At 50.7% G+C, this 141,077-nt stretch overlaps 5 protein-coding genes across 7 annotated transcripts in view; 1 reads left to right on the top strand and 4 right to left on the bottom strand.

Annotated features, from left to right (window-relative positions):
* LOC144250424 (sulfotransferase 2A1-like) overlaps window positions 1–9,081 on the bottom strand; it is a 10,521-nt gene extending 1,440 nt beyond the window's left edge. Inside the window, exons 1-5 of the mRNA XM_077793251.1 lie at window positions 8,914–9,081; window positions 7,658–7,866; window positions 6,030–6,156; window positions 2,663–2,757; window positions 738–915 (exon numbers count right to left, since the gene is read on the bottom strand). Of these exons, the coding sequence (XP_077649377.1) occupies window positions 738–915; window positions 2,663–2,757; window positions 6,030–6,156; window positions 7,658–7,866; window positions 8,914–9,049 (745 nt within the window). The 5' untranslated portion in view covers window positions 9,050–9,081. The remainder of the gene's footprint in view (window positions 1–737; window positions 916–2,662; window positions 2,758–6,029; window positions 6,157–7,657; window positions 7,867–8,913) is intronic.
* A 30,844-nt stretch (window positions 9,082–39,925) lies between these two features.
* Cabp5 (calcium binding protein 5) lies at window positions 39,926–47,430 on the bottom strand. 2 transcript variants are annotated; one of them, XM_077793214.1, is made up of 7 exons: window positions 47,368–47,430; window positions 46,037–46,067; window positions 45,427–45,570; window positions 43,302–43,408; window positions 42,639–42,650; window positions 41,714–41,861; window positions 39,926–39,951 (listed from the first exon to the last, which is right to left on the bottom strand). In XM_077793214.1, exons 1-7 carry the CDS (start codon window positions 47,428–47,430, stop codon window positions 39,926–39,928), a joined length of 531 nt encoding a protein of 176 aa, XP_077649340.1. The 2 variants fall into 2 exon arrangements, with proteins under 2 accessions (XP_077649340.1, XP_077649341.1); XM_077793215.1 differs by having other exon boundaries at window positions 46,037–46,064.
* Window positions 47,431–50,312: 2,882 nt separating this feature from the next.
* Window positions 50,313–78,138, bottom strand: Pla2g4c (phospholipase A2 group IVC). The gene is made up of 19 exons (XM_026381856.2): window positions 78,074–78,138; window positions 76,078–76,225; window positions 75,739–75,875; window positions 71,779–71,971; window positions 68,906–69,026; window positions 67,734–67,874; window positions 65,914–65,967; window positions 64,615–64,668; window positions 64,410–64,508; window positions 63,160–63,294; window positions 61,948–62,103; window positions 61,355–61,450; window positions 60,031–60,185; window positions 56,616–56,787; window positions 55,760–55,910; window positions 53,678–53,898; window positions 52,387–52,453; window positions 52,043–52,174; window positions 50,313–50,733 (listed from the first exon to the last, which is right to left on the bottom strand). Exons 1-19 carry the CDS (start codon window positions 78,136–78,138, stop codon window positions 50,313–50,315), a joined length of 2,718 nt encoding a protein of 905 aa, XP_026237641.1.
* Window positions 78,139–84,222: 6,084 nt separating this feature from the next.
* Window positions 84,223–117,788, bottom strand: Lig1 (DNA ligase 1). Its single transcript, XM_026381860.1, has 28 exons — window positions 117,693–117,788; window positions 112,938–112,999; window positions 111,667–111,756; window positions 108,922–109,057; window positions 108,336–108,462; window positions 105,951–106,046; window positions 102,353–102,460; window positions 101,515–101,649; window positions 101,197–101,272; window positions 99,459–99,539; window positions 99,190–99,246; window positions 98,339–98,511; window positions 97,493–97,659; window positions 97,212–97,288; window positions 96,705–96,796; window positions 96,404–96,503; window positions 95,492–95,577; window positions 94,731–94,846; window positions 93,567–93,662; window positions 91,784–91,894; window positions 91,241–91,312; window positions 89,355–89,499; window positions 89,175–89,257; window positions 87,964–88,116; window positions 86,209–86,262; window positions 85,438–85,581; window positions 84,477–84,569; window positions 84,223–84,339 (listed from the first exon to the last, which is right to left on the bottom strand). The coding sequence occupies exons 2-28, from the start codon at window positions 112,952–112,954 to the stop codon at window positions 84,256–84,258; spliced, it is 2,769 nt and encodes a 922-aa protein (XP_026237645.1). The 5' UTR covers window positions 112,955–112,999; window positions 117,693–117,788; the 3' UTR covers window positions 84,223–84,255.
* A 259-nt stretch (window positions 117,789–118,047) lies between these two features.
* Zswim9 (zinc finger SWIM-type containing 9) lies at window positions 118,048–138,001 on the top strand. Of its 2 annotated transcripts, none has more exons than XM_026381862.2 (4): window positions 118,048–118,175; window positions 119,181–119,464; window positions 126,644–126,956; window positions 135,638–138,001. In XM_026381862.2, the coding sequence occupies exons 2-4, from the start codon at window positions 119,190–119,192 to the stop codon at window positions 137,624–137,626; spliced, it is 2,577 nt and encodes an 858-aa protein (XP_026237647.2). In that variant the 5' UTR covers window positions 118,048–118,175; window positions 119,181–119,189; the 3' UTR covers window positions 137,627–138,001. The 2 variants fall into 2 exon arrangements, with proteins under 2 accessions (XP_026237647.2, XP_026237646.2); XM_026381861.2 differs by having other exon boundaries at window positions 118,139–118,179.
* Window positions 138,002–141,077: the final 3,076 nt, after the last annotated feature.

Genomic DNA, 141,077 nt, shown 5'->3' with positions numbered 1-141,077 from the left:
ATGTAAGATAGGCATGTAAACAATACACTCAGATGAATATAAAGTAGCAGGCTATGTCATAGGTCATGGCTGTCCTAATACCACACAGGACTCATACTTATCTTCATTAGTAGAACAGTCTTTACTGATTTCTTCTGCTAGGCCTGGGCTCTTCCCCGAGTCCCATCCCCATCTCTGTTTTATGGCTCTGGGTTCCGGCTCACTAGGTGGCAGGAATCCTGACCTCCTGAATATCCCTTGAAGCATTTATTATATTGATTCCATGGGTCACCATTTCAGATCCATGTGAACTGGAGGAACTTTGCAAAACAGGTCCTGCCACTACTTGGAACAGACATTTTCAATAGGCCTGAATGCCAGGTGGGGACATGATTCGTCTTTCCTCACAGGAAGGAGGCCTTACAATGTCTCGTGGCAAATGCCCTCCTCTCTACTCTCTTCAATCGTGTCTTTCTTTGTGTCTCTCTCTCTTTAGGGCAGTGCTCTGTGGTAAGTCACCAGTGGAGAGTCCCAGACACCACCATCTCCAGAACCCCCTCCTCCCCAAGACTGAGTCAGCCTTCTCCAGGTACCTGCAGCCCACCCCAGTCCCATGAACACAGCTTTCCTGAAGGAAACGAGAGGCTCTGGGCCATGAAGGATTCAAGTTGAAATGTCCCAACACCTGCATTCTTAGTGCCAGGGATAAACACAAGATGCCCACGTGGTCTAAACCATTCTGAAACCAGGGCATTTACCTTTTCTTGTAATTAGGAAAGGCCTAGTAAATAAAGCTTCAGGCAACATTTCAAAGTTGGACATCTTGTTTTGTTTCATGACTTGGAAGGAGCTGTTCTTGAGGACAGAGTCCAGTTCTTCTGGAGTCAACTTCTTTCCCAGGAACTGACAGATCCTCTCTATGGTGCTTCTTGGGTCCTACATGTGAACATGAAGAGGGAAGCTATGAGCGGGCAGGAGAGCAGGACCTGGAGGATGGGAAGGGGTGTTAGGAGGGCTGTGGGGAGGAAGAGGAGGGGAATGACATCAGGATGGGAGAAGCCTGCTGGGGACACCAGAGGAGGGAGACAGAGACAGGGCCAGCAGAGGGCGTGAGGCATGTGGTGACATGAAGATCACAGGGGCTTCCCAGGAGGCTGAGTCAGGACACCCCAAAGGCAGGGGCTGAGGTTTCTAAGGAGAATCTTGAGATTTCAAGATAAGGCAAGGAGACAAAGTCCCCAAAGGCTAATCCTCACCCCAAGTGACCCTACGTCCCTTGACTGACACTTAATAACACACGGGGCTTTACAATATCTCCTTAACTTGACCCCATGGTTATCGATGGGTTTTCCTGGGAGATCGCAGCAAGGGAACAGGTCATTATGAGAAGAGAGGATTTCCTTGGGGACCTAGACCTCCTGTCAGCACCATAGTCCTTTATTAGAGTGATGTTTTCAGGAGCCCCAGTCACTGAGTGACAAGAAGACCCCACGGTGGCAATGATGTAAGAACATGTTGTTGGTTGGAGAGGAGTATCACAGGGAGTGTGCAGCTTGCTGCTGAGGTGGCTGAAGGTGGCACCAAGGCTCCTCCCTGAGGACCGACCTCATGCTGAGGACACAGCAGAACAGGAAGCAGCTGCAGGAAGGTGACCAGGGTCCCTTCTCCAGGGGAAACAGATGCCTGGGCCTGTGCCACCTTCTCTGTCCCCAAGACACACCCACAGGAGAAGTGTTTTCTAAGGTCTGCTCACTCCTTTACATTTTGTTCATTTTTGACCACTTCTGAAAATGCTTCTAAATATTTTAAAGCTTTCTGTTCCCTCTTGAACTGTGAGCCTCCCTCAGAGCCCTGTGCATCTCTGTGCTGTTCATGGGCAGTTTTCTCTGCACCAGCAGAAAATAGCGTTAGGCTAAGTACCTGCTCAACGTGTGACGATCCAATCAGTGTAAGTGGCACATCTGCAAACTCAGATGACAGTATTTATTTAGTTGAGAACATTCAAAATCCTCTCCATTTTCTATTTTAAAATATATACTTAGTTACTCTTCTCCACAGTCCCATCCTGTGCCTCAGATCACGGGAAGTCATTGCTGTTCCCAGCTGTACCCTGCACCCACCCACCAGGGCTGAGCTCATCCACAGGCCCTGCCTGTTACTCCAGCCCCTGACCCCTCACAATAGTCACCCAAAGTGTCACCTCTCATTCATGTCACTTTGTCAGTCAAGGGGGAAGCCAGAAAGGTGGACCTAACTCTGGGATTAGTGCTTTATGCCCACCCCTTCTGAGGGCTAGGTTTCTGGGTACAGAGGGGGTCCTGCAGGCAGAGACCCTGGCAGCCCTAGTGGGTGGCATAAGTCGTGGCACTTGGTCGAGGAGTCTGATGGTGCCTGCCTGTTTCCCAGATACTCGGGAGGCTGAGGCAGGAGGATCAAGAGTTTGTGGGAGGGCTGCTCAGATATTTCAGGATGCAGTAGTTTGGAACATATGAAGAAAGGGCTTGGGCTTGGGGAGGGTCTCACAGAAGCAGGGAAGAGGATGGCAAAGGCTCATCTCCTCTCAGTGACCTCCACAGCCTATGCTTTGACAGGGAACGTGGAAGGGAGACACTGAGGACCAGGGACTTCGGGGAGAGTGAGGATGTTGGGGTGCTGTAGGCGCCAACTATGAGAGGGGGCTCACCTTCTGCAGCTCTTCATAACTCAGCAGCAGGACGTTCTCCCTGTGTCTCATGGACATCCAGCCACGAATGTGCTCAAACCATGATCCATAGGGCACTGTGGGGCAGGCACATGGGTGCAGGTTACACACTGCCAAAACAGGGCTGTGCCATCCATATCACTCTACACACACTGACAGCTTGATTCACATATTATTGACCAATGCTGCTCAAACTAGGTAATGGAATAGAGAGGGGGATCTTTCCTGAATTCATTCTATGGAACTTGTCGCATACTGATACCCAACTGGGAAACACAGATCAAGTAAGAAAATAACAGACCCATATTCCTGCTGAACACAGATACAGAACAGCTTACTAAAATTTCAGCAAATCCTATTCAGCATTAAGATTATACTCAGGACATGCTGTGTTCACACTTTAAGACTGTACATCACGAGATGCTGATTTCAATCCAGGGATGTAAGGTTGGTCAACACAGGCAAATCCATAAAGGTTCACCACATCAATAGAATTTGCCTTGACAGAGGAACTTGGCTGAGCATCATGAGGGCTGTATGTGACAAACCCCAAGCCAACATCATGTTAATCAGGGAAAAACGGGAATCATCTCTCCTAACATCAGGAACAAGGCAAGGATGTCCACTTTCACCACTGCCTTTCAATAGAGCGCTAGAGACTCCAGCCAGAGGTGTTGGCAGAGAAGGGAATCAAAACCTCACCAGTGGGAAAGAAAGAAGCCGAGAGGTCACTGTTTGCAGGTGATAGGAGGCTCTGCTGTGAACACCCAAGACCTTTCCCCCAAAACTCCTAAAACTGATCAATTGAGGAAAATAGCAACATACAAAATCAACATGAAAAAAACAAGCACTTTTCTTCAACACGAGAATGAATCTGCTGAGGAAGAATTCAAGAATGCAATTCCATTAACAAAAGTTTCAACAAATCCCCAGGTCGAGGAATGTGATGGTGCAAACCTGTATCCCAGATACTCAGGAGGCTGAAGCAGGAGGATTGAGAGTTCAAAGCCAGCCTCAGCAACTTAGGGAGGCCCTCTTTCTAGATAAAGTATGAAAAGGGGCTGGGGATGTGGCTCAGTTGTAGAGCACTTGACTAGAACCTGCAGAGCCCTGGGTCTAATCCCCAGTGCCATAGAATAATAATAAGAATAATAATAAGAATAATAATAATAATGCTGAAGCTATCATGTTTTAAAGTCTATCCAGTCTCAAGTTATACAGAAAAGGTATAGTAAAAAAATGTGTGCTAATATCAAAATATTCACGGAGATCAGTAGATTAGAATAAAGACTCAGAGACAGACCCACACAGATAGAGTCAAATGACCCTTAAGAAAGACACCAAAAGCAAATGTTGGAGAAAACAAAGCCTATTTAATAAATTCTGCTTGGAAAACTGAACATCTACAGGTAGAAGAATGAAGCCAAATCCTGCAGAAAAATCAACTCCAAGTGGATCAAAAATCAGGAATTAGACCATAAACACTGTAACCACTAGTGGAAATCATGGTGACTATCCTCCGTTCTGTAGGAGCAAGCATTACTTCTATAAGACTCCTAGTGTTCAGTAAAGAAACCAGGAGTTGATAAATGGAGAGACTCAAGTTGAAAAGCTTCCACACAGTGAGGAGGCGAGACAGAGAGAGAGGGCTCACAGGAGGAAGCAAAACCTTTTCCAGCTGATTTTCTGACAGAAGATTAACATCCAGAGCATAAAAAGAACTCAAAAATAATGTTATTATTATTACTATTTATTTCTTCTAATTAGTTATACATACAGTAGAATGCATTTTGATTCATTGTACACAAACGGAGCCCAACATTTCATTTCCCTGGTTGTGCATCATGTAGAGTCCCACCACATCTGCACTCCACATGGAATTAGGGTAATGATATCCATCTCATTCCACCGTCTTTCCTGCCCCCATGTCTCTTCCTACACTTTGCCCAATCAAAGTACCTCTATTCTTCCCTTGACCACTGCCCTTGTCCCTTTTGGTTCAGGGTCCACTTATCACAGAGAACATTTGGCCTCTGTTTTTTAGGATTGGCTTTCTTTGCATAGCATGATATTCTAAACCTCCATCCATTTACCTGCAAATGCTATGATTTTATTCTCTCTTAATGCTGAGTAAGAGTCCATTGTGTATAAGTGCCACTGCTTCTTTGTCCATTCATCTATTGAAGGGCATCTAGGTTGCTTCCAAGTTTAGCTATTGTGAATTGAGCTGGTATACATACTGGTGTGGCTGTGTCACTAGATTCTGCTGATTTTAACTCCTCTGGGTAAAGACCAAGGAGTGGAATAGCTGGGTCGAATGTGGTTCCACTCCAAGTCTTCTAAGGAATCTCCATACTGCTTTCCAGAGTGGTTGCACCAAGTTGCAGTGCCACCAGCAATGTATGAGTGTGCCATTTCCCCTTACCACATCCTACCACACTTCTTGTTGCTTGTATTTTTGAAAATTGACATTCTGACTGGAGTGAGATGGAATCTTAGAGTAGTTTTAATTTGCATTTCTCTGTTACTGGAGATGTTGAACTTTTTTATGTATTTGTTCATTGTTTGTATATCTTCCACTGAGAAGTTCCTGTTCAGTTTCTTAGCCTATTTATTGATTTGGATAAGGAACAAAACCTTAACACCAAAAACCAAATATCAAATCAAGAAATGGGCCAATGACAATCATTTCTCAAAAGAAGAAATAAAATGGCCAACAATTTTATGAAAATAATTTCAACATTTTTAACAACCAGAGAAAATCAAATAGAAACCACACAAAGATCATGTCTCATTCCAGTTGCAATGGAAATCTTCAAGAACACAAATAGTAATAAACACTGGGAGGGACTGAGTGAAAAGGAGCACTTACACACTCTTGGGATTGGAGACTAGTACAACACCATGGAAATCACTCTGAAGTTTCCTCAAAAGACTAGGAATGGAGCCAGCATGTGCCCTAATCATAGAGCTCCTTGGATCCATCAAAACAAAGTCAGCACACTATAGCAACACATGCCCCCCAGGTGGATAGCAGTTCAACTCCCCGCAGCTGAGCTCTGGGACAGCCTTGGTGTCCACTGATGAATGGATACAGAGAATGTGGTTCATACACATAATGGATATCACTCAGTCATAAAGAAGAACTAAATTATGTCATTTACAGGAAAATAGATGGAACTGGAGACCAGCATGCTGATGGAAATAAGCCAGACTCCCAGAGTCAAGGGTTGTCTGCTTTCTCTCATATGTGGAAAGTGTGCAGAAAATGAATAAAATAGGTATACCACAAAATAGGAAAAAGGCCAGCAGAGTACAGGACACAGACCTATATGGGAAAAACACTCACCGTTTCCTTGGATGAACCATTGAAAATACTGTTCCAGTGACTCTGGTTGCTTACATAGTTTCATCATAGTCCGATGATAATAACCTGACACAAGAACATCTTTGGCATTTCTCATGATATATATCACCTTAAATTTAGGGAAAATGAGAAAAATAAAAATCAGTCTCAGTCAGTCATTTCCCACCTTGATCTTGATCTTTCCCTGGGCAGTTCTTCCTTAATCTTTATTAAACCTGTGGGTTCCTTTAATAAATTAGCTACAGCGTTCATTCACCAAATGCACATCTTAGTTCCTATTACATGGTCATATCCAGGAGTAGAGGAGGAAGACCTTGTCTCTTCTTTCTGGGATACTTGTCTACTCTTCCTGGGAAGCTGCTGGAAAGTGTTAAATGGTAAGTGGTGAGGGGTGTATGTGCTTTCCCACAATGATCACTAACAGCACACTGGATTAATAAATTATGGAACATTCAGATTCATAGCACATACAGCATTCTCACACTCTAGACCATCGATGAGTCTCACATGTATGACATCCAGACAGCATGCATGCATTATAGAAAATTCAGGAATAAGCAAAAGTAATCTGTGGCTGTAAGTCTAGAGAGTATTGCCCTCAGGTGGTGGGCACTGGTGGTAGACAGGGACTAGGGAGAATTTTTGGATTATAGAAATGTTGTACACCTGCTCTGCATGATAGTTGACCAACTGTGTATGTTTGTTCACATGAGGAGGCTCTTCTTTAAGATTACTGAACACACACACACACACACACACACACACACACCACTTGGTACTTAATCATTCGAAACTAACTTTCTATTTGCACCAACTTTCTTGGAGTTGTTATTGGAGGACTTATGTCTTCACAGGCCTCAGTTTACTCAGGCAGAGGCCAATGGAATCCAACAGGAGACATGCAAATGGGACTCACTATTAGGCACTTCGAGACATTTCCAAGACACTTGGTCATTATTCTAGGATCTTGACATCAATTAAAGTTAATACATGAAAGAATTTAGAAGTCAAGTTTAAGAAAGGATCTTCCTAAATGTAGTCTTTGGCATGTTAGATCTTGGATATCCACTGTCTGTGCTGATCACCCATCAGCCATGTGGAGGCTGGAGAGGCTGCTGATCACAGAGCACAGTGACGTGCAGAGGGCTGGCGTCATTACCTAGCTAGCCAAGACTCCTAGCAGTCCCCTGGATGTGAGCATTCATCAAGGTATGCAGGTCTGCTCCCCACATATGGGAAACAGTGACTTGGGTGCTTCCTCTTACCTGGCAGGAGGCTGTGATTGAGGGAGTATTGGCGGACATCTGTAAGAGCTGTATGCTGGGACACGAGTGTAGATGTAGTTATAATTCTGGTTACACATGGAATGTGGTTTTCTAAGATTCTAACTTTAGCCAGTCATATTACCCCTGAATTCAGCTGAGGCTAATCTGCTCAATGGTCCACATCCTTGCACTCAAGGGTGGTCTGGTTGTGGCCACATGAACCTAAATAATATCTGGGAATCACAGTCTCACCAATCTACCCAGTGAGCACTCACCCCAGCAGATCTGCAGGGTTAACCTAGGCACATGGAAGGGGAAAGCATGGGCTGAACATTAGGCACTGACCTTGGCCTTGGAAGTGAATAGAGACTTGGGGAAGAGATGGAAGGGGAGGTGAGAGGACATGAGCCTTGGGCCCTCTCTCTCATTTAAAAGATTGTAACCCATATCTGTCTCTATCCAGGGTGAGCGATCCCAGGTGGGCACAGATCGAATCCACTTGGTATCACCATGGGAGTGAATCAGGCAGAGAATTTCAATCAACCAGTTGGTTCCTAGATAAAAAAGGAAAAGTGATGGTCACTCACTTCAACCTGGCTTGTGAACAAAACTTATGATAAAATACATAACATGCACTTTACCATCTGCCCATTTTAAGCATGCCATGGGGTGGTGCTGAGCAGAGTTCAGCATGTTCCTGCTGTTGCTCAGCCGATGTCCAGAAGCTTTTTGTCTTGAAAAACTGAAACTCTCTGCTCGTTAATAACATTTCCCTACTAATTCCATCTTTCAGGCCCTGGAACCCACCATGGGGCTCTGTTTCTGTGAACTTGACTACACTTTGCCCCATGGATTCCTGTACTATTTGTCCTTTTGTGCCCATCAGACTGCACTTAGCATGGGTCCCAGTATTGACTACATTGTAGAAGGAGTCAGCCTGTCGTCCTGGTTAAGGCTGAATCTTACTCCATTGTATCAACTCCCCACGTTTTGTTTACATGTTAAACTACAAGTGGATTTTTGGATGCTTCCAACCCTTTGCTCTTGGCTGAGATCTCTCTAATTTGTCCCAACTTCCCTTGATTTTCCAGCCTCGTGTCCCTTCAAAGGTCATTGGTCCCAATCCTCGCCCAGTTTGCAGTGCTCCAGCCCCAGCCCCTCTCCTGTAGGTGCATGACACCTGTCCTTTCAGTCCCTTGAATTTTCCAGGCTCTTTCTGATTCCAAGTCCACGCTGACCCTCCTGCTCTACAGTACCCCTCCACCACATGACCTCCATTCCAACTTTTCATTCCTGTTGAGCTGGTATTTCAACAGTAGGTCTTCACAGGCCAACCTCTTCCACCCCCTTCTCCTGTGCCACCACACAAATGCCCAAATCTGCTTAGGATTCACTCCTATATCTCCCTCTCATACCGCAGATGACCCTGCTGAGCACTTAGTCACTCTGTCCTAGTCTGGATACAAGTGGCCTGGGCCACTGCCCCTTCTTCCCCAAAGCAGGGCTCACTGGCATGGAGAGGTCAGGGCCTCCATCTGCTGAGTAATCGAGGAATGCAGCCATCACCTGTCCCATTGATGGTCCCTGTCCTGTTTCCTTACCTGATTTGGGGTAGGTCACCAATACTGTGTCTTCATCCTTTATCACAAACTGAGCACATGCTTCTTTCAAAACTTCAGAACTAAAACCAACCACAGAGAAAGGTATCCCTTCAAACCACAAGTAGCCGTCTGTCATGGTGATGAGCTCTCTGTGCGAGGTGCAGGGGTTCCTGCTGTAGCCACCACTGGATGTTGGGGGAGGTATTGGGAGGCTGGACTTTGCAGTAAAGTCAAAAGAATCATTAACTTTTCTGGTTGTCAAATTAACTGGGTGATAAAACGAAATTGTGACTGGTGATCAAAGTTTCTTTGCATTGAGCAATTTAGCAATCATTCAGGGAACGGAAGGATCAGGATGTGAGCATGAGTTCATGGGCAGGACCCCATAGCAAGTGCTGCAAAATAACCCCACTGAGGAATGTCTGGGGCCTGAAGAAAGCCATTTTTGTTGTTGTTTATATGTGTTTTGAAGAGTTTTCAATATAGAAATCTTACATGAAATCAATAGATACAGTGTAAAAATAATAGCCTGGAAGGACTTTGTGGATCTGTGGGTGGAAGACTCCTTGACTCTAAAGGACAAGAACCTGCTTCAGAAGTCTGGAGGCAGAGTTCCACTGCAGGTCTCACTGACTCTCTGACCGGCAGCTCTGACTCACGCACAGACCCTGTGCCCTGGGGAAGAGTGGAAAGCGCCAGTTTCTTCTCCTGCCCTGACTAGGCGTGGAAGAGATGACTCAGGGATCACCAGATTTTGTCACAATTTAAGTGGTCTCAGTTCTCTGTCCCTCCTCTGCTGTCATCTTGGCTCCTTTTCCTGTGGCTCAAACAACCTGTTTCAGGCAAAGCATCCTCAGTCTTCTCAGCTTTGCGGAATCTCTTTGCAGGTGCTGAATTGTTCTTCAGAGTGACCCTTGGGGATTTGCCATGAGGGTGTGGTTTTCCCTGAACCACCTCATTCCATCCACCAAAGGGGTAAACTGCATGGATGGAAAGGATGTTTAAAACTGTAGTTCATTAAGAGTAAAGAAGTTGGGGTGTGAGGGTGGGAATATTCAAGAGGAGAGAGGAGAGAAAATGGAAGCAAGGTAGCTCATGAAGGGGCTCAAGAGGGAGGAAGTGAGGGAGTGTCAGCAAGAGAACAAGCTGTTTTATATCAGAGGGCGAGAGGAGACCAGCAGAGAAAACAACACCAGGAACCACCCCCCATCATGAAACAGAAAGAGACCCTTAAAAAAAACTCAGGAAACCACTACCTCTTAAAAAGAATGCAATGAAATGTATAAGGAAAATCAATGATGAAAGGAAAAACCCCAGAAACGTGTGCATGTGTACCCTGAGTCAGTCAGCACCTGTAGCCAGAGCAACGTCCAAAAATATTAATCATAAAAAGAAAGAGAAAGAGAAATGAAAATTCTTAAATTAAAAGGCTTGAATTTTTCCACAGAGGGAGCTAAATTGAGTATTTGTACCCTTCCAGGTCATGCTCTGTCCCTTGCTTCTTGGGTTTTGTGCCTCTTAGGTCCAGCTAGGGCTGGATGATACTGAACCCAACTCCTTTTGTAATTTCCACCTCTCTGTGAGCTGGAGCTGATGGGAGTGTCGCTGGTTGAAAGGGCTCTCCACTTTCCTGCTCACCAGCTCAGGGCGATGGAACTGGAAAAACCTTCTATTGGGTTTCATCCCAGTGTCTTAGATTGCTGGCTTTTCCTGGCTGGTAGTGGTGCATAGATCTGTTTGGGAAGTTCTACCTGCTGGAGACAAGCAAAAACAGAACTTTGGACCTATGTTTTGTGTATCTATTCCAGATTAATCCAATCCTGCAGCCCAGGCTGAAGAGGTGCCAATCTCAGCTAGGCATTTGGGGTTCTAGCTTCTCCTGGGGGCTTTCTGGTCAGGACATGGTGACAGACCTCTCGGGGTGCATGCTGCATGGCAGGTTCCCTGACCCCTGCTCCCCTACCAAATATGAATTTCCCAGTCTCCGTTCCTGAATGTAATCACACCATGGGATCAACTTCCCTGAGGACAATATGATTTTCAGCTGGTTGTTCCCTCCAGAGATCTCAAAAGAACATGGGGTGCCCTCTCCTGTCACCCAGGCCACCACACCACCTGATCTGTTTCCCTGACCCTTCTTCCTGGTGGCTTGCACAGGGGCCTCCAAGGGACAGCAGGTAGCATTCTCCTCTTTGCCCTGTCGTGAACCTGCTGGGTCCTCTGTTCCCTGTGTCTTGTGGGACTGGGATCTGACTGGGGCCCTTTAGGCCATGCACTTAGCACTGCCTGAGGCCAGAGCAGTACTTGCTGGGCCTCTCGGGTTCCCACGGGGTCTCCTGCTCAGTTCCTCCACTGGGGCACACGTGGATCCCCAGCTCACTGAGCATCTACACATCAGCTGGGTGCAGACCTCCCCCCGCAGGAGCTGTAGACCCAACGTGTCCAGTGTTTCCATTTCCCTCTGTGTTGTCCCTTCCCTCCGTGGTGACAGGACACCTCTGCCACTGCCGGCCTCAGGGGCATTTCTTTATATCCTCCCTTCACGTTGCCGCAATCTCTCGGCGTCTCTGAATCTCTGACAGTTATTGACCTTCGATTTTTCTCCAGAGACTTCGTTATGAAGCCCTAATCCTGTTGTTCTAATTCCAAACAGCGGAGCAAGGGCAGGGGCCTCCTCTCCCACTCCGGCCTCTTGCTGTCCTGGCACAAGGCTTTGAAGGGTCCCCACAGGAAGTGCTGGGCCTTGTAGAAATGCAGGTGTTCAGAGTGGACCCTTGATGGGAGGTGGGCCCACCGCCTGATAATGGTTCTCGCTGTCGGGAGTTTTCCAGGTGGGGTCCCGGGTCCGTGGAGGGGAGTTTCTCCCTGAGGTCCATTAGGTCCACACGGTTGTCACAGTCCCACGAGGGCTTGTTTGTCCTTCTCACTTTTGCTCTTTCCTGGGCCTGAGTGGAGTGTCCCTGGTGCTACTTGACATGCGATGATATCATCCTTGGGGGCTGATGAGACGTGTTCTTGTGGCAATCCTGGCTTTAAATGGTCCTGAGATTTAAGCTGAAATACAGTGAATATTGACAGATGCAGCCACATCAGCAAGATGCCCCTGGTAACAAGTTAGTCAAGGTTCTCCGGAAGGACAGAAATAATGGGACAGACACACGCAGTGATGGTTTGGAGGTGAGGTGTCCCCCAAAAGCTCACGTGCAAGAAGGTCCAGAGAAGAAATGATTGGGCTACAAGAGCCTTAGCCCAATCTGTGACGTAACCCCTGATAGGGATCAACTGAGAGGTAACTGAAGCCTTCGGTGCGGCTGGAGGAGGAGGGAATGGGGGCTTGGCTTTGGGGACATCTGTATCTGGAAAGTGGAGTCTCTCTCTGCTTCCTGATCCGCACGTGAGCTGGTTCCTCTGCCGCTGCTCTGCCATGATATTCTGCCTCAGCTCGAGCCCTGGGGAGGGAACCGGCCTTCTGTGGACTAAGACCTCGGAAAACGTGAGCCCTCAAATAAACTTTTCCTCCCCTACAATTGTTCTAGTCAGAGCAGTGAAAAATCTGATACACACACACACACACACACACACACACACACACAGATATACATATATGAGACAGGGGTCCCTAGAGGACTTGGTTCACCTAACTATGGAGAATTCCCACAACAGGCCTTCAGCAAGCTGCCAGCTGGGCTCAGTCCAAATCCAAAGGACTCAGATCCACTGAATCTCACAGCGTAACCCTCAGTCCAAGGCCAGCGTCCTGAGACCTGGGAGGAGATGGTGCAAGTTCTTGAGTCCAAAGATGGAGAGCATGAAGTTCTGACGTCCCAGCGCAGTTCAAGGAGGGTGCCCAGCTCCACGAGACGGAGAAAGCAAGGGGTCACCTTCCTCTGTGGGTTGTTCTCTGTGGCCTCAGCTGACTGGCTGGTCCCCACCCACATCAAGGGCAGGTCTTCCTCACTCAGCCAACTGCTCAAATGCCAAGGTTTCCAGAAACACCACACAGATATTCCCAGAAATATGCTTGCAACTACCTGTGTCCCTTAGCCGAGTCAACTTGACACCTAACATCAGCCACCACAGCCTCGCTAAGTTGCTGAGGCTGGCTACGAACCTGGGATCCTCCTGTCTCAGCCTCCCGAGCCTCTGGGCTTACAGGCATGTGCCATCAGTCGTGGCTATACACTTGTTTTTTATATAATTTTGATGATGTTCATCGCAATAAATCATCAGGATCAGAAGTTAATGTGAAGGAAGTGCCTTACCAGACTGCTAGGTGATGTTCCAGTAAAAATTGGTCACATTGCTTGAACACCTCCAAAAACATGATACTAGGTTTTATAGAAGAGAAGAATACCACTATAATTAATTTTAATCAGAGAAGGCAAAAAATACAAAACAAATTGGCATAACTTTATTGATGAAAATGGCCAATGAGTGGCCAGGATTTCAAATACAGTTCCTTAGAAATCCACGTCATTCCCAGCATGTCACCATTGCTAAAGGTTACCAAGTTGTTGGGACCAAGAAAGTAGACAGAATAAAATTAAAGTTTCATATCCATTACTTCTGCCTCAGGTTTTTACTGGGTTTTTAGTTTGTAGGTTAAGGAACTCACAAGCCCCTCCCTCCAGTGTTAGGAGAAGCCTGTGGAATGAAAAAGGAAATAAAACCACTGACTTACAACTGAAGGTGAAGAATTCCTTGCTTTTCCATTTGATCTGCTGAACTTGAACTAGCTTCATCTGGAAAGATCCTAACACATAGAAAATACGTTGAATCCTGGTATTTTTAAGCAGCATATTTCTGAAGCATGCTATTTGGGATTGATTTCCACATTTCTCCCCAGCATAAACTTTAAAATTTGCTGCCATGATATAATCTAATTTTGCCAGTGAAAATATTTCTAATGGTATTGACCTACATGAAGTTTAGCAGGTTTTTTTTCCCTTGAAAAGAGAAAGAAAATAAAGGCAACTGAGAAAAAAATCTTGAATAAAACCAAGTGTCTTCCTACTAAGTGCATCAGAGTTCCTGCCTAGTTTATGATTAGTAGAGAATTTTACACGACCTGGCATGGGTTTGAGTATCTCTCTCGACTATCACAACAGGAAATAGAAGGAAAACTGGATTTGGTGTGTCCATCTGCACACAGTGGAGTGCTGCTGTGGTGGTTTGGACGTGAAGTGTCCTCTGAAAGCTCCTGTGTTCATGCAGGAATGTCCCCAGGTGGGGTGCCTGGATTAGGAAACTGTGACCCCATCCCTCCCTCCTGGTTGAATGGACTGACTGGGGGTCACTGTAGAGAGGAGGGGCCCGGATGGAGGAGGGCGTCCCTGGGGCCACGCCCTGGAAGGGTTCATCGTCCCTACAGCTGGACACAATTTTTCTCTCTGCTTCCTGGATGCAATGAGCAGAATGGGGTTCCTCCACCCTCCTCCCCTTGGGCCCAGAGCAATGGAGTCAGCCAGCCGTAGATGGAGCCTCTGAAATCATGAGGCCAAAATGGAACTTCCTCCTCTAAGTTGTTCCTGACAGTATTTTGGTCCCAGCAATGAACACAATTAGTCGTGAAAAACAGCAAGATGCTCACACTCACTGCCACGTGGGCGAATCCCAAAACCATTAGAGGGGGTGCAAAATCCAGGCACAAAAGCTGCACATTGTAAGATTCCTTTCAGAGGAAACATCCCAAGTCTGCAAAGCCGGTCTGTGGTCACTGGTCTGTGGTCACCGAGGACTGGAGGGACGGGAGGTGGGGAGAGTCGGCCCACTGTGTACAGGGTCTCCCCTGGGTGGTGAAAAGGTCCTGGTGGGAGTCGGAGGTGATGGTCGACAACATCATGATTATATCACCTGGCGCTGAAGTTCTCAATTCAAAATGGTCACATGCCAAGTCAAGTCCACCAGCGGTTTGGAAATGCCTATTCTATTTCAATTGAAAAAGCTTTTTTTAATTCTGTGAAGGGAGCGTGGAGTTCTGTGGGGATCTAGTTACCTGGCCAAGACTGCGCTTTAGCAGCTCTTCAGCATCTTCATTTGAATGCAAGGTGCTCCCCACAGGCAGCCGGGCTGGGTCCCCACCCACAGCAGCCTGTTTGTCACCGCTGACCTTTGGCTGGACTTCCCCCTCCCAAAGACAACAAGTCATCTACGTGGAAAAGCAATCAGATCTTTATTGATCAGAAATGGTCAGGACTGGAAAGGAAGCAGCTGATGAATATGTAACTTCTGTCTCTGTGAAAACACCAAGAATTATCTAGAAGCTGTGCAGAAACAAAGAAGTGAGAGTCAGGACACAGCCCAACTCGCCCAAGTCCCGTCAGTTCCCCTCCATGGTGAGTCCTCCCTTCCCCTCCCTAACGGGAGGTCTGCTGTACCCCAAGACCTAACTCGTGCGTTACCAGAGCAGGAGAACCACAGGTGCCTCGGAGCTGGGCAGCGTAAGAAGGTGTGTTTTCCTCTCGTGGTCATAGAGTACATCATTGTGGATCACGTTAAAGACCACATCAGTTCTGCATTCCGTTATTTAAGCACAACATGTCACATTGATCATTTTCAGGGTTTTTTTTTTTTTTTTTTTTTTTTTTTTTTTTTTTTTTTTTTTTTTTAGTGTTGGGGATTGAACTCAGAGGCACTCAACCACTGAGCCACATCCCAGCCCCATTTTGTATTTTTATTTAGAGACAGAATCTCACTGCATTGTTAGTGCCTCGCTAAATTGCTGAGGCTGACTTTGAACTCGAGATCCTCCTGACTCTGCCTTCCCAGCCGCTGGGATCACAGGCGTGCGCCACCACAACAGGTTCCTAACACTGATGGAGGATAATTTGCAATAATTTGAAACTTCACACACATACCCAGCCTATACCAGGTGTCCTAGAGACGGTACTCAGCTATTCCTGTGAAAACCACACAACTCACACCCTCCCTCAAAGATCAGCATAGGGTGGCACGCACTTGTTCATGGTGACAGCAAAACATTTAGTGCTATTGTGACACTTTGAGGGGGAATGCCTTCTCTAAATTGTGACATTTGGTGGAAGCAGGGTGAGAGGTGAGGTGGATTTTTGCATTTACAAAGAAAATCCCCATAATATCTATCTAAACGAAGATCAGGTCACAGGACCAGGGATCAGGTCCTGTTTAAAAAGATCTTCAAAACGCTGGCGTCTGGGTCAAGGCGTGGACCAGCCCTGCAAGCACACAACCTGAAGTGTGGGCTGCGTGTCCCTCTGTGGGGACAGTCGGAAGGAAGAGGAGCAGGAGAAGGAAGACCCCCCCTCACTCCCTCTGGTCCCTGTGGCTCAGGTCTAAACGAGCACGTGCTCCTGGGCTCACTGTGCAGATGGAACAGATACTGAAAATCAAGGCCAGGCCGCTCGCGGTCCCCCATTCTAGTGCACTGAGGTCTCTAGGAAGGAGAAACTTGGCAACGACTCAGCGCCTGCGCGGCCATGATGGACAGCCCCTCACCTGGGTCTGCTCACAGCTTTCCCCAGATCCGGGGTGCGGTGGTGCTCCGAGGTTCTGGTGTCCCCAAAATCGTCTGTCCTACATGACGTGTGACAAGGACACTTCTCATGTCCCTGAGCAGCCCCTCGGCCTCTTTCTAGGACTCCTTTCATTTTACCTTTCACCCTTCAGGTGCAGCTGAGGGTCGCTGGGCGGGTTCTCCTCACCCAACGCGACCTCCTCACGCACCTTTTGTGCCGAGGTCGGAGCTTCTCCCTCTGCAGAGTGGAAACGACGGGTGGAAGCCTCTGAGTGGGGCCGCCGCAGTTACCGAGGACAGTCAGGTCTGGATGTTAGATGTCCCCCAGGGGCTCACTCAGGCCGTGTTCTCCAGCCTGGGCGGGTGCTGTGGGAGCTGGTGGGACCTCAGGAGAGGGCCTGGTGGAGGGTGGAGGGTCGGCTGGGCACATGCCCTTGGCAGGGTGGTTTAGGGCCTGGCCTGGTGTCACTCTGCTTCCGGGCTGCCTGAGGTGCCAGCTTTGCCCCACCCGGGCTCCCTGCCACAGGCCCTTAAGCAAAGGAGCCCATGGACCGTGGGCCAAGCAGGGGGCCATAGCAAAGTTTTCCTCCTTCGAGGTGACTTCCCTCAGGTATTTTGTCATAGCAACAGAAACCTGAGCTCACAGGCCCCGTGTTGGACTGTCCACCTGCAGCAGGATGAGCCACGGCTCTGCTTTCTCCTCAACCGGTCAGTCTCGGGACAGGTTCCCTTCACACCCGTCCATCCCGTCTTGCTTTCACCCTAGTGGACGTGATCTTGTGTCTTATACCATGATGGACTCCACTCTCGGCCTCTCTTCATGGCAAGGTTGGAAAAGGGAGGTGGGGGGGAATCAAAGCGAAGGAAAGAGGAAAACGTGGTCTTTTGTGGATCTGTATCACTTTGTAGAACCTGGCAAGGTCTTCACGCCCCTCCCTGAGTAAACCCAATGACCACGGCCATCTTTATAACCACCTAAGGAATCAGCTACAGTGTCTTGGTACAAAATGCCCATTTATGCATGAGAACCCAGGTCTGGAGAGGTGACAGGTCACTAAGCTCCATGCGCTGTCTCTCAGCCACTGTCAGGTCTGACCTCTCAGAGCAGAAATGTGGGGGAGGGAAAAGTCGTTTCCCATAAAAGATAGAGCATCCCGGCAACGGGGAGTGAAAAGAATCTCTGCAAATCCTCTCTTGAGAAGGTCTGTGACATTATGGACGATGTCACGCACGGACAGCCAACATGTTCCTGTTTCCTTGGCTGTTTGGGAGCCACTCGGTGATGCAGGGTCAGCCTGCAGCTGGACAGTACTGGGTCCCCTTTCACTCTATCACCTGAACTGCCCTTGGTCTTGGAATTTATCAATATTGTGATTATGCAGCTCACTATTTTGCATGGTTGTTCCAAACATTTTGGACCCAGGCAATCAGAAAGGGAAGAAGGAAGGAGGAAAGAAAAGAGAGAAAGAGGAAAGATGCCCATCATGAGGGACAGACAGGGCTGCGAGAACCTTCCATCCTGGCGTTGAAGGTTCACTTAAGGCAGTTCTCAGGTATTTTAGCTCTGGACAGAAATGACACAGTACAAACATCACCCTGAGGGGTCGGCTGACAGCCGGGAGAGTGGGCTTTGGACAGGTCTGAGTGGACCCAGGGAAGCTGGTTTGGAGACTGTCATTGTCCCCTTGATGTTGGTGATGTCAGTGCCACCGGGCTCAGGCAGGTGCGTTTGATGTGGGTTTTGGAGACAGTGTTGCTAAGACATGTCAATGACGTGGACGTGGTCGTCACAGAAGAGAGAAGAAGAAAAACCGACCCGGGTTGAAGGTTTCCCCTCCTGAGTGGAAAACGGAGCAAGATAAAGGGAAAGATGGGGTCCCCCGGAAACGGAGGGGGGAGGGGGAGAAGAGGGGCTGGGAGGGGGGACAGGAAAGCCAAGACCTGAAGAATCAAAGTGACCCGTCATGCTGTGTACCTATGTAAGGAGGCAGAGTGTCATCGGTATGTCTATCTCTAAAGCATCAATGTGAGAACCAGGGGGCACAGAAGGAAGACTGGGGACAGAGGGGCTCACGGCAGGGAGCAGAGGGGGGAAGGGGGAAGCAGCCCTGGGGACTGAGTCACAGCAACTGGCATCCCACGCTGGTGCGAAGATGCCAGGACGTGCAGACCAAGGACAAGGCCCGGGTCAGAGCACTGAAACCCGCTGGGCTCGGGCTCACATCACAACACAGTGTTTACCAGTCACGGAAACGGAGACTCTGAGCCATGAACTGTGTTGCTCAGAGCCACACGACCTGCCTAGGACCTGGGGTCTGTGTTTCTGGACACCTTCAGGATGACTGGCTCAAACAGGAGCAGTGACGGTGGAAACAGTCATGACTGGTGTCTATTAAGCACATTCCAGGTGCCAGGCAGTGTTCAGAGACACTTCTGTGTGCATCTGTGTCCTGCACCCGCCAAATCACACAGAGACACACTTACCTGACGTAACTCACCCTTCTCCTGCAGCTCTCTAGGTCAGCAGTCTCCCTGGCTAAGATCAAGGTACCCGCAGGACTGCGTTGCTTCTGCAGACCCTGGGGGAGAACCAGTGCCGGGTCTTCTCCAGCTCCTAAAGGTCTCCATGGCCCCTTCCATGCATTAGCTCCAACCTCTGCCTCCATCGTTTCCTGATGCTCTGGATCTTCTCCTCCCTCTCACGAGGACCCTGTGCTGCCATCAGGTCCACCCAGTTAACCCAGGATCACTCCCCATCTCCAGGTCCTGAGTCCCTTCTTGCAAAGTCCTTTCTACCTGGGAACCAGGCACGTGCACAGGTCCCAGGGATTAGGGTGGATGTCCACGGTGGGGGCTGGGCTCCACTCTACCTCCTGAAGCACCTTTGGCTCCCTCCTGTTAACATCCCCAGGTACCAGCCCTGGTCACCATCATTAGCTCCTTTCTACAGATGAGGGACTGAGACCTGGAACATGGAGTAACTTTGTTCAGGTCAAAAGGAACAAGAGGCAAAGCCTTAAAATGGAGCTGTCCCGCTCCAGGGCCGGTGGTTCTGAACAGTACAGTGTTCTTCCTGTCTGGATCTCAGGACCTAAGCAGAAAGTTGTTCGTTGAATTTGAATCTTGAGAGAAAAGGCAGAAACAGCTTTTGAGGTTAGTGAATGAACTAAGGTGTGGATATGAGGGCTTGGGATGAGGCAGGAGCATAAGCATGAAGCTGTAGGTGGTAAAGGGTTTAAAGAAGGGGTGACATTTGTCTCTCTGCCACCTCCATAGGTGGTAGTCAACCCCAAGTCTGCAGGCTCCCCTTTGCCACGGACAAAGTGCTGTCCAGGACCTGCTGCCTGTATCATTCGATCTTGACGAGGAGTTTACTCTGTGTCACTTGGTACCTGGGAAAGCTGCACCCGTGTCTGAGTGGTTTTCTCCAAACCCATCAGGACACACTGCGATGGCCGTGGCAGGGTGCCAGTACTACGTACCCATGGCTTGGGACAGAGAGTCCTCCAGGTGTTTGAATGTGTCAGTGGTCAAAGAACAACTTGGTCCTCACCTGAATGTCCCAGACACGGTGTCTGGCTCCCTGGGTGGCCTTCCAGCTTAATGATCACCTTGAGCCACCCCAAGACATTTTCTGTTGCTGTCCCTGACTTGGTCCAGGTCATCTCCTGAACATTCCGGCCTGTCCATCAGTACAGCTTCCTGGTTTCTCTCAAGCTCCTTTGTGGCATGAAGCATCAGCCTTGCACGTGTGTAGGGGGAAAGCGTCCAGGTGGAGAGGACAGCAAGAGCAAAAGTCCCGTGGGGTAGGCGAGCTGGACTCATGCAGCGGGCTGCAAAGGGCCAGTGAGTGGGGGCTGGTCAAGGAGGGCAGCAGACGAACGTGGAGCCTCGAGGCGAAGGCCGCAGGTGGATCTTCTAAAGGTGCATGGATTGCGCTCTAAAGGCGGAGGATTTGGAATTAATACGCGCCGCCTCTCCCCAGGACTCCCTCCAGTAGCTTCCCCTTGCATTTAGAGTGCGGGAAGCTCCACAGCGCCAGCCCGGCCCCGCCCAGCTCCCCTCGGGCTCCTCAGCCCCCTGCTCCCACTGTCCCCCAGACACGTCGCATCCGCCTCAGGCCCTTTGCACATGGGTTTCTTCTGCCTGCAGAGCCCCCAACCCCACTGCCCTCATGCCCACTTCCTCCTCTTCCTCCTGCTTGGTTGGCATGTGGGTTCTCACAGGAGCCCCCTGACCCGACCAGCAGTCAGCCTGCCCTAGTTCCTCCCTGTCTCAGCCTCTGCTCTCCCTTTGGTGGCCACGATCACAGCAGAGTTAAGGCTGGTTCCTGCGCACTCACCTCCTGTCTGTCTCCTGGTGGCCTCAGCCCGGGGAGCAGGGGCCACACTCCCACACTCTGCTGTGCCTTCCTCACCCCGAGCCCCTTCCTTCTGAATGAATCCACAGGAGCCTGCGTCAGGAGGGACCCGCTGCAGGTGGAACTGGAGGACGTCCTGCCACACGAAGTAAGCAGACTCCAAAAATCACGGGTTGAATGTGTTCTGTCCTCTGCAGAAGATAACAAGAAACATAAAAAGAACCCAAAAGGAGGGTTTCACAAAAATGGAAGGGAGGTCGGTTTAGTAGAAGGAGGGAGAAGGCGGGAGGAAGGAAGGGAAGGAACTGGGATGAACTGACCAAGTTACACCAGGTGTGTTCATAAACCACCAAAATCAATTCCAATGTTACATGTGACTCTCCTGTGTCAACTAAGATAAATTAATAAACAGAAGGAATCCAACAGAGCAGAAGAATGGGATCCAGCAGAGGGAGGGGGAAAGAAAGGAGTAGTAGAGGGGATTGAAATGGAGAACTCTGTTGTGCGCATTTATCAATATGTCAGGATGAACCTCGCCATTACTTAGAATTGTGATGCATTAAAAATACATTTGTAAAACCCTGATTGGGTTGTTTGCTTTTTTGATGTTAAGTTTTTTGAGTTTGTTATATATCCTCATAAATGGGCCAAGGAGCTGAACAGACACTTCTCAGAAAATATACAGTTGATCAACAAATATGTGAAATGTGTAGTTGACACCGATGCTCTGACTCCAGAACCCGTAAGTTGTTTTCATAAAAGCAACTTAAGGATTTACAATTGAAAACCATTTTCATATCAGGGTCTAGCTGGACCCTCCTGGCCACCCTGAGAGGCAGGACTGATCACCCCCACTCTCCGTGGATGAAGGAATAAAGGCCCAGCCCGAGGAAGACTCTGGCACTGTTACCAACAGGCGGACACGAGCTCAGAGTGTCACTTACCACGTGTGGTCTCTGGGTAAGTTACTGAACCTCCCCAGCCTCAGTTTTCCTCTGAGGTCAAGTGGAGACGGCCACGGCTGCTCCTTGGGTTGTCAGGAGTTAAACATGTGGTGTGCAGTGGGCACTCAACAGCGGGGATCCAGGATTGGAAGCAGTAGCTCAGCCCCAAGGTAGCTCCAGACCACCATTCCAAACTCTGGGTTCTTGTTGCATGCTCCGGGGTCATCGGGGCAAATGTCAGGAAGGAAAATAGAGCTGGTGGCAATTATAGTTGATGGGGATTGAAAATGCTATTATCAAGGGACTTCGCTATCCAGAGGTGTTGATCCAATTGGAGAATGGAAGGCTTTTGAGATTCCAGTGATGGATATGGTCTTGGAGCCATCTATGGGGGTTTAGAATCCAGGCCATCCCTCATGGGGTAACCAATCCACTTCTCTCTGACCATTGATTTTCTCATCTGTAAAATGGATATTTGAAATAAATTCTATCTCTGGATTTATGAGAACCAAGTGGCCTAAAGTGTCTTGAACATCTACCCTGGAATCTCACAACTGTTCAACAGATGGTGTTAGACCGGGACACAAGAAAAGACCACTGACTCCAATTAAAATCAAATTAAAGCAAGCTTATTATTTTGACCGGCCAGGCTGCCTCTCCCCACAAAAACCATGGGAACAAGACAGCAGCCGCAGCTTTCTAGCAGCCCAGCTTTATAGCCCAGAAGGTTACACAAAGGAGGGTTACAGATAACAAAACTCTGAGGAGCATAACACAAATGGTAGTTCACATTTTTTTGTTGGCCCTGATATCTGAATTTATGAAGATCATTGGAGCCTCAGAGAGGGCCACTATCTGGCCAGGGAAGGCCAAGATTGGTAAGTCATCACTAAAGTCTCAGAGAGGGCTGCTGTCTGGTCAGAGAGCCAGGCATGGGTGAGTTCAAGGCACGGGCAGGCATTCCAGGCAGGTTCAGAATTTGCAGTAATTTATAGTAAAGCTAAAATTATCTTTTTATGGCTTTGTGGCGAGATGGCTCCCAATTTTAAGAAAAGATCAGGTTGGGTTTATCATTCCCCCCCTTTTCTTATGTGTCCCTTTCAAATCTTTGATAGGGTGGGGGAAGAGCACTAAGGGAATTTTAATCTCTCAGGTAACAGTCTCCAACGTTTTTTTGAACTCACCCAAAACCAGTCTCCGTGATTTGATCTGACTTAATTAATTACTTATATTGACAGTCTATTTATTTTTTGGCTTCATTGTTGTAAGAAGAGTGGCATGGATCATTTTGGCTTCTTCTGAGCTGAGAGGGGTTGACGTGAGGGGGCACAGCGTGAGGGACCTGAGTTTCCTTTTAGAAGTCAATTCGGTTTGGAGTCTGGTTGGGGAAGAACAGGTTGTAAAGTCATCTGGGGATGGGTGCTTCTATGAGAGAAACAAAAACCATGAGTACTGAATAAGTGTTGCAACAGCTGGAACATGTCACTGTATAGAAGTTCCCTCACCAGGAGGTGTGAGGGCTGAGAAGTTTATATATATATACACACACACACACACCGGGAGAAGCTGTCTCCATAATAAGGCCAGAGTGGACAAGGCCTTTATATAGAAAAGTAAATCTTTAACAATTTTAAAGTTATCAGGAATGTAAACACAACATTAAACTTTTAGTGTTACAGATGTCCTTTTCCATAAGATACAGTTTAATAATATCATCTGATCCTGTAAAATCCTTTTATTAGTATGACCTCTGTGTCTATTAGAGAAACCTTTAATTCTGTGACTCAGGGCTGGATAATCATACTAGCAAACACCAAGCCTACCTGTGTAGGTTAGGAATATCTGTAGGCCTAAACTAAAAACTACTCTGGCAGTTCCTCTTGATAGTCTCTTTTTATAGTTATCAGGCATTTTTGTCTGAGAATCCTTATTTGTAGCCTCCAGTCTTACTTATCTTACTTATCTCAGGCTAACATAAGGTGTATGTATACCTTAAATTATTATTATTATTATTATTATTATTTAAAATGCCCAGGAATGGCTGTGTTTTGGTTTTAACTGTCTTTGCTAAGTGTTTAAGATGAAGCAGTCAAACTGACTTTTGTTTTTATCTATTGTTAACAGTCAGCTGAGTTTTTATGGGAGTGATTCCGGGGGAAACTTGAGAGCAGCTGTTCTGCTGGTGCCATTTGCACTAGGATGGGTCTAGGTCTTGCTTGACCATGTGGCTTCCCTCGGAAGCATCAGGGATGTCTCTCTTCTCTGATGACCCTCCTCTTCATAGCAAATGCACTGATTGGCTTTCTGTTCTCCAGTGGTCTCATTAATCTCCCTGATCGGGAGGTTATGTGGCCCAGAGTTGCAAAGCTCTTTAGAGAAGTCCCCTGTTCCCTGGATTCAGACTGGCTCAGAGGGCCACAGCCAAATATTGGGTTTTTTTGCCCTTTTAATTTAACATTAATTTTGAAACTTAATCTTAAACATCCAGCAAATAAATTTCAACAGCCTTATATTAAGAGCACTGGGCTTTAATGTCTGTAACTTTATAATTATTCATCTTTTTATTAATTGGGATCTGTATTATCCTATCTGTCTTGTAGGTGATGGCTTATTATCTCAAATTAACCCAGGTTGTGTCCTTAAAGCAACACTTCTGTAAAACACTGACAGGGAATCTTTAGATCACTTATAAGGAAATTATAAAATAAAATTAACAAGAGTAAAATCATTTAGTTTGTGTAATAGCTACCCTGAATTTTTGGCTGAGTTATACATTATATCCCCTGTTTGAGATCCTAGTAATCTTGACAGAAAAAAAAAAACTTTTGAACATAACTTTAAATAAACTAATATCTGGCCTACTGCTTCTGTAGTCATTCTCACATGTAGTAAGATGGGACACAGAGCCTTATCTCAGGTAAAACAGGGTTCTTTATAAATCTTAAGTTTTCTAGTTTCAAAGCTGATCTTTGCTTTTTAAATATCATTTTTACAAAGTTTAGATAAATTGTTTGAGGTCACATGTACATTAGCTAACACCATATGATATCACATTGAAAACATGAATTAAAGAAAGGCTGAAAGTTTTTAACCTTTGTGGAAAGGTAGCAAAATACTTTGTGCTTTACAATATTAACCTTTACATATATTAGGCTCTCATTAACTTAAAAATACATTTAAATTGTTTTCCAATTGAAAAAGTAACATAAAACTTTACATATTTTTATTGATAACAGGTAAATAAATCCCCAATATATTTTTTACCATACAACTTTAGGACACCAGCTTGATATAATGCTCTTTTAAAGCTTCTACCTTACAGACTTGTGCACCTGGAAGATATGAACACATTAATAGCACCACAATTACATTGATGTTTTTATATTAACCAAGTTTATTTCTTAAAGAAATAACATATTACAATATTGCAAAATAAAGTTGTTGTTTAACCATAGTTGTATAATTCTTAATTTTTTAAGATTACTTGCTCAAAAAAACTTACACATATAACCAACTTACACAGACCTTCTTTATCACTTATTTAAACTCTCTTATTTACTTAATCACATAGACTCTCTTATCCAGAAACACATATTTTTAATTACATCCATACCTAGAACCTTCTAATTTTCCTTTCCATCTGTTAACCTTTTTTTGTTTACATTTTGAAACAAATCTTGTAAATTTCTGAACTTAGGCAGATTATTTCATTTTAAAAAAAAGAAATACTTGATTTTACTTACAGTACTCTTAATTGGAACAGTTGAAACTTTTGGGCCTTTGTATATACAAATTTTCTTTAAACCCTTGTATATAGAATTATATCTGTTTACCATTTCATGAAAACACAATGTCTAAGTATCAGGGATGACAAAACAACTTTAAACCTTTTTTGTCTTAATTTACCAACTTGCGTACAAAAACATCAATAATGTTACCCAATACAATTCAAGGAGTTAAGAGTACTTAATGGTATATTTAACATTTAGCATTTTAACCTTGTAAATCAATCAGATATCCATCAAATATACTTAAAAATGAGTAACCCCATGTCAAACTTACTTTACTTATTTTATCAAAACATCAGACAAGTGTATTGAACAGTGTTAGCCATTTTTTCCTTGTTGAAGAAAAGTCCTAGAACCAAAGCATATCAGACATTTCATAGACATCAACATTTTATTAGTTTTTTTTTTTTTAACACCTAGAAAAACTTGTAAGCTTAATTTTTTTTTATTGGTCGTTCATAACATTACATAGTTCTTAATACATCATATTACACGGTTTGATTCAAGTGGATTATGAACTCCCGCTTTTACCCCGTATACAGATTGCTGTATCACATCAGTTTCCCGGCGGCCGGCGAGGAAGCAGCGACTCCAACGTCTCCACTTTAACGGGATAAGAAAGACCCACCTGGACAGCTGCAGCCTACATACGGAGGAACTCCTAGCATAATTCCCTTTAGAGGAGAGCAGCTGTGATCTGGTAGGTTTATTGGAAGTGACAGTTGGTCCCTAATCTTGTAAGCTTAATTTTAAAGACATCTTTATTTTTATCTGTTTACCCAATTTAAATTGAACCATTTAAATCATGTGAATCAAAGATATTTGGATCCATTTTTAAAATTTCATGAGGCTCCCCATATATCTGCCAATTGACATATCATGTGCATGACATATGGACATACGCACATACAGACATACAACACAACACAAGTATGCACACATAACACAATAGTAAAGGCCTTGTAGCTTTTCACAGGTGAAATCTCCATTGTAATGTTTAAAAACTCCACCGCTGATCAAAAATAGAAGTGATCAGAAAAACATTAACCTAGGTCTGTAGGATCAAAATCATGAGCTCAAAAAAAATACAGAATCTAAGAGAAAAAAACAAGAGTCCTAGAAAAAAATGACTGATCAGTAATTAGTAAATACCATACAATTTACTTTTTTTTAGGCCTCAGATCAGTCTCCTACTGAGCTTGCAGGTTTTTTTCATTTGCATTTCAGCATAAGTCCTGGCTGAGGTCTGGAAGGAGCAGGGAAAAACTACTATTCTGAGCAGACACTTCAGGCCTAAGGCATTTTAACCATAAGTCATAATTTTCAGGTTCAAATGTTGAAAATTATGATACAAGTTTAAGATACAATTCACAAAATTTTATATCTTTACAGCTTGTTTTGTCAACAGATACCATACTATGATTTACTATCCTTGTCCAAGTTAATGCACTGGTACACACAGTGAAATCATCCCAGGCTACCCAATTCAAAAATTGGTGAAAAAAACTGAATGATTGGGAGTTACTTTCCAACTTGGAAGTAGAGTTCTTTAGTTTTCCATCCTAAGTATTTAAGTTCTCTGGCATGAATTATCTGAAATCATGAACTAAACAATTACATAAACCCAACTTTTAACTGCAAGATTGTGCAATGCTTCAAAAACCCATTCAGATACCAGATTGTTACAATAAAACATCATCTTTTAGACACACATTTAGCCAAGATCATTTGCAAGAAACAATCTATAATATCAACACATTATTGCACATGTCTTAAAGGGCCAGAAACAAAGACACAGGACAGACAGAGAGGAGCTCCAGACTATGGCTGACAGACAGGAACCTTTAAAACAGAGCAGATAAGAGAAAAATCTCCTACACCAGTGGCACCATAGATGTCCCCACAAGGGGACCAGATGTTTTCACCGAGGGGCAACCTGAAATGTAAAAATCAAGGGTCTCAGTGGTGACTTTATTGCATTTAGTGTCCCCCTTTTTCTTTCTCTCTTTTTTAAGTAGACAGAGGTGGCATAATACTTACAGTGCAGGGAAGGAAGACAGGAATTCTCTGAAGCAACAGGGCTTCGGCAGCTTCTGGGAGTCCCTCAGTCCCGCCTACAGGATTAGCTCCTCTGGTTCAGTTCCATCCCAGGCACGCTCCATATCTCCTAACATTTCAGTAGTCATCTCTCAAAAAGTTCCCTGGGGCTCCTTTAGAGTTCTCTCTGAGGTGTCAAAATTTGTAACTGAAAGTTCCGTTCCTGACCTTGAAGCCAATTAATGCCAATTTAATAATGAGGACAGGGTTTTGAGAAAAAGAAAAATGGAGGTATATTGCTTTGCTAACAAAGGAGAATCACAGGGGACTCTGCCCCAAAGGTTGTGACCCTCTTGGTCTGGAGGGACAAGGGGTTTTAAAGGAGTTTCACTTGTTAACCTGGGAGATACTCAGTTCTTAGATCCCCAGCAGGCATTGCCCTCTGCAGTGGGTGTGCTCCAGCAGCCAGCTAGGGGTTTCTCTCCTCCTGCTTAACAAAGGGGGGTAAAGTTCATTGCAGTTCCTTAAAACACAGTACAAAGGGGTGTCAGGCTGACTTGCTTTATTACCCATTTTCACGTCCAATATCCCTAAGTTTTTACCACAGAAGTCACACAACAAGAGGCACAAAAACAAACAAACAAATACCATATAGAACAAAGAAAAAAGCATAAGAAAACAGAAACCCCGTGCCAAAACAGAAAAACAGAGGAGCAATGCAACGTCTTGCCAAAGCTCCGGGGTAGGAGCGCGTGCGTGCCCGTCGGCACCTCTCTACCCTTCCAGAGGAATTCCCTAGAGAACAGAACGGAGGACAGAACGATTTCTCGTTACTGTCCGGACAGGAGTATATGTGAGCCTCGCCAGGCCACCTCTCTGTCATCAGAAGAGGTCTCCCTTAACCGGATACCAGATGTTATAAAGGCGCCACTTACCTATGGAGGCCTCCTCCACCAGGTGCTTGCTAATAGTTTTAGTGCAGCAGTTCACTGCAGTGCTCCAGGGACTGGGGCTCACTCCGAGGCCTTGGGACGTCTCAAGGTGCGCACCCCCTAGAGTGGCTCTCCAGCCCGGAGCCCTGGAGTGGAGGCCAGCTTTGGAATTTCTAGCAGTCTGCTCTTGCAGTCTGGCCGGGCAGGGTCATCTCGCTGGGGAACTCCAAAATGTTAGACCAGGACACAAGAAAAGACCACTGACTCCAATTAAAATCAAATTGAAGCAAGCTTATTATTTCCACCGGCCAGGCTGCCTCTCCCACCCAAAACCGCGGGAACAAGACAGCAGCTGCAGCTTTCCCGCAGCCCAGCTTTATAGCCCAGAAAGTTACACAAAGGGGGGTTACAGATCACAGAACTCTGAGGAACATGACACAAATGGTAGTTTACATTTTTGCTGGCCCCAACATCAGGATTTATGAAGGTTATTAGAGCCTCAGAGAGGGCCGTTATCTGGCCAGGGAAGGCCAAGATTTGTGAGGCATCACTAAAGTTTCAGAGAAGGCTGCTGTCTGGTCAGAGAGCCAGGCAGGGGTGAGTTCAAGGCACGGGCAGGCATTCCAAGCAGGTTCAGAATTTGCAGTAATTTATAGTAAAGCTAAAATTATCTTTTCATGGCTTTGTGGCGAGATGGCTCCCAATTTTAAGAAAAGATCAGGTTGGGTCTATCAATGGTAATTTCTTCTTTCTATCATATACTCCTCTCATAATGACAGTATTCTTTTTTCCTCCAAAAATAAATTATATGTTACTATTTGGGGATGGAAAGAAAAATGGCATACATGACATCAAAACTCAAAGTTAGTTGTAAAAGAACGGAGACCTGTGGGAGCAAATAATTTCTGTCTTCTTTCAGTTCAGAGACAAGAGGTCAGCCATGATGAATCAATGGTCCAGTTACCCATTTGGATGCTCAACCTTCCTTCTCTATTCCTGAGACAAGTGGATGTGAATACACTGGGAAATGCTGGAGAGGATTTAGAACTGGGAAATATTGGATGGGCCAAAGTCGGGATTCCTGGGACTACATAGGGAGGGAATGGCTTAATGGAAATCTCAGACGGACCCTGGGTTGAGACCCAAGATCTTCTACTTTTCCTCTGTGACCGTGGCCAAGCAGTGCCACCTTTTTGAAGTCAGTTTTCACCCTGTGAAATATAAATAACAGCATTTATCTCTCAGAGTTGTACTGAAGACTAAATAAAATTACCAACACAAGAGTCTCTCACAATGCTCAGCATATGGCAGGGAGATCGTGAATATGTTGATTTATAAAAGAGGCTGTGTTATTGCAATGAATTCAGCCCTCAGACCCCAACCTGGACACCCTAATTATACTCAGTGCATCTTTAGGGCTCTAAATTAGTCACCAAAATACTATAGAGTAGGCATGAATACGGAGCAAAGAGAGACCTGGTTCTGACTGTCTGCTCAGTTGAAGGTTCTCCACGGTGAGACTCTCCTCTGCCTGCACGTCCTTCTCCCCTGGACAAGGCTCAGGAGCCTGTTCATGCTCTTTGATTATTTAAGGGTCACATTTTTATTCCAGAGGTGCCTAACCTGGGGGTCACTGGATGAGTCTTTTTGAATGTGTGTATTTATCAGGATAGTGAAGATAGTTATTGTAACACACAAATTCAAAATTATCACCTTGACACCAAGCATTTTTTTTCTGGCTCCCTGTTATAGTTTGGACCTTAGGTTCCATTCCATAAAGGCTTGGTCTCCAGCCTGGGGTGCTACTGGGAGGCAGTGGAGCCTCTGAGAGGTGGAGCCCAGTGGGCGGTCCTCAGGTCAGGGGTGGGGCATGGTGGGTGGCCCATAGGGTTATCCCAGGACCTCAGCCCTTCCCTCTCTCTTGCTTCCTGGCCCTAAGGTAAGTGGCTCTGCTCTGCCTTGTGCTCCTGCCAGGATGGGCGGCCTCACAACAGGCCCAATGGTAGTGGAACCTCTGAAACTATGAGCCAAACTTTTTCTCTTAGTAAGTTGATTATCTCAGCTATTTGTTATAGCAACGAAAAACCTTCTAAGATTCTTGCGAAGTCCAACGAGGGTGCCCCTGGTCAGCAGGCCATGTTCCACACAGTTACTCAGGGGTCCAAGTTCCTCCCAATGGGGGGCTTTTGGGTCCTCTGAGGCTCCTTTGTTCTTAACTAGGCAGTAACGGTCAAGGGAGTCAAGGTTCTTGGAGGAGAGGTATTTTTGTTGTTGTCTTTGGTTTCTGGCCAGGCTAGGAAGTGACGTCCATTATTTCCTCTCTCTTCTGCTGGCCAGAAAGCATGTGCTGTTCAGGTCCAAGCAACTCTGGGAAATACGTTCTAGTAGGGCACTTGACAAGAAAAAGAAATTTATTTGGGTGAACTCAGAGCCTTCCCAAGCATAAGAGCATGTGAGTATTTTCCTAGAGAGATGTTCTCTGTTCTCAAAAGAATAAAATCCCCAAGAGGTTAAGTTCTGGGGGGAAGTTCTGCATCCCCAAGTTGCTTCTGCACATATTGACAGACAAGTTTATTCAGTCCACATTTATTAAGTGACCCCTAGGTCCCAGGCACCCTGTCAGAGACCAGGAATCCAACTGTAATCACACGGGGCATCTGCTCAGAGAGCTGCAGGGAGTGGGAAGGCAGGACACAGAGAGCTGCCTGGAGAGTAAGTGCAAGGACTGAGCTTGGCTCTGAGGGCTGCAGCCTGGGGAGGAGGCTTGGCTCAGAGGGCACCAGGTCCTCAGGCTGGGGACAGGGAGTGAGGCCAGCAGGAGAGGAAGGGCCTGGGGTGGGGGAGGGCCCTCTGGGTGGGCAGGAGCTGAAGCCCTGGAGGAGACAGTGCCTGGGGTGAGGACACAGAGATGTTAATCAGGGAGTGAGAACAGGCTGGTCCAGAGGCTGGATTATGGAGGATTGAAACCCAGCTAAGAAGGCCAGGCCATCTGTGGGGTTTCTCTGCAGAGGGCTAATAGTACTCATTATGGTGAGTCTTACTCACAGCTCCCAGGGAGAACCTTAATTCCCCACCCAGGGGCCTCAGCCCTGCCCCTCGCCACAGTGTCCATGTACCCAGGGGAGCACAGGATTGTGGAAAAGCCCCGTGATGACAAGGATGATCCTGACCATGACGATGACAGGGTCCTCGGGGGTGACAGCTACCACTTATTAATCGACAGGCACGCACCAGGTGCTCTCTAAGCGCTGTCCAGATTTGAACTGGCTCACACTTCACTAAGCTGAGACCCAGCGTTTTTTTGGAGGCAGGAAACGCAGTGTTGCTCAGGACCTAAGTCACCCGCCCATCCCCCATCCACCTGCGGGGGCTGCAGGGTGGAAGTCCACCCCTGACCCTCTGCCAGCCCCAGGCTCATCCCCAGCAAGGCCAGCATCAGCTTCTGCAGGGGAAGAATCTGACCCAGAACAGGGGATGGGCCCTGGATTGGGGGCCTGGAGGCAGAGACTGTCCTGTCCCCCTGTGTGGCCGAGGGCTAACTGCCTAACAACCACGCACCACGTTGGTGGCTTAACAGACAGAGATTCGTGTCAGCCCTCTAACCCTCCACGTGAACCATCAGCGGGAAACTTCATTTTGCTTGGAGCAGAGAGCAGGCCCTTCTGCTCTGTGTGTCCCCACACCCCCCAGGACCTCAGAGCTCCCTGTCACCTTGAGCAACACCTCTGTCCTCTGCCTGGTAGACTCCAGAGATGGGGCCTCCAGCCTTGTCCACACCAGTGCCACCAAAGGCATCTTCAGGCATTTCTGACACCCCGGGGGGGGGGTCGTGATGCCTCCTTCTCTCCTGAGAACCAGGCTTCATATCCAGGGGCAGAAGATAGCACAGAGGAGGCCTGGGCCGTAGCTCAGTGGGTAGGGTGCTGGCCTGGCACACACAAGGCCCTGGGTTCAGTCCCCAGCACCACACACACACACACACACACACACAGATACACACACATACATATACACACAGGTGCACACACACACAGATACACACACAGATAGACACACACATAGACACACAGAAACACAGAAACACACAGATACACACACAGATACACATATACACACACAGATACACACACAGACACACACATACATATACTCAGAGGTACACACACACCGAGACACACACACACAGACACATATACAGAAACACAGATACACACACACAGATACACAGACACAACACAGATACACAGACACACACAGATACACACACACATACACACACAGATATATACACACAGAGATACTTACACACAGACACACACACAGATACACACATACAGATACACACACACATAGACACACACACAGAAACACAGATACACACACACAGATACACATATATACACATATACACACACAGATACACACACAGATACACAGACAGATACACACGCAGACACACACACATACATATACTCACAGGTACACACACACCGAGACACACACAGATACACACACACATAGACACATACACAGAAACACAGACACAAACACACACACAGACACACACACACACACATAGACACACACACAGATACACACACAGAGATACACACAGATACATACACACACAGATACATAACACAGACACACACACACACAGAGGGTTGTGTTGCTTGGGACTTGTTTTGAGCCAAGAGTGGCAACACCATTTCCACGGGCACAGATCTCTTACTGGGGATCCTACTCATGAAGTGCCCTGGGTGTCTTGGAGGGAGAGAGAAAGGAGGAGAATAAAGGGGATGAGGGAAGAAGGAAGCTGAGGTCCTGGCCGGGCGGAACAGAAGCTGGGACCTTGCTCCTCTCCAGGAAAGGACTTCGCTTCATCTTATGGGGGTGGGTCTCCTTGGAATGAGGACTTGGGGCCAGAAGAGCATTTCTTTTTTTCTTTTTTCTTTTTTTTTTTTTTTTTGGTACCAGGGTTTGAACCCAGGGTGCTTACCACTGAGCCCCATCCCCAGCCCTTTTCATTGTTTATTTTGACACAGAGTCTCACTAAATTGCTTAGGGACTCACTAAGTTACTGAGGTTGGCCTCAAACTTTCAATCCACCTGCCTCAGTCTCCCAAGCCTCTGGGAGGTAGGGCTGAGCTCCCAGCTGTGGAACAGCGTTTCTTAACACGTGTTTCTGGATCACTGATCTCAGGGGTGACTGAGTGGTGGGAAATAGGACAACTTCATTCCTCATGTCCTTCATTGCTCATTTGTATACTAGCTGATCCCTGAGTCTGTCATTAAAGAAACCTGTTTATCTTCACTTCATGGGTCATTTATCAAGTTATCTCTTCTTGACCGGTCGCCTTTCTGTGACGGTTTTCAGGGTATGGGGGCAGTTCCTTCAGCAAGCCCTGCCCCTTCCCTCCGTCTGCAGAAATAACGTGGTCTCGATGCCTGGAGGGTGAGAACAGGAGCTCTGGTGCCCGACCACGGGGGACCTGGACAAGGACGGGAGGTGGGGCCTCTGTGTGGACAGCGGTCACCTGGGGAAGGGTCAGGGTGGCCGGGGTGGGTCCTGCATTCACCGCCTCAGCAGACCCCTGGGAAAGCCCAGTGCACACCAGGCTCTGAGCTGGGCCTGGGGAAAGGTGATTGGTGAGTGAGAAGGATGGGGTCCTGCCCTCCTGGTGGTGAACACATGGCCCAGCAGTGACTGCAGCAGGCTCTGAGATCTGGGAGTGTTAAAGGCCTCTCTCCCATCAAACATGGCGGGGGCCGGGGGAAGAGGGCTGGCTGCGCAGCTGCTCAGTTCCACACAAACCCATGAACAGCTAAAGGGCAGTCAAGCTCTCGAGAGCACCTCACACACCAAGTGGAAATTATTCACATCTATCGCATAGAAGTCATTCACGACCTGGGAATCTTCTACCAGTCACACCCAGTTGTCGCCGGGCCTGGGCCTCCAATCAGCAGCACAGAGTCACTTACAGTTGTATTCCCAGGGCAGCGTCCACTACCCCCATCCTATCTGTGAGCGAGCTGGACTAAGGCCTATTTGTGCAGCCCCCAGGTGGAGAGAAGTGTTTAACATTTTTGTAAGGTTGGGAAGAAAAATCAAAAGGCAAATATTTGTCACAGGTGGGATGATCTGGAATTCCATTTCCAGGGTCCATGTGCAAAGTTTTCCTGGAACACAGCCCACCTACTCCCTGATGGGCTGAGGCTGCTTTCCAGTTCGTGACAGAGACGGCATGCTGCAGGAATTCCAGAACTTCTAGAAAAAGCTTGCCCACTATGAGCTAGAATATCAGATGACCCCCAGGGGCTTGTTGGACAATGTCCCGGGCTGCCATTCAAAGACCATGTGGCAATATTTTGGCCTTATTTCAAGTTTTGAATTACTTTTTTTTAATTTTTTTTTAATAATGAAAGAGCCAACCAGAACTTGATGAGGTGATCAGGGAAAAAAACAAGAATAAGAAACCTGATGACGCGTCTACACCACTCTGTTTTGGTCATGGTCCTCCGGTTCCTCTGGGGTAGCACGTTGTTTATCAACAAGGCTCTCTCCCTTTATACCTCCATGTCTTTATAAGTTATCCAAGTCTCCTAGCCCTGTCCAGGGCCTTGCATGGTGAGTGGACGGTGGCCCTCTGGTGGTGAGTCACCTAGAAGTGAGAGTGGTTCGCAGGGCTGAATCTCCTTATTCACTGTGATCATGTTGTATAGTCACCGCGAACACTGAATTAGCAAATACCGGATCACAGCTCCCAGCGGACACCAGAGGGTCAGACTCCTGAAAGCCTCTGGTTACAACACTTTTTAAACCAGTTAGTGCATCACCTTGGTTTCTGTGTATGGCTGATGGAATACACCTTATTTAGTATATGTATTGTTCACGTTGAACTCACAACAAACAGCACTGTAATTCATGCCTGAAAGATGCTTATTTCTTCCTAAGTCTTAAAATCAATGCAATCCCAGCAGCTCAGGAGGCTGAGGCTGGAGGATCTTGAGTTCAAAACCAGCCTCAGCAACTCTGCAGGGCCCTAAACAATTCAGTGAGACCCTGTCTCAAAATATTAAAAAGTGTTGGGAATATGGCTCAGTGGTTAACCACCCTGGATTCCATCCCTGGTATCCCCACCCCCCAAAAAAAATCAGTGCAAAGTCATTTTTTATTCATGATCTACTTCTGAAATGCATACTTATCCCTTGAACTTGGTCCTTTGATGCCATTTTTTTGGTAATATTTATGTTTTAGTTTTAGTGGACACAATATCTTTATTTTTATGTAGTGCTGAGAGTCAAACCCAGTGCCTTGGGCATGCCAGGGGAGTACTCTACCACTGAGCCACAACTCCATATAGCTCAGTTGGTAGAGTGCTTGTCTTGCATGCACAAGGCCCTGGGTTAAATCCCCAGCATCACCACAAAAATAAATTAATTAATTAATTAATTAATTTAAAAAAAGGAAAGCTTTGATTTCATTTTTAAGCAGACGAAGAGCATCTTCAGAAGCAGACTCCACACTGAGGCTGGAACCTGCTTCATTTTTTCCCCACTGCATCTTTCAAACCTAGATAATCACCCTTAGCAACAGCCTCTTCATTATCCTGCTAAATCACATGCTCTTCATGAAGAACAGAGGAAAAATGTGGCCTAGCCCACCCAGGAGGGGACCTGCATCTCCCTGGGGACTCTCTTTCCTGATTTCTCAATGAGAGAATTTGATGGAAGGAAAAGCTGATGGCGAGGTTGGTGAATCTCACTGGTGGGGAATCAGATCCTCTGTCCAGGGACCCTTAAAAGTACCTGTGGCCTTCTCCCCCTTTCTGAGAAGTCACAGATTTAGGCACAGCATTTGCAGGCACTTATTGAATTATTAATAAATAAACTAGTAAACCAAGGGAAGGAATTTTTTTCTTATTGGTATATATATATATATATATATATATATATATATATATATATATGACAGCGAAATGCATTACAATTCATATCACACAGATAGAGCACATTTTTTCATATCTCTGCTTGAATATAAAGTATATTCACAGCAATTTGTGTCTTCATAAATGTGCTTTGGATAATGATGTTCACCACATTCCACCATCATTTCTAACCCCTACCCCCTTCTTTCCCCTCCCACCCCTCTGCCTGTTCCTCTATTCCTCCCATGCTCCCCCTCCCTACCAGACTATGACTCAGTTCAAAGGGAAGGAATTTCATTGCAGATGCCTCTGCTATTCCTTCCCCATGCCCATGGCAGACATCAATAATTGATTGCAGAGCTGGGGCTGTGGATCACTGGTAGAGCGCTTGCCTAGCATGTGTGAGGCCCTGGGTTGGCTCCTTAGCACCACATATAAATAAATAAAATAAACGTATTATGTCCAACTACAACTAAAAAATAAATTAAAAAAAATAGATTGCAGAATCTGGATAAATCCCTCTACGCCCAGATGCAAATGAATATTTTTGTTCTTCTCTTCCTCCTCCCTCTCCTTCTTTCTTCCCCACCTTCTAAATAGAGTACCCTGAGCAACTGCTGCCACTACCCCCCACTGTACCCGGGCTTCAGGGATACATTTTTGCTGTTCAGTCCCTTTTCTGCGGATTTGATTTCAGATAACAGTGGTTTGCACAGACAGACAAGAAGCCTGCAGATTGAAGGGTAGATCTGTTTCTCTTTCTCAAGAGCAAGCAGAGGGCAAGTCTTCACTGACCGCACAAGGAATACCTTAGTAAGCGCTCTTCTCCTGTTCCTGGTTCCACATGGCCCTCCCTTAAGTCCGTCCCTCCCTCCTTCCTGCCTCTGTTCCTGGACACACCAAGCTCACCCGGCCTCTGGACCTTTGCATGTGCTGGACTGCTCTGCCCTGGTTTTCCGCAGCCTCCTCCCTGCTGCGTCCTGTCCTGGTTTCAACCTCTCTGTGATGGGGAAGGAGGTGGGTGGGCCATGTCCCTCTTAAGAGAGGACCTCTGCCCAGCCCTGGGGAGTGCAGTCTTGATGTCAGTCCAGATCAGCTGTCCTCAGCTTCTAAGTGACCCCCGCATCCAGGGACAGGCCTTTCCCTGGGCAGTCCGTAGCGTGGCTGAGGCCAGGGGTGAAGACGTGGCAGAGCTGTGTCCAGAGCTCCCGTGGCTCCCGAGCTGAGGACCTGCACGGAAGCTCAGCTCTCCTCTGTCCACCCGAGCGCCTGCCCTTCCCTTCCCAGTGCTGATCCCCAGGAGACCCCTAAGGGAGCTTCAGCTGACCCTCCCCCAGTCAGGGAGAGAGCCCCGGAAACCATCTAGAAACACCTCGTCTCCAAGACGTGCCCTTCTGGCCTCGCTGAGCCACTCTCTCCCCTCCCCAAACGCTCCTTATATCCGACCCCCATCTTCCTGGAAGGGTGCGTCCAGGCACGAGCTTCTCTTAAGTGACTTAATTTTTTCTTTTCCCCACAAACTGGAATGTCACTCCCCAAGAAAGCAAAGCTCTTGTCCTCGGGTCTTCCCAGGACCTAAGAATAATGCAGGCTAAGTGCGCGAAGCTGAGCTTCCAGTGACTAGCCACTAGCCACGGGGGGCTACTTAGATTAAGATTAAGTAATAAGGTCAATTATTTATTAATGAAATTGCATTTACTTAATAAAATAAATCTGAAATGAAACTCAGTTCTTCAGCCTCATGCCCCACACTTAATCCTCAGTGTCCACAGGTGGCTAGTGGCCACCATGACGGACGGGGCAGGTCTGGAGCATGGCCATCATGGCAGAAGCCCCTGTTGCACTGCACACCTCTAGGTATAAGCCCCTGGGGTCAAAGCCCTGTCATTGTTCCGATCCCATCACCAGGGACAATGGGGGGCACAGAGGGACTCAGCAAACCTTTCTAGAACAGGGAGAGGTGAGTGGATGTATCAATGGAAGACGGAGGAGCTGAGGAAGGAGGTGAGCAGGGTCCTGTCACTCCAGATCCTTACAGCGGTCTCCAGGGGCACCCTTGCATGACTTAACCCTGACACTCTGACCCCTTCCTGCCCACCCCTGCGGTCACCCTCGTCTCCTTGCTGCTCCTCAACACTCCAGTGTGTTCCCACCTCGGGCCTTTGCCTGTGCCACACACTGTGTCTTCAACACTCTTCCCTCAGACATGTCCCTTATGCTCAGCGAATGCCCCAAGGTCCCCAAAGAAAATGGTGGCCCTCCCCTCTGCATGGCTGTTTCCTCCCATCATGAGGCGAGCTCCTGGGGGTGGAGATGTGTCTGGTTTATCGACGGCTCTAGCCACCTGCCTGGACGGGCAGCCTGCACACAGCAAGCACTGACCACACTGCTGTCCAAGTGAAGGACGGGGGAAGGAAAGGAGGAGGGTGGGCAGGGGAAAGACAGTGAGAGGGGAAGGCTTCACAGTCACGTGGCCCAGGAGGGTGGGCAGGGCACAGGTAAGGGGCAGGGAGCAGCACCGGCTCTGCTTTCTCCTTAATGGGCCAGTGGAGGCCTGTAAACAGCCCATTCCATGCATCTGCTCAACAGACCACAAAGAGAGAAAATCCTGGAGGTGACATTTTATTTTGAGGACCTCTGTGCTGCTGAGGCGTGCTGTCCCCGGGGGAGGTGAAGGAACCACATTCTCAGTGTCACAGACAGACGGATGCTGGGTTTGCAGGACGGAGCACAACTCCCACCCACCAGGGAGATTCTCCGGAAGTGGCCTGGGCCAACTGGCGTGGAGGCAGGGGCCTTCCAGGGATGGCTTTGCAGTCACCTGCTGAGCTGGGGATTTGGGGGATCCTCTCTCTCTCTCGATATTTGGTGGGGGATTAATTCCCCAGGGATCAGCTTGCCTAAACCCGATAATCCCGATTTGTGATTTAATTCAGTTCCCCTGAGTATCTTACACCAGGAGAGGGACGTGGTCGATCAGAGGGGGAAACACAGGCTGGGCTTCCAGGAAATCAGGAATTCACCCCCAATGGCTCCTCACGGGTGGCGCCCACGCCCAGCCTCATCTAGGAGCAGTTTCTAGCCCCGTGATGGGGTTGGCGCGTCTCCCTCTCACAGAACCAGGGTGTCTGAGATTGAAGTCCGAAGGGCGGGAGGGAGGGGGGGGAGGGTGGGCGGGGTGGGACTTTGTGACAATCTATCAGGAGAGAAGACTATTAGCTGGGGAAGAGATTTTGGCAGGTCACAGGGGTTTAGGACTATGTGTAAGAAAAAGATGTCATTAACCTCTGGAATTTCTGGAATGGCAACTGGATCTTAGTCCCACTCCCATTTCCACACCTCCTGAATCTCATTCCTTAAGCACCCCACTCCATCCCCATCTGGCAAAGCTGCTGCTTTCAGTCTAACTTCAATCCATGCAGCTGCAAAGCCATTGACTACCCTCCTTCCCCCCACTCCATCCTTCAAGGGGTCATGGGGATTGGGTCCTCAGCAAGCAAGGGATCCATGTTGACCAGGTGGGGAGCATCTTCAGCGAGATATCATCCTCACAAACTCTGCAAGGAAATGGGGAGGTGAGGTGCCTCATTGTAAAAAACCACGGTAGTGTTTTGAGTACTTCCTATGTTGACCTTAGAGAAATTACCTAACCCTCTACCCTCCGTGTTTTCATCTGTAAGATGGGAGTCGTAGGCTCACTCTTTCCCCTGTGCTTTTAAGATGGTTAAACGACACAGGGCTTGTGGGACACAGTGTTCCATGAATGGCCGATGTTAGGGTCTGATGTCACCCTCTCCACCGTCTCAGGGGGATTCCTCTTCACAGGTCAGGAGTCTGGGCCGTGAAGGTAGCCCCTGAGCCTGAGTCAGCTGGACAGTGACTGGTGAACCCTGGACAGGACACCCTTTGCACGTGACCTCGCTGTGACTCTACACCAGAACTTGCTGGCCCCGCCCTGCTTTGAGGTCCCCCGTCCTCTGGCCTGGGGTTGGCCTGCAGTTGGCCAGCAGATCTGCTTCCCACCCTCGCCCTCCACCTGTGCCAGTTTTTACTGATGTCCGCTGCACGCCGAGGCTCTTTGGAGCCAGCAGGTGTTCAATGTCATCTACCACGTTTCCATTTGGAGACTCACAGAGCGGAGTTGGGGAGGGGAAAAGCACCCAACACCCACCACACATACACACACACACACACACACACGGCTCCTGGAGGGAGGCAAACACAGCCCGGAAGGAAACCATGAGCGCTTCCACAGAGAGGGACAGAGACTACAGTGTGGCCCGTGGGCGGAGCATCAGCTGCGCAGGAGCAGAAGCCGGGCACACAGCACAGGTGTTGCACCTGCTCCAGAGCACAGAGCGTGGGTGGGGAGGATGCTGCTGGAGGGTGGGGCGAGCGACACGTGACTCTCCCACAGACTCTGAGCTCTGAGGACCAGGGATTGTTTCTGTTCCAACTCAGAGCCCAGGTGCCCTCCACAGAAAGGGTCCCCTCCCAGCCAGATGAGGCTCAGATCCTTCTCACCTACCAGATGACAAGACACAAGGTTGTGCTCCCTGCCACCAGCTGAGGCGCTAACCATAAGAGATCTAGTGCACGGTCCCAGGAGGAGATGGAGAGACTTCCCTTGAGCTACGGAGGTGTCATGGGTCAGTGCTACCACAGAGGGCTACACCCTATGTGACGGGAGGGGGCATGAGGGGGGACACTGAGCCCAGCAAGACAGGTGGAGGCACCTTTCAGGGACCTAATTCTGAGTTAGCCACGGGACAGAGGAGGTGGTGCTCTGGGCAGAAAGAATGGCGTGAGCAATGATGGACAAGCAGAATAATTGTTTTTTTAAAAAAACTGTGGCATTTTGTGCATGATTTCTTTTGGTTTTCTCCAAAACTTTGAGGGAAAGCGATTTTTCGTCTTCATTTTGCACATGTGAAAATGCACAGAGACCAGATAAGGCCAGATGTAAACATGACTCTGAATTTGAATTTCATGGTCTGAGCCGGGAGTATCTGCTACCAGCTAGCCCCTCCTCCTCCCCATGCCACAAGGTGCTCAGGGAGCCAGGGAGGAACAGGAGAGGTGGCAGCAAATCCTGAGCATGGTGGGAAGGGCCTCTGGACAAGAGGTTTCGCAGAGCCTCAGGAGTGACAGACATTGGGCACTTCAGAGTGACGTGGTCAGAGAGGGATGGAATGAATAGTTCCAAAGCCAAGCAAAACTTCCAAGCCCACACCGGAGAGGAGTGTAAGTATGGCCAACTTGGAAGGCCACACGGGGAGCGGGAAACGGATCCCTGCCGAGCCCACCCCTGTACGTCACCTTCAAAGTCAACCGTGCCGTCTCCATTGACATCGGCCTCGTGGACAACCTCAGAGATCTCCCGGGGGGTGAGCCTCTCTCCCAGAAGCCTCTGCATGGCCTGCTGCAGCTCCGCCAGTGTGATCTCCCCATCTCCATTGGTGTCGAACTGATGAACAGAAGCAGAGGGGGCTGGATGAGCAGCACCGACCTTGAGAGCAACGGTGACAGGGTGACAGTGTCCATGGATCACTAGAGCCAGGCCAAGGGCTTCAGGCACATCTTACTGGAGAATATCAGCACCTCAAGGTCAAGGGTTCCTCCCAGGTTTGCACACCCCTCTCCCTCTGTTTAGACAGCATTATTGGGATATAATTGATGTGCAGATAGCTAAGCAGGCTTAACCCGTGCCCTCTGATGAGTTGGACAGAGGCATGCCCTCATGAAACCACACCAATCAGCACAGCATGTGTCACCTTGCCTCCAAGGCATTCCCTGTCCCCTTAGATTTCAGTTTGTTGGATGTGGAACATGAGATCTGCTCTATTAAGTTTTTGATGCCCAATACAGACCGTTAGTCTGTAGGTGAGTGGAACTCAGTCATCTCCATAACTGAAACTCTGAGACCCATGAAAGGACAGCCCGCCTGCCCCTCTGCCCAGGTCCTGGCAGCCAGCTGGCTGCAGTCTGTGCCTATGAGTTTTTCTGGAGGCCTTCTGTTCCTGGACTCCTGTGCACCTCTCCTGTGTGCTGCACACTACGGTGGAATGTGGTTCTGCCTTAAGAAGGAAATCCTGAAATGCAGTCTCGTGGATGAACCCAGAGGACGTCATGCTGGTGAAATAGTCCAGGCACACAAGGACAAGCATGTTCACAGGCCAGGCCCTTGACACATGTTTCCCAATCAATCAGTGACCTCCAGAACTTCTCCCTGCTCCTTCACCACCTCCCAGAAAGCCTACTATGCCCTCTCCTCAGTGCACACAGAGGGGCCAGGGATGCTCCTCAGCTCTGCTGACCTGGCTCCAGCCACGGCCCCTCTGGCCTGCACTCCCCAGGCAGCCTGCAGGGGTCCCTGGCTGCCATCCTGCTTCTGCCAGGCTCTCCCCTCTGCACGTCAGGCTCCGTGTTCACAGTCACATAGGGGACAAGTCAGATCCTGTCACTCCCCCTGGTGGCTTCCTGTCCAGTCCACGACAGGTGATGGGCCCTGCCCTCCACAACTCTGAGTCTCCACCACATCCATCTATGCTCTTTCCAGCTCTTGCTGTCACCCTTTGTCACCCTTCCTCAGACACAGCGTCCTGCCTCCTGGTGTGTGCAGTGTCCTCTCCTGGGATGGGACTTTCCTGGAGCAGTTCTGTCCAGGGGGAAGTGCATCGGGAGCCTCTCAGGGATTCTGAGTTTCCTAGTAGCTACATTAAAGAAAAGGTGAGGGGCTGGGGGGCAGCTCACGGTGGAGGCCTAGCAAGAGGGAGGCCCTGGCCCTCTCCATCCCACTAGGGCTGGGCCAAAACAAGGAGGCAGGGGGTGGCCCTCTGGTGGGCCCTGTCCATGGTGCTGACGTGAACAGTTCCTAGACCACCCCCAGCCCCATGGACCCCTTCACTGACCTCCTTGAAGGCATCTCCTGGACACCAATCATCCCAGCCGTTTCTGCAAGCAACTTGGGGGTCATCAGCTCCACGAAGTCGTCAAAGTCCACACGGCCCCCCACTGAGGCAGAAAGGGCGGGGTTAGTGGGACTCCATGCCCTGACCTTCCAATCCCTGGCTTCTCCCTTCCAGTCAGTTGCAGAAAGAGAGCGGCTCCCAGGTCCCCGCCGTCCACGGGTTTCTGTTCTGCACTTTTATTAGTGCATGGCAGCCACACACACTCGTGGGTTAGTTTCGACATGCTCATGCCTGGACTGTAGTTTGCTCCTTTTCGGTCCCCAGTGCTTCCTCTCTACCTGCCCTCCTCCCTCCTCCGGGTCCCTTCCTCTCCTGGATCCTTCTGCTTATTGACTTTTAGGTGGGTGCTCTACGGGTGCACATAAAGGTGGAGTTCAGAGTGGGATGTGCACATACGCATCATCTGGTCATTTCATTCCTCGGTTCTTCCCTGTTCCTGTCCCTCCTCCCTCCCTCCACCCCCTACCCCACTGATGTCCCCTCTGTTTCATGGGATCCCCTCCCCACACATTCCCCTGTGAGAGAACACGTTCTCCCCTGGACTTCCGAGGCTGGCTTCTGTCACTGAGCGCGGTGTTCCCCAGTTCATCCATTTACCAGCAGATGCACGAGTCTCATTCTTCTTTGTGGCTGGGTGAACCCCCCTTATCTTTCACTCACTCAGCTCAAGCCCTGTGTCCCTCGAACCTGAACCTGGTGGACAAGGCACGTATGGGGACAGGACTGACTGACTGCACAACCTTGAGCATGGTCAGGACCCCTGTTCCCTCCTCTGTGGATCTGTAAAGAGGGAGTGAGTGACATGTGCACCTGAGGCTCTTCCAGATACGAATACAGTCGTGCCTTGGCATCCACTGGGGGGTGGTTCCAGGAACCCCCATGGATGCCAAAATCTGCAGACGGTCAAGTCCCATCTCCAAAACGTCATGGTATTTGCATGTAACCTACGCAAACCTCTCATATGCTGTACCTCATCTCTAAGCTCCGAGCTGCTCACTGAGAGCCCCCAATCCTCAGGGTTGGTGGAGAGTCCTCAGAACCCCAGGAGAAGGACCCACAGCTTTGGCTCCTGTCTCACTCCCAGGTTTCTGAGATGTGGGCGGGGCATGTCTCAGAGGCCCCGACACAGTGGAAATGCTCTCTGAGTGTTATACTGTGTTGTTCAGGGCACAATGACAAGAAAAAAATAGCCTGAACATGTTTAGTACATACACAGTTATTTCCCAAATGTTTTCCATCTGCACTTGCTTGAATCTGCAGATACACAGAGGGCTGAGCACACCATTATCACCTTGAATTCCACCTTAACTCAGTTACATGCCCAGAAGCAAACCAGTAGCAATTTTATTCAGTTTCAGTCTCAAAGTCACCTCTGGTCTCCATTTAAAAATTGATCCTTTTCAACTCGGGAAGCTGAGGCAGGAGGATGGGTGAGCTCAAAGCCAGCCTCAGCAAAAGCGAGGCACTAAGCAACTCAGTGAGACCCTGTCTCTCAATAAAATATAGTTTAGGGCTGGGATGTGCTCAGTGGTTGAGGATCCCCGAGTTCAATCCCCAAGAGCAGCCCCCCAAATCATTCTTTTTCCAACTCTATTCACCACCATTAGGTCCAAATCCAAGCTCATTGCTGACATCCAGCACGGCTCCAACCTCACACTCCCCGGATAGACCTTTAGTGGTGACAGTGATAAACCACACTTAATCAGAAGTTGTGGGGACTACAACTTGGCCTGACTGAGTACCCTCATCCCCTCCTTCCCATGGCACCATGAGGTAAGGAGTGTCCTGCCTTCTCTCAGAGACCAGGGACCTGAGACCCAAGATAACTTCACTTTTCAGAATGACTTTCATTGACAAATCATAGAACTGGGACTTGCACCCAGACCTGTCTCTCCAAGGCCCCTCCAACTACTTCAAAAGCCACCTCCCTGGAGCAGTCTGGATGCTCTTTTCTACACCCCAATCCTCGTAGCCCCCTGTATCCCCACAGACTCCCCCTCCACCTGCTCCCCAGTCTCTCCCTCAGCAGAGCCCAACCCTGCCTTCCTCCCCGGGTCTCACAGTTCATGCGGACTTGCTGGCCCAGTTCGGTCAATTCCATCTCCGTGGGCATGTAACCCATTGTCCTCATGAGATTCCCCAAATCCTTATGGGAGATAAACCCATCTCTGTCCTTGTCAAACTCAAGGAATGCTTCCCGGAGCTCTGAAAGTGAAGAGAGAAGAACTTTGGAGGAACTTGAAACAGCCGGAGGGAAGAGTGGCATTCCTTGAAACTGTGGCTGAGGCCGTGACAGAGACTCAAGGGGAATACACCATAAAACCCAGCACCGCGGAACAGCAGTGAGTGGGAAAGGCGCCCGCAGGGGGGACGGCTCCGAGCTGCTCACTGAGCCCCCAATCCTCAGGGTCGGTGGAGAGCCCTCAGAACCCCAGGAGGAGGACCCACAGCTTTGGCCTCATTTTAAGGCTCCCATCTCCTCTCATCCCGGGTTTCTGAGACGTGGGCCGGGCATGTCGCTAAGGACTCCCCGCACTTAGCTGTCCTGGGGAGGCCTCAGTGTGCAGTAGAGGGGACAGGAAAGGCTGTGAGGTGTGCAGGGGAGGAGGTGACACAGACAGAGCTGAGAGCAGGTCCCTGGGGGCGTGAGGGCATTGGGGGCAGCTGTTACCTTCGATCTCGTCCTGCCCCAGGGGTCTCTCCTGAGGGAATGCAGGGAGGGAAGGTGGAGAGACGTCAGGGTCCTGCGCTCCTCAAGCAGGCCCCGTCCTCCACGCCCCTGTTCCCTTCTCCTCTCCTCCTCCCTCCCCAACTCCCATTCCTCAGCTTCTGCTCTGCCTCCTTCCCATCCCCTCACTCCTCTGTCCTGTACTTGAACCTGGATCTGCTCTTTCCCAGACACACATTCCATGGCACGTGGAGTCCGAGCCTCCCCAGATGGACAGGGTGGGATTTGCTGTCCCAGCCCAGGTGTCAGAGGCTGGCTCTGCTGGGGCTCCTTGCATTGAAACCTCAGGACGACTCTGGGAGGGAGACCAGGTATCATTCCCATCTTACCCATGAAGACGCTCAAGAACAGGGAGGTCGAGGAAGCTGTTGAAGGTCACACAGCTCTGAAACAGCAGGTCCCCGACCAGGGGAGGGGAAGTGACCCTTGAGGTCGTGTGGCACTAGACTCCAGCACCAGGGCTCGAGTCCAGGGCTCCCGACTCCAGGTCAGAAGTCTTTCCAGGGCATCCCACTGCTGTCCCCACCTGCCTCCCCTGCCTCCCAAGAGGGAGAGTCCCTTGGGGTGGGACCAGAGCTCAGTGGTGTTCAGGAGGGCCACTGAGTGCCAGCAGGACCAGGGCCTGCACCTCTGCGAGCGTCTGCCCTTCACTGCCCGACCGGCTGCTGGACGTGGCCTGGACACCTGCAGAGAGCCTAGAGGCTCCACCAGCCTGGCCTCCACCCTCTAGCTCCCTGGCCGTCCCCCAGTGTCTCTCTTGCTGTCCTCTGTGCAGTCTCATCTCTGTCCGCCCTGTCCTTCCTTCCCTTCCTGACAGTCGCAAGCACAGGAATGGACCCGCCTGCCCTGCCACCTCCTCCCTGGGAGCTTATGGCAAAGGACTCCTGTCTCAGCGCCTCGGTTTCTTCACCTGTAACACGGGAGTGAGAGTCTCGGGGACCTCGGAGTTGTTCTGGGAGTTAAATGACATCAGGAATGTGCAGACCTTTGCACAGAGCTGGCCACACAGCAGGCACTTGGTAAGTGTCCAAAATTGCCATTGTCACCATCACCAGCCTCTTGTGTCCAGAGCAGAGAAAGGGACACCATCCCAGCCCCCGTTTATTCTCCTCACAACGCCCCCCTCCTGAGTTTACTGTCCCCCTTCATCCCGTGGCCCCCGGGAACCCAGAGCCCCCTCCTGTGTTCTGAGCTTCCTGGTTCCTGCCGCCCACCTGCCCCTTCTCCCCCTGCCCCACACCTCCCTGCCCGCCCTGCCAGTCGCCCGGCCTCACCCGCTGCTTCTCAGCGATGCCCTTCCTCAGGAAGATGCAGGCGGGGCCCGCGGGGAACTGCATGGGGCAGGCGTGCTCTCAGGTTTGTCCCTCTGGGTGGCCCTGCTGCCTGTCCCTGGCAGCCCAGCCTCCTGCTCAGTCCTGTGCCAGCTCCGCTGCCTCTCTGGGCCTCTCCTGCGAGCCTGAGTCTCAGAGCTGTGAAGGCTGGGGACCTCGCCCAGGCTGGGAGGGATCAGGGCTGCGCCTGCCTCCCCATCTGGCTGCAGGGAGTCGGGGGCAGGGCCACCTCAGGCTGTGACACAGCCCAGGATGGCACTGGAGAGCATTTGAAAGTAGGGATTAGGGCAGGCGCCTGTCCATTCACTGTGTCCACCTGCATCGCCTGTGCCCACTCTCTCTGCCTGGCCTTTGGGCCGTGGCACATGCAGAGGACAGGGTCTGGCCCCAGAGCTCTCCTGACCCAGTCAGACCCGTGTGCAGGGACGGCCTGGTGACAGGGGAGCAGTGGTGGGGAGGGCAGTCTGGGCTCTCCCCTGTTCCTCTGGTCCCTCCTGCTCTTCCTGAGTAATTCAGTGGCAGCAGGGAGGGGGCCAGGATGTGAGAAGTCATGGTGGGCTCAGGGCCAGGGGGGGTGAGGGGTCCACACAGGGAGGGTAGGGGACTTCTGCTGTGGGGGCAGAGTCCCCTGGGGAGTGGAATGAGGGGCGAGTGCCCATAGAAGGTGGACATGGCCAGAGGCTGCGAGGGTTCAGATGTGACCTGAGTGTTTCTCCCTCAAGTGTTGGGAGCTCAGACCTCAGTGTGGCAGTGTTAGAAGGTGTTGGGGGGGTGCAGAGACTTTAGGAGGAGGGGCCTAGTAATGACCTTGGAGGCTTGGCCAGTACTCATAGGCACGTGCGCGTGCACACACACACACACGAGGCTGTGTCCATTGGTAAATTTTCTACTTTGATGTGAGGTCTATTTTATAGTATAACTCTTTAGGTAAATAATAAAGGTGAAGAGTTGGAGGCTGGGTCTCCAAGGCAGCAAGGTTGAGATGAGGGATGAGGGAAGGGATGGGATCCTAAGGGCTTTAACCGCATCAGTGAATTAATCCTCAGATGGAGTAATAAGCTAATGGCATTATGGGAAGTGGGGGGAATTTTAGAAGATGGGGCCTGGTCAGACGAAGGAACTCAGTGGGGATGTGCCCAGCAGGACTGGTCTTGTCCCCAGCCCCTCCGCCATCATGGGCTGCCTCCCCTCAGGCCCAAAGCAGTGCAGTCTGCCACCGTGGACTGAGAGCTCTGAAACCAGAAGACAAAATGAACCTGTCCTCCTTTAGGTCGTCACCCTCAGGTATCCGGGTCAGTGGAGGAAAGACAGTAGTGACCTGTAGGCAATTCTGCAGCGCTCCCCACTCAGAGGACATGGGAGCTGGGACACCAACCTTCATGAGGGCCTCAGACCTTGACTTCTCAGTACTGTTCCCCATAAAAGGGACCACGTCTCCCAGGAGACGGGCTGATGCCGTGTCTGGGGCAGGAATGAACAAGGGGAGCTGAGACCCTTGTAGCATAAAGCGGGTTTGATCAGGAATCACGGACACACGCTAAAAAAACACGGAGGGCAGCTGGAGGAAGCTCCTTGGCCACACCAGGCAACTGCAGAATCAAAATCAATGAGGATGGCAGCAAATGATGCAGGAAAAGCCAGGAAAGCAGAGTCCACAGGAGGTCAGGGAAGGGTGAAGTGGACGGCCCGATTGCCCAGCTCGACGCGCCCACACACAAATCTCAACTCATTCCAAAGGGAAGAGTCCCTTTTCTGGAAGAGTGGAAAAATCTGGCAGATGCCATCTTAATCAAATGACCCAAGGAATGTCATCAATAATGTGACAAAATCATGCCCATCGTGAGGACACAGCCTCACTTTCATGATCTTCCTGAATCTTGTCATGGGAAGGCATCAGGCAAGCCAAGATGGAGGGGTGACTGACAAAATAACTGCCTGTGACCTTCAGAGAGGTCAAGGTCAGGAGAGTCAAGGGAAGACTGAGGAACCCCCAGCGGGGAGCAGACTGAGGAGACATGAGCAAACCCAGCACAGACGCCTCCGCTGGATCCTTTGCTACAGGGGTCTCCATGGGGACAGTAGGTGGCTTCCTGTCCATCTGTGACTCATAGGAGTGTCACCCTGCTCCCTGCCTTCATGGGCACCTGGTCTCCTACCCATGTGCAGGTCTCCCTTGTGTCCAGATCTCCCTTTTATACAGACACCAATCCTGGAGGACGTGGGTCCCTATGACCTGACCTCCATTTGCTCACATCTGTAAAGACCTAATTTCCACAAAAGGTCACAGTCCGAGTACTGGAGGTTGTGACATCAGGACCTTCTGGTGGGACACAGTTCAACTCCTGAGCCCTTCTTTAGGAAAGGCAGGTGTGACAAACAATGGTAATGTCCCTCAAAACTGGGTCCACGCCCGATGCTGCCTGGGGTCTTGAGTCCCTGTCACCCTCTCCAGGATTCAGGTGCCAGGTGTGATAAGGGGCACAGGCATGAAGGGCCCACCTGGGCCTGGGCTTAGTCACTGAGGGAGAGATGAGGAGGGGGAGAGGACAGGAGGGGAGAGAGGAGGGAGGAGGCCAGAGGAGCAGAGGGGACAGCTGGGGACAGAGTCCACCTGAAGAAGAGGGGGGGAAGGGAGTCACTGGTGGGTAAGTGGGACAGGGCCCAGGGCGGGGATGAAGGGAGCCCAGATGGACAGGGAGGCTGTGCTGTGACAGCAGACCAGGAGCCACATGGTCACACAGTGTCACTCAGCAAGCTTTATTAGACACCTGTGTCCTCAGAGCTGATTTGGCCCCAAGGATCTAGCCCATGACAGGGGCCCCTTCCTCCTTCCCTGGGGTCACCCGCCCAAGGGGGCTGCAGCAGCGAGGTGAAATGACAAGGGAGAGTTAGGTGGCTTTGGTCTCCATCACCACATCCATTTTGGCCACATGAACATTGGACACGGTGGCTCTGATGCTCAGGGAGCCATGCTTCAGCTCCAGGGCCCCCTGAGGGGTCTGCAGGATGCACTTCGCCACCTTGGGATCTGGGGCCTCCTCCTCCATGATGCCATCAAAGACCTGCTCCAGGTCGTCCTGGGCCAGCGGCCCCCTGAGCACGGCCAGGGCAAACTGGATGCGATGGAGGGCGTAGCTGAAGGGGACGGAGAACAGCAGGGCCAGGTGCTCGTCTGGGCCCTGGTAGGCCAGCAGGCCCGCTGTGCCCTGGAAGCTGGAGCTCGTCTTTGTGAAGGAACAGTGGACGGTGGACTTCGGGGGAAGCACAGGTGGTGGTCTCACGTGGGCCTGGCCACTCCGACAGCAGAGCCTGGGAGAGAGGAGTTGGGGGCCCCGTGTGTCTGCAGGCAGTGTTGTGCACTGCACGAGGGGGACTCAGGACTTGGGAGAGACACTCGTCCACTAGGTACCTGGATTTCCCCAGGTCCACCACCTACCGTGGAGCTCCTGTCGGCTACATTGATTTGTCCAACATTATGAACGCTAGGCACACGTGTGCAGAACTAGGCCTACAGCTAACTCTTCCCCTGCGTCAAACGCCAGGGCACCCGCCAGAGGGCACAGGATGGAGCTCTGTCCATCTCTCCAATCCCATGTCACTCAGGGCTTCTCCCACACCCTCCCTGACCCAGCCTTCATCCTGTGCCTTAAACAGACTAAGTCACTCCTGCCAGGGCCATGGCTACCTGCTCAGCATCCAGGCCCAGGCCACAGGCTCTCCCTCTGGGGCCTTCCCAGAGCACCACCCTCTTTCCCAGGACCCTCGTGTCACTCCCAGCACACACTGAGCCCTGTGTCTTCACAGCTTGGACCTCTCTCCACACGCCCCCTGCAGATCCTTGGCTCCCAGGTGTGGGTCAAGTGTCCACCCCTGAAATGCTTGCTGCCATACAGGTATGCAGTAGGCACCCAATAAATGTTTATGGAATGAGTGAATGGACACCGTGATGAGCAGGGCTGTGGGGCCTGACCCCCAGGGCTAAAGACCCAGTTAACAAGGACAGAGGATCCACAAGCAAGAACAAGCCCTGAGCAGGACATGAGAGAACTCTGGGGTGGTGGGAAGGCCGGGGACAGCAGAGCGGGTGACAGGGAGACCTCTCAGGTTGGGGAGAGACCAGCTCCTGGCAGGACAGAGACTCGACCTGAGATAAAAGATGGACAGCCAGGAGGGATGGGAGCTATGGCCTGTAAACAACCTGCCCGAAGGAGGGGAGGGCCACGGGCGGCTGAGTCCAGCCACCGTCCTCTGCTCTTCGTGGAGTCTGTGATTGATTGGTCTGTACCCACACACTGGAGCCATTGGGTGGGTCCTGTCGTGAACTGAATTGTGCCCCCCCCCCCCCGCAACCCCCAGACTCGCATGCTGAAGTCCAACCCCGGTGCCTCTCAACGGGACCTTATCTGCACAGAAGCTTTAAGACGTGACTCATCTAAAGTGAGGTCTGTAGGGTGGGGGTGCCCTGTGTCCTCAGAGGAAGAGATCAGCAGGCACACAGAGGGGGACCACCCTGTGAGGACACAGAAGACAGCCACCTGCAAGCCAGCAGAGTCTTCAGGGGACACCAGCCTTGCAGACACCTGAATGACCTTCAGGGAGGAGACAGGAAGGAACTTACATGGGATCCTTGAACGTCACACCTGTCCTGTTGGTGATCTTGATGCTCACAGTACGGGAGCCCCGCACGTCCACCACTGTGTCCTCTAGAGAACACTCCTCTTCATCCCCAGCTGGGAGCTTTTGGTCCTCGCTGAGATCCAAGCAAGAAGCTGTGACTTTCCCCCACAGGGACCTCTAGAGCCTGGGCAGCTACTAGTGAGACACAGCAGGGAGGACCCCGATGCCCCCTGAGGTTCCCACCCAGAGCCGCTGCCTTCAAATACATTTCCCCCAGTGACAGATTCAGGAGCTGCTGAGTCTCCCAAGCTCTGCGCAACCCCACCTCCAGCCCACACAACGTACCTGAACTTGAACTTGACTTCTTGGTAGAGCCCTCCTGGGCTGGAGATGGTGAGCTCCTCCACCTCTCCTGAGCAGAGATCCGCAGGGTCCCTGGGGCTGCAGCAGGTCTCTGTGCTAAGGGCCGACCCAGGTGCCAAGGGCAGAGAACTGACAAGACAGGGCACAGTCCTGAACCGTGGCAGCTCTGGCCCTGCACCTGCACAGCCTGCCCTGTCCTGTGCACCCACTGTACCCCTAGGGTCCAGGGAGCAGAGCAGGGCCCTGTCCCTTGTGCTGCCTCCTGAGCACTGCAGCTTGAGCCTCAGAGAGGCTTCACCCAAATGGTGTCACCTGCCTCCATTTCTATCCCCAACTGAGCAAAGGAACCCAGAGGTGGTAACACTCAGTGCTGGGAGAGGGGACCCAAGGGACTCAAGACATTCATCAGGGGCCACGTCAGGGTCGTCCCATGTCTGGCTGGACTGTCAGACCATCAGGGAGATCTCAGGGAACTGGCTGCCCTCAGTGCCTCTAGCCACTTGCAGCCTCCTCAGTCCAGGGCTCTGACTCAGTTTCCCCAGACTCCTCCTTCCAGGAGGCCCTGTGTCCACAGAGCCAGCACAGAGTCCACCAGCAGGACATGGACACCTCACCAGCTCCCATCACGAGGGCTCATCTGCCTCCACCCCACACTCATAGCCACCAGGGCACACGCAGTAGCACTGCCACGTCTTAAAGACCAGAAAGTGGGTTCCCAAGTTCTGCAAGGACCAGAGTCATCAGCAACGCAGCTGAAGTCATTCCATCCAGGAAAAGAGTCCCCACTAACCCCCCTGAGGGCGCCCACTTGCTTACTTATGCCCAATTCTCCTGCAGTTTTCTGCATGCCCCTGTCCAGTGTCTAAGCCTCTGATCAGGCAGAGCCAGGCTCTCATAGAGTCAGCACCCACAGCTGTAGGGACACTGTCCCGAAGGAACCTTCTGCACAGCACAACTCCTGAAGTAGCTGTGATTTGATATGTCCTAAATGCCATCCAAAGAGCATACCTGACCCTTCTTAGAGCTGCAGAAGCACATTAGGTCACTCAAGCCCCTGATAAGTCCTACAACAAAGAGCACTGTTTAAATGTCATCTGGACGGGGTGACTTTTGCTCTGTGGCGACATGGGAAGTTCTAGAAACAGTTTGCTTGTCATGTCTGGGAGGTGCTCCTGACTTCTGAAGGGCAGAGGCCAGGGACTGAAAATCATCTTCCATTGCCCTGCGGCCCCACAGTAGGGCATCATCCAGCCCACACGTCAGCTGTGCTGACGGGGTGGGGGTGGGGGGGCCTGGGCCACCTGAGAACCAGTGTGTGGGGAGCCCTGCACCTTGTGGATGGGGCTGGGTGTCTGGTGATTCCCAGTGGGACCACCAGAGCCTTTCCAGCCAGCTGGAGTAGGGACTCCGTCTTGCAGGAGAGATGGAGAGGTGGAGGCCTGGGAGGGCTGGGCCACTGCCTTCCAGTAGGCGCCCACCACAGAGAGGCCACAGCTGCAGAAGACAGGAGGTGCCAGTGAGGGGCAGGGACACTACTGGATATGCTGTGCCATCTGCATTCCCAGGTCCCCAGAGAGGTTTGCATTGCCCTGGGGCCTGGGGCTCCTGATTCTGTGAGATGCACCCACACTTTCCAGTCAGCTCCCTTGTCTCTTCAATTGTCCAAGATCAGCTTTTTTGAACCAGGTAAAGATCTCAGCCTTTCTAATGCTCTGAACATCTCTGAAGACTCAAAGGAGTCACCATCATGGAATTTTGAGGAAAACGCTTGAGAATTAACTGAGAATGATTAAGGACGCCGGCCGTTAAATGATACATCTGTGTGTCCCTCAGGCTTTACCTACTGACCCTGGAGAGGGGCAGAGCCACTTCCCTACCTTCTCCAGACGGAAGAAGTGAGGCCAGAGAGGAACCTGAGGACCTGGAGCTTCCCACCTTGCCTCCCTACGGAGGGACGGAAAGACAGTCTCCTGGGCTCTGTGTGACCTCTGCTCATCCAGGCTCGGGCCACACAGGTACCAGGTGGTCCTCTGAAGACTCCTTGCTCACAACTGGGGCTTCCTGGTACCTTGAGAAGAAAATTCCAACTCCTCCCTGGGTTTCCTCCTCTGGGCCCTGCCTACTTCCCTGTGGCTGCATAGAGACTCCCACAGATGTCCACGTCTTAATCTCTGGAGTGTGAATATGTCACCTTCATGGCAAAGGACCTTTTCAGGTGTGGTCAAGTTAAGACTCCTCAGGTGGGGAGTGGTCCTGGTCCTGGATTATCAGGGTGAGCCTAATGCCACCACACAGGTCCTTCTTAAAAAGAAGGCAAGCAGTCAAAGTGAGGGACCAGAGGAGAAGCTGGAAGCAAAAGGTCAAGGCAGAGGCCACAAGCCAAGGAATGCAGACACTGAATGTCCCTGAAACTGAAAAGGCAATGAGGGAACCTCTCCCAGACCCCTCAGAAGGAATCAGCCTGGCCAACCCTTTGGATTTAGCCCACAAGACTCACTTCAGATTTCTGACTTCCAGAACTGTGAGATGACAAAGATGAGGTTTTAAAGTTACTAAGCTGGTGGTCACTTGTTACAGCAGCAAGAGGACACTGATACTGATGCCTCATCTCCTCCACCTCTGTCTCTCAGACTCTTCTCCTGCCTCCCTCCACCTCAACTCTACATAAGCAGCACCCTTGCTCCAGGGATCTCCACCTCCCCCTCCCCAAGGAGAAAGTGTGGAAGTTGATCCTTCACTTCATTCAGAAACTTTCTCTGATATGACCCTTCAAGTAGCTCGACCTGGTTCTCTCAGTGAACCCCAAGTTGTCTGTCAAATTGTGTCCCCCCAAGTTCCAGTGCTGAGGTCCAACCCCAGCACATCACACTGTGCCCTTCTTTGAGATTCATGTTTAGAGCGGCAGAGTGGAGTGACCTTGCGAGTGAGCTCTAACCCACACAACTAGTTTCCTTTGATAAAGGGAAATTGTCCCAGAAGACCCAGAGAAGGAAGAGCATGTCAAAGGACAAAGGGGGAAGACAGCCATCCCTTCCCAGCTCAGGAGGGAGACTTGGACAACCTCCCCATGCCCCCAGGAGGAGCCAGCCCCGCCCACCGCTGGGCTGGGATTTCTGGCCTCTGGACAGACAGACAGTAAATTCCTGTTTAAGCTCCCCAGGAAGCCAGCCACTCTTCATCCCTCCCCCTAGCCCATTCTCTCCCTGACGGTGCTCAGGGTCTCTCTCCATCACAGAGGCAAGTCCCGAGGGGCCTCTCTTAACCTCTGCAGTCCTCACGCTAGACACAGAGAAAGTCTCCAGCACATGCTCACCGAGCGAAAGCCAAGGGCAGGGCGGGGTGGCCTGACCCCTACCTGGCCACATTCTTCACCTCTCTGAGGATCTTCGTCTTGTTCATGTCAACGTTCTTCTTGGACACCTCCAGGAGCTGTGTCACCATGTCCCTGCTGTAGCTGTCGGCCCGCTGGAACGTGCTGTACCTGTCTGTCCATGACTGGATGTCATCTGAAGGAAAGCACCCAGGTAGGGACAATGAACTCTGGAATTGTGTCCCCTGACTCCAGGTCTTGGCTAATGTCCATGGTGGCCAAATCCAGCCGGCTCCCTATTTGACTTTACAAACAAAGCCAGGTTGGCACTTAATGTTATGAAACTTCTCTATATTTTAGTATCTGGGTCCCCTGCCTGCAGAAGCTCCACATGAGGACAAATTTGTATTCTTTTCTGTTCATCCACGTCACCCGGAAGAGCAGCTGACACCGCCTGGGTGACGAGCCAATATTTGTTAAGTGAAGAAGGCAGGATGCCCCTTACCTGCGAGTGAGCCTCTCACTGGAGGGCAGAGTGGAGAGACCCAGAGGCCACTAGAGCCCGGCGTGGGAAGTGGAACCCCAGCCCTGCAGGACTCCCACACTGCGTGCCCCTCTGCTCACCTGAGCCTGGATGATGTGTGGGGTGCCCAGGAGGCAGAGGGTGCACAGGCAGCAGGTCAGAAAGGCTCCCAAGTGAGGAGGCAGCATGCAAACCACCCAAGGCTGAGACAGCAAGGGGGTGCCCTCCAGGAGGCCCCAGGGTGGGCAGGGCGCAGTCCTCCTGCTCACACTCATTGTCCCTCAGTCACTGAAGGGCAGGCCTGGTGCTCTCTGATGGGCCCGGCCCTGCCCAGCGCTGCCAGCCTCATGCCTCCCTACCCCGTCCCCCAGTGCTCACCTCCGCAGTTGTCGGTGTTGAACAGGGGGAAGTGCATCACCACGGGCCCAGCCGCCCCTCTCAGGATGTGGCAGCTCCTGGGCACTCTAGACCACTCCTGGAGCGCAGCCTCCTCCACTGGGGGGAAGGGGATGCCATGGTGCTGGCAGTACTTGGCAGTGTCCCTGATGGTCTGACAAAGGGCGATAGGCTCCTGTCTCAGGATGCTCAGAAACCCCCTGGGACCCAGAGACCCAACAGAACCCCAGCCAGGAGCGCAGACTCACGGCCAAGCAGGCGCTGGCTTGGAGGGGGCAATGCCTTCTCACAAGGAGAAAGTGCACCCTCTTGGCAGCCCACCAGGGGATGGTGTTCCTGCTGTTCACAAGTTTGGGAGTGACCCTAGGGGCTGGTCACACTGACTCAGGGGGTGAGAAAAAGAGAGACCAAATGATGGTTTGGACCTCAGCTCTGCCACAAATGACATGGTCCACGCCCATCTCATCAACCCCACAAGAGACACCACGCTATCACCTCATAGTGGGCATGGACAGTGACTTAGACACCCTAGGCAATGCAGTGCTGCTGCTAGTGATGGCAGGTCAGCTACAGGGTGCTTTGACACTGTCTAGTTGCTGCGTTGGAAGTAAGTGTGGTGGCCGGCTTTCTGTTACTATCACCAAATACACAAAATAACCATTTTATGAAGACAAAAGTCTTACTCTGCACCATGGATTTAGAGGTTCCAGCCCCTGATCCACTGGCCTGTGGCTCTGAGCCTGTGGCAAGGCAGTGCTTCATGGTAGGAAGCAGGAGGGAGCAGAACCACTTGCATCTTGAGCCACAGAGCAACAAGAGAGAGGGGAAGGGCCAGCATCCCACATCCCCTGTGAGGACACACTACCAATGACCACTGAGCCAACACCTAAGGGTTCTACCACCTCCAGTGTGCCACTCTGGAGACGAGCTTCACAGGGCTCTTGGGGACAGTCAAGGTCCAAACTGTAACAGTAAGGAGAAAGAAGCAAGCCAATCTATCTTTAATATAAATTTTAGTAGATCCAATATGCCAAAAGCATGGATAATCAATATAAAATGGTGGACAAGGTCTTTTATATTTGTTGTCTTCATCCCCTCATTAAAATCTGGGGGGAGCCTCACATGCATCACATCTCTCTTCAGAGGGCGCACATCTGAAGTGCTCATTGTCACAGGCTGCTGGTGGCACCAAGGTGACAAGCAGCTTTGTGCCATGTTCTCTGAAGTTCCACCTTAACAGGCTGCTGTTTTGGTATCAGCACTCCTGCTCCTTTCTGCACCCCCTGGGAGCAGCAACCTTTCTGCTGAAGATCAGCTAAGCACCCGGCACTGTGAGGAGCCTTTGCAGACTTCACTAAAATGGGTCGTGCCATCCCCATTTTGCAGATGAGAAAGCCAAGGCCTGGAGGGTGAGCCCACTGCTCAGGGTTACACAATGAAGATTTGAGAGACTGACTCCCAGGACCCTGGTCTTTCCACCTTTGCCACAATGTCTGGAGATCTTTATTTCAGAAGAAATCCTGGAACCTAGAAGCCTGACTAGCCCAGGGTGCAAAGGCAGAAGACAGGGATAGAGTGGCTGGCCCTGGCAACTGTGAGGGCAGAGGTGTCTGTCCACACTGTAGAGATGCCCACTGGTGTCTTTATGGGTGTGCACCGTCATATCATACCACACTGAGTGGCCACCATCGCGTGCAGCATGCTATATTGGAGTGTACTACAGCAGAGGTATGACTGCATATTACACAAGTGTATATATTTGGTGGGGTACTGGGGATTGAACTCGAGGACACTCAACCACTGAGCCACATCCCCAGCCCTATTTTGTATTTTATTTAGAGACAGGGTCTCACTGAGTTGCTTAGTACCTCAATTTTGCTGAGGCTGGCTTTGAAATCAAGATCCCCCTGCCTCAGCTTCCCAAGCCTCTGGGATTACAGGTGTGCACTGCTGTGTGCAGCTTGTGTTTGTATTTTTAAAGAAAATATTTGCAAGCCCCATATTAAGTGGCAGGTACCACAATAAGAACCTCACCAGTACTGACAAGTGTTGACCAGGTGCAGTTCCTCACCATATAGTGACGCTTGGTTGACAACAGATCACACATCTGATAGTGGCCTCCTGAGAAGATGATGGAGCTGGAAAGTCCCCATCACCTCTGCTGTCACAGCTGCCATGATGCTGTAGCACAAGGCAGCACTTGAGTTGGTGGTGATGCTGGGGTAAACAGACCTACTGTGTTTTCGATTGTATCAAGAACAGCACAGCTAGGCATGGTGGCGCATGCCTGTAACCCCAGCTACACAGAAGGCCGAGGCAGGAGGATTGCAAATTTGAAGGCAGCCTCAGCAGTTTAGTAAGGCCCTGAGCATTTTAATGAGACCCTATCTCCAAATAAAAAGGGCTGGGGATGTGACTCAGTGATAAAGTGCCCCTGGGTTAAGTTCTCAATTCCCCAAAAATAAAAAGGCACTACTATGAAGGTGAATGTCTCCTTGCTGGTTTCTGTACTTACTCTGCCTTGTACCATTATTTGGGACCTATAAAAAGGTTACTTCAGGTGTCCACCGGGGTGTGCAGCAGCAGACTCCAAAATCTCATGTCCCTGCATCTCTTGCTCACGTGGAGAAGCTTCGTGGTGGGTCTGAACAAGACTACCCATGTCTCAACTGCACAAGGACCCTCTGCGACACTGGCAGGAAGCTGAAACTGTCCCTCTGCATTTCCCAAAACATGCCCCCTGGGAAGCTGAGGGTTCTCTCGGTGTGTAATTTTAAAGACAGTGTTTCGAAACCCCCGCTGTGTGCCAGGCACTGTGCTGAACGCTCCAGGTATTAATTTAATCTGTGTAACAGCCCTGAGAGGAGGAATCCATTTTGCGCTTGAGGGAACTGAGGCACACGGAGGTGCAACAGCCGCTGCAAGCGGCCGAGCGGGCAGGCAGCCGGGATAACCGAGCAGCGCACCAGAGAAAGGAGAAAGGAGACAGGAGCTGGTTGCCGAGGCCAGTCCGTGAAAACCACGCTTGGGTTTTCTCCCACTCAGCAAGGGCTGCTGAGAGCCAGACCCCGGGAAGCCAAGATGAACGGGAAGAAATACGTGTGCACGGGGGAAGCAGGCTCAGCGTGGGAAGCTCAAAGGTCCCCAGTCAAACTAGCACAAGTCCGGGAGGACCTGGAAGGTGCTAGAACCGCCTGCCCAAAGAAGGGTCCAGCAAGGTCTGGGCTGGATCTAGAAACTCAGAGGCATCACCAGACCCTGAATGCGTCAGGACCCAAGGCCCAGTGGATTTGCCTGCAGCACCCCACCCCGCCCACTTCCCAGCTGCATCCGGGTTCCTAGCTGCGGAGCTCAGAGCTTGGCCTCCACCCGGGACCACCCAGGGCTCCTCGCTTACCTGGAAAGGATCCCCCGCGCTGAAGTCGAAAGAGAGGATGAGATCAACTTGCCGAACTGGGGGCAGAACGAGCGGGTAGGGGGTGTTGATGGCGAATCCTGCATCGACCAGGTGCAAGAGCTCCCGAGTGTGCATCGCCGGGTCTCTGACGCCACCTGCGGTGCCCAGGAGGAGAACAGTGAGTCCTCACCTGCCAGCCTCTCTCCTAATGTGGCCTTCCTATGGAGACTGTGCAGCTTGGTGCACCCATGCAGCTGCAGCCCTGTCCTCACGAGCACCTGGAGAGGGGGCCAATGCCCAGCCAAGGTTCACCACTGCCAAGGTTTCAGGGTCCCCAAAGGCTCCTGTGCTAGAAGCCTAGTCCCCAGTGTGACTGTGCTAGGGTGGAGGGACTGATAAGAGGTTATTAGGACCTGGAGGCACCATCCTCTTGGGGATTCATGTTGCTCTCACAGAGTGAATTATTAGTCCCAAGAGAGAGCAAGTTGCAATAAATTGAAGCCACTTCACATACTTGACCTCTCCTTCACATAGCCATTTCCCTTTTTTATTCTATGGCATGTTGTGGTACAGCCAAGCAGGCTGTCAACAGAGGCTGAGCAGATGGGGTCACCTGAACTTGGGCTTTCCACCTCTCAAACTTTGAGTTGTTAAAACCTCTTTTCCTTCTAAAGTACCCAGCCTCAAGTATTTTGTTAAAGCACCAAAAAAAAAAAAATGAATCAAGACAACTTCAAAGCTACACACAGCAATGACCAAGGAGGGCACAATTTGGACCTTCCTTTCCTGAAGAAGGTACCTTCTTGATTTGCACAAAGGCAACAAGTGTCCAGAACACAAAGATTCCCACTGTTGTCTTATCACAAGAGTGGGGACCTTTCCCAGGAGCAGGGGCAGCAATGCCCTGGGAAAGGATGTTCATCAGTTATAAGAGCAGAAGCTTCTGAAGTCTTACAGAGCCATCTCTGGGCCAGAGTTCTTTCTACCCACATGGTAGGGCTCAGCCTGGGAAAGCACAGTCCATGCCAGCCAGATCCTATGCCTGACCAACAAAGAATAAAGGTGTTGCTGTTTGTGTCTTTTCAGAGCCAGAGAAAACCATCAGCTCTCAGGGACAAGGACTTCACAGTGTCTCCATGCAACCACCAGGCCACAGGTCCCTCACCATGGACCACCACCCTGGGGAGGTTCCTCGCTTCAGACCAGCCAGCCCTGCCAGCCTCTCCCTGGCCCCCGGGGAAGGATGAGCTGAGATTTCCTGGTCCCTGTCCCTCCCCATCCCATCCCCATAGACATCAAGGAGACAGAACAGGGGCTTTCTCACCGTGTTTATGCAGGAAGTTGTAGGTGGTCCCCCATTCCCACTTGGAGCAGCATATAGAAGTTTTAAACAGAAAAACAAAATAGTCCCAATATGCAACTAGAGGGAGAAACGGAGAGAGCCAGGGTGAGGGTTATGAGATGGATTTTGTCCCCACTCCCCAAAGTCTACGCTGAAGCCCTGTATATGGAGACAGGGTCTTAAGGAGGAAGACTGGGCCAAATGAGGTGGTAAGGGGATCGCTCATCCAGGAGGACATGTGTCCTCATTGACGGGAAGGGACACAGGGACATGTGAAAAGCAGGGCCACACGACACAGTGAGCATGCCTAGGAGAGGGACCTGGGAGAAGCCACCCTGCCGGCGTCTTGATCTAGGACTCCAGCCTCCAGGACTGTGAGAAAACGGGCGTCTGCTGCTGGAGCCACCCAGACCGTGGGCCTTTGCAAAGGCCACCCGAGCTGACTTGTATCCAGAGACCAGTGGTCCTGGGTGTCCCTCAGGCCTCTGTGGCTGGGCTGCAGATGGTGCTACTGGGCAGCTGCCCCTGCAGAGGGCGGGTGACACAGCAGGGAGCACTGGCGGCATGGCACTCACCCTCACCCATCAGTGATGTTTGCACTCGCCACCTGGGGTCCTGCTCCTGCCTCTGGAAGCAATAGGCCAGGTATTCCAGGAACTGCTCCTGCTCTTCCAGGGAGATCTCGGTCCAGCTCTGGATTATCTCAGACATCCAGCTGTGGTGGCACTCATCTGCCCCAGGAGACCCGGGAGGTGTCACACAGGAGAGCCACAGTGCTGTCCACTCAGCCCTTCGAGGACGCCTGACAGCGCCTGCGGTTCCTGGTGGCCTCGCCCTAGGCGGCCCCCTGCCCCACACCCCCTTCTGGCCCAGCGCCCCTCACCACTCCCCCTGCCCCCCAGTGGGCTCCTTCTTCCCATCTCCTTCCCTGTCCCCCTCCTCTGTTCCTCTTTGCAAGCTGGTATCTCTAGTATTGGGGTTTGGTCCCAAGCCTTCACCTCTTCCATCCTCCCCCCACCCACAAGGTAGGTGGAGCCCCCCCTTCAGATGGGAACGCTGCACACACCGGCCGAGTGCCCCAGGAGCCAGGCCGCCTCAGCAGGGCACATGCGTCCCCTCCCCAACCTTCACCACACTCCGTGAGGGGGACCTAGCGCCATCCCTGCCACAGAGGAGGCACGGAGGGGTGAAGTCACTTGTCACGCGCTTCCCCATCTATGGATTCCCTACTCTATGGATCTCTTGTGACAACCGTCAATCCGTGGGCCCAGCCCCATCCCCAACATGATCAACTCACGCCATGTCCTAAAACAAAGGCTAATTAGTTATCAGCACTTAAAAATGGGAAGATTTCCTACGGAGCCCAGTTTTTCTGGCTCTTAACCTGCAGGATGGCTGTTATGCGCATTGGGGTCCGGGTGCTTGGGTCCCAACACCAGCACAAACTGTGTGAGCCTGGACATGTCACTCAACCTCTCTGTGCCGTTGTTTTCTCATCTGGGAAGTGGGGATAGCCTGAGCACCCACTTCACAACCTGGCATGAAGACCAGACGCAGCGACATGACAGACATGCAGAATCCAGCCTGGCACAGTGACAGGGAGCATTCCCACTGTCGAGGGTGCCTCTTCTACAAGGGCCACTGGCAGGGGCAGAGCACCCCATTAGGTCCCTCCTCGCCTGCGGCTCCCCATCGCCTCAGCCCCCTGCTGACCCTCCCCGGTGAGAGGAGACCATGAGGGTGGAGGAGGAGAGAGACCCAGCCCTCCCGCATCCCTGTGCACAGACCTTTCCTCTGCGCCTCCAGTTCCTGCTGCAGCCCCCGGAGTTTCTCCTGGATGCTGGGGGATTTAGGATCTTCGACATAAGCCATCATCAAATCCAGGAGCGCCACTTCCACGCCTGCCCCAGGGATTGCCCTCCCTGTTTAGAGCAAAAAAATACCCTCAGAAGCACGTTGACGCTCGGGGGTGGGGGGGCCCAATGGCGGGGCGGCTCAGTTCCGCCTCCTCCCAGGTATTTGCTTCAAGTCACACCTGCAGTCAGTCCACCCACGGGTTCTCCCAGGTGCCCAGAGCCCTGGCCCACACACCCCTCCTGGGCCCACCCTCTGGTGCGAGTGTGTGGGAGAATGAAGCCCAGTCCCTTGCTCCAGGGGGGACAGAGCCTGAGGGTCAGGCTGGGCTCCAGAGCCCCTCAAGACCAGGTGGGACCTCACCCCTGCCCCATCCCCAGCCTGGAGCCACGGTGAGGTCTGAGTGGCTTTGTTGAGGTGGTTTCTGCATCTGGCCAGGAGCAGCCAGAGAGGGCCCAAGAGGGACACCCAGGAGGGACACCCAGGAAGGACACCCAGGAGGGACATCCAGGAGGGACACCCAGGAGGGACATCCAGGAGGGACACCCAGCCATACTGCTTTTCTGTATGAACAAAATAGAAGCTCTTGGCACCTTAGCCCAGAGAGGTGGGGGCTTCTGCTTTGGTGCAGCATGGCCCCCTGCCCTGCCCACAGTGCGGCCTCTCCCCCCACGGGCCACGTCCTTGTGCTCCTTTGCGCTCTCCCTGGGAGTCAAGCCTCTCTCTTTTGTGACTCTTAGCACATAGGACATATTTTCCCTCTCAGTTTGCCAATCACCTCGGACTGATCCCACTTGCTGCCTTCGACACACCCAGAGCCCACTGGACAGTGCCCATGGTGCTGGCCTCCAGGGTGTTGGCCTGGACTGATTCTGCCCCTCCTGGCTTGTGGCCTTAGCACGTCACTTAGACCACATGCCTCTTGATTTCGGTGGTCACCCGTCTTGTGTGGCTCTCACAGAATGCCACAGGCTGGGTCATCTACAAAGAGCAGGAACTCATCTCTCGCCTTCTGGAGGCCCAGAAGCCGGCACCCCGTGAGCTGCTCCATCCCATGGTGGGAGGCAGACAGTAGGAGGGAGAGGGGAAGAGCAGGCCCACTGGCGAGGCCACCTGGGAGAGTGACATTAAGCAGCCTGTGAAGGCATAGTCCTTGTGACCTAAGGACTTCTTAGGGCCCCACCTCCCAACACCATTGCACTGAGGATCCCATTCCCGGCCGTGAACTCTAGAGACAGACACACAGCTATCCCCAACTGCACAGCTGGCAGGGAGCTGGTGCCTGGGGGACAGCGAGCACCGAAGGATCAGCACTGGTCAAGCCTGAGGTCAGCGGCTGGGTCCCATGCCCAGCGTCCCCAGGGACTCACAACAAGGGGGGTACTTACCTTCTATGGGATGGTACATCAGCAAGAAACTTTCTCTCAGGCTGGACAGCTTGTCTGCGAGAGAGCAGAGGCAAGAGAGGGTCACCAGCTGCGCTGCACAGTGCTCCCAAGACGCGTGCAGATTGCCTCCCGGGAAGGCCTTCCTGCCAGCGCCTGCCACCAGCGAGGCCCTGCTGCGGCTCTTCAGAGCTGCCTTCCACTCCGCCCTCAGTGAGCTCAGACGCTGCCTTGACATCCCCAGTTTACACCACGGAAACTGGCAAACACCAAACCGGAGGACTCTCCTGTTGCCAGGGAGCAAGCTTAGCACTCCCTCCAGATGCGCGGAACTCAGAGCCACCCCCCAGCCATGGCCAATGCTGGGCAGTTGGAGGGGACAGCAGCTCCGTTCAACTTTAACTAACATGTGGTGAACACAGACGTCAAGGAACATCCAAGCAGGACACCTAGAACAGTGCTTGGCACACAGGAGACACCAAAAGTAGGTGTTTGGGAAAGGGCCAGTGGCTCAGATGTGAGTTCTTAACAACAGGAAGGATACTTCCATAGACACCCAACGGGACCACCATGTCCAGCTACGTGTCCGGCTCTGGTCTGGGCATCTTAGACACATCAGGCATTTAAACCTCACGCCTTCTGTAGGAGACTGGGAATTGCTGTGGTCTCCACTTCAAGGAGGGAGACATTGGGTCACAGCTTAAGCAGCTTTCCTGGGTCACCAGAGCACACAAGACACAGCAAGGACGTGGATCCAGGCACAGACTTGGATCTGAACCACCACAGACCCTGCATGCATGCTCACTGGCCAATGACTCAAGGAAAGTCACTGGCCTGTGACTCCGTGGATAGCAGCAAAATGCAGTGACTATAGCATCCACTTCTCAGGAACATCATAAGGACTGTGTGACAGAGCAGGTGTTCCCAGTGCTTTTATCCACCTGGCCCTGTCCCCACTGCTTGAGCAGGGTAAACTCACTGAATCTTCATGACTGCTCCTATTACCACCCCATGTTATGGATGCAGAAACTGAGGCACAGAGAGATTGAGTAACTTTCTAGAGGTCACACAGCACGTGTAAACTGGGAAAACAATTCTTCCAAGGCAGCCTGCACTCTCAGCCACTCTCATCACCCTGGCTGCCCCTGATAAAGGCTAAGGAGATGGCAATAATTTCAAGAAAGACAGTTGCAAGGACAATGACACACAGGTCTTTCATCTTCCATGTGTAGGAAAAGTATGGTGAAAATCCTTGTATAAAATACCTTGAAGCTTTGACCCTTTTGTTCTCCAAATACTCACCCCAAATAAATTTCCTGATTTCTTCAAGGCTGGCTAGAGCACTTCCCCATAAACCTACAGAGACAACAGAAGTCAAGTCACAGTGGATCAGAGACCGGGAACTAGAGCACAAACCTTGCATCTGCTAGAAGGAAGCACAGGATCAACACCTGACCCACCAGTGCAGACACCAACCTCCTCAACCAGACACCTAACGCTCAAGACCTACAACTGAGAATCAAATACCAGGACAGCATCAAATTAAAAATCTGCTGCAAAGCAAAGAAAATGATTGAGAGTGCGAATAGAGCTCACAGAATGGGAGAGATCTTTGCCACCTGCATCAGATAGAGCAGAGACAGCATTAATCTCCAGGAAAAATAAAGAACTCAAAAAATGGGATGTGGCTGTGGCTCAGAGGTAGAGCGCTCATCTAACACGTGCCAGGCTCTGGGTTCGATTCTCAGCACCACAGAAAAATAAAATAAAGATATTGTGTCCAACTACAACTAAAAAATAAAATATTTTTTAAAAACAAGAACTCAAATATGGCATTATGTAAAAACGTGGATGTGTAACCGATGTGATTCTGCAATCTGTATTTGGGGTAAAAATGGGAGTTCATAACCCACTTGAATCTAATGTATGAAATATGATATGTCAAGAGCTTTGTAATGTTTTGAACAACCAATTAAAAAAAAGAGCTAAAAAAAATAAATAAAATGACCTTAAAAAAAAAACAAGAACTCAAAAAACTCTACACAAAAAGAAAAACCCAAATAACTCAATCCACAAATGGATAAAAGAATTACACAGACTTTTCTCAAAAGAAGAAATACAAATGATCAACAAATATATGGTTCAACATCCCTGGCAATCAGGAAATGCAAACAAAACTACATTGAGATTTTTAACTTGCTCTAGTAGGAGTGGCACTCATCGAGAAGACAGATAATAAATTGGATAGGGTGGTGCACACCTGTAATCCCTGTGGCTCCGGACGCTGAGGCAGGAAGATCGCAAGTTCAAAGCCAGCCTCAGTAACTTGGAGAAACCTTGTCTCAAATAAAAAATAAAAAGGGCTGGGATGTGGCTCAGTGGTAAAGCACCTGGGTTTAATCCCCAGGACCAACCAATAAAATACAAATAAGAATAGATGCTGTCAGGATGTGGGGGAAACGGTCCACACATTAATTGCTAATGAGACTGCAAATTAGTACAACTGCACTGGAAGGAGTGTACAGATTTCTCAAAAGACTAGGAATGGAACCACCCCCTGATCAGCCCTCCCACTCCTCAGTATCCATCCAAAAGGGCTAAAACCAGAGTACTCTAGTGATATCGGCACATCAAGTTCATAGCAGCATGATCCACAATAATCCAGTCATGGAACCAGCCCAGCCGTCCACTCACAGACAAGTGGATAAAGAAAATGTCACACACACACACACACACACACACACACACACACGAGAGTTTTACTCAGCCATAGAGAAGAATGAAATAATAGCATTTGCTGGTAAATAAATGCAAGTGGAGAAGATCATGCTAAATGACATAAGCCAGTCTCAGAACGTCAAGGGCCAAGGGTTTCTTGCACACACAGCAGCCTGCTTATGTGAGCCCTGCCATGAAACCACCTCTCCTGGGTCATCTGCTGTCTCATCAAGGAGGCCTCTGAGAGGCACAGATGACCCAGACGGAAGAATGCACATTCCTGAAGCCCCTTTCTTTTTCTTCCAGAAACACAGGCGCTGGGCAGAGCTCAACCCTCAGGAGGGACACTCCCATCTCCCCTCCACTTTATAATCTGCTCATCCCCATTGGACCCTGGTATTGACCTCTCAGGAAGGTCAGGTCTCGCTCGGGCTCTTGTCTGACCATTCTGCCCTCCTTGAATTGGCTTCCAAAGTGGGTGGCGGCCACATAGGCCCTGAGCGCAGGGTAGCCAGCGTGGTGAGGGGTGAACTCGAACCAGGTCTCTGGGGAGGAAGCACAGGGTGAGCGGTCAGCACAGAGCCAAACACAGTAGGTGCTCAGGGGAAAAAAATCTCTGAAACACAGACTGTCAACCAGGACATAGTCTCCAGACTGCGTGGCCTCAAAGACTCGGTGGGGATCCCACCCCCAGAGCTTTGAGTCCTTATTCTGCTGGCGGCAGCTTCCTATGCCCACGACATCCTGCTGCCAGTCCTTCCCAAGCCCCCACTCCCATCATCCAGCTGCAAGTCCCAGCTGTGGGAGCTGGAGCGCAGGAACGTCTAGACGCTGGGACACAGAGGGCTCTCTGCGCATGCCAGGGAGTCACTGGGATGCTCCAAGGAGGGAAACCACACCATCAGATTTTTGTTCTGGAAACTTCCACCAGGCAGCCATGGAAGGAGGTGATGTGAGACCCTGTCCAGGATGTGGTGAGGAGGGCCGTGGACTCTGGGGAGGAGAGGCAGTTTTGATGTCTTGGGAAGGACTGGGCTGGAGGGCCTTCTGGAAGGATGGGCTACATCCCTCGGTGGGGAAACAACACAGGCTCCACGTTGGGAGGAGAGAGACCAAGCAGCAGCCCTGGGGACTACTGAGCCTGGAGAGGCCAGGAGATGTCCCGCACGGGAACCCCACCCGGGTGGGAGAAATCAGGCGTGTTTGCTGCGTGGACAGAGGCGTGTTCTGCTCAGGGAGCTGGGTCAGGAGGGCTCCATCTCAGGGTCTAAATTGGAACTTCTGGAAAGCCATAGCACCTGGTCCCAGGAGGAAGACGCGGTGTGAAAGGGAAGAGCCACCCCCTGCTCGGGCCCTCCAGTGCCCCTGTTAGGACTGTCTGATCCACAGCCAGCCAGCGTGTGCCCTCAAGTGGCTTCTAGGGCCTCCCTCTCCCTGAGCGCCCCGTCCTGGCTGCCCTCCTAGGAGCCCTTGCTCCTCCGGGGCTCCCCAGAGGGAAGGTCCGAGGCGCTTCCTGGCATTTCACCCTGTGCCTTCTGACCCCCAACCCTCCCCCTCCCTCCGATGTTTGGCTTACTCTGGTTTTTTTCCTTCTGCCAGGCAGAGTGGAGGTCATTGTCAATGGCTGCAAATATCGGGTAGGGCATCGTCCCCTCGTCCACAAGCGTCTTCATGCCGGACAAGTGAGAGCCCTGCAGCTTGGAGGGAAAGTACCGAGGTTGACTGGAGGGCAGAGGGTGCCTGGCTGGCTACACGGCTCCTCCCATTATGGGGACCTCCCTGCACAGTCACTCTGGGCTGGAATGTCCGTTCTCCCCTTTCATCTTTGGAAACCCATTTCAACAAACGACTCTCAGTGCACAACAGGTGTTCGTTCGGTGGATGGCTGTAAACACAAGCGTCATCTTTTCTGCACCTCTTTCCTGGGTGCCCCTGGGAGGATCAACTGCAGCCTGACCTGTGTGCCTTGTCCCTGCCCCTGAACCTTGTACAGGTGGCTTGGTGTGGTCACAAGGTCCAATGCTGGGGATGGACTGCCCTGCTTGGTCTCCACACCCACCGTCTGACCGCAAAGCCTGGGTGTTTAACCATCTTACAAGGTGAAGATCAGCGGGGCAAATGCAAGGCTTCCTGTGTCTGTCCTTGTGGGGTTCCAGCAACACGCGTGGCCAGGAATTAAAAGCACACATTTAGTTGGGAAACCCCTTGGGAACAGCAGGAGTGCAACCAGGTGGGAGCAAGGATTTGCCCCATGTGGGATCCCTGAAGGGGCCTTCACACAGTTCCCACATTGCATACACCTGCGAGGGCAACAGCCATGGACAGGGGTGACAGGGCCTGTGTCCACAACTTCTCAAACGCTCACACTGGGGGAGGAGCAGTCTGCCTCATAACAAATTACTTTGGAGGGGAGTATCTGGGAATTGAACCCAGGGCTGCTTCACCACCGAGCACATCTGCAGTCCTTTTTATATTGTTAATTTGAGACACGGTTGTTGAGTTGCTGAGGCTGGCCTTGAACTTGCCATCCTTCTGCCTCAGCCTCCAGAATCACTGTGATTACAGGCTTCTGCCACCACATCAGGCTTGTAACAGAGTTCAGAGGGTACAGTGCCGTTCTGTTAATGGCAGATCCTACGCTGTACAGTGGATCTCCAGGGCTGACTCACCTCACATAACTGAAACTTTATATCCTTTGAGCAACAGGCTCCCATTTCTGCCTCCCCTCTGCCCCAGATCCTGCAGCCACTGTTCCAGCCTTGGTTTATGAGAAATAGAAAATCTCCATGGTCCACTTTCAAAATACAGTATTTAACTTTAAATGTAAAATGACTTTGGATGTAGGAGAGGCAGCTGGAGGGGAGAGCAGAGTGGAAAGTTACAAGCAGGTTAACACCAGAGGGTCAAAACGCACAGCACCTTGACAGACAGGTGGTGAGAAGGAAGGGGCCACCTGGCCCCCAGAGCTAAAGGTATATGTGCCAAAAGGGGGACTTTCCCACCACAAGGGACAAAAGGAGGTGGGGACAACTAAAGATATATTTGTTTAAATAACCCAATGGTCATTTCAACGGATGCTAATGCCTAGTGGTCAAGTGCCCTCTCTCCTAATAGCTATTGGAGCCAAAGTTTGCTGTCAGCCCCACCCTAGGGACAGCAAGCCGGTGCCCTTGCCTCAGGGACAAAGCCCAGCAGACAGCCTGCTCTGTGCGCCTGCTTTGGTCTTAATTGCTGTGCGTCCTTCTGCACATGGAAAAAAAATCCCGCCCTGCTGACAGAGCTGATGAGCCCCCACATGTTCCTTATTGACTTCCGGGGACGCAGGACCCCTGATATTTCCAACATGCCGATGACAGTTTGACTGTCCCCGAGGCCTCCCGGAAGTGGAGCCATGCGGCCTGGATACTCCTGCACCTGGCTCAGTTCAGCAGGTGCAGTCCCAGGGACCGGCCCATGACGAGCCCCGACCTGCACCTCTGACACCAGCGCCTCAGAGCACAGAGGTCTTAGGAGGAGCCGGATAGTTTGTACCTTAAATTGTGACAATGGCGTCACAGTACATCCAATTGTCCAAACTCCTCTAGATGTACATGTTAAACATGCACGCAGGTCCAATATTGTGTATATCAGTTACATCTCAGTGAAGTTTAAAAGCAGCAGATTAAACTATGAGAGAGAGAGAGAGAAATATCCCGACTCCACTCTCACTCTATTACAGGTCCCCTCTGTCATTGCTCAGGCACACCTGTCCCCCAGGTGACACTCTGGCAAGAATCCTATTCCCACAAGTCTTTTCAGCCACCATCCCATAGTGCAGGCTTTCTCCATCCCTTGCTCCAATGTCTAAGAAGAGGACAGTGTTAGCCCAACCCAACAGGTAAAAACAGGAGTCCATTGGAGGACCACCTCATTTTGGGCTCCCACCCCATGGTCACCCTAACACTCCTGCTCTGAGAACTGCACCCCACATGGAGGTCGCCGTGGCACCATGGACATTTGGAACCTAGGTAGCATCTGCCCTGACTCCAGATGACCGGGTGGTGTCTTCAGGCAACAGGGGGCTCAGTCCCGGGGTTGGAGGCTCTGGAGGTGAACACCCGGCTGCTGTGGGGCTGGGAAAACATGTTCTACTAAGTTCATGGAGAAGCTGAAAAACCAATCTGCCCACACTCAGCCAGGGACAGAGGAGAGAAAGTCAACTTGGGTCCCTGCTGCCCTCAGACACCCTGGGATCTTTCCTAGAGAGCAGGTTACTTTATTCTTGGCATAAATGAATCAGAGTCTGATTCTGCTACTTGCAACAGGAGCAATATCTTTCAGCCTTGAGACAAGAGCTAGGCACCCAGATCTGGAGGCTGAAAGCCTTAAAAGGTGTAAAGGGACATGTTGACCAAGATCTTCCCTAGTCCTACCCCTGAAGCCCCAGGTCCTCCTCTGGGGGTGACTTACTTCTCGGGTTTGTTTGGAGACGACCAAGTAGGCCCAAAAGTCAGTCAGAGAGTAATTCTTCAACGTCTTCGCTGACCGGACGGCTTCCTGCAGGCTACCATGCCAGTCCCACTCCCTCTGGTCAAATCGACGTTTCAGTTCGGCCTCGATGTCTTCCAAGTTCCCGTCCTTGGCATAGAATGAAGACATTGCCCTGGGGATAGAGGAAGCAGGCTAGGCTGTGTGGAGGGCCTGACTGTGGACCAAGAGGGCTGGGAGGGCCTTCATCAGCCCCCAGGCCTCCCTTCCTGGGAGATGTAAGTAAGACTGCAGAACATAAAGCTCAAGGGAGGCTTCAAACAGCCTCTGGGATAATAGTTCCATTTTATAGACAGGAAAATGAGAGCAAGACAGAAGCGATTGATGAGAGCCAAATAGCGTTTTTCAGACTAACATTTATCAAGAGTTGATAGGCCACTGTCACAGGTGTTATCTGTAGATCTCTATAACAAACCAACAAAAAGTAATAAGATTATCTTCAATTCACAGAGGAAGACACGGAGGCACAGAGAGATTAAGCAACTTCTGCAAGATCACATAGGTAATGTGAAGTAGAACTGGATTGTTTCCATATAGTCAACCACCTTCCCATTATCTTCTGTAGCGTGCCTGAGAGCATCATGCTGAAAACGAGCCCAGATAGGTAGACTTTTCCAAGGAGGAACACCTGGCCATTCCTAGTAAGGAGACTTGACATCCATTTGTTCAGTCAATAGTTTTGCTGTTCGTATACTACTTCCTGAGTGCTGCCCAACCTGGCCCTGTCCAACGTGCTCAGCACAGCCACACGCAGCTCTTGAGCCCTTGAAATATGACAACTGTGACTTAAGAATTGGATTCTCAATTGTACTTAATTTTAATTAGCTTTTTAAAAAATTTTTAATATACATATTAGTTATAGATGGACATGATGCCTTTTTTAATCTATTTTTATGTGATGCTGAGGATTGAACCCAGTACATCACATGTGCCAGGCAAGCGCTCTGTCACTGAGCCACAACTCCAGCCCCAAGTTGAATTAATTTTTCCAATTTAAATTCCACTTGGTTCCTGGGAAGCGGAACCACATTTGGAAAGAGGTGGGTCTGGAACACTGCTTCTCAGCTGCACATTCACGGTCACTTCCAACAGGGCTCGAGCTTCTGCACTGGAAAGTGCTGAGTGTAAACTGTGCACGACTCTCAAAGAGAGTCTGAGAGAGGAAAGAAAAATCTGCTTACTAGTGTTTGTACTGACCTCATGCCAGACCACTAAGGTCTCAGAAGTGTTGGGTTAAAAAGAAAACACACTGTTACAGTTTGTTACAGCTCTTTTAAACAACGCAACTAGAAAATTTTATTGTTATTAATTAATTTATTGTCCTGGGAATTGAATCTAGGGACCCTTTACCACTGAGCCACATACCAAGTCCTTTTCATCTTTATTTTGAGAGAGGGCCTCATAAAGTTGCTGAGGCTGGCCTCGAACTTGCAAACCTCTTGCCTCAGCCTCCAGAGTCGCTGTGTCACAGATGTGTGCTACCATGCCCAGCTTAATACTATTTTTTGAAACAGGGTCTCCCTGGGTTGCCCAATCTGGTCTCCAACTCCTGGACTCTAAGTGATCCTTCTACTTCAGCCTCACTAGTACTGGGACTATAGGCTTGGCACCACTGCACCCGGCTTGAAAATTTAAATAAAAGGTGCAGCTTAGGCTGTGTTTCTATGGGATGCATTGCTTACCATTGTCACCTTGTTTACAACAGCCCTCAAGCCTGTTAACCTCTCTGACATTTGCGGAAACCAAGGCCCAAGGAGGTGACATGGGCGCATAACAGCTCACAAAGGACAGCTCCAGGAATTTAAGGCTTCCTCCCACCCACAGGCTGCAGCACCTGCACCCTGAAGGAGATGTTGCCTCTCCTGGGGCAGCAGCGCTACCTAGGGGTAGCCACAGGGCAGTTCGGCTAAGCCCTGTACCCTGTGGCTGGGAACCTGGGGCTCTTAGGTGTGAGAGGCAGGACCAGCCTCGCCCCTGAGCTCTGTGTCCCTGTTCTTCACGCTGGTTCTTGCCATCCGCCATTAACCTCCTCTCTCACTCAGCCCCCAGCCAGTCCAGCCTCTCCTCCCGCATGGAAAACGTGCCCAGGTGGACGAAGGTCTGCCCTGGGCAAAGGAGCAGGCTCTGAGTCCCCTTCATCCCTGCCATCTGGGGCCTCCAGAGTGAGCAAGTCCCCCAGACCTAACGCAGTGCTCTGTCATAAAGGCAGGGGAGTCTCGATCAGCTGTATTCGTCTCATCCACCTGAAGCGTAAAACCAGTCATGGACGTGAAGGTTCATCACAGGCACTTACCACACTGCTTGTCCCAGGCCTTCTGTGGTCCAGGGAAGCAGTTCAGTGTTTGTGGCCTATTGCTGGCACAGAGCCCCTAACGCCCTTGGGAGTTCCTGATGACAAGAACAAAGTTGTCCCTTCTGTTCTAATGAAATGACTCTTGGCCCAGGGCTTCTAACAGCTTCAGGATGGGGCTGGTCACCAGGAAGACCAAAGCTTGGAACTTTCAGCCCAGATCCACACCTCCAGGGCTAGGGGCAAGAGGGGCTGGATATTGGGTTCAATCCCCAATGGGCAATAATTTAATCAATCATGTCTCTGTGATGAAACCTCCATAAACCCTAAACCACAGGGTTCAGAGACCTCCTGGGCTGGGGAACTCATGGACATGCAGGGAGAGAGTGTGCTCGGAGGGCATGGTGCTCCCTAGCCCCCAGCCCCTGCCCTGTGCACCTCTTCCTCTGGCTGTTCCTAACTTCTCTGCTTCACGATAACTTGTAAATGGAAGCAAAGTTGTTCCTGAGCTCTGGGAGCTGTCCTAGGAAATTGTGGAACCCAAGGAGGAGGTCATGGGAATTTATAGCCAGTCCCTCAGAAGTCCTGGTGGCGCAGAACTTGGTGTGTGACATGGAGCCAGTCCTGTGGGGCTCAGCCCCTTTTGCTGGTGGGATCCCACGCCACTCTGGGTAGACAGTGTCAGAATGCACGCAATTTGTGGGACACCCAGTGGTGATGGAGGCTTGGGGAAGAGCGCAGGAAACATCAGGACAGTGGTCACCAGAGAGTGGGAGGGTGGGGAGGCAGGGACTGGGCAGAGGCTGGTAACAGGAAAGAGTTACTGCCAGAGAGGAGTGAGTCCTGGTGTTCCATCACACAGGGGGGTCCAGGCAGCGAGACTGTATCGTGTCATTCAAAATAGCCAGGAGAGAGGACTGGAAATGTTCTCAACCAGCAGAATTGATGCATATTGGAGATGGTGGATGATCTAAGCATCCTGAGGGATAATCACACAATGCACCTAGGTACCAAAGCGTCACACTGCACCGCATGCAGACATCATTATTATCTGACACTTAACCCAGTGAGTCCCAGCTTCCCAGATGTCAAACACGCATAAAAACTTAAAGAGAGCTGAGTGTCGTGGCACACATCTGTAATCTCAGTCACTCAGGAGGCTGAGGTGAGAGGATCTCAAGTTCAAAGCCAGCCTCAGCAACTTAGTGAGGCCCTAAGCAACTCAGTGAGATCTTGTCTTTAAATAATAAAAAGGGCTGGGGATATGTCTCAGTAGTTGAGCTCCCCTGGGTTAGATTCGTGGCATTAAAAAAAAAAAAAACTTAGTATAGCATATAATACACAACATTATCTACTAATTATATAATAAAAATGATTGCGTATAATTATAATAATAATACATACAATCTAAATTTTATTTCCAACCTATTTTAATACACCACGGCAAAATTTATCGAATTTTTACAAAACTGAAAACTTGTGACTTAATGGGTTAAAAAAAAAAAACAGAAAAAGAAGACAGCACACATTTGGTTATCAGAAGGGAAAACCTTCTTCACCTTCCTGACCAACCGGAAGTGCAGCCAACTCACCAAGTGGACCCTGAGACACCCGCAAGGTAAGTGACGACATCCAGCAGCCCGTGTCGCCTCAGCTCGCTCAGGACCCCGAGGCAGGCGATGTGGGCACGCAGCCCTCCGCCAGAGCACAGCACAGCGATGACTGGAGCCTGGGCATCAGGAAAGGCCAGTTAGAGGGTCTGCGCCTGGGGACGAGGCTGTCCCTTGGGCAGGGGTAACCTGTGTCTGTTGCCACCACTGTGGAAGTGCAGGTGGGTGTCCTCCTATTTCCGCCCCTGTCCCGTGGGGCTGAGAGGCACCCCAGAACCCTGCAGGGGGGCATCATGGGCCCGGGAGCCTCCCCGTCCTCACCTGCTCCGCCTGGATGCACAGTCCGTGCAGAGCCCTCAGCACCTGGTGGCCACGTTTCTGCACCGCCACCCTCTCTTCTTCCTGGAGCCCGGGGATGATGAAAACCCCAGAGCTGACAGGGAGGAAAAGGAACAAAACACTTGAGAAGCTTCACCCTGAGAAAATGAATAATACTATCCAGTTTATCCAGCATGATGCCAGCCGGGGGTAGCCACCAGCCACCAACCGGGAGGTGATGGAGCAAAGGTGCAGAGAACACATGGAACAGGCAAAACAAAGAACCACAACTCTCTCAGGGATGACTCTCTACAATTACAATATTTTGGATCAAATGAGTATAAATTCAATTAGCCCTCAGCATCGGCAGGCTCCACGTCTGCAAATTCCACCAACCTCAGGTCAGACACAGGGGAAACTGAGGATGTATATATGTTTTTCTTGCCATTATTCCCTGAAGATACAAGGTGACAGCATTTACATTGTATCAGGCTTTGGAGTCATTGGGGATGATTATGATTACATTATATTATTATTAATTATATTATATTTCATAAACTATATTGGAGCATCCAGGGATTTTTGGGGGTTGATGGTGGTCCTGGAACCAGTCCCTTGTAGATACCAAGGGAATTCTTCAGTAGATTATTAAGATTAATAGCATGGCTAGGCATGGTGATGCACCCCTGAAATCCCAGGGGCTCTGGAGGCTGAGGCAGGCGGATTGCAAGTTCAAAGCCAGTCAGCAAAAGCAAGGCACTAAGCAACTCAGTGACACCCTGTCTCTAAAGAAAATACAAAATAGGACTGGGATGTGGGTTGAGTGCCCCAGAGTTCAATTCCTGGTACCAAAGAAAGAAAGAAAGGGCAAGGTGCAGCCACAGTGGAAACAGCTTAGCAGCCCCCAGTGTCGAACAGAATTGCCACATGGTCCAGCAGCTTCATTCCCAGGTGCACAGTGAAAAGACCTGGAAACAGGCGTTCCTGAAAAAAGTGTGTACCCGCGTTCACAGCAGCACTTCCTGTAACACCTGACAGAGGAACACAACCCAAAAGTCTACCAAGTGACAACTGAGCATAGTGAGTTCCAGCCAATCGTGGAGACATGGCTCAGCCCGGAAGAACCTGTGGCCCAGGTTGGAAACACCACCGCAGGCAAGGGCCAGATCCTGCGTGATCCACCTGTACAGGCAGATCCAGAGACAGGAAGCCGCCCATAGGTGCCAGGGTTGGGGTGGAAAGCAATGAGTGACACTCCATGGTGCAGACTCAGCTTCAAAAATGCCCAGAGTGAGGTGGAGGCGGTGGTTGGACCACATTGGTATGTTCTCAGTGTCACCAGATGATTCACTTTAAAATGGCTACAAGGGGCAATTTTATGGCGCCTGTATTTTTCTGCAATAAAAAACTAAGTAGACAAAACAATTAACACCAGCCACCTATTTCCCTCTACTTTTTACAATACAGCTACAAAGCATTAAATTGCATGTGACTCACCTGTTTTCATTGTGTGGGGATGATGTGCAGGGCTGCCCGTGGCTCATCTTGTGCAATGGCCTCTATCTATTTTATTTGAAATGTTTTCCTTGATCGCTGCACGCCCACTTCCCGTTTGACAACAGGTTGAAAGAAGACGGTTTGGGTTCTGGAGGGACCTCTAGCTGGGGGCACGATTCCAGATGAAGGTTCCCTAGAACAGATCAGATCCTGGAGCTGTCCTCCCTGCGTGCTTCGTTGCCTAACCAACATCCCGGTACCCAGCAAAGACCTGGGGTGGGTGGCAGGAGGGAGAGAGGGTAACTCAGTCCTCTGGCAGATTTGCTGAAAGCCCTTTTGGGGAACTGTCATCCGGCTCCCTGGCTTTGGGCCAAGTGTGTTCTTGTCAATTAATGGCCTGTTCCTCAACCCACAGGACAGAGGTCCTCTCAAACCATCTACAGTAACATGGACATTCCCAGGATGAAGCTAAGCCAGAGGCCAAGGTGTGTCTTGAGCACACCTGTCATTTCGGTAGCCATTGCCCACCCGGAGCACGGCCCACACACATCCCGGGTCTACTGTCATTGTGCTCCCACATCTGTCCACCATCTACCTGCAGGTACGGGAGACTGTCACTCCCTGGTGAGCAGGGTAGGCGACTTGGTGAGACCACACACCCCAGCGTTGCAAAGTCAGCTGGCTGACCCCCCCATCAGTCCTGGCCTTGTCCTAATCCTGAAGTCCCTTTTGTGTGAAAGGCCCCTGTGAGGACATCTCATGTCCCTGCATGTCCTGCTAAGATACCAGCTGAGAGAGACCTTGGCAGTGGGTCACCATATGGGTCACTGCCAGCCTCCCTGTGTCCTTTTATCCCCTGAACACCCTCCTCCTCCATGGCAGGAACTGGATGAAAAAAAAAAGACAAAATTCTGTGGGTAAAATCAACTGTGTGGAAGGAATTACCAGGGGAGTTGGGGACTAACGGTTGGGGACTAGCAGGGTGACAGGGCTCCCATACGCCTTGTAGAATGTTTAAAACTTGGCTTAATATTTTGAAATTCTGTTTTAACAGTTGATCTATTCCTGTGCTAGTGCCTTTTAAGAATGAAATTCTTCGGAGTTTTCCATCACTTACCTGTAAGCTCGTCCCAGGGGGGACCCACCCTTCAGGGTGGGTTTGCTGGCTGGCTTCCATGACATAATCACAAGGGGAAAGTTAAAGTTTTGGGTACTTACAGATTGTGGGGTGCCCAGCAGACCCCGAGCTCAGTAGAGGGGAGAAAACAGCAACCAGCAGTGCGAAGCAAGGACAAGGGAAATGCCTGAACCCCACATTTAAAGGAGCCAAGAGGAAGCCAGAGCCGAGCCAATCAGGCAGGAGAAAGGCCTTTATCTTTGGCCACCTGCCTGGGTCAATTGGGTGTGGTATACCCTTGGAAACTGCCTCCAGGCTGACTTGAAAAAGCCCAACCTACAATTAAAATAGAGTCTGAAACCACATGGACTCTAAGCACTCGGGACAGTGTCGTACTGTAAAATAATTGCTATGTATTTTAACTCTCTTACAGGGCAAACTCCATGTCCCCATCCACACCCCCAATTCCTCTTGTTTTTCAGAATTCTCTCAGATATTTGCTCATGTTTTGCTGCCAGTAATCTTTTCTTCTCACAGATTTACTGAGTATCACTGAGAAATAGATATTATTTTTTTATTTGTTTCACTGTCCTAGAGATTAAACCCATGGGCCTCCCCAGCACTTTGATTTATTTATTTGTTTAAGACAGGGTTACTCTGAGTTGCTCAGACTGGCCTGTAATCACAGTGGCTTGGGAGGCTGAGGCAGGAGGATCACGAGTTCAAAGCCAGCCTCAGGAAAAGTGAGGCACTAGTCACTTAGTGAGACTCTGTCTCTAAATAAAATACAAAATAAAGCTGCGGACGTGACTCAGTGGTCTAGTGCCCCTGAGTTCAATCCCTGGTAACAACAACAAAAAAAATCCACAACCTATAAAAGCACTTCTTTTTTGAGGGCAGGGGGTACTGGAGATTGAACTCAGGGCACTCAACCACTGAGCCACTTCCCCAGCCCTATTTTGTATTTTATTTAGAGACAGGGTCTCACTGAGTTGCTTAATGCCTCGCTTTTGCTGAGGCTGACTTTGAACTCTCAATCCTCTTGTCTCAGCCTCCTGAGCCGCTAAGATTACAGGTGTGCACCACTGAATACAGCCAAAAAGTATTTCTTAGTAATACATTTTATAAGAACAACAGAGCCTGGTGCAGTGGTGCATGCTGGTTATCCCAGAGGCTCAGGAGGCTGAGGCAGGAGAATCTCTAGGTCAAAGCCAGCCTCAGCAACAGCAAGGCACTAAGCAACTCAGTGAGACTCTGTCCCTAAATAAAATACAAAATAGGGCTTGGGGTTGTGGTTCAGTGGTCGAAACATTTTTAGCCATTAGATCGAAACATTTTTAGCCGTTATGTGTTGCCAAACAGGGTGTCTTTAGCAAGAACTGGGTCACGTAGGCTGGGTTTTCTCATGCAAGAAGCATTTCTTTTATGAAATGTAATCTCACGGTAAGATGGATTTGTCTGGCCAAGGCACATATAGTTTGGCCCATAACAAATGGAACTCCCCTAAAGTAGTGGGTAGACATTCACCCCACAAGATGGCAACATCAGGAATGGGAGCTGTGAACACTGGGTAGAGGGTGGGTAGCAGGTGCCCCAGCTGTAGAGTCCAATGACATGACTCAGACCCCTGAAGCTTGACCTTTTCCCTAGTTGTCCCACAATAAAGGGAATTGAAGATCCCTCTGGGGAGCATCTTGGAAAACGATCTAACTCAGCACAGGCCTTGAGATCCTTTTATCTTTAGGAGAAATGAAGAGGATTTACATCAGGAAATGATTGAGACTGTGCTTCTAGGCCCCTCTCTGGTGATCTGGAAGGGGGTCTCACCAAACCTGCTGGCTGGTCATCTGTGGATCTGGAGAACAGCTGATTATTATCTTGAATCATCAGTCTTAAAGGGTGGGAGGGAGATTAGGGGAGTTTTGGGTAAATCAATGTTGTGCTGCTAGTTTTGGAGAAACATTCCTGAAATGATCAATGAGAGAGGCCTGGGGAGGGCTGGGAGGCTGTGTGCTTGGGGAGGCACAGGGACTTTCTGTGAGGAAAGATGTTGTCCACACAGAGCTCAATGACACTGGGAGACCCATGACACTGCTCAGTCGTGTGACTTCCAAAATTGTCGATTTTCAAAGTCAAATAAAAGCAAGCAAAACCAGAGGGTTTACTTTGGCTTCTTCCTGCTTCATTAGGACAGACACTCTGTTTTCTCAAAGACAATACTGCTACCTCCTCAATGTTCCACCATTGAGTGGGACTCACAGTTCAACCAGCAACATGGATGGCCCAGGGCTAACAATTTCCTAATGGCCAATCTGGGACAGCACCATTCTAGGTGCCTTTTATGTGTGACTTATTGAATTCTCAAATGGTTAAAAAAAAAAAAAAAAAAGTACTTTTGTTTGTATTTTGTAGAGAAGAAAATAGAAAGCAGAAATTGAATGACCTCTGAGGGCCACAGGCCAAGAACAATGTACCAGCCACACCCTCTAAGTGCTGGACATGGATATGGGCACCATCCCACTGAAATGTCACAGAGCCTGTAATGTGGACTTGATTGTCCCCAATTTACACATCAGAAAACTGAGGGCTTAGGGAGACACAGGACATGCCCCAAAACTCAGCTCCTGAATGCAGACCCCTGATTCTTAATGGAAACTGAAAGTCCCTACTCTCAAAGGAAAAGACAAACTGGACTTTGGCCACAGTGTCCAGTTCCCACCAGATCTGCTTTAAAAGCAGCCCCAGGAAAACAAATGACCGCCCAGCAACAATAGAGGTGCCACACACCTGAAGATTGGCCAATCAGCACAGCCACTCTGGGGACCTCACTGTGTAGCTGAACTTCCTCAGTTTCCAAACTCTCCCACATCTGGACAGACTCTAACCTCTCTGCTCCTCCAAACCCACCTGAGATGAGCTCTTGGCTCTGCAGTCTCCTGAGCAGTCTCCTTGATAAGCGCCCTGTGTGGCTTGTCTCAGAAGACTTCCTTCAACACACACTTGGTCTCCAAGACCCAAAGATAAAGTTCCCTCTACTTCAAATGGTCCCCATTCTGGAGAAAGGCCTTCTGGCACATAAAACCTTTGCTGTCCCAACTCTCTGGACCCTTTGGCAAGGGCTTACTTGGCTTAGGAGAATCAGCCAGGGAAGCAGCACCAGACCCCTCACTTGCCCAACACTGAGCACCACTGTAGTGACCCGAGCTGTTGCCTTTTTTTGTTGCTAAAGAGCAGGGAACTTTCACACTAAGCAGACTGGCACTGTGCCCAGGACAGCTCTGCCACCCCCAGGCAAATCATGATAAGGGCCTTGGTGAGGCCACGCTCCAGATAAGATGGCATTGCAAAGTGGGCACTTCCCTGAATGAGCAGCCTCGTCACCCCTTAGCCATCGAGGAGGCAGAGGACTCACTGATCTCTACCCAGACTGAGCTGGGAGGAGGTTGGAGAAAATATGTTATGCGAAGCAGGGACTGGCTTGTTGATGGCACAGGTAAAGGCAGAGCCTAGGAGGCTGAGAGTCCTGGCCAAATCTCAGTCTACCTCCTACTAGCTGAGCTTTGTAGCTGGCAACCAAATCCTGATAGCGACAAGTGTTTTCTTATCTGAAAAATAAGAGATCATAACTGTACTAACACGACAGATTTGTGGAGTGAATTAAATGAGGTAATGCGCCAGACACCGAGGGCCACATCTACCTCATTTTATTTCCATTTAGGAAGAAAACCAACCGCCACTCCGATATCAAAAACTCCAGGGAACTCCATTCAGTGTGAACTACTTTTTGCTGGGAGCTCCCAGCAATGTTTCTGACACCTGTGGTCATGTGATGGGACCGTGTGTTCTGGTCAAGGCAGGTCCTGAGCAGGGAGTGCTGCTTCCTGGTGTGCCGCCTCCAAACCTGGCATGTGCATCACCCAGAGCCCAGCTCATAGGCACCCTACCCTGGTGAGTGCTGACAATCCTGAAGGGATAAAGAGGATCCCACTCTGGAGGGAGATGGTCTCCACTGCTCCCCCACCTCTAGGCTCCTGCCTTTAGTGAGCACATGAGCAAGATCTCTCCCCTCCAGACCTGACCACTTCACATGGTGCCATGGCAGAAGGTCCCACATCCTCACAGGTGCACTCAAGGCTCTCCATGGCACAGAGACCATGGGCCTGGAGCAGACCGCCCAGGCAAATCCTGGCCGTTTCCCAGATAGTGAGACAGGGAAAGCAACTCCCCGCAAGCCTCAGTGTACCGACCTGTTAAATGGAGATATGAATGTACCCACCTTACAGGGCCATCATTAGTGAGAAGAGTGCAGGAGCTGACGGGCCAGGCAGGAAGGCCCTGGCTCAGGCCCTCACCACAGGCTCTCCAGAGAATCGAGGCCAAGGACCCTGCTAAGCTCCTCGGCCCCAAGCCCTCCTCTCCCTACCTCACTAACCATCACAGCAGCCCTGAGGGTGCCTCCAACTGCAGCAAGCAGGACCCACCCGAGAGCTGCCTAACAATGGGGAACTTCATTGTCCCTCAGCTTGGTGGCCACAGAGAGGCCCCAGGTGTGCAGATCTGGGCCCTGCTCCACCCTCCTCCAGTTGGTTGCCACAAGACAGCTGCAAGTCCCCCAGAAGGTGGCAGGCTGCAGTTCTCAGAAAACAAGCTTTTGCAAAAGATTCCTCCCCCTAGTCCCAAGATACTCCCACTGCACTGACCAAAGTCCCACTTCTGGCCTGTGTCACCGAAGCCTTGTGGAACCGCACAGGGCCACCATGACCAGCTCCAAGTGTCTATACACAGGCCAGGGGCCCCTACGCTTGAAGCACACAGCAGTGGTGGGAGGATGGGGAAACTGGGGTGACCAGCAGCCTAGCAACAATGCCCGGCTCTCTCTCACTCAGCCATGATCTCCTGAGCAGCTAGGATATGCCAGGCTCCAAGCCTGGGTCCAGGGCATAACAGTCAGAACAGGAGTGGTCACTGCTTGCTCTGGTGGGGTACCTGGAACACTGTGTAGTGCATCTGAAATGACACTTAGTCCCCAGATGGGGGTGCAGAACTGGAAGCCACACACTGACCACTGAACTTATTGTCTCCCAGGAGGATGGGACCTCATTAGAAAGGGTCCTGGGTAAATCACTGATGTCTGCACACAGGGCTTGGGATGGGGACCACCAGCTGGATTGCTTGGAGATCCAACAAGCTAACATAAACTGTCATAGTCAAAATGAAATATTTGAGTCCTTGATTGCATTGTCCCCATGTGGAGAACTCAATGGCCACAGGTGACTGTCAGCTGTCACCATATGACATGGAGCACACAAACTCCACTAGCTCTATGGAGGGTCCTGTGGGACAGCATGGGCTCCCAGTCACCATAGTATTCTTCAATGCCCAGTGTGAGAGCCCAGAGCTCAGCATGGCCCTTGTCACACACCAAGAGTTTGGTAATTATTTATTGAAAGAAATAACAGAATGAATCCCAGACCCAGTGTAACACCCCCCCCATCCCCCCCCCACCAGAGTGCAAAAGCAGACCTGCTCCACCCTGGGCTCCTCCCCAGCCCCGGGGAGGCCAGGCCTTAGTAGAAATCTTCAGGGTTGGAGTCTGAGTCTGTGTCATGTTGATTCTGAATCTGACTTTGCTTCAGGTACAGAGAGGCCACCTGAGGAGGGGGCAGGGGTGGGTCAGCAACTCCCTGCTGCCCCACCTCTGCAGGACTCCAAGCCAGTCACCTCCCTAAGAGGCTGGTCTGGCCACACGAGCCCACCCTAGGCAAACCCCATCTTCCAAGGGTCTCACCTGGGCACTGGTGGTGGCTTCCTCTGGCTGCTTGTCTTCACGGACACGAATAAACCGAGGGAAGCGAAGGGAGATGCCCTTCTCACTGTCCACCTGGGGAGGAGGCAAGGCTCAGGTACTCTAGCCAGGGTCCTCCTCCTGCCCCGTCCTGCTGCTTCCTGATCCACACAGTGGAGCTTAGCAATGGGGGGAGGGGGGCACAGAGCAGCTGAGGAAGAGTCTGGATCCTGTGCCTGGTGCTTCAGAGGCACCAGCTGCCAGGCTCATGTGAGGCTCCCATCCAGCTGCTGCCCTCAGAGCCAGGTGGCCTTGGCCAGTCACCTCAGCTCTCGGAGGCACCATCTCCTGGTGTGTAAAACAGAGACATTCCTGTGGACGTTTCTGTAAGGACTACATGAGGGACATGCTGGTCACCAGCACAGTGCTGGCTGCACAGTGAGCACAGGACAGATGAAAGCTCCTTGTGTGTGTGACCAAGACACCCTGACTCAATGAGCAGCATGAGGGAGAAACTTTAAGTTTCTAACAGCAACATGCCGCTAGGTTCTGAGGATGGGACGAAACTCACAGCACGACACTAAAGGTGAGCTTCCCTGCACTAAGGGTAAGGGACGTGGTCACACTGCAACCACCGCTGGGTCTGAGGGCAGAACCCAGGGAGCAACAGCGCCCCTGGGATCTACACTCAGCACTGTGAGAACCCGGGCGAGGAAGCAACTGCAGGCCTGAAAGGAGACGCCCGGGGCTGGACTGAGTGTCCACGCAGAAGACCCAAGTTGCCAAAAGGACCACGACCCTAACGGAGCAAGGTCACTTCTCTTTCTACCACCTGAGAATCTTTTTTTACAGAAATGATTTCCAACCTCATTACTGGACACCCCAATACTCTAAAGCTTTCTTAACCATCACGTGGGAGAACAGATGTGGCCAGGCCCACTCTCGCCCAGGCCCCTGTACTCACCAGGCCCCGGGCAGCGGGGTAGATGGGGGAGAGGGAGAGGTCTGCACACTTCACTTCCCACACAGCACTGGGATCGAGCCAGTGGTCGGGGGCCACAGCACCATCAGCCCGCACGTAGGGACGTGGGGTGGGCAGCACCAGGGCCTATGGCAAGCAGCAGGGAAGAGGGAGGGTCTCAGAGCTCAGAGTCAGGGCCAACAGGTAGAGAGGTTAGAAAGCAGGGCAAGAGGGAAGAACAATGAAGGAGAAATGGGGAATGGAAGAGAGGGAGAAACAAGACAGGACAGTAAAGAAAAAAACAGAGGCAGACACCCAGAGGGAGGGACAGACACCAGGGGGTTGGTGGGCAGGGGCCCCAAGAATGGAAGACTCGGCAGAGGACAGTGAGAAAGATCCAAAGAATGGGATGGAACCAGGATCCAGAGACACCAATACACATCATAGAGATCCCAATTACCTGCAGCCACGACAGCACTCCCTCCCCTAGGGGCCCACCAAGCACCTCACAGAGGCCTCCCTACAGGAACCCCTGCCCTGGTTCCATGCTGCCGTGAGAAAGCCATGTGTCATGCTCAGGAAGAGGAGAGACCCTCTTGGCCAGTTACCAGCTGGTAACTGGCAGAGCCGCACCTCGAACTTGGATATGTGGAGCTTTAAAGCCAGTCTTCCTGCTGCTGCCCTCCTTCCCAATCCCTGACCCCAAGATGCAGGAGACCAGTCACTGCACAGAGCAAGGGCTGGGAGGGCAAGGCCTGCAGTAGTGGGGCTCACCTGCAGGCTCTGATGCTGCTCTTCCAGCTCCTCATCGCTGAAGCCGGTTCCAAGCTGCAGGGAGCACGTGACAGGTCAGAAGCTGGGCTGGCCAGCTGGCCCAGCACCTCCTCCCTGTTCTGCCAGCTAAGGACTACACCTGTGCACACTGACAGCCCCCAACCTACTCTGGTTCAACCAGAGTCTATAGAATCAGGACAAAGAGGTGGGTTGATGCTGAGCACTGGCCAGCACCTGGATGGTCGGCCAGGACCCTCAAGCGGGTGCCACCTCTCATCCAGCAGGCACCCCCTCAACCACTCACTGCCCTGTGTTTGGAGGAAACGCCCTCGTCTCCTCCTCCTGGTGCTCCACCAGGTCAGGAAGTCGCTCCCCTGGGCTCACCCACATCCCACCCGCCTGCAAACCAGCTGAAACCTTCCATCTTAATACTGCCCACGATTTCAACTACCAAAACAGTCACAGCCAGCAGACAAGACAGGCACCTTTAAGCCACTGACAGAAAGTCTCGACTGGAGACTCCTGCTCCTATACTTCCTCTCTTGTCCTAACAGCAGCTACTTAAAGTATCTCTGCTACAGGAATAATGTAAAATGGTGACAGACTGGTGCCCCAAAATGTGGTAATCATAAGATCATTCTGATCACTGCTGTGGGCTCATGAATTCCTAGGTGAGGCTGGCAAGAGTCTGATCATCAAACATAGGGCATGGGCTCAGGAAATGGGGCCTGGACCCTAAAGACTCTTGTGCAAGCACCAAGTCTGATCACCATGCTACTTAAGCTCATATGACAGCATTTGAAATAAAGTTAATTATTTATTGGGTATTGGGGATTGAACTCAGGGGCACTCGACCACTGAGCCACATCCCCAACCTATTTTGCATTTTATTTAGAGACAGGGTCTCACTGAGTTGCTTAGTGCCTCGCTGTTGCTGAGGCTGGCTTTGAACTCATGATCCTCCTGCCTCAGCCTCCCGTATTCTTAAGACAAAAAGAAAAAGAAAAATTGCTTAGAAGAATCGCAACATCATAGAACATAAATGAAACACGCCCTGCCCTGCCCTGCTTCTGGTGCTCGGCAGTGGGAGTCTTCCTGGGTGATATTCTGTTCTGTCTCTGTGACTAAAGACCCAAAGTCGCTGGATACAGGAAGACAGGAAAGGCCAGTCACAATGCACACAGCTCTAAAACACTGTTTTCTAAACTTAAAAAAAAAAAAAACAAAAAACAAAAAACCCACATTTCCTAAGGACAGGAGTGAGCCATGGAGTAAGACTCTGACAAGAAACTTGGGCAGACAAGTTTCTGACAGTCCTGGCCGGGACTGAGAAGGCGGCCACCCCTCCTTGACCCCAGCCTTCCTATTGCGGCTTAGGACAAGAATCCCATGATGGAACACCTGCAGCCACACTGTGACAAGGAAGCCAGAGCATATGACAAGAAGGACCATGGAGAGACAGGAGGAGCCCAGGTCCCTAAGCAGGCTGCAGAGGTGCCTGCTCCAGAGACTGTCATCCTGTAGCAAGCCCCCTCCTGGGCAGGCTGACCTCCATTCCTTACACTCCCTCTGCACGCCTTCTAGATGAGTCTATTTTTCTATATGAAGCAAGAGTTACTCAGAGAAGCAGAAAAACACAGAATGAGGAAAACAATCATCCCCCATATGCAAGAGGTGAGAGCCTCTTGGTCCAGGTCCCCCCAGAGTCTCATCTATTGGTCTCCTGCTTCAGTGGTGGGCACCCCTTCCCAGGACCTTGCATATGGCTTGCAGCTCCTCACTGTCCTCGTCATAGGCGGCCAGCAGGAAGCCCCCGTACCGGCCAGCCCGCTTCCCCCGGCCCAGGTAGGCGCCGATCACCACGAGGTCCAGGGTGTCGCCCACGCCATCCAGATAGTCCTTCTTCAGCTGCGGAGGGGAGCCAGAGGTGAGGGGGACCCAGGCACCTCAAGGCTGGTGGTTCATCAGTGGGCTGAGGAGGGCCTGGGGTATCTGGGAACTTCTGGAAAGAACACCAGGAGTGGCCACCCCAAGGAGACATGGGAAGAGCCTCCAGGCTTGAAGCAGATGTATGGAGGAGGACGGGGGGTACAGAGGCCACCTGACGCCCTCTCCCCCAAGTCCTCTCCCCAGGTGCCTGGGACCGTGGGTAGCAGAGTGCAGACCTCCCAAGACAGGAAAGGTCTGTGTGCTCACAGCTGCTTCTAGTCCAGGAGGTACACAGACCAGGGGCACACAGAAACACACAGCAGCCAGGCCAGTTCAGCTCCCGCCCTGCTGCTTGGCCCCCTCCCATCCTGCCCACCTGCTCCCCTCCAGCCCCCACTGCCCACTCCCACTGCTGCTCAGCCCCCAGCACGCCTGGCCCCCACAAAAAAGCCATCAGACATGTGACTCCCCGTATGAAACCTCTGCTGGCTTCCCAAAACCTTCAAAGGAAAATCCAATTTTTATCTTATGATGGCCTGAGTGGCTGTGTGACCTGGGGCCACTCTCCACTCCACCCTGCTCCTGGCATACACCTCCTACCTCAGGGCCTTTGCACCTGTAGTCTCCTGCCCAAACATCCATGTGGCCAACCCCTTCCTGCACCCAGGTCCCCACTCAAACGCTGCTTCCAGAAGGGCTTTTCTGGATGACCCAGAGGAGGCCCGTCCTCACTAGCCCTGAGGTCACTTCATTCCCTCCATATCTGGCTGACTCCCTTCCCAGGCTCCTGGCCCAAAAGGGAAGCCTTCAAGGAAAGGTGGAGCCTCTTCTGGCCTCCTCCTCACAGCTCTGGGGGCTTAGGCCAGAGGATCACAGCCAACTCCTGGTGGGCTGGTCAGCCAGGAGATCTAGGGGACGTCTGACAGGGGGGATGGACAGGAGGGGACCTGGGAGCACGCATGCAGCTACAAAAACATCACTGAGTGAAACAGGGACCAGCTTCAGGCTCCGGTAGGACATACTGGGGCAGTAATCACCTTGAGCCAGTTGTGTGACCTTTTGGCGATCTCGTAGGTGGCATCGACATCCAGGGTCTTCACCATCAACCCCTCACAGGAGTCTGAGGGAGACATGGAAGCATGGCTGGTGGGACTCCCCAACTCACCAAGGCTGGCGCAGGCTGGGGACCATGCAGGAGGGAAGAGTGGCTTCCTCACCTTTCACTGACTGCTCTAAGAACTCAGCAATCTGCTCAACGTCCTTGGTGTCCAGGGAGGTGGCAAAAACAAACTCGCCCTCTGTCTCTACAAAGTGCTCGCGTAGCAGCTGCCGGCGTCGAGACAAGGGTTCACGGACCAGGGACTAAAGAAGGGAGGGACACCATAAGCCCTGACCTTGAGGCCAAAGGGAACCACATGCACAGGTCATCAGCAGGACTCAGAACGTAAAGCATAAGCTGAGGCATCAGCAAGAGGGTGGACCCAGCTTAGAGTTGTTGGTGACCTTGGGAGCACCTGGCTAGAAGCATGGCCTGGCTAGAGCTGGAATGGACTTTATGTACCTCTTGTTAACGCCAGCCCAGTAGAGCAAAGAAGAAACCAACGGCCATAAGGTTAGTAACACTGTTCTCAAGAACATGTTTTCTACATCAACACAGAATCTGGCAACTTCTTTCCAGTAAGAACTAGAGTAAATACAGTTGTCCCCCGGTATCCTCGGGGACTGGTTCCAGGACCCCTTGTAATGCAGGGAGTAGCACGAGTACACACACCTTAAATCATCTCTCCATTAGCTACAATACCTAGTGAAGTGTAAATGTAAGTGCAAGCCATGCTGTGGGGACTAGGGAATCATTACAAGAAAAGCTCTGCACACATTGATACAGATGCAGTTCTTTCGGATATTTTCAATCCCAGATTGCTGGAACACACAGTCGTGGAGCCTGAAAATGCAAAGGCAACTGTGTTCCTGGCTGTGTCTGCCACAGCCATCCAGCCCTGCTGCTGTAGGGCAAAGGCAGCCGCAGACTGAAGTGCGTGAAAGGGTGAGGCTGTGCTCCAGCAGAGCCTCAGTTACAAACACAGGTGGTGGATGGGACAGACGTGGCTGCGAGCCTCCGGGCTTGGATGAGACCACGACTAGTGGTGGATGCTGCTCACTTCTGCCCTGAAATGAACTCAGGTGACTTGCTCTCTGGGCATTAGCAGCCTGTCCTCCCCAGGCTCTAAATTCTCCCAGGACTGGGATCAGCCTTTTCCTTGCCCAGCATCATGTGGGTGGGAGTATCTCAGGAGAGGCAGAGGGAGAAGGCAAGAGAAAGAAGAGAGAGCTTTCTCCTCACTCCCACCAGAGGATGACTCTCCCCTCCCAGGTCAGGGTGAGAATGCTTCCTGCCTCAGCCCCTAGAGGCTTAATAGACACCTAAAAGCAATTGTCTTCAGACTTCTCAGTCTCGGGACCCCTTATACCTTTAAAAAAGTATTGAGAACTCACTTCAAAGAGTTTTTTTTTTTCCTTTTTAATGTGGGTTATATCTCTTGATATCGACCATTTTAGAAATTAAAATAATAGTAATCCATTTAAAGAATAAATCCAATATGCTCATCAGAATGGCACTTTTTCTTGTTTCTGCAGTGCTGGATATTGAGTCTAGGCCTCGCATGTGTCAGGCAAGTGCTGTACCACTGACCCACATTCCCTGATCCCAAACAGGACATTGTATAAAACACACCTCTGTTTAAAAACAGAAACAAAAAACAAAGAAACAAAGAAAAAAAAAAGTGAGAAGAGGGGTGTGGCCTGACATTTTTCAGCTTCTTTACTATCTGGCTTTTCATATCTGCCTATGGCACTCTGATGGCTTCAATGTCTGGGTGACAAACATAGAGAAATCTGCTCCCCACAAATGGGGAGCCATAGGACCTCACAGACCCCCCTCAAAGGGGCTGGGGACCCCAGGGGTCCTGGAATCATATATTCAAAGCACTGCCTGAGCATGGTCTCCCAGCTAAGTGAGTGCAGAATAAGCAATAGAAGCCACCCTGCCAGCCCCAAGCCTACCCCCACCCAGCCCTTGGCTGCTCCAGCCACAGGCGGAACTCACTTCTCCGTTGAGGTAGATGAGGTCAAAGGCGTACAGACACACCTGCACCTGGATCTCGGAGGGGTCTACCTCCTGGTTGGGGCAGAACAGAGACGATGAGTGGGCGAGGTGAGACGGGCAGGCTGCGTCCCTTCCCACTGGCCAGGACACACCAGTCACCTACACTCTCCCCTTCCCCCTGCTGCAGCTGCACCTGAGAAGGCAGGTCCTGAGTCAAGATGGCTCTTAGCAAACCCCAGCAGCCTCATTTCCCTTCACGTTTGTTCTCCCAGTCTCCTCTGCAGCTAATGGTGGTGACATAAGACAATTCTGACCATTCTGTGGTAAAGGGAAAGCCTGGGGGACTTCCAGGACAGATCTACTTTCATTCTAAAACAAGTAAGGTACAGAAAAAGGGTCTTTCCCCTCTTCCTAACTGGGATGCTGGGGTAGAACATGATGGCTAGAACTACGGCAGTCACTTTACCAAAGGCTAACAGGACTGCATTCAGCCCCCTCAGGACAGTGACAGTGTGAGGAGGGGCCACGGCAGGCTGATGCTACCTTGCGTTTGCGAGTGGTGAGCACTTGGAATGGCTGAATTTGCTTCTTTTCTCGGTCCCAAGCCACAGCTTCCGTGTCCAGGATGAAGGACGTGACTGATGGGAGTTTAATCTGAGAAGTGAAGGAAGATTCAGGACTTGTGAGACACAGGAGATGAATTCAAGAAACAGACACAGGGAAACAAATGGCCTTTCCTTCCACAGCACTCCACCAACTGCTGCCAACCTGAGACGTGAACACTGGCCCCTTCTGACTTCCCACTGAGCAGAATTAACTTCTCTAAGACTATGGAGTCCCGCAAACTGGATGCCCAGGAGCCTGTCATCTCCCATTTCCTCTCTATCACTCAATCCCTAGGAATCTGTGACTTCCCCTGAAATCTAAGCCACCTCTTCCTACTTCTCTACCCTGTCCTGGGGGTCCCCTCGTGCACCCCATCAATCTACTATCCTTGCAACAGGCAAGGGATTGTGGCAAACCCTGAATCGGATCATCATTCAACCCTGCTGTGGGGAGTCTCCTCCGTCATCCCTGGTTCTCCCCAGCACACCTGGTCCATGGGCCAGAACATCAGCCTCTCCAGTTCTCAAATGGGCTGTGCCTGTCCCACCATGCTCTCTGCACAGGCTGGTCCTTCTGGGATGCCTGCCCCCACCCTTCTCCTGTCCTGCCCATGGCATTCCTGGGAAGCCTTCTTCTCCCTTGGTAACAACTCCAGGGGGTGCCTTTCATCTGCACGCTGGGACTGTGTGACGTCTGTTTCTTACACCAGCTCACAGCATGCTGGATCTTTTCTTCAGAGCTTTGATCTCCCTATGGAATCACAGAGCCAAAGCATAGACCCTGACAAAGGTCTGCCCGCCTGCCTGTGAGGACAGAAGCTTGGGCCAGGGCTATCCATGCTACACCTGGGCTCAGCAAGGGCCTGGTGCAGAGCAGGTCCCAAGTAACCCCTGCTGAGTGAGCCAGAGGCCAGATACAGATGGCCATGGACTGCACAATGCCATTGTTGGGAAGCTCCAGAGGCAAAGCCAGCCTGGGAGACAGAAGCACCACAGGGGCTGCCTCTGGCAGAGGGGCAGGCCCAGACATCAAGCCTCGAGGAAACTCTTTGGCTGATGAGATGCGGCCATGTTTTCTACACTGACTGTGATCCTGGTCACATGGGTGTGTTCGTGTTGACATGCGCCAGGAAACATCGCCCGGTGCTCAGCACTGAGACTCCACTGGGTACGTGGAGGTGCCACTGCCTTCGCTGCCTGTAACAGGGAGCATCCCCAACCGTGCTTTCTGCTCACTGAAGAAACAACTTCCTCTCTGATCAGGGGCAGGCGAGGGGAGGTGCTCCTCAATGGGGGGGCTGCTGAGACAGGCTTCAGACGTCCTCTGGGTACAGAGGACCCCCTGCTTCCAGGCCCAGCACTGCCACATCTCTGGGCTCACAATCTGAGACTCCAGGCTGAGCTCCAGGCAGGCTCCAGGCTGGCTCGCTGCCCACTCCTCCCAAGCCTCCCCGCCATCCTGCTGGAGAGACAGGCTGCAGAGCTCCTGTTCCCAATACTCTGCTGCATTAGGGTAGTCATGGCACCCAGTGATGGCCAGTGGTGGGGGAAGAGTCCCATGGAGTGACAACCTTCTCAGGGGAGCAGCAGAGGCTGAACCCCTTCTGTCTGTCTGGAAGTGTAACAGTTATTGGGGAGAGACCCCCAGGTCCTGCTGGCCTGCATGGGCCCAGGGCTCTGCATCACCCCTGCAGCCCTGCAGAGAACAGGTAGGTGCCCACCTTGGGGATTCGGCTGATGATGTCGGGGTACTTTCCTGTGTTATCTTCTTGATTCCTGCTGAAAATCTTCACCTCCCCACCTTCCAGAAGGTGAATCTGCCATCAAGGGGTGAGAAGAGAAACCTCAGCCCACGCAGCCCCTCTCTTCTCCTCACATCCCACGTCCCCAGCAGAGGTTCAGCAGCTCTGAGGAACCAAGATGGAGACTTGAGCGAATCGTCTCCTTGGCACCTCCTGCCCATGTCACCACCCCCCAGTCCTACCCTGCTGCTGCAGGCACATCTCCCTGGCTGCGAGTGCACACACTGGTCTGAAGATCATTATGCCTGTCCCCTGGTTTCTGTTCTGTTTTTTAATTTGGTACTAGGGATTGAATCCAGGGTGCTTAACTACTGAGCCACATCCCAGCCCTTGTTATATTCTATTTAGGGACTACATCCTTGCTCAATTGCCGAGCCTGGCTTTGAACTTGTGATCCTCCTGCCTCAGCCTCCTGAGCCACTGGGATTACAGGCATGTGCCACAGCGCCTGGCCCCTGGTTTCTACTGTTGGTTATTTATTTTAAGTCACCACCCCATGCAGGGCTACACACAAGCCATCTCACAAGTGTTGGCTCAGGTAGTAGTTATGTATTTAAAATCACGACCCCTCTGTAAGTTATTCTTGTTTTCTCAATGTTACTTGTAAGATCTACCTGTCACACTGTGTTCTATGGAATTTCCCACTCATAACAGCCTCAGAGTTCCATAGACATCACCTGCCTCGCATGCCCCACATCCTCATGTGGTGAACACAGAAATGGACCCAGACCCCACCAGGACAGGAGAGGCATGACACACCCACACTGAAAGCCAGGACCAATGGCACCTGTGGGTCACAGGACACGCACATATCAGAGCACTAAGGGTCACACAGGAACCTCCAGAATGGCCTCATACATAGCATCCCCAGGCGGAGCAGGTATCATGGACCTCCCCCTATCGCAGGTCAGGACTTGTACGGACTACCCTCCGACAAGCTAGTGTGTGCTGGGGGTTACCACATCCACTGCGGAGGGGAAACCAGAGCCCAAAGGCAAGCAAGGCACAGGCAGCTCACGAGGGGCTGGCTCTGTGCTCAGGCCAGGTGCTTCCTTTCAGAGCCAGGGCTGTGCCCACCCCTACCTGTGCCCTCTGCCCGTCATACTTGTACTCGCAGGTGAAGGCTGCCTCCTCAAAGCGTTTCAGGACCTCGCTGACGCCCCGAGTGGGATGCGCCAACATGGGTTTCAGGGGAACCCCTGGGGGGGGGAGAGCGTGTTAGGGAAGTCTGGGGTAAAGGAAGGGCGGGGAGTTCCTGAATCAGAGTGGGGGGGGGGGAGGTGGCCAAATGCCCTGGACTGTTTTCCCCTGAGTGCTGCAGAAGAAACAAAGCCTCCACATTTCTGAAGGGCCCCCACTTGAGATGGTACCTGTCAGTCTCCCTGGCAATTGGGAAAGGTGACTAGAAAGCAAACACAGCACGTGCCCAATGTCTGGCCACAGCCTTAAAAGCAATGTAGCTGCCTCCCCTCCATCTGGCACAGAGACGTCATAACTCACACCTGTCAGAGCACCAATCTCAGGATGGCAGAGGGATCTGGATGACCTCAGGAGCACAGCCAGGTACCCTCCCTGGCCACCTGCCTTGTTCTAGACACTCATGTGTGGGACAGATTCTATGTGGACAACCCACTGTCTTGTCTTCTGGGCTACCTTAGTAGCTTTACCACACACTGGCTATCCAGAAGGGGAGGCAAGAAGGGAGTCTCAGGACCAGGGAGCAGAACTGAGACCTGGTGGGGACAAAGGGGACTCTAGGTCTTCAGTAGACACCTGGCAGGGCCCCTTGCACCTGCCCTGCAAAGGGTGGGCTGCAGCCAGCCTCCAGGGCCCGTGGGTGGTACCTGGGCTCAGCCTGCAGTGCTCCGGGAGATGCTCCAGGCCATGTTCCAGCAGCACAGGGACAATTCGGTCCAGGTCAGGCACCTCACTGGGGTAGGGTGAGAACAGTATGGAGAAATCTTTCTAGAACCTGCACAACTTGAAAACTGTGCTGTGTGGCTACATATGCTGCAGGGAGGGCCTCAGCCCTGCTCAGACCTGAGATCAAGAACACTTCTGCCCATCTTTATGACCATGTCCCAGCTTCCCTGCCACCGTGTCCTCCCTCAGTCACTAAAGTCACCATCTCCCTTTGTCACCCCCCACCCCCCTCCATGAAGCTGGCAATTCTCTACACAGCTGCACAGGGAGACCAATCAAGTTAAACCCAGCTTCTCTGGACCAGGCGCCACCTGCAAAGACCCTGACTTCAATGGTCAGGGCCTGAGCTCACAAGTTGGTGGAGCCAGTGCCTGACAAGGAGAGATCAGGGGTTTGGTCACAGCCATACACCCAGCCCCAGGGCCATGGCCAAGAGTGTGTGTCCTGGGAGCATGTGTGGAACTGTTTACAGCCTTCCTGCCTGACACAATCACTGTTTTGCTGTCACTAGCCCTAGGCCAGCTGCTGGCTGAGGCCCTTCCACATGGCTCGCTCTGGGGCCTCACCACCATGTTCTGTGACAATCACAACCTCTCAATACAGCTCTGTCTCCAGCCTCTCCCAGGTCTTTCAGGACCTTTTCTGTGAAGCGTGGCCAGAACTCAGGCCTCCTGACACCTGCTGTCCTCACTCCAGGTCAGCATCTCAGTCTCCCTGGTCACCACCCTTCACATTTGCCACCTTCCTGATCTTCATCACCACTTTATCCACCCCCCCATCACCACTTCTTGTTCTCTGGGACTCCTGCTGCACCCAAGGCCCCTGGATCTCACCAAAACGTCTGCTTCAGAATTAGGCATTGCTCCTCCAGCCACGTCTTCCTGGCCTCTGCTGTCCTGCCCTTCCCAGCATCCACCACAGCAGGGGGATATTCTAGGAAAAGAGCCAGCAGGAAAACAGACAGTGGTTTACTGCTAGGTGAGGAATGCAGGTGCAGGCGCCTGGGCACTCTTCTAAGGCGAGAAGGGGCTGGATCTGTGGGGGCTGTGAGGGTCGGGTGGGGCACGGGCTTCTGAGGAGAAGGAACACCACTAACACCAGCAATGGGCAGGAAGAAGAGCCAATGGAGCTCACCTTGGCCTGGGGGTGTGAGGCTCACAGCCTGGGCAAGGGCGGCCAGCACTGACTGCTCTGCGAGTCCAAGGCGCAATCGTCCACTCAGGGACCTGGAAAGAGGCCAGCAGGGTGTGCAATGGCTGGTTCCCTCCCAATCTAGCGTGCCTATTTCTGCCTCCTTGGCTGGAAGCTGGTTTAACCCCCATACCTACATCCCCTGTCCATGGGAGCAAGGAAACCAGGGTTGCCCTGGGAGAACACTTGGCATGATTTTGCTCCTCACAGCAAACTCATGGCTCTGTGCTCACGGCCCCATCAGGCCAGACCTGGCCAAGAACCCAAGGTACTTTTCCAGCAGTACCACGGAGGGAAGGGGGCAGTCTGTGAGAGGAAACCTGGGCTGCTCTCTATGCCCTCAGGGTCTGGCTCTTGTTCCAGCTTTTCCCACCTAAAGAAGGCCACAAGCCGCCAGGCCTCCCACCTTCACCTGCTAGGTGCACAGCCCCCTCGGCCCTACCCACTCACCTGGCGATGAACCGGGCTTCCGAGTGGCGGCAGGCCACAAAGAGGCCTTTGATGATGTCCATCTTCTTGGCCATGGACTGGAGCAGGTGGGGAAAGATGAGAGTGCCTGGTGGTCACGGGGGAATCCCTGTCCTCCCCATTCCACAGCCTCTGGCTGTCCTCCCTCTCCACCCAGCAGTGTGTCCTCAGCCCTAGACTCCAGCAGCAGGAGCCTTCCAGCCACTCGCTTGGCCTGAGGTGCCCGGATGTCCTGCACAGGGTGAGCCGCCTGCCCCACTCACAGCACTGCCGGCCAGGCGGGCGATGTCACGGAACTTGGCGAAGACCCCGGAGGTGGTAAGGGGTGGTGGTGGCAGCATGAGCCTCTGGGTGCTGCGGCTGCTCTCAGCAACAAGCCCCACGTCGCCCTTCTCGGCCACCTCGGCCCGCACAGTCTCCAGCTGCCGACCTTGGAGAGAAGGCAGGAAGTGCTGAGTCCTCTGGCTCCACATGCTGGGCAAGTTCCTGGACACCCCCATGGTAATGTCCCACCCACTGGTGGGGAAAGCTCTTGAAACTTCTGTCTCCGTCACATCAGGGTAAGAAGCCAGAGACCTGCTCACAGCAAAGGCCAGCAGCTGGGTGCACCAGGCCTAGTCAGGGACGGCTGAGTGGGCAGCCTGTGTGCAGATGGCAGGAGGAGACCCCAGGGCAGAGGCCAAGGGACCCCATTTCTGGTTGGCACTATGTCTCATGGCAGCAAACATGAGCCTTTTGCTTTTTGTCAATGTCTTTTGATGTCACCAATTTGTATGTTGGACATCCCTTAGTCTTATTGTCCAGAGTTGGGCCCCAAGGACACCCCTAGAGGTAAGAGGAGGCTAGAAGGATGGAGACGCCAATCATCATGACAGATGACCAACAACCCGGTCCCAGAGACCCTGTGGCACAGCCTTCCTAGTCTGCATTGAATGCAGAGATGAGGCCACCTACAACCCCACCCTTCAAAGGTGATATGGGGACCGGGCCCTCTCAAGGTCCTCCCTTCCCGGCTTCACCTTCAACTCCCATCAGCCCTCATGTCTTTCTGCCCTTCCCACGTCTCCCTCTGAGCTCCTCTCCTGTTGGTCCCTCCACAACCCCCTCACCTGTGGCCTGGGCTACTGCTTTAAGGAGGACGCTGTCACCAATGCCAAGCTCCAGGCCCTGCTGGGGTGGCCCAAGGCGGTTGAGACTGAGATAGAGGACAGGTAGGAGGTCTGGAGGTGACAGGGCCACTACAGAGCGTAGCAAGTTGCTCAGCGTCTCCACCATCCGGAGCCTGGAGGAGGGGACAGAGTCACACTTGCCTCTTCAAGGTCAAGGAAAGCGTGGGAGGGTTCGGGGATGTATCAGAAAGAACAGAAAAAGCTGAGAGAAGCCGCTGTGTGAGCTGGAGCCACCAGCACCATCCCAAGTAGCTGCTGGAGGAGCAACTTGGCTGACGGTGACAGTGATAATGAGGGCGGCAAGCACACCCAGAGTAAAAGCCTCCCTTGCACAGAGGGCACTAGAGCTGGCACTAGGGTGTCCCCAGGCCTGGGAGCTCTGAGAGAGAAATGCCCTCACTATATAACTGAGACCCAACTTCCTTCCACTAACCATGAGGCATGGAAGCAAGAATGAAGTCACTTTTGGTAACTTAAGTCCACTGAAAATGGCCAGTTTCAGCCGTTTCTGTCCCAAGGTGGAGCATGTTTCCCAACCTCACAACTCTGAGCTGGTCCTATATCTTGCTCTGACAATAGAATGAGGCAGAAATGCTACCATGTGTCTCCAGAGGCTGGGCCTCAAGAGGACCTGGAGGCGCCCTGTGACAGGCCTGTTCACCCATGTCACACATGTGAGGGAGAGAAGAGAGGGCAGAGAAGTGGACAGCAGGAGGCAGTGTCCACTGTCATACAGGGGACAGCTGATGAGCTGTCCACTGGCCACTGCCCCACCCAGGCCTGATAATTACCGAGCAGAAACCTCCTCAATCTTCTCGAATGTGCGGGCCACAGCCAGATAAGGGACCCTGGAAGGAAGAGAGGTGAGAGCCGCTGGGATGGCCCCAGGTGCTTCAGCACCGCCCCCTCACTCGCCAACACAGGGGCATGAAGCTGTTCTGCTCACTGCCCACTGTCCCCTTCCACACTGCCGACTGTGCCCCAGGACAGGAGGGAGAATGGTCAGTCCTCCACGAGGCCCTGGTTGGAGACCCCACAGTCTAAGAAGGCGAAGCCTCACTTCTGGCCTGGTTTCCAGCAGGCGTCCTCAATGGGGTGGTAGTTGTTCTTGGCAGGATTGTAGCTAGTCGGATCCAGAGGTCTGTGGGGGCAAAAAGGAGACTGAACTGGATGGACCTCTGAGCCAGACACGCCAATCCTCCAACGAGTGTTTCCTAAGAGCCAACTAGGTGGCGGGCAGGCTGGGCCCCAAGGGCAGTAACCCTGCACTCTTTTGCCTCCTATTTCCATCTCCTGCTACTGCCCCTTCTGCCTACTCTCCTCCAGGCACAGGGCTCCTCACTGCCCATAGACATCCACAACTGTCACCTCAGGACCTCTGCACCTGCGTTCGCTCTGCCTGGAACCTTCTTCCCCTTGGCTCACTCCCTCATCTCCTTCAGGTCTTTTACACAAATTTCACATTCCCCAGCAGGACCCTTTGGACCTCTCCACTGACCCTTGTGGCCACTCCTCCCAGCTGCTTCCCCTGGTCCTTCCCTACCCTTCTTCACAGACTTATCGCCATGGGACACACTTTGCTCACTTGCTATTTTTATTTTGTTATTATCTGGGTCTCGAACGTCCCCCAAAGGCTTGCTGGAAGTTTGATGTCCAGTATTCAATGTGCTGAGATGCACTCCTGAAAGTGACTGGACCGCAAGGGCAGAGCAGCACTAGCCAGGGGAAAGAGCACACATATCCTTAGTGCTGGGGACGCACACTGGCGCTGGCTCTGACAGAAGGAGGAGGGAAGCATCTGGCTTCCCTGAGCACGTGAGAGAGGAGGAGCCCGAGGGCACCCTGCTGGGCAGAGTGGGGCTGGGGCAGTGCTCTAGGCAGGGGCCTGCCCGTTCAGAAGCAGGGGGAGTTGGCGGGAATGCGGTGCTGGGGGAGCAAGGAGAAGCCTGGCCCTGTCTGGAGCCGGGAATGTGGCCCAGGGAATCTTCAAGGGCCAGAAGGAACCCAGTGCTTATGCTGGGTGCTGCGGAACCACAGAGGGGTTCTGAGCAGGCAAGGATGGGGTCTGATCTTGGTACTTGATGGGGTATTTATCTGTCCACCCTCCAACTGATCATTCTACAAATCTTCCATGAAGCCTCCTATCTATGAGGTATCACAGATGGGCCTAGGTGTCTTCTTTTCCAAGAATTAACAATTATAATGACGTTATTGCTTAACCCTTCATTGTCCTAATGAAGGCATTAAGGGGTCCAGGACAGGGAGGGATGGGTCTCTATGGTCTAACTCCATTCACAGGCCACCAAGATTGCAGAGGAAACCTGCCTGCTGCTACAAAGGCACCCTCCAAATACACCAAGTCCAGCGCAACTGGAACAGAGGGGAAAGCAAGAGACAGAGATGGGGGTCAGTGGCCAAGGGATTAGATCTTTTTTTCCTGGGGATACCAGGAAGCCATGTGAGGCAGGGTCAATTACAGGTACCACAAAGATGCTCCCAGGCCCTGTGGGGGTCAAACTGAGGATGGCAAACTGGAGGCTGGAGGTCAGAGAAGAGGCTGGGCAGGGTGGGCCCACTCCACCCTCAACTCTTTTTTGAGCCTGTGAGCTAAGAATGGCTTTGCAAAGGGGGCCACATGTGGCCAGCAAAGCCCAAGACATCTATTACCTAAGGATCCCCAGAGAAAAAAAACAACTGCCAAGCCCTGCAAGAGGAGGAAGCGGAGCCAAGCATGGGCCATGGAATGGAGAAGAGGGAACGTGCCCAGGAGAGGTTGGTGAGACCGAACGCCGACTCACCCCTTGGCCTCGTCCTTTCCCGGAGCACTCGGCTCCTCTTCTTTCACTTCTATTTTGACCGCCGGCTTCCGGGGGGCTAGGAATGAAGGCAGGAACAATAGGTTTTTTCTCCTGATGGCCCCCACCTCCCATCTTTCCTGCACCCAGCATCACTCTGACATTTGGGGTAGTTACTCAGGGTAGCAATCACTCAGAGCAATGGTGATAAGCCAAGAGACGAGTCAGACTTTCTAAACAGACAGGACCCTCAGAGGGACAGACAGACACACCCACCTCCTGCCTGCACAGTCCAGGGACAAGAGGGGAAGAGACACTCACTGAAGAAACTGCTGAGCGTCCTGGGGGCTCTGGGAGGAGGCTTGCTCTGGTCCTCTTCCTGTGGTTCCTGCCGGCTGACTGCCTTGGGTGCCTCAGGTGCCGCAGTGCCTTCTGTCTTTGCTGGAGTCTCTGCTTCTAAGAAAAAGAGGGCAGAAGACTATACCCACTGTATCCACCTGTTTCCACTTCCGTTGCCCTTTGACCCCCAGGTCATTCTGCCTGGTGGGGAAATGTAGCGAATTCTTCCACTTTCCCTTCCACAACCCAGGCTCCGAGCCTCTGGGGCCTGGTGTTACTCCTCAGTGCTGACCACTACAATCAAAGCAGTTAGCCTGAAATCAGAGGCCCAGGATGGCAACAAAAAGAAATCACAACAGTATTGGAAGAAAAGATTCTCCCTTCTCCTGGAGTTGCAGGAAATCCTATTTGGTGTGGCATCTCTAAAACTGTCCCTACAGTGCTGTCTCTAATGTGGGGCTCAGGGACACTGGCTACAAGAGCTATCCCATAGCCTGTGGGGTGAGCCCAACTTCTGGACCCAGCTTATATGGCCCACTGAATAAATCATTGCTCAATGAATCCATTTAATTGGCACCTATGACCCCTAAAAGCTGTAAATACTGGTGATGGCTCTTTCCTCTTTTCCCACAGGTCTGGGGAAAACTAAAGATTAAAAAAAAAAAAAAGCCCAATGATCATAATAATGCATCTGGTTCTCCCAGATCTTGCATATACACAACAAACTGAAGAATCCACACCTTGAGTAAATTAACCAACCCTCAGACTCCAACCCCAAAATCAGAGCAATGGGCCTGGGGGAAGAGGATGAAGAACTCACTAAGGGGCTTTGGAGGGTCAGGGGGTGTGCTGGGGTGCTCGCCTTCAGCTTCTTCCTTTGTCTTTACCACTTCAGCCTCTGTGGGACTTTCTCTTGGGGTGTCTGCTTCTGATGGATGACACATAGAAAAGTCAGATAGCAAAACTCAACTCTGATGCCCCAGGTGCTCCACTCAAGACACACTGTTCCACTGTTCGTTCTTGTACCAATCAAGTGCAGCCGCCCTCCACGTCTGTGGGTTCTGCACCTGTGAATTCAACTAATAAAAATATTTTCAAAAAGTGCATTTATACTAGGGCCTGGGGTTGTAGCTCAGTGATACAGCTCTTGCCTAGAACATGTAAGACATCCTATCCTCGGCACCTCATAAAAATATAAATAAATAAAATGAAGTTGTAAAAAAAGTTTTTAAAAAGTGCATCTATACTGAACATGTACTAACTTATTTTTCTTGTCACGGTTGCCTGAGAATCCAGTGTCAAGTGTTTCCATGGTGTTTACGTTATGCTAGGCATATGAACAATCTTGAGATGATTTACACTGTATGATAAGAAGGGTGCAGGTCAGGCGTAATACTGTGCCATTTTACGTAAGGGACTCGAGCACCCTGGATTTTGTGTCTGCGGGTTTCCTGTAACCAGTACCCAGGACACCAAGGGATGACTGGGTCTGCAAAGTGTGGGGAGTTGTCAGGGCCTGCTCCTGGTCAACCATGAGCTGCAGGGACTTGTGAGGAAATCCAATCTCAATGTTCACCTTTGCAGTTGAAAAACAAATGCAAATATTTTCTCATAAACTATTCCTTGAGAATTACCTCAAAATAGAATTTAAAAGGGTTCAAAATGCATATGATAGCTTGTGATACACAAAAAATAAAATTTTTGAAAACTGACAAAAAAGGCATACCTCTAAGATAACATAAAAACTGTAAACTGGGAAAAATATGCCTTAACAGAAAGGTTACTGACCTCCCATCCCCGGACACCTACAATGGCCAAAACTGCCTAATTTACAATAAAATTTATTACTGACTAGAAAATGCCGATAGAAAATCCAATTTCCACCAAATTCAGATCTCCAAATTATTGGAGAATCTGAGCACAATAAAGAAATGAAACCCTGGCTGTGGCGAAGGCTGCAACTGGTGGAGCCTACTCCAGGTCCCCAGTGGTCAACAAACAGGTCTTCAATGCTGCTTCTATGTGGAGGGAACTCCCTGAGGAGCAGCAGACAGTTCCCATTAACAGAGGAAACCCAGCGACATCTGCTAGATGCTCTAGGAACCACTAGCTTGGCCTCTTTCAGTTTTCAGTATCATTAGTTGGTCCAATGTATCAGGGGTTCTGCATCCTGGATTTAATGAACCAGAGATCAAAAATACTTGAGAAAAATTCTATGTACTTCATAGAAGAAATATATTCGATCAACAAAATATATAAAAAAATATTCAAAGATAACCATGGTGGCATACAGTGGTAATCCCAGCAGCTCCGGAGGCTGAAGTAGGAGGACCATGAGTTCAAAGCTAGCCTCAGCAAAAAGCCAGGCGCTGAGTGAGACCCTGTCTCTAAATAAAATACAAACTAGGGTTGGGGATATGGCTAAGTGGTCAAGCGCCTGTGAGTTCAATTTCGTACAAAAAAAAAAAAAAAAAAAAAACCCTCAACATCTCTAGCAATTAGAGAAATGCAAATAAAAGCTATATTAAGATTTCATCTCACTCCAGAATGGCAATCATCAAGAATACAGGCAACAATAAAAGTTGGTGAGGATGTGAGGAAAAAGGTACACGCATACATTGCTGGTGGGACTGCAAATTGGTACAACCACTATGGAAAGCAGTATGGAGATTCCTCAGAAAACTCAAAATGGAACTACCATTTGACCCAGCTATCCCATTCCTCGGTTTGTACCCAAAGGACTTAAAATCAGCACACTATAGTGATGCAGCCATGTCAATGTTTACAGCAGCTCAATTCACAATAGCTAAACTATGGAACTAAACTAGGTATCCTGCAATAGATGAACGGATAAAGAAAATGTGATATATATATATATATATATATATATATATATATATACAGTGAAATATTACTCAGCCTTAAAGAAGAATGAAATTATGGCATTTGCTGGTAAATGGATGGAGTTGAAGAATATCATGCTAAGAGAAATAAGCCAATCCCAAAAAACCAAAGGCTGATTGTTTTCTCTAATATGTGGATGCTAATTCACAACAAAGGGATCACTATAGAAGAATAGTGTTATCTTAGATTAGGTAAAGGGGAGCGAAGTAAAGGGAGGGGAGGGGACCTGGGGATAGGAAGGACAGTAGAACAAAAGAGACAGTATTACTTTATATATATACATACATATACATACACACTTGTATGTTCAACAACAAAATATATATGAACATAAATTCATGTATGTGTGTATATATATATATATATATATATATATATATATATATATATACACACACACACATACACACACACCCATAAATGCACTCTACTGTCAAGTATAACTACTAAAAACAATTAAAAAATTTAAAAAGTACTGTGTCTGTGCTCAACATGTACAGACATTTTTCTTACTGTCATTTCCTAAAAAGCAGTGTAACAATTATTTATACAGCATTTACATTGTATCTGGTATGTAGGTCCTATGCAAAGGCCACACCATTTTATGTAAGAGGCTTGTACATTTGCAGATTTTGGTACCCAAGGGGGGTCCAGGAACCAACCTTCTCAGATATGAAGGGTCAACTGTGTGAGATCATATTCCTCTCAATGAAAATGCATCTCTGCACATTTGGGTCTTTGCTGTGCTATTATAAAAATCAAACTAGCCAGGTGTGGTGGTGCACACTTACAATCCAAGGAACTCAGGAGTCTTAGGCAAGAGGAACACAAATTCAAGGTCAGCCTCTACAACTTAGTGAGACCTTACCTCAAAATAAAAAGGCTGGGGATGTGGCTCGAGTCTTGAGTTCAATTCCCAGTCACAACAACAACAACAACAAAATCAAATACTGTGCAGAGACCAACATGGGATAGGAAATGAGGACAGTTTTATACTATACTCCAGTCTGAGATGCTGTATAGTAGCCAGGGTACCTCCTATTAGTAATGACTGCAGTTAAAAAGAAAATACAGTGTTTTCTTTCAACGTGTTTATTTTTTAGTAGTTGTTCAGACAACCACTGAATAATGGAACTCCTAAGGGACTGCCCGAGGGGCAATATCTTAAAATTACTGAGAAACTAAGGGCACTGTGAACCAAGAAAGTTTGGGAACCTCTACTTTATGGTAAAATGTTCAAGGAAAAAGAAATATTTTCCATAAAATTAATATTAGAACACTAGACAACAATGGAAACTATGAATGAATTAGTACTGAGTTAACAGGACCAAACAGTATTCCAAATGATTCTTAGAGCAAAGTTCTTGTGCTGTGTGAAATTCCGACTGACATGCTTGGATTCCTGGATACAGGCACCAAATCAGTGACTTCCTGCAGTCCTCCCTGCCCTCCAGACCCCACCATGCTTGTGAGCAGACATACCCACACAGTGCTCTCACCTCCTGGGACCTCACCTTCCTCTGCCTTCCTCCTCTTGGCTTCTCTTCCCATTTCTTCACTCTGCTCTTCCAGGACATCTTGCATTGACCGTTTCGGGAGCTGCTTCCGAGCTGGGAAGGCAGAGGGCTCAGTGTGGCTGAACTTGCTGGCCTGTCTCTACCTTTGAGGGATCACATCCCACTGACAGGGCCCTGGGAAGGGTCTGGACCCCTTCCCTTCTGCACTTGCCCACAGCCACTGCCCTAGTGCAGGCCTCACCCTTCCAGTCCTTGAACAGGTCCCTTGGACTCTCTGTGCTTCCCTCTCTAGCACTTGGAAATGATCCCAACAAGTAAACAGACTCAGATGACATGCTTGGCTTGGTACCTGACTCCAACAGGTACTCTCAGCACCCCACCTGCCATCCCTGTGGTTTTACTCTCTCCATATGTTCCAAATGGCTTTTTGGAACCTCAGAAGTCCAGAAGTGGCAGGGAATCCACAGGCCATGGGTGTGGCCTTGCCCCAGTGACTGATGGGAACTGGTACATGACCACTCAGCTCCCTTGAACCTGGGGGTAACTCTGAAGCCCACATATATGCTGTTCCCGGGTGTCACACAGAATTAAGCTCCAGTTGTCTACCGCAGTAACCAACCTAGTAACACAGGTCCAGTGGCTGCTGACCTTCCCAGTCATCCCTGTGGATGGCCCCTCCCCAAAAAACACCTTGCACTTGAACATCGCCTCAGTGCTATAGAGGCTGCTTCTGTGGGACCCCAAACACATACAACTCGCGGTGAAGCACTCACTCAAAGGCAGCCACAGGTGTCTTCAAGTTCAGGGCCCATCTAGACCACTGCATCAGCTCCTCCCTGGACTCCCGGCCCCCAGGGTCTCCTTCATACAGAAGGACCTTCATCAGCCATGCCAGTGCTGCTCCTCCCTGCTCAGGACCCTGCCAGATCCCACTCTCCATTTTCCCAGGATAGGGTCTCCTGATGTCCACTCACCCTCCCGAGTCTTTCCTCCTGACCTCACTCCTCCGCACCACACACTCTGCTTTCTCTTACGGATAAACCTGTGGTGTTCCAAACCCACCAGGCCTTCCCACGTGCAGATTCCTGTCTGTAACATTCTCCACCTGTCTTTCCTCGGCCAGCCCTATCCCATCCGCTAAGACTCAGCTCAGCTGTCGCCTCCTCTGGGCCGGCTAAATTCTAAGCTCCCAGCATGCCCTTTACTACAGCACTATCCAGGTTCATTGACCATCTGGTCAATGAACACATATGTGACCTTAAACTTCAGAGCAGCCATTAAAAAACAAACAAACAAACAGGTAAAGTTAGTTTCACCACTTATTTTACTAAACTCAATACATCCAAAATACAATCCCAACATGTGCAATAATAGACTATCAACATTCTTTTTTTAAGCTAAGTTTTCAAAACTGGATGCCTTGATTGCACATCACAACTTGGACACAAAACTTAGCAGAAATATTTATCTGATTTTAGATTTCATAAATTTATAGTGGCAACAGTAGATCCACACATCCAAGTTGTTGCTAAAACACTGCAAAGTCTTCACTAACTGATCCTAGAATGGCTGATCATCCCTTATCCAAAATGCTTGGGACTTGAGGCGCCTCAGATTTGAGTTTTCCTCTTTTACTATTTGCATAAACTTTACCAGTTGAACTGATTTGATGCTCAAATGTTTCTGATTTCACAGAATTTGAATTTTGGATTAGGGATACTTGACTGGCTTCCAAACGTTAATCTAATCAAAATGGCTCAACATTACACTTCAGCCCTTTGGTCACCCTGCCCTCACTCCAGTGCACAGCAGGCCACAGGCACAGCAGGCTCAAGCTTCCTGCGTCAGGTGTGCACCTCCCCTTTCCTTCCCCTCCCCTCAGGACAAAGGCGCCCTTCCTCAGGATGGCTGTGCAGACCTCCTCCACCTTCTACGCCAAGCCCTCAATCCTGCGCTCCCAGTGCAGGCACCCGACCCCAGTAGCCCCAAGGACCTGCCAATGCATGCTCTTCCCTCCTCCTTTCCCAGCTGACTCCTCTTTGCCCTTCTGGGCACGTCTTCTAGAAGTCTCCCTGAGCTCTGCAGCTTTCATCACTGCACATGACCAACGTCCACTGAGGGCTCCTGTGGGCAGGGCCGGGTCCCAGCACTTTATACTACTAACCTCTAACCCCTGGACTCTTGTGCCATCACCTTTAGATCAAGTGACTAAGGCTCTGTGAAGGTAAATCACTGCTCAAGGTCACGCAGCCAGTGAACGGTGAGGCCGTGCTTTTACCACAGTGCTGAGATCAGGGCGTGCTAAAAGAAGGATGGCTGCCTGGCACAGAAACCCCAGCAGGGAGATAGCAACTGAAAAGGCAGGGGCCCAGATGTCCTTACCTGTGAGACGCTTTGGGATCCCCGACGGGGAGGTGTCTGCAAGGGAGGTGTTGGAGACGGAGGGGCTATTCCCAGAAGACAGGGCAGGACTGGGAGGAGAGCCTTGGGGGGAGTCTTGCACAGGCTTCTGGGAAGGAAAAAAAAAAAGTTCTAGATGAGGGGAGGCAGGAGGGACCACCTGGTGATCTCAGTTCCTAACATCTGAGAGCAGCTGGGGCTGTGCCTACCCTCCTTCCTGGCCCACAGTCCTGGCCTCAGTCCAGGCACCTGTCCCACCTGGGCCATCTCTCCATTTGGTGCCAGATTCTCCCCACCAAAAACCCATTAACAATGCTATTTAAGCAGTAGAATTTGCCGTTCAGCTTTGCACAGATGGCCCAAACTGAATCCACATCTCCAGCCTCCTTCCCGCTGGCTGGTCACGAGCCAAAGGACTGCATTTGGTGGCCTGCCGTGCTGATGCCCACCGCTCTGTGTTCCAGGGCATAACCAGAGCACCTGCCCTGCTCTAAGGGAACATCCCAGGTCCACAAGCAAATGGGAATTAGGGTTCTGGTGCAAATGGACAGGCTGATGGGGAACCTACCTGGCCACAAGGTGGGGTGAGGGCTTCATCCTCCTCCTCTCCCTCACTGCTCAGGACCCGGGCCACCTTCCTCCCTGGCCTCTTCACTGGTGAGTCACTCTCAGGCAGCACTCCATTCCGCTCCTTCAGTGCCACTCTGGAAAACAGGGCCATGTGGGCCTTAGACAGTGTGGCAGCACTACCCCCAAAGCTCTAGCTGCCTCACTGTACTTCTCCTTTCTGCCTTCCAAGCTCTCAGGGGACACTTTCTAGGTGCCTCCTTGGCACACACTCCCTATCATCCACTCACCCCTCTGTCCCAGGACTCCAGAGGCCCCTTAGTGCCCGCCTGTGATGAGCCAGCCACAAGCTGTGTGTGAGCTGTGAGCATTTTGAGCGCACAAAGCGGACAGGACTGATGCTGCTGCTCTGCCTGGGCTGTGCACGTAGGTGTTGCTCACTCTGCCTTTGATCATCACACAGCATGAGAGATGGGTGTGGCCGTCCAAGATGCCAGTCAACCTGCTGACAGCAAGACCTCACAAAGCTAGACTCAACCCCCTGAAACCTGACCTTTTGCCTCATTTGAATGGCTTCTCCCCAATAAAACCTGGGTTTGAGGCATGCTCTTTCTTGCTTGCTTGCCTCCCCCTGTGGGAGCTGCAGCTGAGGACTGGTCAATGAACCCAAAGAAAAGGTACTTTCAGTGTCTGTGTCCCCAAATTCACTTGGAGTGACCCTGACCAGTTTAGTCATATGTCATGACACCTGCCCTGTGACGGGCCATACTGAGAGGCAAGGGCAGGGCTGGCTTTCAACATCCCCTGGAAGATGGTCTCTCTTATTCAACACAAGCCACTGAGTTTCTGCAAGGCTCATGGCCACCCAACCAAGGACTCTCCCCAGCTACCCCTGCAGCTAGGTATGGGAAAGTGACAAGTTCTGACCATCAGAATACAGGTGGCACAGCAGAGGCAAACAACTTGCTCCTTACTGCCAGCTCCCTACTCTGCTACACCCCGGAACTGACCTGCCCACTCACTGACAATGCAGATGAGGGTAGCGGCCTGAGCCCTCAGGACAGCCTGGGATACTGGGCCACCCACCTGCTCTACACTGCCCACAGCTCAGGGTCTCCTACAAGAGAAGGGTAACATGTACTTTAAGTAACTCATAGTGACTCTGGTTAGTGTTAAAGCAGCCCAACCTCCCTGACATGCTCCAAATCTGTGAAGGTGACAGACACGGTCCACCACAATGCAGGGGCCATGTATGCTGACAGAGGTCATGCAGGCACTAAGAACATGGCCTTTGCCTCCAAGCTTCTGCACACAGAGCTCACAGACTGAACAGAGAGCCCAGCATTTATACCGCCAAGTCCCTGCTTACCATTGTGGACACTCACTTTATGGAACACTGTGTCAAAGAATGCTATAGATTCATATGCAATGCCAAGAGACCTCTCTATGGCTTTTTTAATGAGGGAAAAAATAAAATCAGCTGTGAGCCCATGAGAGGGATGGTCATCCATCTTGTTCACCACTGAACTCACAGGGTCTAGAACACACTAGATACTCAATAGTTATTTTCTGAAAGGTGAATGTGGAAATGTAAAGAAAAATTAGTGTTTGCCAATAATATGCAAGCAGTATGCATACACAATAGCCCTACTTTGATATTTTAAAACCTACTAAAGGCATTTGTATTGCCGCCAATCTATTACAACAGGCATCGTGCCAGCTATTCAAGTGAGCAGACAGTTCCTGTTAGTACAGGGGATGCTTATTCACCCAAGGAGTATTTACTTAATGCCTACTACATGCCAATAACTGTGTCAGATGTATTACCTCAAACTGGGAAGTGAACACTGGAAGATGTTTAAATTTTTGCTTTTTCTACTTCTCTGAGTTGATGTTTTTATAATTGCCATGTATAACTCCACATGTGGCTATCTCCTCCCTGTACAGACTCCTCCCTGTAGCACAGACTTGTTACAACCAATTGGAAACAACCAAAACACCCAGCAGTAGGGGCATGCTTAACAGTCTATAGACCATCAACAAAATGGGGCACAAGTAGAGGGTGAAAGAATTAAGGTGCACCTGTGCTCCTGAGCAGAAAAAACCTCTGTCACGATGCTAACTAAAGGCGCAAGTATAATTTGGTTTTTCAAATTAAATAAACCAAGTGTGACTATAACTACAGCAATGTGTACATTGAAGGGCCAGATCTGAAAATCCAAGATGTTGGAAAAAATTCATTACTTGATACTGGCCACTTATTGAGTACCTTTTATGAATGAAGCATCGTTCTACAAAATGCACATCTGTTCACTCACGGAATCCAACAGCCTGGTGTAGATTAGATATTCTTTCACAGTGAAGAAATTGGGGCACAGGAAGTAAACCTACCCAGGGTCCCAAATGAGGGACAGGAACTAAATCTGGCTCAAGTACATGCTCTACCAAGCTGACTGGCCCAAGGGTGGTCGGGTGACCCAGGCAAGGACTTCCCTAAGACCATGACCTTGTAGAAAAGCCTAGTCTAGAATGAAGCCAAGACATGTAGAAACAGAGCCCTAAAGACAACTCTGAGGGCCTGGATCCAGCTGTGCATGAAATTGGACCTGCCTTATGACTTCCAGCTACATGAGTAAAAAATTTTCCTTTTGGAGTCGGAGATATTTTGAATGAGATTTATAACACTTGCAACCCAGAGAACCATGATCACTGAGGGAAGAGCCCACATCCTGGTCCCTATACATACTTTGGAGGGGGCTCCGTCTCTCTGCTGCTGTTGGTTGTCTCTTTCTCAGGTTTCTTTGCTTTACCCTCTTTTGTGGGGTAGAAAAATGACCTAGAAGAACACAAAGGGGGAAAATGGGAAATGATAACAGCACCAATACCCCTCCTATCTGTGCTGTGCCCTACAACTTCTGATACCCTTTCCAACCCAGCACAGATTTTTTTTTTAACCTAAAAAGGAAAGGGAGAAAAAGAAAAGGAAGGAAGGAAGAAAGAAAAGGAAGCAAAGCAAGAGAACATAAAGCAATTGAAGGTGTTGTCAGCCCAGGACCGACTATCCCCAAATTCCTCATCACATGGAAAAAATGCAACCTGGAATCCATGTGAGCCACTGACTCCCAGATTCTCCAGCAGCTGTCCAGGTCTGGGTCTGTCTAGCATCCATTTCCTGCTTCTGGTAACAGCCCCTCCATTTTCCTCTTGGGATGTCTCTTCCCCCAGAATTCTCTCAGCTCACATGATAAAAGTAGGGCTGACCTTTCACCTACAGCCACACACTGACACATACCCCAGGCTTGGCCAATCATGCATCGCATGCCTGTGACCACAGTGGATGCTCAGGATGTAGCCCCTGAAACTTGACTATATATTGTTGGAACAGCTGGGAGAGAGAAATTCTCTTTCCTCTGGGATTGTTAATACAGGACAAGCCTGCCTGAGTAACAATATCATCAAAGATTGCAGAGCTGAACAAGAGACAGGGTCCGAGTGACAAAGCTTTGGCAAATGGATCCCATTAAGCCTAAGGCCATTTACTTGAGGTTTCACTTAGTTAAGTCATACAGTCCCCTTTCTTTCCCAAAACCCACCTGCATTAATTACTATAAGGTTTCTCAGCCTAGCACTACTGCCATTTGAGGCCAGTCCATGTTTCACCACGGGGTTCTCCTATGGGGCTCTTTCCTATGCAGCACAGGATGCTTGGTGCATACTGACTCCAGCCCATGAGGTGCCCGTGCAGACCGCCCACCCCAAGCTGTGATAACCAGACGTTCCCTGGGGGCAACAGCACTGCTGCCTGAGGACCCTTGGGTTAGGGATTCTGCCCTGCAATCAAAAGGAGTTTTGGTTAATACATTCCTATCTCAAATACTCCCTTCCCCATTCTCCCTCCTAGCCAACTCTTGGGAATTACGACATGAAATCTACTTTTGGAGTTTTCTAAGAAAAGGCCACATCTGGAACAAAAAGCTAGGGGTTTGGGGAACATAAGGGGGATGGCAGGGTCCTTACCTGATACTTCGCTGCATGATGGTCTTTAAATCTCACTTCCTCTTTTTTCTCGTCAGCTGTTCCTGAAACAGAAATCCGAAGACTTATTGAAGATACTGGTTGTGCAGAAGCCAAAACACAAAAAAACCCTTCCTCAGGGGAAAAAAAAAAAAAAAAAAGAACAAAACCACTTTCAGAAACAGGAGTCTCCTATTCAAGAAGAAACTCCCATTTTTATGAACCAAAACGGATTTGCTAATAAGATTTATTGGTGAAGAATAAATGTACATCAGAGAAAAAGGGAAGATTCCTCCTTTACCAAATGGAGCCTGTTTCTCAACTAATTCACTGAAGACCTGAGGAGTTTTTTCCTTTCTTTGAAAGTTTTAAGGTTAGAGAAAAATTGGTTTTAGGTGTTATTGACTGTGAAATATAGTTCATAAAATTGTATCTACTGGTCTACAAAACCCAGCTGTTTAGCAATTTTTAAGACATGTTAATAGAAATGAAGGGCAAGACACCACAGACAGTAAGAAAAGCAGAATGTATAATATGAATTGTAATGCATTCTGCTGACGTATATAATAAATTAGAATTAAAAAATAATAAAAAAGGGGCGCTGGGGATGTGGCTCAGCGGTAGCGCGCTCGCCTGGCATGCGTGCGGCCCGGGTTCGATCCTCAGCACCATATACCAATAAAGATGTTGTGTCTGCCGAGAACTAAAAAAAGTATAAATATAAAAAAAAATAATAATAATAATAATAATAAAAAAGGAAGAATATGTAACATGATATAAACAAAGGAAGAGTGTGTCTTTGATTCTACATGCACAGAACGTGTCTGCTGGGAGAAAGCAATGGGCAATGCTACGCTCTTGGGGGCCAATCTTGGGGGGAAGTCACTGAGGGAGACTGTTTACTGTGTACCCTTTTGTGTGCAAGGCCACCCGAATACATTACAAAATGTCATTTTAAAACTTAAGTATTTCTAAATATAAATCTATTGTTTAATGAAACCGTAAGTCATTAGGGTTTCTATAGAGCAACCCTAAAGAAAGGTTCTTAATCTGGTGTCCACAGAATATTCCCATTACACAGGAGTCCAAGAATACAATTCAAGAGGTCTATGAAATGTGATGAAAAATAAATCATAACTTTATTTTTACCAACTTGCAAGTGGAACTGAGCCTTATCAATACTGGCAATAAAGCAAGAAGTAGCAGCAGGATCTCTGAGTGGACAGCTGGAATTACTCTAGCACCCTGGATAACGCTCTGTCGGCACAGTGACACTTGCCTCATGTCTGCCCGTTTCCCACAGCCTCACCCAGTACAGTCCTGGCTCCAGGAACTCAGACTCAAATTTTGGAATCAGAAAACATATTAATTTCTAAACAGGGCTCCTTAAGGCGATTTGGGAAGCAAGAAGTGAGCCAAACTCCCCCTAGAACTGTTCACAAAGAAAGGAGATTAGGAATCAGCCACCAAAACCCTGAGGAAAGAGAAAGGCACACTGATGACTCTGATCCCTGCTGAGTGCCTCCCTGCAGGAACTTTGCATTATCTTATTCAATCTCCACAGCAACCCTAATATCAATGAGGAAACTGAGGTACAGAGAGGTACACGGACTCAACCCAGACCAAGTACTTTCCACCCAGACCTGCCTTCTCCATGGCTCACCTCTCAACCACAGGCTGAGGTGCAAAGGAGGAAGGAAGAGCTTGCCACTGACCTGGAGGCTAACTCAACATCTGACAAACTGGTTACATTCCCAACCAATACTCAAGTCAGCTCTTTAAAGAGGTATGATCAGCTCCACTTTCCACATGAAGGTACTGAGGACAGAGAGACATAACTGGTGCTTCAGCAGGACCTGGAACCCAGGTGTGGCTGGCTAAGAGCCCAAGCTCCTTCTTCTTTACCCTGGGGATTTTAAAAGTTGGCCTCATATTGCTGGGCTGGTGGGTGACAAGCTGGCCAACTTCACTAGAGAGTTTCCTGTCCTCACCATCAGAATGGCAACGCCAAGAGAGACATGCACATGTGGGCCAAGTCTTGTGAGCAGAGTTCCTCTCTTCAGCACTACCTGTAATGAGAAAAGACTAGAAACTGGTGGGATATTTCATAATAAATGGGGTCCCCACCAAGGGGTGGAAGGTAGGGAGGGAGGGTGAAATGCTAGGAAGCAATACTGACCAAATTATATTGTTATATTGGGTGCATATAAAAACATGTAATAACAAATCCCATCAATTTGTACACCTATTTGAACACAATAAAAAATGTAGAAAAAGAAAAAGAAACAGGGGTCCCTGAACACTAATCTAAAAACTAATGAATCCCAGACCCGAATAACTTTTCTACTTTTGGTCTCCCTCACTTCATCCAGGCTCTTCCCTCTGCAAAAAGTAGGGAAGAAAAAGAATTCACAGTCCAAGGAAGGACAGACACATGCAGGGGGAGAAATGAAGAAATGAACAAATAAGCCAATCAATAAACTCAACCAAAACCTCTTAATTCCCAGCTAAGGACTCAGTGCCTGACATTAAACACCACTTATTCACTGATGTTGACCTTATCTGTCTCAATTCCTGCTAACCAATGCTTTCTGTCACACCCCATTCTCCAGCACCACATCTTCCAGCCAAATTCCTATAGGAACTCAGCTCCTGCCTGCACACCTGGTAGATATACTCCCTCTTCACAGGGGCCCTGCCCCATCCTGGTGCTCCTGCCGCCTCCCCCCCCTCACTTTGTCACTTAGCTGGCAACAAACACCACAAAGCAGATTCAACCCACTGTCCACATACTCTGTTCCTGCACCTACAGGATCCCACAGCATCCCTTGGAACTTCCGGACATTTCTCTAGCCCATCAACTCTCCTGCTCACCCACACACCTGCTTTCCCACTTGGCAACTCCCCCTCTACCCTCATTCAGCTGAGAAAATGGAAGCAGCCAGGAGAAAGGCAAGCTTCCACACCACAAGCCACCTACACAACTACAACCGAGTTGGCTCTGGCTGCCTGCCACCAGCAGTTATTGGGGGAAAGTTTATAGCAGCTCTGTCCAAGATCAATCATCAAATTCTGGCAACAAGTTGAGTGTCCTTTGGGTAAAAGATGACTGGTATATATGTTAGAAAAGGCTCTTTCCTGCCTGCAGAGCAGTATTCCACAGTCGGTGTACTGAAGTTCCTTTATAGCACTGAGCCATAAAAAGCAACGAACTCTGGTTACACCTCAGGGATAAGACAAAGCAGTGGTTGCTGGGGGAAGGATGCACTGCAAAGGGGGTGCAAGGCAATTTTTAGGGGTAAAAGAACTGAAAGTTGATCATGGTAGTTACATGACTCCACTCCTACTTCAAAATACACAGCAAAATATTCACAGCAATGAGTACACTTTACTGTATGTAATACTTTTAAAGACATTTTTTAAAACCCTGGAGTTCCTGCTAAGTAATGCTTTCTATCACACCCCAAATTCGTGTACTAACGAGTCTCATTGGCTGTACTTCCAAAGGACAAACCCAATCAACCATGGCTGGCCACTCCACTAAGACCCAGGTTAGGCCAGCAGGGTCCTCTCTCCTCCCATCGCACTTAGCATAAGCTCCCAAGTTCATTCAGCCAGTCAGCAGGTAACCGGATCCCCTCCCTACCTCCGGCTTGGGGGCTCCCAAGCCTCAGCTCCTCGGGTCCTTTGCTGCAACCAAGCTGGCTGCGCACGGCTCCTCAGAATCACCCACAGCTCCTATCCCAAGACTAGACTGTCTGCAGAATCACGTCCTAGCTTCAGGAAGCTCTGTCCTTATAAGCCACCCCCTCCCGGTGGCCTTCAGTGACTGCCCGGCCCAGGAATAGCCACCCCCCCACACACACAGTGACATTCCCGCACTTTAATCACAGTGGGACGCTGCAGCCCCAGGGCTCATGGGGAATAAGACAAGGAAATCAAGGAGCCCTTTCTTACATTTGACCTTCCCAAACTTCCCTCAAGCCCTCCTGCTTCTCAGGTAAGCAGAAATTGGGGTGGAAGGCAAGGAGTGGCCCTAATCCCATTTTCCAGTTCCCGCTTCGCTAACTGACGCCCTCTCGCCCAGGAGCTTTGCTTTTTCAGATGCCAGGCCCGCTCTCCAAATGTCCCTCTTCCTTTGCCAACTCCTTGCCGTGGCCCCTCCGCGAGTCCCGGTTCCCTCCCCAGGCTCTCCGCCAGGGCAACGGCGAGCCCCGACTCCCGGGCTCCGGGGCCCCGCCTCTGCGGCCCACCTGTTCCAGGCCCGCTTCCTACTCCGCCCGGGCCCAGGTACACACAGGCCAGCCCTCGAACCCCTTCAGCGGGCCCGAGGCCTCCACCCGGACCTCACCCTTATTCTCCCGCCTCCCCATCCCCGCCCCGCGCGTCCCGCGAACGCCGCGCGCCGAGCCAGCCGCCGGGCCTATCCCCGACCCGCAGCCCAGGGCCTCCAGGCGGCCCCGCCTCCCCGGCTCTTCCCACTGACCACGCCCGCGCGAGCCCTTCCCCGTCCCCGCCCCTAGGCAGACTCAGGGGCGCCCAGCTGGCCGGGTCCTCATCCCCCGTCCCCGCCACCTGCCCCTCTCCTGCCGGCGGCCGGTAGCCTGCTGCCGGCGCGCTCCCTTCTCCACTGCGCTCCCGGCCGCCTCAGCGTCCTCGCACCCGTTCCCTGGCCTGCCACCCCAACCCGACGAAGCCATGGGTCCGGAGCGTGCGGCACGCTCGTCGCCCCAGCCCCAACCCAGTGGCCCCACTTACCTCGCGCCGCTCCGCGCGCCGCTCCCCCGGACGCCACGCTCAGCTCGGCGCCGCGTACCCTACAGTCCCAAGTTCGCGCCACGGAATTCGCGCGCAGAACTCGGCGGGCGGGGCGGGGCGGGGCCGTGGGGGCGGGGCCTGGGTGCCGCCAGCGCCGCCGGCGCCGCACGGAGGACGCCGGGAGTCGTAGTCTCCTCATCGTGAGGCAGCCTGGAAAGGAGGGTGAAGCCGGGCAAGCCCTCGCGCACAGCCTGCTGGGAAGCGGCCCGAGCCGGCCCGAGCCTGCCCTCTCCTGAATGAGCGGGTGTGGCTGCAGGCCCCCGGGGTGACTGGCGGGAAAAGGGGATTTTCCTTTCGGAGGAAGCCGCCGCGCCGGGTACGGCGGGAAGTGAGGCGAGAGGCCGCGCGGGGCATCCCGGGAGCGAGGGCCGGGCCGGGCTTCGGCGCGGGGCATTGTGGGAGGTGGACGCCGCTCGGGGTTGGGTAGGTGAGTTGGGGGGGCGGGAAGGGTGCACATCTGGGGGAGCCGAGAAGCGCCGCTGGGAGGGACGGCGGGGCGGGAGGGGCCGCGGCGAGCGGGACTAGGTGCGCTTGGGGAGGCGGGAGAAGGCTGGAGGGAGGTGTAGGAGGGAGGGGAAGACGCCGGGCGTGGGGGAGCATCTGGGGTGAAGAGCCGGTCCGAGGACCAGGGGCCCTGTCTTGAAACCAGAAGCACATTGGAAAGGACGGTGGCTCTAGCTGGGAGGAAGGGGCCGCAACTTGACCTATAGGGCATACATCTTAGGAGGAGGTATCACCAATACCTCAGAGTTGGATTGTCCACAAGTGGGCCACACACCTGTAGGCAAAGGGTCCGAGACTGAACGTGGGGAGCACATCTGGACATGAGAGCATCTCTGGGAAGCAGCAGCCACAGCTGAATGTGATGATTCATAGGGTCACATCTGGGGGAAAGGCAACTGCTGCATATGGGAGATCTATCTGGGGAGGAGGGAGCCACAGGTGCATGAAGAATATGCCTGAGGATGAGAGGTCCGTGCTTGGATATGGGAAGCACATCTGGAGATGGAGCATCTGCAGACAGGGGCATGGATAGCCAAGTGTAGGCACCTGAAAAGGGGAGTTGCAGATGAATGGGACACTCAGATTATTGCCAAGGGTAGGAGACATATGCCAAGGGAAAGAAACCTTGTCTGAAGTTCAGAAAATAAAGAGTCATCTGCAGTTGAGCTTAAGGGCCATATTGGGAGAAGTAGCCCAACTGAACCTTACCACAGTTAGAATAAGTTCCAGTGAGCCAGGGGGAAATGGGTTAAGGAGAGAAGAAAGATGGGGTGGAGATTCGTAACTAGAGAAAAAAATCTTGGTTCCAGCTGGGGTCCCTACAAGTAGAGGTACCATCACAGACGGGGGAGGTAGGCTAAGGATATGAGATACCCTGGGTGGGGATGGTTCTGATGTATAGCACTACTCCCCCTTTCCACTCAGGGCCCCAGGATGGAACTGCTGGAGCCCCAACCCAGCCCAGCTGCCGGGAAGGAAGAGCAGGAGCTGCTGGAGCGAGCCTTCTTCTCCTGGGCTGAGTTCAGCCGCTTCTTCGACAAATGGTGCCAGCAGCGGCTGGTCGTCTTTTCAGTCAAGAGCTCCACTCATGTGGCACGCAGCCCTTGGGCCAGCGCGCCCCCACTGTACAGGCTCATCCACGTGCTCAAGTACAGCTACGTGCTACTGGTGTGCAAGGACATGCGTGCAGCCAACCAGCCCGCAGCATGGTGCGTGAGCCTGAGCTGCTGCTGGGCAGGGGGAGGGACACAAGGGGGGGAAGGGCAGGGAGTCCCGCACCCAGACATGTGAGGGAGAGAGCCAGTCTGAGGCTGCTAAATACCCAGAGACTGCGAGTCAAGGAAGGACGCTTAACTAAGATGGAGATGGAGCCCAATTTATAGACTTTAACAGAGGGAGGCACAACCAAAAGACAGGAAAAGAAAATTACAGAGACTTCAGAGCAAGCCAGAGAAAGAGAGCCATGTTTAGCACACAGAGAGAAAGAGTAAGAGACCAAATTGTAGGGAAAGCCGCAAGACCTAAAGATTCCTCTGTCAAGAGAATACAATAGTTAAGTCGGGTGGGGATGGGGGCATTGAGCAAAATCCCTGTCCTTCTAGAACTTTCAGACTGGACAGGTAGATGTACATCAAGCTCACAGGTAGCTCCCTACAGCTGTGAAATATGACAAGGAGGGGCAGGAGAACAATCCTGGGAAGCCAGTTCTCACCAGGGCCAGGGATGTTCTCATTGATCCACATTTAAATAGCTCATTTAACTCAAGCCGAGTTTCTAGATTCCCTTGGACAGGAAAGGGAGCTAACGGCCATCTCTTCTTTAGAGCTTTGGTGCTCAGGTTTGTGCCAGACCCTGTGGCTCTGCTGCTTCATGTTCAGTGCTCACACTTTCCTTATCCTACCTGCTTGGCCTCTGCAGGTGTGTGAGTTTGAGATCCTGGGTTGTGGAGCCATAGATAAGAGTGGTGTGCTTTAAGAACACAGGCTATGCCTCAGGCTGCCTGAGGCCAGCTCTGCTGCCTACTAGACAGGTCTTTGGGCAATGGACTTCACATCTCCATGCCTCAGTTTCCTCGGCCCTGAAATGGGGTTGTTATAGTATCTGCCTCTGAGGGCTGTGTAAGGATGCCGTGAGATTGTGCAGGAGAAGGGCACTGCCCCAGGACCCAGGGCAGCTGGTTAAATGATGGCCGTAACAAGAGTCAAGAGCGCAGAATGAACTGTTCCCTCTGTGGAGGATGAGTCAGTGCTGTTGAGCATGTGACTTCACCTTTCTGGCTCAGTTACCTCACTTGGAAGATGGAGGAGTCTGATAGGTTTGGTGAGGATTGAGTGAGCTGATGGATGTTAATTGTTCAGAAGCGCATCCAATACAAAAGGAGCACTCCACAGCTTTCCTCGCCCACAGTTATTTAAACATTTGTTGTGGGTTTACTGTTCTCTAGTTCTCTTTATTCTAGAAGGAGAGACTCAGGCCGAAAGCAGAACAGTGTCCATCCTGCTTAGTCCTCCTACAGCTTGTGCCTAGAACCAAGAGATCTTTAGGGTGCTGGTACGTTCAACACATCACACAGCAGTCTAGAACATGGGCTTGCAAGAAGCTCAGGCCTAATCAGGAATCACTAACAGGGTCCAATTCAATGTAATATATTTATTGAGCACTTACTGTGTGCACACCTTTTGCTGGAAATTTGGAACCCAGAGCTAGCTAGGCCCCTGAACTGCTCAGAATCTGATGGAGAAGACTAAATAAGTAAATGGAAGTAGTGGCCCATAGTTCCGAGAGTAAGATTGAATAGGACAAAAAGAATGTGGTCAACTTTACCTGAAAGCTTACAGGATGGTTTGTAGAAGGCTTTCTATAAGAGGTGACCAGTAATTGGAACCTTGAAGGACTTAAAAATCTTTATGTATGCACAGTGTTTGACTTAATTAAGTACACGGTGCTTAGTATGTACAGGTAATGTCCCAATGATTATCAGAGCCCTGGGCAGGACAGACAGGGCTATAGAGTAGGTGAGGACAGTGCCTTGGGTATGGGCCTGGTGACCAGCTGGACCATGGGGTGGGAAGCTCAAGAGGGGTCAGTGACTTGGACCTATCAATCATTTCTGAGCTCTTACACCTACCCCCAACTGCTTGAAGCAGGGTCTCTTCTGTGTCACGGTCCCTGAGCCAAGGTCTGAGACTCAAATAGTGTAAGAAGAGGCAAGAAGTGAGGAATGTCTTCAAGGCCTGGACGTGGCAGGGCTGAGTCCAGTGGCTGAGATTTTATCCTGGGGGTGCCAGGGAGCCCCAGAAAGCTGTGAGCAAGATCAGCTCTGGGTGTAGCAAAATCCCTCTCAGCCACGTGGTAGACAGAATGGAGGAGAGTTGGGAGGCTGGAAAGGAGCCTGCAGCCTGGGGTCCAGGAAACGGGGTTTCTTCCTGGCCATTCCTCCCCTCTTTCCAAAAGTTGCACAGTGACCCCCCTCCAAGTCTCCCTGCTGCTCTAGCTGTCCAACTGCCAATCCCTCTCCCTCACCTCTGGGCACTTCCCTCTCTAGGTCAGGATTGCTCAACCTTTCCCAACACCCTCCAGCCTTTGAAAACATAGAGATATTTAAAACCTGTAAGATCAAGAGTAAAGGGGGCAAGGAGAGCACAAATAAAAGTACTTTTAGAAGAAGAAAAAAAAATGTATTGAAAATAGTGGCTACTGCTTTTCAAGTGTTGGGTAGGTACTCACCCCTTTTCTACATTATTTAACTCTGTCTGTGAGGCCAATATTATTTCAGCCACAATTTCCAGATGAGGAAACTCAGGCATAGAATGGTCAAAGGACTTTCCTAAGATAGCACAGCTGCTAAGAGGGAGAACCAGAATTGGGACTCCACTGTATGACTGCAAAGTCATGCTTCTTATAGCCATGGTCTTCCCTTCCCTCTGTCTTTACTTCAGTCAGTATGTGAGTTGAACATACCAGCACCCTAAAGATCTCCTGGTTCTAGGCACAAGCCTCTTTGTCCAAGAGAATTGTTTTGAGCACTTGCTAAGTGCAGGGTATATATCTTCAATGCTGGGGTTTTCTGAGGAGTGTACAGAACAGACAGCATCAATCAAACCATCACCTTGGTGTGTGATGGAATTTGTCCTAGACCAAAGATAGTCAGGGAGGGCTTCCTGGAGGAGGTGGTGCTGGTTCTGCAGTTGAAGGATGAGTAAGAGTGGACTAGGTTGAAGGAAGGGAGAAGGGTGTTTCATGAAGGAGGAAGCACTGATGGCTGTGGAGAACTCTGGCTGGTCCAGAGAGGTTTCCGAGGAGTGATGGGCAGGTGGTGGTGATGGATGGTTTTGATGGGATGGGAGGTGCATATCCTAGGGAAGGTGTGACAAGTGTCTAGGTCACCAAGTGGATTCAGGCGTTCACTTATCATACCGTTGCCCTGGGGATTGGTTCCAGGATACCAAAATCCTCAGCTGCTGAGTCCCTTATATTCAATTGCTTAGTATTTGCACATAACCTCTACATCTTCCCATCTACTTTAAATCGTAGGTGACACACCTAATACGTGTAAATGCTATGTAAATTGTTTTGTGTTGTTTAGGAATTGACAAAAAAAAAAGGTCTATATGTTCAGTACACAAGTTATTTTCAAATATTTTGATCCATGGTTGGGTGAATCTGAGGATGTGGAACCTGTGGATATGGAGGGTCAACTGTATACTTCCTGAGCACCTGCAGAGGCTAGGTGCTGGGGACACAAAGGTTGGTAAAACAGACAAAAGTTCCTGTCCATGTGGAGTTTGCATTTAGAGTGGGGGATGGGTAGCATTACCACCCCCACCCACAGGTGGAAGGAAATCACAACAATGGGGTGTTGGGGCACTTGTAGGTGGTTATGTGAGACTTCATGCAGTGGGTGCACTGTTTTCTGGCAAAATGGATGGCTTTATGAAGAGGTGGCCTCCCCTGAGGGAAGGCCTGTCCTAGGGGCTGAAACTCCTAGGCTGAGAGAGGCCAGAGCAGTTTCACAAAAGTACATGAACTATTCCAGGAAAAAGGCCTAGGTAGAATCCTGTGAACTTGCCATTTGGTACATCAGAAACAGCTGCATGTGGGACATGGTGGCGCTGTAATCCCAGTGACTCAGGAGGCGAAGGCAGAAGGATCAAGTTGGAGGCCAGTCTGGGCAAAGTAAAGGCTGGGAGATGTAGCTCAGTGGCAGAGTGTCCCTGGGTTTATTCCCCAGCACTGCATAAACAAACCAACACAAAACTGCATGTTGGCAGTTTCTTTTGCTTTCACCTGAAGCCACATGGTGAGTGGACATTTGTTTTATTTATAATGATTTACATGCTTTAAATTTTTCTCAATTTGCATTATTTTCTTGCTTTAAATTAGGCAAAAAGTTTCTAACTCTAGCCAGGTGTGGTGGCACACACCTGTAATCCCAGAGACTATGGAGGCTGACGCAGGAGGATCTGAGTTCAAAGCCAACTTCAGAAACTTAGCAAGACCCTGTCTCTAAATAAAATATTTAAAAGGACTGGGGCTGTGGCTCAATGGATGAGGGCCCCTTGGTTCCATCCTCAGTACCAAAAAAAAAAAAAAAGTTTCTAATTCTAGATTTTCTTAAACTGTCATGTAAGAGGAAAGGAGGGTGTCAAAGATCCCCTTTAGTTTAACAAGAAAATTCTTGAGTATTTATCCTGGTGGTCCTGAGGGGGGTCCCTTTCTCAGGAGCACATGGAGAAAATGTGTGATCATTCTCCAGGGGGCACTACTGCCTCACCAGGAGCCAGGGCTTCTTCACTCCTGGCTGGGCCTTGGAATGTTACCAAGGTCAACCAAGTAGGAGGCCTTGGGGCCAAGCCCAGCCTGTGACCCATTGTTATAATTAAAGCTTTATTGGGACACAGCCACATCCATTCATTTGCACATTGCCTATGGCATGTGTGTAGAAGTTTATTATCTGGCCCTCTGTAGAAAGAGTGTCCTCCACAAACCTGAAACCTCCTGCCAACAATGTGATGTCACACCCTCTCATGGAGAAGCACTGGCCCTTCCCCCACCTTTAAGGAAGCAGATGCCAACATGAACATTACCAGGGAGATGCGTGTTGAGTCTTTTTGTTTCTTTTTTTATTGGTTTGGTTACAATGCTGGGGATCAAACCCAAACACCGTTTCTTTTTCCTGTTCTATTTCATTCTTCATCCTGGGGTTCTAACTGCCTGTGCCATGGGCTACACCCTGCAGCTTGAGGACCACCCCCCAGACAAGCTTGCTTACACTCAGAGGTGGCCTGGAGAGGGCCCAGTGGGATGCTGTTTGTGAGGAGGAAGACCTGGGAACCTTCCCAGCCAGAGAGTCTGCAGTGAGCAGAGAGTCTGCAGTGAGCGTGAGGCAACGAGGCTGAAAAGGGAGCCTCTGAGCAGTAGCTGGCAGGCTGCCAAGGGACACGGTGACGCCTTCTCTCTCCATCGCTGTTGTAATGAGCCACGACCACCACACTGCCCCGAGATGATAATTATTATTTTAGAGTTCTGGAGGTCAGAAGGTCTCACTCCAGCCTGCGGTCCTCCCAGGGGCTCTGGGAGAACCTGCTTCCAACTTCTAGAGCCACCAAAGTTCTTTGGCTTGGCTCCTACCTCCATTGTCAAAGCCAACAGAGCAACATCTTCGTCTGTCTCTGTCTTTAGTCCACTTATTTCCCGCTCTCCCTTGAAGGAGATGACATGGGGTTCGACCAATAATCCAGAATCCCCCATTTTAGGACCTTTTTTTTTTTTTTTTTTTTTTTTGGTACCAAGGATTGAACTCAGGGGCACTTGACCAATGAGCCACAGCCCTATTTTGTACCCTATACAAAATGCATTATTCTGTATTTTATTTAGAAACAGGGCCTCACTGAGTTGCTTAGCGCCTCGCTTTTGCTGAGACTGGGTTTGAACTCACAATTCTCCTGTCTAAGCCTCCCAGAGCCACTGGGATCAAACTTTCAAAAAGTTTAATATAACATCATAAGGCAACATGGTGATTTTTCCCCAAAATCAAACATGTGACTGGCACCCTGAACAGAAGCCAGAACATGTCTAACTCCCCCCACGCACTGCCTCCCTCCCCTGAGGGTTAAGCCCAGGGAAATCGCTGCCTAGCCTCCTCCCAACAGCCACTCGCTGCTGCCTGCTGTTGAAGTCTATCTGGCCTCTGATAGCTGGTGTGACAGGGCGTCCATGTTGGAGATCATGTAGGTTGTGCCTTCTCAGTGTTGATGAGCATTTTACTCTTGGGATCTGCCACAACTTGCTTTCTCACTCTTGGATGTTGGGTTTCGTGTATTTGGCTGGTAGATGGCACTGCGGTGAACAAGCCAGCTCACAGCACCTGCACGACTCCTTTGGTGCCCATGTGCAGGCATTTATCTGGAGTAGGATGGCAAGGGCACAGGGAGGTGGGGCCCTGCCAGTGCGTCTGCCACACGGTTTTTCATTGATGCTCGTGTTGGTGGCATGATAGTTCTGGTTGCTCTGTGTCCTCGTCAAGGCTGCATGTTATATCTCTCTCTCTCTCTCTCTCTCTCTCTCTCTCTCTCTCTCTCTCTCTCTCTCTCTCTCGCTTTTTTATTTTGTTTGGCTTGAGACAGGGATCTGGCTGGGCTGCCCAGACTGGCCTTGAACTCCTGGACTCAGGCAATCCTGCCTCAGTCTGACAGGCAGCTGGGACAGGCTCCTGCCACCATGTCCCTCACTGGTCTCTTTGGCAGGGCCATCCTGCTGGTGTGTAGTGGTATTTCTTTGGGTTTTTCACTGGTCATCTCCTTGATCATTGCCCCTGGGGTATATGAAGTTGGAAAGCAGAGAAACACACCTTCCCTTGCTTAGGGACACGTAAAACCATGTGGGAAGGTGAAGTCCATGATTTTGGTAGTGGCTGCCTCTGGGGGCAGAATGAAGAGGGGTTTGTTAGGGCAGAATTCACCCAGGGCTTCAATTTGTGATTCTGCTATTGCTAAACCAGAAGCAGATACAAGACTAAGATGTTTTATTGCTGAAGTCTTTGGAAGTAATATAATAAAGCATTGGTTCACTTTGACAGCTGGTGGTGGGTACAGAATTTTCACAAACATGTAGTGCTTACTGTGTGCTCTACACGTATCAGTCCTTTCCATCCTCAACCCTATGAAGAAGGTCTGATGATTGTTAATCCACCTTTGAATATATGTGGAAACTGAGGCACAGAGACCTGAAGTGACTTGCCCAAGATCACACAGCCGGCATATTCTTAAAAGGCCCTCTACTCTTCTCTATGATTAAAACTTAATTATTTAAAAACAAGAAAGAAAAAAACAGAGAGGAAGGAGAGGGCGGCAGAGGGATGTGACCTGCGGTGGTGGTTCCTCCCGCAGGCCCCCCCAGCCCAGCTGCCCGGCCTTCATCACACTCAAGCTGAGCCCCCTGCGGGACCGACTAGTGGTGTCCGAGTGCCAGCTGACCCACTCGCACCCGGCTTGCCCGCGGGAGTTCGCCTACCACTTCCGCCCTGGGCACCTGCTGGCCAACGCCTGCCTGCCGGTGCGCATCACCAACCAGATCTCCAAGCAGTTTGTGGCCCCCGCCGACGTGCGCCGCCTGCTGTCCCACTGCAAGGGCCCCGACCACGGCGTGCTGGACGCCCTGCATGTGCTGGAGGGGCTCTTCCGCACCGACCCGGAGGCCAAGGTAGGATCTCAGGAGACAGCGACTCACTTGTCCCTTCCCCACCCACTCTGCCCTGCACCCCTTCCCTGCACCCACGCATTCCTTAGCTCTGTGTGCAGCTGGCATGGGGCAGAGAGAGACTCGTCTCTGCCCTCAGTGAGCCTCCCTGTTCCCTGTGGGATGTGCACCTGTCCCCTGTGGGAATGTTCTGATCCTGTGCCTGTGAGCGCATGAATTGTGGCCAGTGTGAGGGGAACCGGATGTGTTTAATATTAATTCATTGAAATTCACATAGCCATTTATGACCGTGGGCTACTTGCAGTTCCGGTAGGAGAAAGCAGCAGTGGACAAACACGTCCAGGTGTCAGTACTTGGGGGGGAGGAGGGGGAGGACGCCAAAGCTGGCAGAAGATGCTAATTGTTTTTAAATTAAACTACAGATAGAAAATGCACAGTACAAAACGATCAGTATATAGTTTGAAGAGTGTTGACAGGGTTCCACGCCCAGATCAAGAATGAGAAGGGGGTGTTGTGCCCTAGAAGGTGACCAAGTGGAGACCTGTATTGCAGAGCAAGGCCGGGGCTTTCAGAGAGGCGCTGCAAGGGTGCTGTTTGATCTGAATGGTCAGGCAAGGCTTTTTTAAAGAGAAGGTGAATCAGGGAAGGGACGGGACGCCCATGCCGTCAGAGGGAAGAGCTCCAGGAGAGGGGACAGCCAGTGCCAAGGCCTAGAGGCTGGAGCAAGCTTGGCAAGTCGAGGGTGCTGCCCTTCCATCTCTGCAGCCCAGGGAGGGGGGCTTGAAGTTTAATAAAATCTCCACATGGCTGTGTCTTTGTCTTTCAAGGGTGGAAATGAACTCAGCTCAGGGTAGAGCTGAGATGTGCACCCATCCCCCTTGCACAGGCCCAGAGTACTCACCCATCACCTGGCCAGTAACCGGCCTGTATCCTCAGATAATGCTGATAACTTAGCTAAAGTTTTCAGTGTATCAGGCACTACCCTAAGTGCTTTCCATATCCTCCTTCCTTATTCTGTTCTTTGTCCTTTGTTTGTTTTTTGATCTGGGGATCAAACCCAGGGCTTTAAGTGCTTACCACTGAGCTCCATGCCAGCCCTTGTTGTCATTGTTGAAATCTCACCTCAGATGAATGAGGAAGGCCTTCACTATTCTCAATCCCCATTTTACAAACAAACAAAACCCCTGAGGCATTGAGAAGTCAGGTAACTGGCCCAGAGTCAGGGGCTGTTTAATGGCAAAGCGGGGTTGGGGCCCATAGTCTGGATCCAGGCTGTAGTCTTCACTGCTGTGCCCTTGCCCAGTTGGAAGCATGGCCCAGCCCCACTCCAACAATCCCATCCTCCAGAGGGTAAGAGCCCTACCTATGTCAGTTTGCTGCCCTGAGAAAAATGGGGGTATGCACACACAAACTCCCTACTCCACTGGTCTTCACAGAGCTAATAACTGTCACCCATTGTCCCCACTGAATAAATAAACCTCAGGTGGTCTCCCCAGAAGCACCCCGCAGGTCTTCCATGAATTAAAGCCATTTGTGGAATGGGATTGGCTTTAAAACTTCCATCTTGGATGCTGCCAACCCAAACTCGGTTTAATGAAAAGCCCCTTTGTCAACTCCTGGCCCCAGGTCCCCTCCTCACAGATCAGCAGAGTTACCAGTTGCTCATAGATTTAATATCTTCTTATTCTATGGCCCAGCATTGACTAGTGGATCTTTCTACAATGATAGAAACATCTGTGCTGTCCAGTGTAGTAGCCACTGGCTCCTGGGACTACTATTGTTAGTATGAATGAGGAACCTGAGTTTGAAAACTTAAAGTAATGGAAATTTCAACAGCCCCATGTGGCTGGCGGCTTCTGCGTTGGACAGCACAGTGCTATAAATGTGCAGGTAAGTTTGCATTTCTGTATTTTTAACCTCATTTACTCCCCCACCCCTGCCACTCAGCAGGGCTGCGTGTTCTGCACACGACTTTGCTTCTGGCTTTATGTGTTGGGGAGGGCCAGGGGTCAGCGTCTTTTATTCTTCCTCTGGGGCTGGTCAGATCCTCCTGAGAAAGCTCCATCCTCCTGGCTGGAGGATGAAGGCCAGGCTGCCCACTTCTGGAACCTCATGGGGAAGAGGCAGGGGAGCTGGCTCTTGGTCAGCAAAATGCACCCAGACCCATATGGGATTCCCCCTCCCTCATCCTGAGATGGGCCTGATTCCCCAAGGCCAGTGCCCCTTTCTGCTTTACTGTCTACAGTAATGGGGACCAGCAGACAGGGTAGGAGGAGGGAAAGGTGGGATTTGGAGGTCAAGTTGCTTCTTCACTGCACCTGTATTGTAACTTCTCACTGCGGATTTGCCAGGTCTGTAGGAGGACTGTGCGGTTGGTACTCAGTACTCTCTAACTCTGGCTTAAGGTTTATGGGGGTTTTTTTGGTAGGAGAGGAGTCAGCGTGTTTTTCTGTTTTCCAAATTCCAAAGCTTGGTACCTGCCATCTTTCCTATTGCCCCTGTCTTTCAGGTTGTAAAAAGTCATTCCTATAGATGGGTTTGAAGTTCAAAAGAAAGTGAGATGTGTCCAGGCCATCACTCACATATTTCACCAGCTTGCTTTCACTTAAAGGGTCTATTTAAAGAGTTCTGCATTATTAATATGTCAACAATTATAAAAAAGAATGCTTTATTATCATTCCAAGACTAGCTGAGCAAGTGTCTTACATTATTCTTTTCGATTTGCAGCAGTCTTCCAAAGGAGAATGTATCTCTTTGGGTCACTGTAACAAAATGCCCAAGGCAATTAATTTATAAAGGGGAAAGTTATTTATCTCACAGTTCTAGAGGTTCCAGTCCAAGACTGGGCAGCACAGCTGTGGGGTGACCTGGGTACAAAATTGATAACTGTAATTGGTGAAAGCAAAAGATTGGAAACAACCAGATGTCACCAGTGGGTGATGGTTGGTTATTTAATCTATGACACATCCATCCATGGAACACTATGAAGTTCTAAAAAGGAATGAGAAAACTCTAGGCCCTGATCTGGAAAGATCTCTCAAATGAATTTTTTAATATATATATATATATAGTTGTAGATGGACATAATACCTTTATTTATGTATTTATTTATTTATTTTGTAGTGCTGAGGATCGAACCCAGAGCCTCACACATGCAAGGCAAGTGCTTTACCACTGAGCCATAACCCAAGCCCCTCTCAGATGCATTTTTGTGTTTAAAAAAAAAAAGTAAGTTGCAAAACTGCACATAATGCGTCATGTTATGTATAAATTGGAAAAAATAAGACATACAGGTATGCTTGCTTATATTCACAGAAAGAAACTTCAGAAGCATGCCAAGAGAAGTGGATGGGGTGGAATAGAGAGCAGAAATGGGATGATTATAATGGAGAGCTGGGAGTGTGACATTTAATTGCTTAATTACATGAATTCCATCGTTTCACTTTTGGGCCATGTGAAATTTGCACATTCAAACCATTAATTTTTTTTCTGGCACTGGGGATTAAACCCAGGGCACTTTACCACTGAGCCACATCCCCAGTGCTTTTTATTTTTTATTTTGAAACATGGCCTCCCTAAGTTGCTGAGGCTGGCCTCAAACTTACAGTCCTCTCAAGTTTCTTGGATTATAGGCATGCGCCACCATACCCAGCTCCAATAATTAATTTTTAAAAAGAAAATGAAAAGTGTGAAATAATCCCAATGTACTATACCCATTTGTTTCTCTTTTAAGAGGAAAAATTAGGGGGCAAATGATGGGGCCGCGTCAGGCCTGGGGTTTGCTCTAGTAACAACCAGCCCTGGCATCTCAGTGGCTGAGCTCAGTGGGCTTTACTCACTGCTCACCCACAAGGAGAGGAAGCAGGAAATACTGCCAGTCTTTCATCTGGGCACCCAGAAGGACAGGCTGTACTCTATCTGTCTGGGATGGCAGTTAGGGCTCTGTCCAGAAGTGATGTCTGAGGTCATTTCTGCTCACAGTTCATTGGCCAAAGCAAGTCACATGACCTGCCTACCTGCAAGTAGTAAGAAGAGGTGCATAATTACCTAGTGTCCAGGATGGAGAGAACTGCAATTACTTGGAAAAGGATAAAGGACATTCTGGGGAGCCACTTCACCAAGACCCTCCCAAAACCCTGCCTGGATCTGGGGCTCAGGGTACCCCTGCTCTGTAGACTCCGGGCCTCCTGCAGCTCACTCCCAGCAGGAGTGTTCTCTATGCTCAAGAGCCTATTTTTGCATTAGATCAGCCAACTTTGGAAGGACAAAATAACAGCTGCTAACTTCTATGTTGATATGTGCTAGACAGCTTTTTACACATTCTGACTGTGCTATGTGTGGCTTTGGGACATTGAACAAGTTATGAACAGGCTACCTAATTTCTATGAGCCTCAGTTTGGGGACAATAACAATAGATAATACCTTATAGAACAACAGATAATACCTATTGCTATGTGAGGAATAGGTTTGTATGTAACAGGGAGAGGAGAAAACAATGCCTAGAAAGTAGGAAGCCCTCTAGGTGTTAGCTCTCCAGCTAGTATTTTTATTCCCTCAATCCCCCCCCCCCCCGCGTCCCCCGCACATCAGAGTGGAAAATAGTACTCTTCTGATCTTGTGATAAAGGAAACATGGACTCAGATGTAGGAAGAGGCATAGGTAGAACATAGTGCTGAGATTTCTGGTGTTAGCACATAAAATAGAATCTTCTAAGGTAGATGCTTCTTCTGCTACCAACTTGTGTGTCTGGAGGTGACACCTACACTCACTTGGGTCCTCAAAGTCTGCTCCTCCCTGGGCTCCTGTGTCCCCCAAATGAACCACCATGCAGATGAACCACCGGCCAGAAAACTCTGGGTCAGACCTGTTTGGTCACTTTCACAAAGTCATGAGATGACCCTTACTCCATCAGAGGGAGACACAGCAACCTGGTCCCATTAGCCTTTCTGTTCAGCATGCATTCCACACTCAGGTAACCACTGACACCCAGCGAACACTCACGCCAGCACTGCCTGCGTGCTTCACATAGATTAACCCTTTCAGTCCACATATTATCTTTATAAAGTAGTTGCAGTTATGCTCCCTGTCTTTGCAGATAGGAAAGAGTGAAGCACAGAGAAATACAGACACTTTCCCTAAGTCACACAGCTGGTGTGTAAACATACGCAGCTGGTAGGTAGACAAACCTGGATTTGGATTTCTCTGACAGTCTGGCTCTTGGCTCTAGGAACTCTTAATTTTCTGATCCTTGTGCCTCTCAGCTGAAAGCAGCACCAACTGTCCTATTGCTCATTGACTCTTGACCATCCAACAGGGCAGGACTTGGGGCCTGCCTTGGTCTTTTTTTCTCCTTTTGGCCTAGCGTAGGGTTTAAGGAAAAAGTGGGTATACAAGAAAAGCTTATAGACTTTGAAGAAAACCCAAGATCAGGAATCAGAGTATTCCATGGAAGAGCAGAAATTAGCTTCTGGTTAGTCAAGTGCTTGCTTCTGGACAAGTCTCAAGGCAAATGTTTTACTGTCTATGTCTATTCCTGACTCCCAGGGAGAAGAGGATGTGAACTTCCCTAATTCTGTAGAAATGTGCACTTTATAAAAACCCATTATAGCTTTTATATTTAAGTCACTTTCTAGACCATTGCTGTCCAATAAAATTTTCTGTGATCATGGACATGTTATAAATCTCTGCTGCCTAGTAGACACTAGCCTCATGTAGTTGTTGAACACATGAAATATGGCTAATGCAGCTTAGGAAATGAATTTTTATATATTTAAATTTTTTTCTTGCAGTGCTGGAGATGCATTCATACTAGACAAGGGCTCTACCCCTGGAGCTACATCCCTAGTCTTAAATTTTTAAATTTAAACATGGGATTCATGGCTAGCAGGACAGAGCAGGTCTAGATTGAACATCCACTAAGAAGATTAAATCATAGAGTAATGATGTACAGATTAATGATGGTCAAAAAATTGTTAGCAGTTATGTAACTCATGCAATTGTAAGCATACTGGTTTTTTAAGAAATATTTTTAATTTCAATGCTGAATATATTATTTCAGGGTTAGGAAAGCATTTCATTCTTCTTTTTGAACCGAACAGTAGGTTTGTTTTTGTTTTTTTTAAACAGAGTACAGCGCAACACTTTTGAAACGGTCCTGTAGCATGGGCTTGGGTGGTGCAGATGTTTGTGGAGAGACGTGTGGTCCAACTGGATTCAATCCTGCCTCATTCTGCAGCTGTACATCAGCTCTCTTAGGGACTGGCTGAGGGACCCCAGCCACTGGCACAGTATGGGGGACCCTGGCTCATAGCTACCAATCTCTCCTCCCCATCACGTGACTTTTTGGCAATAATGAGGCCAGAGTGACTGAGACCAAAGTGGGAGAGAAACAGAAGATGAGATCAAAAGGGCTAATTTCCCCTATTAGTCAGCTTTGTATCACTGTAGCCAACACCAGGCATGGGCCACTTGGGAAATAAGAAGAGGTGTGTTTTGGCTCATGGTTCTACGAGGTCCAAGTCCAAGATGGAGCTGCCCCACTGGTTTGGGGCTCTGGTGAGGATGGCACCTCGTGGTGCCTATACAGGCCAAAGCAAGTACCCTGATGTCCATCCAGGAAGGAGAGAGAGAGAGAGAAAGGGACAGTGAGAGCCCAATGGGTCCCTCAGTTCCCTTGAGGGACACATCTCCAGTGACCTCAGGACCTCCCAACAAGCCCCACCACTTCAAGGCCAATGGCACCTCCCAATACTGCTGCCCTGATGGACAAGGTTTAAGCATATGGGCACTGCCCATATTCAAGCCACAGCATCTCCCAAGGCCCATAATTGTGATGTGGATTCTTGATCTTAATTGGAGTGTGAGGAGAAGGCCTGGGAAGCTCTTTCAAGCAGGGGAGGGAGCAATCTAATGGGAGTTTTGAAAATGCTTCTTGTTGCCACTGTGGGGAACAGACAGGGTGAAAGTGGACTCCTGAAGCCCAGGTGGGAGAATGTGGTGGCCCCAGCCAGGATGGTAGCCGTAGGGTTAGGGAGAAGTGGCTAGGATCTGGCCTCATTCTGAGGAACAGTTCTGGGATTTAGGCATGGATTGCATGTGGAGGATGGAGAAGGAGAGAAAAGAATCATCGCCCCGAGTGTTGGGCCTGAGTAACAGGTGGATGATGTATAGCTGGGATCTGCACATGCCAGGCATTGCTGCAAACCTTGGACAGGACTGACCTCATTTTAGCCTCACCAGGACATTCCATTTTAAATAGATATTCTCATTTTGCCAGACAAGGAAATTGAGGCTCATTGAGGGGAATGTCACTGCCCAGGGTCCCATAACTAATGAGGCAAACCTGAGATTCAAATGCAGTCTGTTACCTGAAACTCCACTCCTGAGAAGTGGCCATTGGATTTCCCTCCCTCCCTCCAGATGTTTCAAACTGTTTTCCTGGGACAGGTGCCTTGAAAAGCATCAGAGATGCAAAAGGGAACAACATTCTGGCCCTGTGGGGCTTATATCTTAGGGAGGGCCAACAGGTAGTGGGTGAATTGACAAAAAAGATACCAAGTCCTGGAGGGTGGCAAGTGCCGTGTCCCACAGGAGCTGGAGACAGGTGGGGCCTTGGCTTAATTGGGATGGTGGTGTTGGGGCAGAGCTCATTATTCTAATATTGAACTCTTAGAGAGCACTTACAACTTGTAGAATGAATAACAGTAGTGATGCTATTTGTGCCAGGAAAAGTTCTAGATGCATTTCTTCCTAACAATCAGAGGGATTTTTTTTTTTTTTTTCTGGTGGTACTGAGGATTGGACCCAGGGTTGCTTTACTACCCAGCTACATACTCAGCCCTAGTATTATTACTACTATAATTATTATTAGGGTCTTCCTAAGTTTTCCAGGCTGGCCTCAAACTTTGTGATCCTCCTGCCTCAGCCTTCCAGGGTGCAGGGATTACAGGCATGCCACTGCCCACTGAGGACTGTTCAGAGAGGAACTCTCCACTTTACAGATGAGAGGGAGATTAGGGAAATTTCAGGAGCCAGCCAGCCAGGAAGGGTCAGGTCATCTGGCCTCAGGGAGGGGCTTTGCTTTCAACTGCTGCTCTCTTCTGCTGGAAGAAATGAGTATTCAGTTCCTAGGGCGAGAAGTCTCAGAACCCAGAGGGTTTAAGGAGGAACTGAACTAAGATACTGAGAGGGAAAGTCAAGCAGTTAGGCTATGGTAGGGGTAGGACTCAATCTGAACGTTCTACCTCTTTGGTCCACCGTTTACCACTATACTGTCTCCTAATTCAGCCCTAGGAAGCCCCAGCATGGAGGAGTAAAAAAATATTTCTGGGTCCCATCCAGAGTTTCAGCCTTAGTAGGTCTTGGGTGAACCCCACAAGGTGTATGTCTATCTGTCAGCTGCTGCTCCTGGTCCAGGGCCTATACTGTGAGAATCACTTCCCCTAGGCCGCCTGACGACTCATTAAGCAATGAACACTCCGTTCCCAGCAGGAAAAAAATGAAGCTAGGCAAAAAGTGTGTGTGTAGATATCATATTGCTAACAGGTCGTGGTGCCTGGATCTCAAACCCAAACAATCGGGCTCAGTCTGCTTTTTTTTTCCCCTTTGGCCGCTGTCTGGGGAGCTGGGCGGGGCGGCCCCTTTGTTCCCTGACCTCTTTCCTACCTCCTTGCCCTCCCCCGCAGGTGAAGCTGGTGTTCGTAGAGGACCAAGCTATGGTAGAGACTGTGTTCTTCCTGACATCGCGCACCAGGGCGCTGTTGCGGCGTTTCCCGCGCATACTCCTGGTGGACCGACTGCCTGGCCTGCAGGGCACACTGGACCTGCTGGCGGTGCTGTGCGTGGATAGCGCAGGACGCGCACGCCAGGCTGCCTGCTGTGTGGCGCGCCCTGGCACGCCAAGCCTCCTACGTTTTGTGCTGGTCTCATTGCTTCAAAGCGCACCCGACGTCAAGGGCCGAGTGCGCTGCCTCACTGCGGGGCCAGAAGTGGCAGCACAGCTGCGGGCCGTGCGCCAGCTGCTGCCATGCGCACGAGTGCAGATCTGCCGCGCGCAAGGCCTCGAGACGCTCTTCAGCAAGGCTCAGGAGTTGGGCGGTGCCACCCAAGAAGACCCAGGTCTGTGGCCCCTGCTGTGCCGCCTGGCCGGCGCGGCATCCTATGCAGCCTACTCTGAGGCACTAGCTGAGCTGCGTGCCCAGGGCCCGGCCGCCTTTGTTAAGTACTTCGAGCACAACTGGGCACCCCGCCATGACATGTGGGTGCGTTTCCGTGCCTATGAAGCATCCCGTAATCTGGATGCGTGCGCCCTGGTGCGTGGCCACCGCAAGAGACTTCTGCGCCGCCTCAGCCCCTCACACAGTGTGGCACAGTGCCTTCGCGACCTGGTGGCCATGCAGTGGGCGGACGCAGTGGGGGAGGCAGCCTCCGAGGGCGCTGATGGTGATGGAGCATGGCTGGACAGCCAGCCCGGGAGGGGGGGAACCCAGGTCGAGAATGAGAGGGTGAGGGGTCTGGAAACCAGTGATTGGGGAGGAGCTCAGCTAGAAAGTGAGAAGGGGAGGGGATTGCAGGCCAGAGAACAGAGAGGAGTCCAGTTGGAGAACCGGAAAGTGAGGGGGCTGGATGGGATTATCTGGAGAGGGACCCAGTTAGAGAAAGATCACTTGAGAGGGCCAGAGATCAGAGACTGGAGGGGAGGCCAGTTGGAGGATCAAAGGATTAGGGTGTTAGAGATCATAGAAAAGAGGGGAACCCAGTTTGAGTCTGAAAAGGCAGGAGGTCTTGAAGGGAGCCCCTGGAGGGGAGTCCCGTTGCAGGAAGAAAGAGCAAGTGGTCTGAAACTCGGAGACTGGAAGGGGCCTCAGGCAGAAGTGGACAAGGACAAGAGACTGGGTCTCAGAAACTGGAGTGGGATCCATTTGGAGAAGCCCCTGGATTTAGTCCCTGAGAACGGAGATCGGAGGGGGTCCCTGGGGGGAGAAGAGGGGAGGAGGGGGCCAGAGCTAGCAGAAGAGAGGGGAGAGAGGTCGGGGACCAAAAGAAGACGAGGCCTGGAAGACATAGTTGTGATCCAGCTCGGGGACACCAGGGTCACAGATGTGGCAAATGGAGACGGAGAGGGAGCCCCGTCCATGGGCCCCACAAACAGAGCAAGACAAGGGCTGGACACAGGAGGGAGGGGTCCAGGGCTGGGGAATGGGATCCTGTGCACTACCCCCATGGGAACTGTGTTGGAAGGCAATCCAGAACGGGCAGTGATGAGGAGTGAGTCCCCAGCTGCAAGGGAGACCCTGCAGGAAGGAAGTGAAGAAGGCCCAAGGGAACCAAAGAGGCTTTGCTGCCCCTCAGGAGAGGAGGAGGTAGACTGGGAGCCACTGGCCAAATTCAGAGCAGCCTGTGGGCCAGAGCTGGCAGACCTGGTGGCTGAGGAGCTGGCCTTCGCCAGGCAGCACGGGACCCAGGGTTTCCACTGGACCGGAGCTGGGTTTGCTCTGAAGGATGGCACCTCAGACTTCTTCCTGGACGGAGCGCTGACCCACTGCAGCTGCTCCATCCATGCGGCTCGACACCTACCCTGCCGGCACCTCTTTGCAGCCCGCCTCCTCACCGGGGCAGCCTTATTCCACATGGACCTGCTCAGGGATTGCTGGGGGAGCGCCCAGGAGCCCTGACCCTTCTGCCCTCTACCTGCCACCCTCCACTTGGAGGGCATTCTTCAATCCCAAAGATAACAGTGCTGAGGCCAAGGAGGGCACCCCAGTCCCTCTGGTCACTTCCTGGGTCATCCAGGGACTTCATCTTGGCAGTTTGCCTCTCTGGGTCCAAGGGGAAGCTGGCAATGGTCTCTGAGGTCCTAGAGCCACAGCAGTTGAAACTGCTGATGGGTGGATTCAGAGGTCTTCCCTCGGAAGAGGAAACGTGTGATGAGAGGTATAAACAGGGTCAGGCCAAGGTGGAAAGCAGGAGAGGGGCTGAGCTGGGGGGAGGGAGCAATAGTGGAGGGAAGGGGTGACACCAGGGGGTGGGGGAGCAGAGGAGGACAAGAAGACATGGAGAGGAAAGGGCAGAGAAGATAAAAGGGGAGACCCATGGAGGAGAGGACACAGGAAGATGCAGAAATGGAAAAGAAGTAAGGAAATGCAGGGGAGGCAAGAGGGTGAGGGTGGGAACCAGGAAGAGGAGGAGGAGACAGGGAAGAGAGGGAATTTTAAAAGGAGATGAGACAAAAAAGAGAGGTGGAGAGAGAACTGAGGAGAATGGTCTGGGTGTTTCTTCACTTTCTGGTTGGCCATTCCTGGAAAAAGGGGGGAAGGGCAACAGGGGTCTGGAGGGATGGGCTTCAGGAAGGGGAACTGTCTGAACTATTGTGCTTAAAGACCAGAATAAAGCAGTATTATTTTGGTTTCCATGCTGAGTTCATGGCTTCAGGGGGAAGGTGGGAGGTCCAGAAGCAGAAGAAAATTGAGCTGGCTAGTGTCCCTCTATTTTCTATCAACAAAGCCTCCTGGGGCCAGGTGGATGGAGGAGCCATGGCAGCTCAGGCCTCGTCTTTCTCCTCTGGACCCTCAAATGACTGGCCCCTGCTGATCATCTTTGCCAGTGATTGGTTTGAGAATGGACCTGTGACCAGTCCTAGCCAATGAGTCTGCTCAGGTTGGGGTGGAACTTCTAAGAAAGATTCCCTCATTCCTAAGAAGTTTCAGAATGAGATGGTCTGGTATAGACCTGCTTTGCAGTCACCCTGAGATGGTGTGAGTAGGAACCCACACTGTGGAGGACTGAGCTGAAAGATGAAGACAGTCTGACCTTTGCTTGGCTGATGGGAGTTCCTGGAGTCTGCTCTACCACAGGACTTCTTAAATAAAAGATACCTTAGTGATTTAGGGAAGTTCAGTTGAGGTTTCTGTTGTCACAACTGATGTAGGCTAGAAAGTCCTGGTTGAGGACTGAGCACTTCTCAAAATTGTGTTGAGATGCAGTTGGATTCAGTAGGTCTGGAGTGGGGCCTGCAATTCAAGCAAACTCTGATAATGCAGTTGCAATGAACAGCAACAAAAGACAGTTCAGAGGTTCAAGTTGTGAGAAGTCAAGGGCTTCAACTGATGCTTAATGCTGTAACAATGTCAGGTTTCTCCTCTCATTTCTCCTGTTCTTTGTGGATTCCTTCCAAAGAAGGCCCTCTCTTGGCTGAGAAATATTGCTACTTGAAGTTCTGGTAACTTCATGGCTCCATGGCAAAAAGACTTTTCTACCAGCACCCATATAGTAAATCTCAAGGAAGAAACTGGACTTAATAAAGTTATCTGATATCTCTGGGTACATTAATGCTGTGTAAACAACAACAGCACCTCAGAGATATATAACAATGAGCCCTTATGGCTTATGTGTCTTGGGTCATCCAGGGGGTTAGCTAGACTTTTGCTTTTCAAAGTATGGTCCACAGAGCAGCATCATTGAGGTTTCCTGGGAGCTCCATTAGAAATACAGAGCAGGAAGAGATAGATGTATGGTCAGCAGAACAGGCCAGGGTAGATGATTCTTCTAGAACTGAAACTTGAAAGACATGTTGGCTAAGAAAAGAGGATGAAGAAGTACATCCTTGGCAGAGGAAGCAGCATGTACAGTGATATTTTGCCCTTGGGAAATGCAAGAAGAAGGGAAAAAAGAAAAAAAACAAGGCTAGTGGCCTTTACTCCTCTCTATATAGTCCAGCTTAATATCCCACATGCTCATCCCACAAGTGAAATCAGTCCCTTCAGGTCTCTGCTGAAGTATCGTATCTTCCTGAAAGCCATCCCTGAGCATTCCTTCTAAAGTCACTTTACCCTCTTTCTACTTTATTCTTAGCACTACTTCCTGGAATCATACCATAGGGCTATTTACCAGTTTAGCATTGTGGTTAAGTTTATCAAGTATGAAATCCCAGCTCCAACCATGTGGCCTTCAGTTGCCTGACCTCTCTGTATTAAGGTTTGGGAATAATAATAGAACCTACCTCGGGGCTTGGGGATAAATGGATTAGTATATGTACCAATGTTTTAATGTTGCCTGCATTTCCGCAACCCCCAAACCACCCCAATTACCTGTTAACACATATTGTGTTTTCCATTGACCTGTGTTTGCAATTATTAACAATCGTCCCACACACCAAAGTGAGAGATCGATTTTATTCTCCACTGTACCCCAGTGCCTGTGCAAAACTAAACTCTGGTTTAGAAAGATCATAGAATAAAATGGCAGACTGGCTAGGAGGGCTGGCGCGTCATCATTTCTTCATTGCTAGGGTGGGGATCGCGCCGGCTCTGATGCCTGGCTTCAGTAACCTTGTTCCTGCCCCCATCCCGCTCACCATTGGCCGGCCACCGGTCCCTGCTGCGGCGGCAAACACGAAACTACAACTCCCAGGAGGCGGAGCGCCGCGCCCACGGCGGTCGCACGGAGAGTGCGCGCGCGGTAGGAGCCGCCGTGGGCGCTCCGTCTGAGCTGTGCGGGCTGCTTGGGGCTTATTCGGGTGCCTGCGGAGGAGTGCCGAGCACTCCTCCCATTTTGGGTCCCCTGTACATCTCAGGGTCCTAGAGGTTTGGGCCCAGGGTGCCGGGTCTATGGATGAGGGCCACTGGGAGGGGCATTTTCTGGTCTCCATGGTAACGGGCGGCCTCGGCTGGCGCAGAAGGGGGTGGAGCCGCGGATTGGCGTTGCCTTAGTAACCCTGGGGCGGGTTAGTTGTGGGGGGCGAGGAGCTGGGGATAAGGACATTTTGCCAGGAATGAGAGTACCATCCCGGGAACCGGGGAGTTCTCGAGGAATGGAGAGCGTGATGGAGGAATCGGTTTGAAATAAGAGAGCTGAGCTGATATTAGAGGGGTTCGGGTATTTTGAAGAAGTGGGAATGTTTTGATAAATCCGTATATATTGAGGGGATTTAGGGAGATCGCCGAGAAATCGGTACCTGAGTAGGTAACTGGGATGTTTTGGGGGGGTGGAAATGCAGGAAGTAAAGTTGGGGCGCTAAACTCATCATCTCACAGCAGTCTGTAGCGCTCCTAGGAAGTGCAGGCACTGCCAGATGTCAGAATCCCGTGGTGACTTTAGAGGGACTTGGGTTTTGTGGAGAAGTTAGAG

This window comes from Urocitellus parryii, chromosome 15 (genome assembly GCF_045843805.1).
Source record: "Urocitellus parryii isolate mUroPar1 chromosome 15, mUroPar1.hap1, whole genome shotgun sequence".
In the NCBI taxonomy this organism is placed as follows: domain Eukaryota; kingdom Metazoa; phylum Chordata; class Mammalia; order Rodentia; family Sciuridae; genus Urocitellus; species Urocitellus parryii.
Note: the sequence above shows the minus strand (reverse complement) of the source record. Positions and strands in the feature narration are given on the sequence as shown.

Coding starts and splice junctions, on each gene's coding strand:
- Pla2g4c (XM_026381856.2), bottom strand. CDS start 78,138: ATGACAGTAGACCCGGGATGTGTGTGGGCCGTGCTCCGGGTGGGCAAT. Junction 75,876..76,077: donor TGTGCATCCAGGCGGAGCAG/GTGAGGACGGGG, acceptor CCTGATGCCCAG/GCTCCAGTCATCGCTGTGCT. Junction 60,186..61,354: donor CAACTTCCTGCATAAACACG/GTGAGAAAGCCC, acceptor TGGGCACCGCAG/GTGGCGTCAGAGACCCGGCG.
- Cabp5 (XM_077793214.1), bottom strand. CDS start 47,430: ATGCAGTTCCCCGCGGGCCCCGCCTGCATCTTCCTGAGGAAGGGCATC. Junction 45,571..46,036: donor GGGGCAGGACGAGATCGAAG/GTAACAGCTGCC, acceptor CTTCACTTTCAG/AGCTCCGGGAAGCATTCCTT. Junction 43,409..45,426: donor CCAGCAAGTCCGCATGAACT/GTGAGACCCGGG, acceptor TTTCTGCCTCAG/TGGGGGGCCGTGTGGACTTT.
- Lig1 (XM_026381860.1), bottom strand. Junction 108,463..108,921: donor TCACCCCACCTTGTGGCCAG/GTAGGTTCCCCA, acceptor TTTCCTTCCCAG/AAGCCTGTGCAAGACTCCCC. Junction 98,512..99,189: donor ATTGAGGAGGTTTCTGCTCG/GTAATTATCAGG, acceptor CCCCTCCTCCAG/GCTCCGGATGGTGGAGACGC.
- Zswim9 (XM_026381862.2), top strand. CDS start 119,190: ATGGAACTGCTGGAGCCCCAACCCAGCCCAGCTGCCGGGAAGGAAGAG. Junction 119,465..126,643: donor GCCAACCAGCCCGCAGCATG/GTGCGTGAGCCT, acceptor TTCCTCCCGCAG/GCCCCCCCAGCCCAGCTGCC. Junction 126,957..135,637: donor GCACCGACCCGGAGGCCAAG/GTAGGATCTCAG, acceptor CCTCCCCCGCAG/GTGAAGCTGGTGTTCGTAGA.